Source organism: Hippopotamus amphibius, chromosome 11, assembly GCF_030028045.1.
Source record: "Hippopotamus amphibius kiboko isolate mHipAmp2 chromosome 11, mHipAmp2.hap2, whole genome shotgun sequence".
Classification (NCBI taxonomy): Eukaryota; Metazoa; Chordata; class Mammalia; order Artiodactyla; family Hippopotamidae; genus Hippopotamus; species Hippopotamus amphibius.
Genome location: NC_080196.1, coordinates 24,002,811 through 24,138,793, shown reverse-complemented (window position 1 = coordinate 24,138,793; position 135,983 = coordinate 24,002,811). Strand labels below are relative to the sequence as shown.

Below are 135,983 nucleotides of genomic sequence, written 5' to 3'. Positions count from 1 at the left end.
TGAGACCTGACACTGGACTCAGGGTCAGAAGACGCACGTCTAGGTCTCTGCCACCTAAATTCTAACCTTTGACAAATCACTTTGGTTGGTTTTCATAGCTATGAGTAATAATACCTACTCACGGAAGCTTCTGTTGCATAGATGGAGTGAGGTCATCCATGTGAAAGGTTTCATAAGCTTGAAGCAGGATGCCAATACAACATTCTGCCTCCGTGAGAGCCTTCCAGAGGGCGGCGGACCCTGGGGCGGTAGGATGGAGAGCGGTTACAGGCTGATCCCGGAGCCAGGCAGCCTGTGCTGGAATGTGCAACTGAGACACACAACTTAACCTCTCTGTGCCCAGTTACCTCGTGGCCACAGTGCGGGATGAAAAGAACACCATCCTCATCACAGGGTTGTCAGGAGGGTGAAGTAGTTACTCCACTTGGAGCACATAGAACACTGCCTGGCTTGTGGCAGTGCGCACTAAGACTTGGCTAGGATGAGTGTTCCCGAGGCCATCTTGTGCACCTGCAGGCCCTTGGTTGGGCGTTCAGTCCAACCCCAAGAGATCTCATGAAAAGAGATTCTGGGAATTTCCTGGCAGTCCAGTGGTTAGGACTCCATGCGTTCACTGCTGAGGGCCCAGTTCAGAGAACTAAGATCCCACAAGCCGTGCCGCACGGCCAAAAAGACAGATTCTGCCCCCACCCAGTCTACATAGCAGGCAGAGCTATTTAGCTGAAATCTGACCATGTCATTTCCCTGCTTAACCACCCAAATCTGCCCCAGCCCCACCCTCACCCCCAGGTAAAGACCTCAAGCCCCTGTGATAGCCCTCGAGTCCCTCTCCAGCCTCCCCTGATGCCCACTGCCTCTCATCAAGGCTCCAGCAGCACCAATCTGCCTGTCGCTGCTCCCCTCCTCCAGCTGCCCGTGCTGCCCCTCTGCCCAGCATGCCCTCCCCAGCCCTGCCTTTGCGGACTCCTAGTTACCCTTCAGGACCCTTAGGCGCATGGCTCCCAGAGAGCCCTTTCTGACTCTCCTGAGCAGAGCCTGGTTCCCCTCCTCCTATATTCCTTGCGGGCACTTCCATCATTGCACAGGCCAAATTGTATCCTAACTGTTCAGGTGACTGCTTCCTGCCAGACTGAGGGACCCTTGAAGGGAAAGGCCAGCACTGGTTCGTGCTCATCTCAGTAAACTCAGCACAAGCACAGTGCCTGGCACACAGTATGTGATCAGTAATGGTTGAGTGGCAAGACTGATGAATGGATGACCAGGAACGAATAGAGCCCCAGCTTGTTTTGGCCGTGCCATGCGGCTTATGGGATCTTAGTTCCCCGACGAGGGATTGAACCCAGGCCCTTGGCAATGAGAGCACAGAGTCCTAACCACTGGGCCACCAGGGAATTCCCTGGTTCAGCTACCTTAACAGGTAATGTTGTTTGCCTGGGATTGGGATGAACATCTCAAAACAGATACAGTTTCCATCTGCCTCAGCCATTGCTTTTCTCAGAATCACCCCTGTTTCTGTGTCTCAGGCATCCTCTGTACCTCTCTCTTTTCCCTGCTCTTATACTTTGTCTCTTCTTCCTTAACACTTTGTTTCTCTTTCTTGCTCTGTGTCATATTTCTATACCCTTTGTTGCTTTGTCTCCTTTTCCTTTCATCCTTCTTTTGTGCTTGAGTGGAGGTCATCTGTTCTCTTGCCTCTTATCAAGGGTTCTAGGTGGTTAGATCATCCCTGGGTTCACGACTCCTCAGAAAGAAAAAAGATTTTGAAAGGAAAGAAATCAACCCTTATTATGTGTCCAGTAGTTCCATACATTTTATTCCATATAATCTTAGTAATAAACTTACAGTATGGTATATCATCCAAGCAAGCAAGGTTATGCTTCTGTAACAAACTACCTCAAAATCTCAGTGGCTTTATGCAAGAAAGATTTACTTGTTACTCCTGCCACATATCAATGGTGGGTTGACTGAGGCTCTGCTCTGAACCAGCATTGTCCTAACCTCAGGACCCAGGGTGACAGAGCAGCCACTCTCTAGAACATTGCCATTTGCCATATTAGAAGAAGGCGAGAATGTGGAAAAGCACAGCACACCCTGCCTTCTAACACTTCCATGTAGAAAGGACATGTTTTAATTGGTCAAAATAAGTCACATAGTCACAGCTAGGTTAACTGGTAGGAGTTAAATGAGGTGGCAAAGTACAATCTTCCTAGGTATCTGGAAGGAGAGAGAGACTCAAATATTGGTGAACAGGCCTGATAATCAGGGTGAATATTACTGTTCCCATTTTACAGATGAGGTGGCTGAGGCACAGGAAGCTTATATAGTTTATTCAAGGACATGCAATAAATGTCAGGGGTGGGGAGCTGAACCCATGCCTTTTGATTCCTGGCAGGTGCCCTTGCCACTTCGCTGGAGTTTTAGTGTGCCTAAGCCTTGTCTACCATTTTCTACCAGGTTTTTGGACTTTGCTAGGAAGCCTGGCTTGCTGGTATGCCAGAGGCAAGATGGTAAGAAGCCCAGCTTTGCTCACCAACTTCTGCATCACATCTGGTGGGGAGCATTGGAATCTCTCCCCAGGATGGAGTTTGGGAGACTTCTAATTTCCAAGACAAAACCAGGTAGGTCACAAAACTTGGAGCACAGTCATTAGAAACCTTCTAGACAAAATTAGTCTGTGGTGATAGACGTCAGAAGAGCAGTTATTTCAGAGGCGGGTGAGAAAGGGATTTTGCATATTGACTAGATAGAGGTTCATAGGAACCTTGTCTGGGGTGATACTATCTTGATCTGGATGTGGTTAAATGGGTGAATACCAATGTAAAAATTTGTCCAGCTGTACACTTAAGATCTGTACACTTTGCTATATGTCATTTATATCTCAATAAAAATGAATAACAAAAAGAAATATTCTTCATCAAAATAAAGATATTTACTGTGCCAAAGATTCTATTAAGGGAATGAAAAGACAAGGTACGGGGTGGAAGAAAATATTTGCAATCATGTATTCAACAAAGGATATGGATCCAGAATATGTAAAGACTCTCAAAACTCAACAGCAAGTAAACAGACAACCCAATTTAAAAAGTAGGCAAAAGACTTGAAGGAACACTTCACTAAGGAGGATAAAAGGAAAGCAAACAAGCACATAAAAAGTTGTTCAACATTATTGGCCATTAGGGAAATGAAAATTAAAACCAGGATGAATTACCACTACAAATCTGTTAGCGTAGCAAAAATTGAAAAATATTGACAGTGCTGCCAAGTGTTGGCAAAAAGGCAGAGCAACAGGAACTCTCGTTCATCACTGGTGGAATGCAAAACGATCCTCTGGAAAAGAGTTTGGCAACTTCTTATAAAGTTAATACACTTACCATACAAGTCAATAATCCCCTAGGTATTTACCCGAGAGAAATAAAAACATGTTCCCACAAAAGCCTATACACTGTATGCTCATAGCAGCTTCCTTCGTAATTACCAAAAACCAGTTAAAATGGGTAAATGCACCCCTTGGCTTATCCATACCATGGCCTAGGATCCGGAAACAAAAAGCAATGAGTTATTCATACATGCAACAAGTTGGCTGAATCTCAAAGACATTATGCTGAGTGAAAAATATCTGGTCTCAAGAAGGTTACATGCTATGTGATTCCATTTATGTGACATTTCAAAAAGACAAGGCGAAAGTGACAGAGGTTAGATCAGAATAGCAAGAGGTTTGGTGGGGGGTGGGAGGGAAGATGTGACTACAGAGGGATAGCATAGGGGAGTTTGGGGCAGTAGAACTGTTCTGTATCTTGATTGTAGTTGTGATTAGACTCCAAAGCTGGGGGCCAAGGAACCCCATCTGCTTTGCTCACTCCTACATCCTCCACGTCTGGAACTTAGGTACGAGGTGCGTGCTCATGGACAAGTGAAGGAATGTTCTAACTCCAGCCCTGATTCATCTTGGCAGACTTCGCAGACTAGTCTATATTTAGCTTCCTCTCTGGCTGCCTACAGGACACACCACAGCTGGAAGGCATCACTAGCCCCCCCTTCACAGCCCAGGCCTGGGTCACAAGATTGTCCCTCCTGGAAAGCAGAGTCTCCAGCTTTCCTATAGTTTGAAATTTGTAGATATTAGCAATCTGCTGAGTTTATTGTTGCTGTCATTTTAATTTTTGCCGTATGTTTTTATTGTAAAAATAACATTTGTTCAACGTTTGAAAAAAAACAAACCTCAGTCTCAAAAGAAAAAAAAAAATGTCTTATTTCCCAGAAGCCATAATTGTTACTAGTTCCTTCTCTGTCTGCCTAAAAATATGTATGTGCATGTCCCAGTCTTATTTTCCAGAAGCCATAATTGTTACTAGTTCCTTCTCTGTCTGTCTAGAAATATGTATGTGCATGTAAGTGTATGTATCCCTATATATGTAATGGAGCTGAATGAACTGATCTACAGTTCCTGGGACACAAGTATTGTCCTATTTCTTTACAGACTCACTAATAACAAACCTGGCTTCCACCCTGCCCATCACTGGTGGTATTCTAGTGTCTGACAGTTTTCAGACTCTCCCTTGGATCAAACAGGGAAGCCGACACTTCTGCAGCCCTGAGGAAACAGATGAAAGTCTGCTTCTCTGACCATGTGGTCAGCATTGCCTTGCTTCTCATCCAGGCCTCTGGGGTCCATCAGAAACAGGCCACTAGGCTGGCCTGGGCAATTCCTAATCACCCAAGCATAGCATCAGCAAAGCTAGGAGAGGGGGGAGAAACATCAACTTTGGAAATAATTTGATATTCAAGAAGAAGAAAGAGGAGGAGGAGATGGAGAGAGAGTAGGAGGGCATCAATGTAGTCAGCCATCTAGGAAAAATCACAAATTTATAGTACATCCTTAAAGCTGTTATTGGTTTTATGTAGTTTTTTCATTTTTAATTACATTGGGAGGGGGATGCACCTTACATTTTCTGTGTTTCTCTACAGTCTTGATCTGGCCTTGCCTGGGGGTCGGGAGGTAGTTGTTGAAGTTCTGAAAATACCCAGTGCAGAGCACCCAGGAGCAGTTCTCACGGATGCTGGCAGCCACTCCCACCCGAGAGGCTGCTCTCCACATGCCCTGGAGAAACTGGATCCCCTCTCTTTTCTTTGAGTCCTCAGAGGTCCAAGAGCCATCCAAGAGGTGGGTTATTGCCTCTTCATCCTCCCCTTTCAGAGCAGACATCCACCCCCTTCCAAAACCAAGGCCTATGTTGACGTGAGCTTCCTATAAAGCCCCACCCAACCTGATTCTTCCCTTCCTTTCTAAAACACACAAAAAAGCCAAACGACTCGAGGGTCAGGAAACCCACAACTTCAAGGACACAAAAAGTCCTCACTATGAAGAAGTGGAAGAGAAGAATTCCTTTATTCCTTATTAATTCTCGGTAGATTATTGTTACAATAAATTCATAATAAATGGTCCTGCTATATAACATATTGTTTAAATTTTCTTGTTTCTTCAAATATGATGCCTCGGGAAATTTATTGTGGGGAGATCAATTAATAATCATTTATGAAATGTTTCTTGGATGAAGAAACCCATGATGGTCATAGTGTGGGAGATTTAAAGAAAGGAAAAGAGGATCCTTCTGAGAAATTTTAGTCCACTTTAGAAAACAAAATGCATATACTATCTAGGAAACTCTTTGAGAACAGTGTAGGCCAATGGAACTTACAGAGCATCTACTAATAAAAGTGAATATTTGCTGATAGCCTACTAGGTGTCAGGCGCTGTACTAGCTCTCAGCATACCACAACCAACCAGATGGAGATGCTCCCTACCCTGTGGAGCGCAGGACAGACATGAAACATACAGAAACAAGGTGGTGACTCTTAAAAAAGGGGGAGTACAGGCTACCATAGGAGTGCAGAGCCAGAGAAGTAAACACAGGATGGGGTATCAGGGAAGGCCTCCCTTAGAGACCGCCGTTTCAACTGAAACTTGCAAGCGACAAACCAAAATAGAAAGACATCAGAGCTGGGGGAGGGGAAGCTGAGTTTATTGCTTAACAGGCAAGGGAGAGCCATGTCCTACAAGAAATGAGTCAGGTGGGTCTCCCTAAGAAGAAACTGAAAGGCCAAAATATAGATCCAGAAGGAGCAACCTCACCAATAAAGCAGGAATTGAGTTCTGGTCTCTGGCTCACAAAGGGGGTTGTATAGTCTTCCATCTTCAGTTCTCAGTTCTCAAAAGAGTAGGTGATTCTCAAAGAGGTCCAAGACAAGTCCTGTGATGCCTCGATGGACTTGGGTCAAAAGGGGCAAAACCATAACTGCTTACTCTAGAACTAGATAGATTTTTCCTTACAAAGACCCAATAGCAGTGGGGCAGGCAGAGGAAGAAAGAAAGGTGATGGAAGGGTTAGATTTGCAAGAGATCTGGACAAGTTTGAGGAACCAAGAGAAATTCAAGTTACAGAAGCATGGAGGCAGAGAGGAGAGTGGGGCTTAGAGAAGGCTGGTGAGGTGGGATAATCAAGAAAGACCTGGTAGGCCATATGCTATGGACTGAATTGTGTGCCTCAAAATTATATGTTGATTCCCTAAACCCCAATGCGACTATTTTTGAAGATAGGGTGTCTAGGAGGTAATTAAGGTTAAATGAGGTCCTAAGGGTGGGGGCCTAATCTGATGGGATGGGTATCCTTATAAAAGACAAAGAGAGCTCTCTCTGTCCATGGGTGCAGAGAGAAGAAAGAGCCATATATGCACCCAGGGAAATTGTGGCCACCTACAAGTCACGAGAATCTGACTCAGAATTAGACCTACCTTGCTGGCACCTTGATCTTGGGCTTCCAGCCTCCAGGACTATGAGAAATAAATTTCAGTTGTTTAAGCCACCCAGTCTGTGGCATGTTTTTATGTTGCCTGAGCAGATTAATATACCATATTAAGAATTTTGAACTCAACATCAAAAAAATTTTATTAATGGTCAGAGGATCCAGTAGACATTTTTCCAAAGAAGATATACAGATGGCCAAGAGGCACATGAAAGGATGTTCAACATTGCTCACCAGGGAAATGCAAATCAAAACCACAATCACCTCATACCTGTCAGAATAGCTATTATCAAAAAGACCACAAATAGCAAGTGTTGGCCAAGATGTGAAGAAAAGGGAACCTTAGTGCACTGTTGATGGGAAAATAAATTGGTGCAGCCACTAAGGAGAGCAGTGTAGACTCCTCAAAAAGTTAAAAGTAGAGCCATCATATGATCCAGCAATCCTACTTCTGGGAATTTATCCAAAGAAAACAAAAACATTAATTTGAAAAGATATATGCACCCGTATGTTCACTGCAGAAATTATTGACAATAGCCAAGATATGGAAGTAACCTAAGTGCCCATCGATAGATGAGTAGATAAAGATGTGGTACGTGTATATGTATACATACACACACAATGGAATATTATTCAGCCATATGAAAGAATGAAATCTTGCCATTTGCAACAACATGGATGGACCTAGAGCATGTTATGCTAAGCAAAATAAATCAGACAGAAAAAGACAAATATTGTATGATTTTACTTACATGTGGAATCTAAGAAACAAAACAAACGAACAAACAGAATTGAACAAAAACAGAGTCACAGATGCAGAGAACAAGCAGGTGATTTCCAGAGGGGAGGTGGGTGGGAGAATAAGAGGAATAGGCGATGGGGATTAAAAGGTACAAAAAGCACAAACTTTCAGTTACAAAATAAATGTTACAGGTATAAATGTGCAGCGTGAAGAATATAATTAATAATTATGTAATGTCTTTGGTGACAGATGACAACTAGACTTATCATGGTGATCATTTTGAAATGTGTAGAAATATCAAATCACTATGCTGTGTGCCAGGAATTAACATCGTGTTATAGGTCAATTATAGATCAAAAACAATCTCACAGAAAAAAGAGATCGGATTTGCAGTTCCCAGAGGCAGGGGGTGGGAGGGAGGGGTATTCAGATGAAGGCAGTCAGAAGGTATAAACTTTCAGTTGTAAGATAAATAAGCACTAGGGATGTAACATGATAACTACAATTAACGCTACTGTACATTACATATGAAAGTTGTTAAAGAGTAAATCCTAAGAGTTCTCATCACAAGGAAAAAAAGTTTTTCTCTTTTCCTTTAATGTTGTATCACTATGAGATGATGCATATTCACTAAACCTGTTGTGGTAATCATTTCATGTTGTACGTAAGTCAAATCATTATGTCATACACCTTAAACTTATACAGTGCTGTATGTCAATTATATTTCAATAAAATGGAAGAGAAAAAGAGAATACTCTTGAGCAAATTTCTAAAAGCTTGGTGCCAAGCCTCTGGGGCTTTAAGCCAGGGAGAGACATACTCACACTCAGATCCAGGAAGGCTCACTCCGGCTGCAGCATGGAGAAGGGATCTGAGCAGGGCAAGACTGGAAGCAGTGAGATAAGGTAGGAGATGGGTGTAAGCACCCAGGCTGGAGGTGATGGAGACTTGGAGCCTGGTGACAGGGAGGTGAGGAAAAGTGGACAGACTGGAGAGACTTTACAAGGGAAAATCAATGGGACTTGGGGGTTGACTGAAGGAAAGGGGTGCTCCAGAGGCACCTAAGGCACAGAGGAAAGAGCACTGGGCTGGGAATCTCAAGACCGAGGTCTAATTCCAGATCAAACACCAATCAACTACCCAATGGCTCTGGCCAAGTCACTTTACTGCCCTTCACTGCTTTTGTTTCCTCATCTTGTAGGATGAGATAAGGCCTGTTGATCTCATGGTCCCACTCAATTCTACTATCCTCTGATTCTGTAAAGTAAATGCATTACCAAGGACAAAATAAAACAATGGTGTCACCTCTCTGCAAGGTTTAGGGACCCTTCCTCTATGTGTTACTCAATACCATTGACCATCATATACTTGAAGATGTCCTGGAATGTTGCGTTTATTGGTCTGTCTCCTTCAAAAGGCTAAGGGCTCCTTGAGGGCAAGAACTGGGTATGCTGTGCCTGGAACCAGGTCAGGCATATGGTAATTGATTCATTGTATTTGTAAAAATGACTATTTTAAAGTGCTGAGGGGACAGACACACGGTTGGTTATTCAAGAAGCCACCTTCGTACCATGTATTGTGTTTTTTCTGTATCCAGGGCACTATGGTGGATGCTAGGGTCATCTGAATAAACAAGAAAGCCAGTCATGGACCTTATGGCAAGTCAAGTGGCCAAGACAGACGTGTGTTTAAACACGAGGGCAAAAATTATGGTTTATTTCTAGTTGTGGTAAATGCTACAAGGAAAAGTACTAGGTATTGTGACTGTGTAATAGGGAGACCTAACTGGCAGAATGACCTTTATGATAACAAGGATGGGTTTACTGACTCACAGAACTAGGAAGAGAGGAGAGGAAGAGAGGGGGAGAGGGGGAGAGGGGGAGAGACTTTTAGGAATAACAGGGAATAATAAAAAGGAATAATAAGCATGCATGAAGGCCTGAAGCAGGAAGTTCTGGTGAGAATATTGGAAGGAAATCCACCGGAATGGTGATGTTAGCTACGTTGGGATTGTGGAATTTGGGGTACTTTTTACTTTCTTTTGTTTGTATACGAGGGTGAGTCAAAAATTATCCGCACTCCGGTTATAGTAAAACTTCTGTAAAGTCTACAGCTGGAGTGCAGATGATTTTTGACTCACCCTCATACATTTTGCATTTCACAGATTTTCCACAACAAACACACATTATTTTAATCATTGGAGGGGGAAAAAACATTGTTAGTGTAAACAAAATAATAAAGGATGTGGGGAGAGCGGGTGTCATGGAGGAGGGGGCACATTCCAGAGGGACTGGTGACTTAAGCGGTGAGTCATCCCTACGTGGGGGAGAGCAACAAGCATGTCGATGGGGCTGGAACAAAGGAGCAGGGGTGACTCACGAATCATGCAGTTGAAGCCGGTCCACCACGCTCCACGAAGGTGAGGCTGAAGAGTTGGAGGTGATGTGAAAAGTCAGTGAGTGACTTTCAAAGGGCCCAAGTAGGGAGAGTAAGCACTTTAGCAAAGGGGAGCAGGATGGGGAGAAACCAGAGACAGAAGGACCCTAAGAGGTCCCTGTGGGGCTGGTGGGGGAGAGCAGGGACCTGGTAGGGCCAACAGTCCTACAACACGAAGTAGATTTGGTCCTTTGTTACATCCCAGGCATCAAGCGGTTAGGCTGCCCCATGCTTTCTGCCCTACAGTGGAAGTGGAAATTGTGGTTTCCGAAGGTCCTTTCTGATCTGTAATCTCTGAGAAATAAACTGCTAGCCTGAGGACATTTCTAAAGAGATAAAGTCAAAAACTGGTTTCAGGGGTGGGGGTGGCAGGGCACAGGCAGGATTTGGAAACGTGGGGCCTGATATGAGTTCTAAGATCCCCTCCCACTCACTCCTGATCTAGATAAGCACCACTGCCACCCACACTGGTCACTTGGCCAGGATTTCCTCCTGAAGCTGTGAAACATTTTTAGGGCTGGGATGTGAGTTGGAAGGCGGTGGAAATTGGCTTCCCTCTCCCCTCTGAGCTGAACCTACAGGAACTACCTCAGCCACTTCCCTTCTAGGCTTTCCCCCCTCTTCCCATGTGGTTTCCTCAGAACCCCAACAGAACTCTTCATGACATCTCCGCTCACCCCACACTCCTGACATGGGTGCTGCCCACTCAGAGAGATGAGGACCAACTTCGTCCTAGCCTTCTTCCCAACCCGGAAGCTGCGCACGGCACGAGGGTCTGTGCCCTAGCCCTCTCCTGCTTTTGTGAGAAAAGAGATGCAAAACCATATTAAATGATGACATTAAATCACCATGTTAAATCAGCGTATCAAGTGCAGGATCGGTCAGTCAGCAGCTGAGGGATCTCTGTCCATAGCCCCGTAATTGGCCCTGGGCTACTATGAGGATGGAGGAGGCAGGGGCACTGAAGGAACAGTCTGCTGTTTGGAGGCATCAAGTTCTTAATAAAAGTAATTTCAGGGACTTCCCTGGTGGCACAGTGGTTAGGAATCCGCCTGCCAATGCAGGGGACACAGGTTCGAGCCCTGGTCCAGGAAAATCCCACATGGCTCGGAGCAACTAAGCCCATGCGCCACAACTACTGAGCCTGCGTTCTGCAACTACGGAAGCACACACCTGGAGCCCGTGCTCTGCAACAAGAGAAGCTGCTGAAATGAGAAGCCCACACACCACAAGGAAGAGTAGCCCCTGCTCGCTGCAACTAGAGAAAGCCCATGTGCAGCAACAAAGACCCAATGCAGCCAAAAATAAATAAACAAAAGTAACTTCAACTCTAAAGACCTGGGTTCGTGTCGCAGCTGAGCTCTTGCTAGCTGAGTCATCTTAAGGGTAGCCCACTTACCCCTCTAAGCCCCTTAGTTTATTCAACTGTGAAATGGTCGTGATAGCTAGGTTTAGGATCAAACAATGCAGTATTTGAGAAAAATAGATGTAAAAGGAGTTCTTCCTTCCACAGGTATCTATCGTAGGCCTATCACTGCTCAAAATGTTCAGGATATAAAGATAAAGAAGACAACAGTGACAGGCCAGGCCCCTGCCCTCGGAAGCTCCTCCAGTTGTTGTCATTACTGATGACCGTTGAATAAGTGGGGCCACGCATAAGAAGCAAACGGAGAGCTCTCACAGAGGATGAAAGGCTATATTTTCCAAAGATAGATATCCTCCCCCCATGCTCTTCTTGTCTCGTGATTGACACTCCAGGGTGGGATTGTGTTCATTCCCCTTGAATCGGGGTGGGGCTGTGACTGCCACGACCAGTGGAGTATGAGGAAAGCAATGTAGATCATAAAAAAGTGAGGTCTACGGGGATATGTATATAAAAACAGATGATTGAACTTGGTGTACCCCCCAAAAAATAATAAATAAATAAAATTAAAAAAAAAAAAAGTGAGGTCATAAAAAGAATATAGTTCGTGCCTGGTTCTCTTTCTCAGTAACCCAGACACCATGGAAGAGAGGCCCAATCTAGACCGAGGGAGAGGAACTGAGGCCCCCAGCCAATAGCCAGCATCCCCTGCCAGACGTGTGAATGAAGGACCCGCAGATGGATGATTCCAATCTCCACCTTTTGCGTCTTCCAGCTTCAACCCCAGATATCATGCAACAGAGGCAAGCCATCCGCATCCTCACTGCACTCCATCCCAACTCCTGATCCACAGAACCCATAAAGGTAGCAAAGAGTGTCATGCCCACTGAGTGTAAGGGTAATCTTTCAGGCAACGTTAGATAAGCAGAACATAGAGTGACTTTAGGAGGAGCAAGAATGAACACCATAGAAATTGAAGGAGAAAGTGCCCTAGGGGAGTTGAGTTAGTCAGATGGAATGGCATTAAATGTGGAAAGCATTACTAGCCTCCCCATGTGGTTTCTAACCCTATCTGGCTGTAAAATTGTTCCCTCAAAGGCCACCAACAACCTCCCAATGGACCAAAGACAAAAACACCTCCACCTTTTCTCCATACTCATTCTCCTTCAACTTCTTTCCTTGACTTCCAGTCATAATATAAGGTCAACTACCACATGGACATGCTTCTCTTCCGGTCTCTGCTTTGCTTTACTCCTTGGTTCCTCTTCTCCCTCCCACCTTCCCACTAGGCTGCAACCAACTTACTTTCCAAAGACTTGCTCCCCTCACTCTATCCATGGCATTCAAAGAGCTTACTCCTTCTTTAAAAAAAAAAATACACACACACACACGCACACACACACACACATGTACATATGTATGTATATTTATTTATTTATTTGGCTGCACCAGGTCTTAGTTGTGGGACACAGGATCTTTGTTGCCGCATGCGGGATCTTCCTTGTGGCACGCGGGATCTTTAGCTGTCTGATAACCACACACAGCTGTCCCCCTTTCTGGAGAATTGGCCTGGACCGAATGGGAGACAAGCCATCCCCGCAACACGCACCTTGGACAGACCTCAGCCACCGGCCGCCTGATGCGCAGCTATGAAACACAGGCCCCCTTCCCTCTGGTGTGATTTGCACTGAGAGTCTCCCTGTGGACTGGGATTACAGTTTAGCCCACATCCTTGCTGAGCTTCTCCCATTTGCCATGTTGTTCCCCTCACTCTTCTTCTCCTCCCCCCATCAGTCCCCTGGGCAAAGATTCCGTGTCAGGCTCTGCCTCTAGGTGACCCAACCTAAAACACCTACCAAGGCAGGTTCACTTGTTTACCACCAACCTGAAACTCCCTATCAGGCCAGCCATCAGTCCTAACATATTTTCTAGCAAATGCCTCTCAGATGTATTTCTTCCTCCTCATTCCCATTGCCCCCACATAATCACCTCACACCTGGACTGTGAAATCAGTCTCCTCTCCAACCTCCCTGCCCTTTCCTGTTCACCTCCCCTCCCTCCCTTCCAACATGACTCGCACGTAAGTGCCAGATTAAAATCTCTTAAATACCTTTGATCACACAGGTCCCCTGCCCACAATGCCTCCTGTTTCTAATGGCACTAGATAAAGATTCTTTTGTCTGCTTTCCTGGACCCTCACTGAGATCTGGCTTTCACCTTGTTTACGTAACCTCATTTTCCAGTATTTCTAATTTTCTATTCCAGCCAGCTCCTTCAAAATTCCACAAAGCACACGTATTCCCATCACACCAGCCCCACTTTCCCCTCTCTCCTACACTTTCCTAAACCCTGCCCATCAGTGGGAGGGCCAGCCAGCTGCCTCCCAGTATCCACATGTCCCTTCTTCTCAGTTTCCCGCTGGGCACAGGGGTGCCTGGAGGAAATACATATCCCAGCCTCTCCTGCAGCTGATACGGTTACATGACTTCACTTTAGCCTATTTCATATAAGCAGAAATGCTGTGCATTACTTCTGTCAATGGGTCCAGAGGAAGGGATGTGTTTCTCTGCCCTTCTCTGTCCTACTGGCTGGAACGTGGAGCTTGGGCAGCCATCTGAGATCATGAAGCAAAAAAACATGTGCTGAGGACGGTGAGGCAATAAAGTAGAGCTCCTAGCCGAGCCTGAACTGCCGACCTTGATCTAGACTTTGTTTCTATCAGAGAGGATGAATTTGTATCTCGTAAACCACTGTTCTAATTTTTTTTCTCACTCACAGCTGAATCGAATCTTAACGGACACACATTCTCAACTTTTCTGTTTAAGTTAGCCATAGAGTTTCTGTGGCTCGAAACCAAAGTGCACCAAATGCTAAGGAAGGAAGGTAAAAGCTTTAGAAAAATCATAGGAAGCTGAGGCAAAGTGCACAGGGCTTTAGAAAGACATTTCTAAATGATTACTGGCAGGGAAGTGACTACAATTATGTAAGGAGAACCTAGGCAAGCCCAGTCAAATTGCAGGGCTGGATATTCAAGCGTCGTACGCTGCAGAGATCATGGGCAGAGCTGATCTTATATAACTCTGAGTGTTACTAAGGTGGTTGAGCTGTACTGCGGACCGCTCACATTTGTGAAGGCAAGAAAGTAGTGGATGCAGTGCTGTGCTGAGAAATATTTAACAACTGCCTGGAGGTTGGGGGGAATCTAGCTGTATTTCCAGTTTCCGTGGTAAATATTCCCATCAAGGTCAACTTCAAGCTACCAATGTTATGTCAGTTGGCTCACAAAATTCCTGAAAATATCACGATCTGCTCTCGTGAGCTGGTTTGAGCTGGTATGAGCTGGCTCCAGCACAAAAGGAGTGGCGAGGGCTGAAATGGCAATATATGCAATGAACCTCACTAGGTGCCAGGCACTGTGAGAGCCGTTTTGCATATATTATCTCCCTTACTCCTTCTACTCAACACTGAGGGGTAAGGCCAAACTTCCCAACCATTAATCCTTTGGGGGGAAAATTCCAATACAGGTGGATTTATGTTTGTATATCTTTTCCACAACCCTGGAAGATAGGTTGGTCATTCCTATTACACGTAATTAGGAAAAGTAGGAAATGGAGGTTAGGAAGGAAAAATGGGGTGTAGTGGATATTTTCTGGGTTTTGACAATGCAGCAATGACTCTCTCCTCCTCCTCTAACAATAGTCATTGGATTCTTTGGGGATTTACCTGTGCACAGTCCTATCGCGCTGTTAGTTAAGATGTCCTTTCTTCCCCAGGCCCCTTCCTAAACCAGACTAATCAGACTCTCTCTGCTGGGGCTTTGAATAATGAACATGAATGTGAGGGATGGGAAAAAACTAGTTGTCATTCATTCATTTCAGTAGGTAGTGAGGGTGAGACTTGATTCCTGCTATGGAGTACCCAGAGCTGCCCTGGTTCCTGTATTCCCTGAGCCTGGCTCTCTTAGCCTTCCTTTGAGTCTGTGAACTCCAATATCCTCCCAATGTTCAACTTTTCTGTTAACCGTAATGAGTTTCTGTGGCTTGAAATCAAGGGAAACAAATGCTGAGGAAGAAAGGTAAAATCTGCAGAAAAATTAAAGGAAGCTGAGGCAAGTGCACAGGGCTTTAGAAAGACATTTCTAAATCATTACTGGTAAGGAAGTGACTACGATTATGTAAGGAGAACCTAGGCAAGCCCAGCCAAAATGAAGGGCTGGATTTTCATGCATCGTACACTGTAGAAATTATGGGCAGAGCTGACTGTATATAACTCTGGGTGTTAATAAGGTGTTTGAGCTGTACCATCAGAGGCTCATCATGGGTTTTTTTTTTTAAGTTTTTAAAAAAATAATTAATTAATTAATTTTGGCTGCACTGGGTCTTAGTTCCTGCCTGCAGGCTTCTCTAGTTGCAGCTCTCAGGCTCAGTAGTTGCAGCATGTGGGCTTAGTTGCCCAACCAGGGATTGAACCTGGGCCCCCTACATTGGGAGCACAAAGTCTTAATCACTGCACCACCAGGGATGTGCCCATCACAGGGTTATTAAGTAAAGGCAACTCAAACAATTTCACATCTAAAGTATCCAAGTTACCGTGTGTTTTTAGAATCACTGTGAAACAGATGGGAGTTTTTTGTTTTGTATTTGTTTTTTTTTTAATATGTTGATCATTTGGGTGGAGGACTAGAGAGAAAACGCAGACTACTAAGCACTTTAGTCAGCATTTTATCTTCTAGAAAATGAGATGAATTTACAATTATCTCCTTTAAAACTATTGACAGTAGAGAGCCTGGCAGGTTTCTAGTAGGGAAGCCAGGAGTTGTATTCAGGTTTGTGTGAATGCCCGGCATTTCTGCTAGTTCTGTGCCTCAACCAAAATTTTCCCCATCACCCCTTCCTGCAGTGATCTCACCCTGCTCTGAATTCCTAAAATGCTTGCTTTCTGTCTCAACGTTCCATTCATTTGACATTCAACACTGTGATTTGCTGGGTCTTCATATGAGGAAAAGTACTTGTTAAGCTCTAATATACTAAACAAATGTTAGTTATTATGTTATTGTGTATGTGCATATATTAGTGCATGTATAAAATATATATATACGTATACACTGTACATATACGTGTACATGTATGTACAGTTACAGTTATATAGTTATTATATGTCTCTTGTTTTCCCTTAACTAGGTTATAAACTTCTTGAAGCCCGTTTATCCACCTTTCTGCCTTACACTGCTTATAGTTGGAATACATTTGACAGTCAGTCTACTAATGATTTGAGTGCAGGGACCAGCCTCCATCATTTCTATGACTTTCAGCCACTTATCTCCACTACCCTCCTGTGTCCTACAGGGCTGCTGGGAGGACTGGATGAGATAATGGGTGCAGAGCACCCTGAATTGGTTGATTCCATGTGGCCTATGACAGAAAAAAACCCTCTTAGTTCCCCTTCAACCTCTTGTCTTCCTTTTCGCAGAAGTTTGGGTCATGAATGTGAACAGAAACACGTTTCCCTTTTTCAGTAATAGATTTCTGAAGAAGTGGTTTCTAGACCTCTGAATGGGCGGTATGAGACATCATCTCATGAGAGCAGGCTGATCTTGACTGCTTTAAAAGTACTGAAAGCAAATGAAAGCTGTCAGCCCACAGTGAATGTTTTCACAATGCAGCAATTTTCCTTCTCTCACCCCACTCATCTAGCCCGGTGCTCTCCGATGGAACTTTTTGTGATGATGAAATACACTAAGAAGAAGCGAGAGAGTAGCACAGACATATATATACTACCAACTGTAAAATAGCCAGTGGGAAGTTGTTGTATAACAAAGGGAGTCCAACTCGATGATGGAAGATGCCTTAGAGGACTGGGGCAGGGAGGGTGGGGGGGACTCGAGGGGGGGCGTCAAGGAAGGGAGGGAATACGGGGATATGTGTATAAAAACAGTTGATTGAACCTGGTGTACCCCCAAAAAATAAAAAAAAATAAAAAAAATAAAAAAAGAAATACACTATATCTGCACTTTCCAATATGGGAACCACTTGCCATATGAGATTATTGTATATTTGAAACGTGGCTGATGCGAATAAGGAACTGGATTTCAAATTGTATTTAATTTTAATTAATTAAAATTTAAATAGCCACATGCTCCCATATGGGACAGCCCAGAACTAACTTAAGAGAATCTGGATCTTTTTGTTTACTCATTCATTCATTGTTCAGCCCAAATCTGCTGAGTACCTAATATAAGTTAGGTGCAGTACTCAGCCCTGACGGGATTCAATGGTTAGTCTCTCATTTGAAAGAGCTCAAAATTTCTTTGAGGAAGGGACTTCCCTGGTGGTCCAGTGGTTAAGACTCCATGCCCCCAGTGCAGGGGGAGTAGGTTCGATCCCTGGTCGGGTAACTAAGATCCCACAGGTGGTGTGGCAAAAAAAAAATTTTTTTTCTTTGAGGAAACAAATGATCTTTTGAGATGACCTCAAGACCTTTATGTGTCTTTTGACTATACCATGTCCTCTTGAGGAAAGTAGCTGGAGATTTCTTAGCCATGGGTCACCCTGTAGACGTCCTTACCTCCCCAATTTCCTGTGGTGGATTAGGATCCGTGCCTGAGCTACAGGCAGCTCCCAAGTGCTGGCAAGAGTCCAGCGATATGAGCAGAGGTGAGAATGCCCAACTGGGCCGCCCAACAAGGTTATTCTACCCTGGGGCATGTGTGCATAACCCTTTCAGAGTTTGAAAGTGAGACACAAGCAAGGATGCAAACCTCAGAGCAGCGTAAAACCCCAAGACACAAAGAGCTAGGGCAGTGAGCCCAATGCTCGTGTTACTAAAGAGGATTGTTGAGGGGCAGGGAGGCATAGATGTTGATTGCTTTGTCTCTGGAGACAAACTTCCTGGAATTCAATCCCAGCTCTAGCCCTTGCTGCCATGCCAACTTTCTGTGCCGTATCCTCGCCCGTGAAATGGATGTTGTGAAGGCCTTCTTCTCAGAGACTTACCACAAAAATTAGATGAATTAGAAGATGGCATTGAACAGGAATGAGCTGGTTCCAGCGTCCACTCTCTGACTGATGTGATACGCTGCTGGATTTGGGGTCAGGTAGACTAGGGTTTGAATCTAAGTTCCGCTATGTAATCTTGAGAAAGCTGCCTCATGGAACTTCTCATTTTCCTCTTTGGTAAAATAAGGATACAGACAATGAGGACAGCGGAGGTTTATGAAGTTTAATGGATTGATTCCTGAGTAGTGCTCAGGGTAGTGTCCACAGGGCACTGTGTGTGCCCAAGCAGTGTGGGCCCGTGTTACTTCACACTGTGCACTGGGGCCCGTGCAGAGCCATGCAGCAGACACTGAGGCTGGAGAGAGTGGCAGACGGGGAGATACAGAGCCACAGGGTGGTCTGGGCGGGCCACAGGGCGGGGTGTGCCCCTGGAGCTGCAGGGTGGCCCTTGAAACCGCTGTGGCCTCCAGGAGTCATGACATGCCAGTTCTTCAAGGTGCAGACTGCTAGATTCCAGCCCATCCCTGTCTCTTGAGGTAACCTGCGTGCCAACCTATTCTCTGACAAGGAAAACATTTTGACTTGACAGATCTGATGCAAGAACTTACAACAGGGATGTTTTGTTGCAGCCTCCTTAGAATAGTCCTGTGAGTGTATAAAATGGTAAACCATGGCCATTTCTTACAAAGGTAAATATATACTGAGTTACACTACTCCTAGATATTTTCTCAAGAGAAATAAAAACACACGTCCACAAAAAAAGTTGTGTATGACTCTTCATAGCAGTTTAATTCATAATATCCAAAACCAAGAAAAAAACGCAAATGTCCATCAATGGTGAATGAATAAGCCAACTGTATCATATTTATACAATGAAATACTACTCAGAAGTCAAAAGGAAGGAACTACTGATTCATGCAAGAATATGGATGAATCACAGAAATATTAACTGAGCAAAAGAATCCAGACACAAAAGAGTGCCTATTATAGTTTTATTTATATGACATTCTAGAATAGGCAAAACTATAGGAACATAAATCAGACCAGCGGTCACTAGGGTTTAGGAGTGAAGAGAGGGTATTGACTCCAAAGGGGCATGAGGAACTTTCTGGGGCAATGGAAATATTCTATATCATGGTTGTGGTGGCATTTACACAACTATATGAGTTTGTCAAAACTCATCAATCTGTACTCCTAAAAAAGATGGATTTTACTGTATATAAGTTATACTTCAATATACCTGGCATTTTTTTTGGCTGTGCCACAAGGCTTATGGGATCTTAATTCCCCGACCAGGGATTGAACCCGGGCCCTTGGCTGTGAAAGCACGAAGTTCTAACCACTGAACCACCAGGGACTTCCCCAATATACCTGGCTTTAAAAAATAAAAAAAAAAAAAGTAACATCACCAAGCACTACCAATTTCTGTGGGACAGGGTGGGAGGCAGAGAGAGACAGGGTGAGCACAACACAAAGGGATGGGTGAGAATATCTCGTTGATACATTTCTCCTTTTTGCTTTTGTTTTTGTCTTTTGTTTCTGGCTGTGCTGGGCAGCATGCAGGATCTTTTTTTCCTGACCAGAGATTGAACCTGTGCCCATGGCAGTGAAAGCACAGAGTCTTAACCACTGGACCGCCAGGGAAATCCCTAAATGCTAACAATTTAATAACTTTAGGGGGCCTTGTCAAAAGGCCCTTGGCGTCAAAATGACTGCATCACAACGCCAGGTGCACTTCTAAGCAATCAGAAAGATCAACAGAAAAATGTCTATAATATACTGTTTGATGCCCCTAGAGATTTATGTACAAAGTAGCTGGACTAATTCTACATGAAGGAGTCACAGGCACAGTTTTCCCAGGAGGTTGGAGAGAAAACAGCATGTGAAGGGTCCAACGGGTAAGAGTTTGGAGTGAATGAGAAAAGGTATAAAATCGTATATGGTGCCTTAGCTTAGGGCACAGGGAAAGCACTGGGGGAACTGAGAGAGAAGCCTGTAAAGTTGCCTGCTTCGGGTTGGGAAGCCAGTGTCAGCCCCACTAGAGAGTTTGGAAGCACTGACGTTACCAACCCAGATACTGACTTGGTCAAGTCCATCTTTTAACAAGAAAGCTCTGGAGAGGGAATTCCCTGGTGGTCCAGTGGTTCGGACTCCGCACTTCCACTGCAGGGGGCACAGGTTCCGGGGAACAAAGATCCCATAAGCCACGCAGTTCGGCCAAAAAAAAAGAAAGCTCTGGGGAAGGTATAGAAGATAGAAGATGGAATGGAGGGAGAAGAGTTAGGAAGGTTCTCTGTGTCCCATCCTTGTCATCATTTCCATTGAAATCGTGTGCCTTTCTGGTAGTGTGTTGTTCTGAATACCAAAAGTATTAGGTAAGTGGGTCTCAACTAGGATACATCAGCCCTGAAGGTGGCCCAGCTGCCCAGTACTTTGGGACCCTCTGTTTCTTTCCTGAACTGGGGAACCCTAGCTCCCAGGCAACCTCTTCATTCGGGCTCTGAGGGTTAGCACCAGTTGGCCTGTGTGGGAGACGCAGTGGTCACAGGAGCAAACCCAAGTGGTCATGGTCTGCAGTGGAGAAGATCATCAGAGGCAAGAGACGCATGATATTTTCAGCCTCCCCTTGTGAGCAATCCCCTACCCCCCTGCTGGGTGGTATTTCCAACCTGGGGAAACAACTGACCAATGGTCTGGGAAGAGAGAGTGTCATAAAAGGGCCAGGGCCCCCAGAGCCAGGATGACGGTAGCATGAGGCCCAGACACTCTAGGGAATCCGTGAGTGATGGAGAGAGAATATGAGGGAAAGCAGGGCTACCGGCCAGCCCGGCCCAGCTTCCTCTTTCATGAGCTCATGGTCAAAGCCAGGCCAGACCGGGAGGGTGCCAGCGATTGAGTGAGCTTGTTTTTTCCCTAACTTGGTTCTGAGTCACACAGGGCATCTACCCTTCCCAGAAAACCGCCTAAGGGCTCACCCCTTGGCAGGCGATCCAGCCCGAGTCCCAACACGCGATCCCCACTCGCGCTGGAGGCCGGCCAGCCGGGAGCACCCGCCCCGCCCCCGAGGCCTCTCTGGGCGGGGCCTGGGCCCCTCCCAATCTTCTTCAAAGAAAAGGGCCTATGGCAGCTGCTTTGGCGGTAGGAGGGAGGCATGGCTAACTTTTGAACACACAGGGGAGACGCTGCTGAATCACTGAGCTGCAGGGGAGGGAGGCCCATTCGAGAGCCTTTAATCTAAGGCCTTGGCTTTACAGATCAACTAATTCAGTAAATACAGCGTGTCTGAAAAGGCAGGACAAAAGGGGAAATACTTTATTTGTTGCACTTCCTGCCCCCTCCGCATGATTATGCTTTGAATTAAATCTCCATCATATTCTCCAGTGCTGACTTTGGAGCAATCTACAGAGAGATTCCCCCATGAACAACTCTAACAGTAATGAATTAAAGAGCCCTATGTTTCTAACCTTTCAGGCAGCCTGTCTTGCTCTAGACACTGAAAATAGACTGATGAACAAGATGGATAAAGTCCTCTCTCAAGGAGTTATAATCTGGTGAGAAGGAAACTGAGGCCAAAGGGAGGAGCCACAACCCTGGGGTCCTAGGAAGCCAGTGTTGGACCAGAACAGGGATGCTGGGTTCTCTTCCCAGCTCCCCACTCTCAGCAGCCTCTGGGGAAGTGTGGCTGAGTTGGACTGGGCTGGGCTGGATCCAAGGCAGGGAATATTGTGTTCTTTTGTGACCTTGCTTGGGGCTCCAGGCACCCTTGCTATCCTTTTGCGTCAAGGAAAATTGCCAGGGCCTGATCTTGGCCCTCCTAAGGCCCAGATGAAAGTCTTTGGGGGGTCATTTATTAACTTGCTGCCTAGAACTCACCACTGCCCTCCCCCATGCCTCTGGCAAAAATTGTTCTGGCTAAAATGTGTGTGTATATGGTAGCCAGGGGAAAGGTATTTATAATCATTCTCATTGGCTGAACAAGAACTAGGAATGTAGAAGTCTCTGCTTCTCTGGAGAAAAGAAAAAGCCACAAAACCTACCCAAAATGGAGAGGGAGGGAAGGGAGGATGAAAAGAGAAAGAGAAATTGTATCCCCTGATGATCTTAGCACTTGGAGGCTATTTTCTCATTCTGGTCTCCTACTCCTGGGTTAGTTCACTACTCTCCACATCTGCTCCAAAGCAGCCCCTCCTCCCATAATCATAATAATGGCCACTATGGAAAAAGCACCTACTTTGTGCCTATTCATACTCTTAATCCTTGCAACAACCTTAAGGCCAGTTGGCCCATGTTTCAATTAAGGAAACATTTTCAGAGAAGTTACATAGCTGGCCCAATACTTCATAGTTAATAAGGACAAAAGCTGGTACTTAAACCCACTTTCCTCTAATGCCACTAGAAGATACTATACTCTTTTTGCTACCCCATGTTTCCCTTCTATCTCAAACCCATCTCAAGTCAACAAATGGTTATTGAGCATCTACTAATGTTAGGTGCAGCTGAGAGCTTTCCGTTTTCATTCCCTGACCACAAGAGCCTGGCTCCATCCAACTATCCCTGCTTCCCTTTCTCAGAAGCTCCTGCTTCCAGATATCTGTCTCCCTCTCCTCTGCCCATTTTGCCTCCTTCTCAAAACCTTTGTCCCCTATCCTGGCCTGTGGTCAGCAATGCAGAAGTATTCCAGGTGGGGCAATAGGCATGACTCACACTTATGTCACTTATAAAGGGTGAGGGCTAGGGCTTTGCCTTTCATCAACTGCACAGTTATTCCTGATTCAATGGCAGGTCACCCTGAGCCACAGCTGAGCATCCCTCAGCTTCCTCCTTGAAGAGGAAATGTAGGGGCCTCTGAAGAGACACAGCTGTATAAACAGACACCTCTGGGGGTGAAGGGTAGCTCCTCAGAGGAGATGGATTTAAGAATATTTACTAAGGGAACACTTGTGCGCGGTTGGCGGGAATGTAAATTGGTGCAGCCACTATGGAAAACAGTATGCAGGTTCCTCAAAAAGCAAAAAGAGAACTACCATATAATCCAGCAATTCCACCCCTGGGTATATATCTGAAGAAAACAAAAACCTAATTTGAAAAGATACATGCGCCTCCATGTTCATAGCAGTATTATTTACAATAGCCAAGACATGGAAGCAACCTAAGGGTTCATCAATAGATGAATGGATAAAGATGTGGTGTATATATACAATGCAATAGTACTCAGCCATAAAAAAGAATGAAATTTTGCCATTTGCAACAATGTGGATGGACCTAGAGAGTATCATGCTTAGTGAAATAAGTCAGACAGAGAAAGGCAAATACTCTATGTTATCATTTATATGTGGAATCTAAAAAATAAAACTAATGTATATAACAAAACAGAAACCAACTCATAGATACAGAGAACAAACTAGTGGTTACCAATAGGGAGAGGGGAAGGGGGAGGGGCAAGATAGGGGTATGGGATTAAGAGATACAAACAACTAGGTATAAAAAAGATAAGCGACAAGGATGTATTGTATAGCACAGGGAAATACAGCCCTTATTTTTTATAACTTTAAATGGAGTATAATCTATAAAATATTGAATCACTATGTTGTATACTTAAAACTAATATTGTAAATAAACTGTACTTCAATTAAAAAAATATATATATATATATTTATTAAGCCCCTACTAGGTGAAAGGCAATGTATTAGAGAAACCACAGAGTACCATGAGGAAAAGAGAGGATGTGATCCTGTACACTCGTGGAGAGGATATTCCAGTGGAGGAAAGACACAACAACAAAAAGTAAACAAATACATAAAATGGGTCCCTACTGTAGTGAACAAGAAGAAGGAAACAAACAAGGGGCCAAGAAAGAGGTTAGTGGGAGGTCAAGAACATGGGTCAAAGGAGGGGAATGAAGGAAATTGGTGATCTTGGGCAGATAGGGAGGAAATGAGGAGAGCTGGAAATGGAAAGGGGCAAAGGGCTTTCCCTAGGATTAGGGCAGTGAGAACCGGCACAGCTGCTGATCTCAGCCCCTGGCCATTTCTGGCCACAACTCTTCCGCTGGCCCCCACCCCCACCCCCCTGCACCCTGTCATTGGCTTAATGATTCACTCTCAACCTTCCCCAGCTTCCTGTGTGGCAGGGAGGGGGTGGGGCCGAACCCTGGCTCTTTTAGGGTCCCAGGAACGGGGATGGGATTGCTTGAGAAGGAATGGCAAGCTGTTGGGCTCTCTGGTTCTTCTCTTGGTCCCATTCTGGCTTTGCCACAAAGAAAGGTCTCTCTGTGCCAGGAGGACAGTGAAGATAACCAGGTCCAGCTGGAGGCCCAGATTCCAGATATGGGAAGTAGTGTGAAACAGGATCCTGACATCCCTTTCATTTCCCCTCCCCTGCCTAATGCCCTGGAGAAACTTTCCATCATAAACAAGTTATGCATTCCTGACCCTGGGTGACTCTCCCCTTCTCCCATTGAGCAGTATTCTTCCAACATCAGTCTTCCCCATCCCCAATTTATGTCTGTGTGTGCATGTGAGCCTGTCCACACATGTAAATCATCATGTATTTATGTTGATTGCTGTGTAGTGTGCAGGTTGCCTTGGAACGAGGGTGTAGGAGGTGGATAGGCTCACTGTGCTTGGGTGTAAATGTAAAGATGATGGCAGGTGTGAAAGGCAGATGTGGGAAAGAGATGTGTCTTTGTTTGTAGAGGAGGTTGTTTTATATCTCACCAGGAAGAAGTGTGTAGTGCTGAAAGTTTCGTGTGTGTTTAGACAGCAGTGGTGGGTGTAAAATAAAGCAACATATAAGCTCAGGAAGCAATAGTATATACAGCAATAATGTCTCTGTTTATAGCCCAATTGTGGGCTGTTCCCTTATTTGCATCCCCACACATCCTTAATTGAGAAATGCCCTTAGGTGTTCCTTGTTTGGTGTCTGTCTAAGACTTGTCCCAGCTTTTCTTAAAATGTTATAAATTCTTGTGTGGGATTTGAAGGAGTGTATGCCTGTCTCGAAAGCTTAGGGTGATCCAGCTAGAATGTGTACTGTATGTGCACTTTTAGTTCTGCGTTTTCATCTTTCATTTATCAAGATTATTGAACAACTATTACATGCAAGGCACCCTGCTGGGCTCTATGGAAGACACAAAGACATGTGTGACACAGCCTCTAATGGAAGAGGTCATACATGTGCTCATCCTGTGCACCAGGCATAATATGATCTGGTACAAAGCTCTGTGCCAGATTCATTTCAAATCCATGCAGTCAGCTTTGGTCCCTTCATTCTATTGCTGTCAGTACCCCCACTCTCCATGCTTCCTGACTCTCATGCTACCCAGCTTATTACTAAATTCTGGTAATCTTATGCTAGGAATGTCTCTTAAAGCCACCCCTCCTCTTAGTTCCTTGTGTCACAGTCCATTTCAGGCCCTTGTTTCCTTCTACCCAAACTTCTTTAATAGTTTCCTGTCTCTGCCTCAGTGTCTCGCCATTCAGGGCATACTCCTTGTCCCACTCAGTTCTCAGCTTTGAACTTGCCCCCCTTTGATGTCATTCCATGACCCACGAGCTCCACAGTCTAGAGTCAAACCCAGTCCCCTGGCCTGACAGCTAAGCTCTCCTCACTGCCCAGTTCCTTTCCAGCCATCATCACTTCCACTGTTGTCAAACCTAGATTCCTGTGCCTGATGCACACTGAGGCCAAACAAACTGAAATATTGGAGTTTGGGGCACAGAAAGGTTTATGGAAGTGCCAAGCAAGAACAGGCAGCTCACACTCAACGCCCCCCCCTCCCCCAACTCCCCAATGGTTTTCAGAGAAGAGTTTTTAAAGGCAAAATTTGGATCCTCAAGGGCTATGTCATTCTTTTAAAGGTTATGCCCTGCCCCCTTCCCTCCTGTTTCATGATGAGGATGAGAAGGTGCCAAAAACTGCAAGTGCCAGGGCAGAGCCATTTAAGCAGAGGACCTAAGGTGAGAAAGAGCTTGGCAAGTCCTGGGAACTGAAAGGAGGAGGCCCTGGGTGGCAGAGCACAGCGTAAGAGAAGAGGGGTTAAAATGAGTTTGGAGAGGAAGAAATGAGCTTTTGAAGACACTGTTATGGAACAAAGTTCATGTGCCCAATGCACAGTGAGGCCAAATAAACTGAAACATCAGAGGCTGGAGCAGAGAAAGAGCTACTGCAGGGCCGAGCAAGGAGAATGGGTGGCTTGTGCTCAGAAACCCTGAACTCCATGATGGTGTTTTGGGGAAAAGTTTTTATAGGCAAAATTTATAGGGTGAGTGCTGCAGGGTGTGTGACGTTCATCTGATTGGTTGGTGGTGAGGTAACAGGGGCAGTGCTCCAGGAATCTTGTGCTCAGCCTGAAGTTACCATCCTCCAGTTGAGTGGGGGCCTTAGTTTCTATAGAAGAACTCAAAGATATATTATGTATATCCCTTGAAAAGGAACCGGGATCCTGCTTTATCTGCACTATTTTTTTTTTTTAATTTTTGTCTGCACTGTGCAGTCTGCGGGACCTTCCCCTACCAGGGATCAAACCTGTGCCCCCTGCAGCAGAAGCTTGGATACTGACCACTGGACTGCCAGGGAAGTCCTGCACTATTGTTTCTTGACTGCTCCTCTTCTGTTTCTGCATTCCCTTCCTTCCCTAATTAGTAACTGAAATCTGCCCTTTGGAACCCAGGGAAGGTCTAGGAGGCTGAAGCCTTTTTCAAGAAACATGGGACAACAAACAAGAAACATGGGACACGGAAAGGCTTTGGTACCCAAAAGGGCCCCATAGGGTCCTGCTGAGTTTCATCACTACCCCTTTACGGGAAACTTATCCTGAGTTTGATTGTTTTTCTTGTGATTCCCCAAACACATCCTGTACTTTTCCAGCTCAAGGACTTTGCTGATTCCATTCTCTTTCTCAGTCATCTTCCACATCTGACTCTGTGGTATCCCACCCACTGTTTAAGGTCATCTCAAATGCCATTGTTCCCTGATGCCTCACGTGATTGATTAGACAGACAGCAACAGTAGCTCTATTGGGTCCCCTTTAGACTTAGTCTTCCATTTTCTTAGAACCTGATGAGCTTGCTTTAGATAAAGCACTTGGCTTGCTCAGCAGCACACACGCTGAAACCTACCTCAGTACTCAACAGAACCTTTTAACAGGGTGTCTGGCCCTGTTGAATGCTCAAAAGATGTTAAATTCTGTGTCCATGAACGGTGTCTCTAAGGCAGTTATGAAAATGTTTTGAGCTATTATCATCACCACAGCATTTGCATAATGGCTCACAGTTTAAATGTTCTTCACATAAACAAATCCAGGTGGCTTCTAACCTCTCGCCTCTGTATTTTGTGGTCCTCTGCTCCAGCCACATATGAACATTTCTGCACATGGCTGGGTTGCTCCTGTACAGTCTCTGCACCTTTGTTCTGTGTGTGTGTGTGTGTGTGTGTGTGTGTGTGTTATGTGCATATTGAAGGGGAGCAGAATATGCCACCCCAAAATGTGCCACTTTGGCATGTGGATTATTTGGAGCTGAAGGCAATCAAGACCCAGCAGACTCAGGAAAAGCTTTTTTACCTCTCCCTTAACTGCCTATATACTTTAGGTAGGGGGCCTGGCCCAGAGATAGCTTTCATCCGAAAGATTTTACCTACTTGGCAGGGTAAACATCTAATTAGCAAACATCTGCTCTTCTCATCTTCCTGTGAATTATCCACTTCCCCTTCAAGCCCCAGGCCACTTTTCCATTCCTTAGCTCAACATGGCATATAAGCCTCAATTGCCAGACTGCCTTTGAGTCTCCAGTCTTCATGGGCTCCTGTAAGTAAGCAATTAAATTTGTTTTCTCCTGTTAATCTGTCCTATGTCGACTTAATTATTAGACCAGCCAAAGAAACTAGAAGGAAAGGAGAAAATTTTCCACCTCTACAATGTGGTGTGTGTATGTGGGTGCGCGCGTGCACGCGCTAACGCAGGCAGGGTTGTGCCTGTGTGTGCTAGTGTGTTCATTTCTCTTAGGCATCTTGGCTATTTCTGTAGTGACCTCCCTCCTAGGCTGTGTGTTTTCTGTCCCTACAAACGTGTGAATGTGCACGTTTAACTGTGGTTCCTTGACTTTGCAGGATGGCCAGACTTCCTTCTGTAATCCTTCCTGCCTACCCAGAGATGGGGCTTGTGGCTGAACTGTCTCAAACTGCCTGTGGGCCCCTCTCCAGCTGCCACATGTCCTGACATGTGCCCGCAATCCACAGTCCGGGATTTCATCCGCCTCCACTCACAACTCACACACAACACACACTTAGGTGCCTACAGTTGCACCGGCCAAGTCTCCACCCCCTCCCTTTGCTTAAACTTCGGAATTTCCAGCCGACAGGCCAACCTCTCCAGCAGCGGGTGGAGTTGAGAAGGGCCCGCCCAGTTCTCCGGGTACATAACTAGCTCTGCAGGACTGCGGGGTCACTCGTCCTTCTGCTCAGCTCCGCGCACAATGTGTCACTCTCGCAGCTCCCTCCCCACCATGACTGTCCTGCGAGCTCCGACCCCGGTCCTCGCTACCAGCCCGGGACCCCGACGGGGCTCCGGTCCCGAGATCTTCACCTTCGACCCTCTCCCGGAGCCCGCGGCGGCCCCCGCCGCGCGCCCCAGCGCCTTCCGCGGGCACCGAAAGCGCAGCCGTAGGGTCCTCTACCCACGAGTGGTGAGTGTCGCCCAAGTGGACATCCCGGGGGAAGAGCAGGGTGAACCGTCCGACGCCGGGGCTCTGACCTGTTCCCTTTGTCATCTCCCCTCAGGTCCGGCGTCAGCTGCCAGTCGAGGATCCGAACCCTGCCAAAAGGCTGCTCTTTCTCCTGCTCACCATCATCTTCTGCCAGATCCTGATGGCTGAAGAGGGTGTGTCGGCACCCCTGGCCCAGGAAGACATCCCCAGCGCGCCATCCCCCGCGCCCACCGTTGCGCCCCCGGTCCTCGAGCCCCTTAATCTGACCTTGGAGCCCTCGGACTACGCTTTGGACCTCAGCACTTTTCTCCAGCAACACCCGGCCGCCTTCTAACCGGGACTGCCCACGCCCCCAAAGAATCTGAAAAACACTGGGTGCACCTGGTGCGCGAGAGCGTATCCCAAACTGGGACTCCCGAGGCAACTCGCACTCAGAACACTACAGCGGAGACGCCAGCCCGAGCCTGGGAGAGACAGGCACCGACACGCCCGGGGCTAGGCCGGGTGGGGAAGGAGAGCGTCGTTAACTTATTTCTCACTGCTCCTAATAATATTTATATGTATTTATGTATGCCCCCTTAGGTGATGGAGGGGTGTATGTAATATTTATTTTAACTTATGCAGAGGTGCGAGATGTGCTCCTTGCTGCAAATGCAGATCTCTGGGTATTTATTGGGCTCTGTGGGATTGGTGGAGGCCGGCGCCCAGAATTGAGTGAGGCTGGGAAGAGGGACGGAGGAAACCCGGGTCCGAGAAGGCTCCCGGCTTGGGAGTCAAGGACGGTGGTGGGTCGTAGTAGGTTTAGCGGGTGACAGACTCAGTCCTCCAACATCTCAACTCTGGAGTCTACTGCGTGAGGCTTCGGCGGACCATTGGGAATAAGGTCCTTGGCCTTCGATCTCCTCGAAGTTGCCCCCAACGGGTGGCTGCGGGGTCGGTGGGCTGTCAGAGGGCGGCTATGGGGTCGCCCGGTATGTTCTGTGAACACAAATAAACTTGACTTACTGTCAGCAGTCATGTGAGTGTCTCTTTGCAAGCGGCGGTTCCCCACCCCTCATGGCCTTCGAGCGCCAGGGCCCGGCCGGAGGAGCCGTGGCCAAGTCCCCAGCGGGCGCTCCTCCCCGGGTCCCTGAGCCCCTGGTCCCGGAGCCACGGAACCCAGCATCCTGTGACCGGATGCTGTCGTTCGTTGCCCAGTCTGCGGTTTTCCCTGTTAGTTCTCTCAGGGCAAATCCGCAATGAGTCAATCTCCCTCGCCCCGGAGTGCCGCATCCACCGAGGTCACGTCCCGCGGGGTGGGGCGTGGGGTGGACTGGGCGGGGCTGCGGACCCCGGAAGGGCGGTGAAGCGGGGGCTGTCCCTGCCCCGGCTGTCTCTGCAGCCCGGGTGGCTGCGGACCTGAGCGGGGCCTGCCGGGAAAGGGGCGGGCCGAGAGGTGGGTTGGTCCGCCGCGGGGGCGGGGTCGCGTCTGGCGCGGCAACAGGGTGCGGCCGGGTTGGGGGCGCGGGCTGCAGCGCCGGCCCACCTCCCAGGAAGGCCGTGCGCTAGTGGTCCCTGCTCGGCTCCCAGGTCCCCTGCGCGGCCCCGCCCTGCCCCGCTCCCCGGCCCGGCAGCCGCCTGCTCCGGGAAGGTAGGTGGGGGAGGGGAGATGGAGCCGGCTCTGGAGGAGCGGGATGGGTGGCGCAAGGGTCTGGAGGCCTCGAAGGGCTGGGAGCGCTTTATCAGATAAGGGAGAAACCGCCGTCGCTGAAGGTGGGGCGCGGCAAGGGGCTGGGAGTCGCTGGGTGTCTGCGAAATTTCACAGGGAATAGCCTTAGCAGATCCGTGGGTGCGGAAGGGACTGGGCCGCGTTGTCTGCAGGCTGGGCGGGACTGACAGGAAAGCGAAAGGGTTCGCTCCTGTGGACTCCACAGCGCCCCTTCCCATCCGCCAAAGGCTTTCTCTCCCCTCTTCCAGCTCCAGCCTGAGCCATGTTTTTCACCTGTGGCCCGAATGAGGCCATGGTGGTCTCCGGTAAGTATTGTTCTCTGCTCAGCCAGTGACCCCCAAGTCCCTGCAGAGGTCCCTTCCGCCTCTCCCTACCAGCTCCCCAGCGCCAAGCCTTCTGCCCACCCTACCCCCGGTGGCTGCAAGACAACCGCTTGTGATCATTCCATGTTGCTGTCCTTCCAAGGCCCGCACTGCCCCCCGCCCCTGCCAGCTCCCAGATTTCCTGGTGGGGATTGCTCCCCGCTCCCTTCCCCAGTTCTGTCTTCCACATTCCAGCTCTACCGTGGCCAGCGGCCACCACAGCTCACTGGCCCCTCCCCTTGCAGGATTCTGCCGGAGCCCCCCTGTCATGGTGGCTGGAGGACGTGTCTTTGTCCTGCCCTGCATCCAGCAAATCCAGAGGTAGGTAACAAGAGAACTAGGGAAAGGCAAGCCCCGTTTTGTCTCTTTCCTCCTTTTCACACTGTCCACCCCTTCTTTTTCCCCTAGGATCTCTCTCAACACACTGACCCTCAATGTCAAGAGTGAAAAGGTTTACACGCGCCATGGGGTCCCCATCTCAGTCACTGGCATTGCCCAGGTGAGGCTTTCAGAGCCTTTCCCCCAAAGTCCACTCCCATATCACCTTCTCTGTCCCCAGACATTAAGTATCTTCTGTTCCCTACCTCTGCCTATGGAGAAATTTCTCTGCTAGTCTTAGCTTCTCCAGGGATCCCCAAGGCACTTGACTGTCACTGCCTCCTCCCTACCTTCATGAAAGCTTCACCACATCCTCCCTAACCCTATTCTGGCTACAGGTGAAAATCCAGGGCCAAAACAAGGAGATGTTGGCAGCCGCCTGTCAGATGTTCCTGGGCAAGACGGAGGCTGAGATTGCCCACATCGCTCTGGAGACGCTGGAAGGCCACCAGAGGGCTATCATGGCCCACATGACTGTGGAGGTGGGCCTGAGGGCAGGGGAAGATCTGGAAGGGATGCCAGAGTGAAAGGGGCCTAAGGACCAAGCTAGTCTGTAGGAGACGATGGTCAGAGGATCTGAAAGCTTATGTTCCTTCTTCTCTCCATTGTGTTATCCTAGGAAATCTATAAGGACAGGCAGAAATTCTCAGAGCAGGTTTTCAAAGTGGCCTCCTCAGACCTGGTCAACATGGGCATTAGTGTTGTCAGCTACACCCTGAAGGACATTCACGATGATCAGGTAAACCTAGGCAGTTGCTCCTCCCCACTTCCCTGCTCCCATCTGTTAAACCCTACCAAGGAGTGTGATATCTGCAACTCTCCCACAGGACTATTTGCACTCCTTGGGGAAGGCTCGAACAGCTCAAGTCCAAAAAGATGCTCGGATTGGGGAAGCGGAGGCCAAGAGAGACGCTGGGATCCGGGTGAGAGATCTGGGGGGTCACCGTGGGCCTATTGTGCACCTGGTGGGAGAGGGGATGGCATGGGGCCTGCTGGAGCAGGGTTGACAGAGGACATAAATGAGGCCAGGTCTGGGGTGAAGACAGAGGAGCTTGATGGAGAGCAGGCTGTCTCCCTGGGGCCTTCCTCTCTCTACTCTGACTCCCTACCTGATCTCTGCATGGACAGGAGGCCAAAGCCAAGCAGGAAAAGGTGTCTGCTCAGTACCTGAGTGAGATCGAGATGGCCAAGGCACAGAGGGACTACGAGCTCAAGAAGGCCGCATATGACATCGAGGTCAACACCCGCCGAGCACAGGCTGACCTGGCCTATCAGCTTCAGGTCAGAGCCCCCTGCTGGCCCGGTGGCCAGGCCGGACTTCACTCCCTCCCGGTTCTTCTCAGGCCACCACTCTGTCTCACATTCTAACTCTGATCCCCTTATTAATACTGGCCCTCCATTTCTGATCCAACTCCTGCATATGGGGAAGATTTAAAAGACCTAAACATTTCAGCTGAAAAGCAAAGTAAAGGCTCGGAAAGGATATGCTTGATAGGGCTGATCATGGGCTTGGGGCAGGTTGTGCCCTGTGCAAGGGCACCTGGGTGAGGGGGTAAATCAGAGCTAAGATCCAGCCATGCTGCACTCACCAAGCTGTGCACAGGGCCTGGGTGAATGGGTCTGTATCCACCCAGAGGAAGGGGTGCCTTTTTCTAGTTTGCACAGGGCTACTCCATGGGCTCACAGCAGCTCTGGTGATCCCAGAAAGGTGTGAGGAAGGAAAGGGTGGGCTTAGGCTTTGAATCCCACGAAATGAGACATGGAGACCCTGATCATGCAGGGGGTGCAGTCGATCCTTATCATTTGTGGATCCTGTATTTGAGAATTTGTCTTATCACTAAAATTTATTGGTTGCCCCAGAACCAGTACTTTTTGTACTGCTGACCATTTGCAGACATGCACAGAGCGGAGAACAATTTGAGTTGCCTGATATGTGTTTCCCAGTTGAGGTTGAACAGGAAGATGTTCTGCCTTCTTGTTTCAGCTCATACTGTAAACAATGTCATTTTCACAGTATACTCACTTCCACATTTTTTGCACTTTTGTGCTCTTTTTTGGTGATTTTACAGTTTACAGTGCCTCCAAGTGTAATGCTGAAGTGTCGTCCAGTGTTCTTAAGCGCAAGAAGGCTGTGATGTGCCTAATGGAGAAGATATGTGTGTTAGATAAGCTTCTTTCAGGCATGAGTTATAGTGTGTTGGCCATGAGTTCATTGTTAATGATCAACAAATACATTACATATGGTGTCTTTAAGCAGAAACACATAAAACAAGGATGTATAGGACTTCCCTGGTGGTCCGGTGGTTAAGACTCTGAGTTTCCAGTACAGGAGGTGTAGGTTCGATCCCTGGTCAAGGAACTAAGATCCCACATGCCATGTATCTTGGCCAAAAAAAAAAGGGTATATATGGATCTGTTGATCTGTTATGACCAGAGGCTCACAGGAACATAACCCTGTATTTCCCTTAGGAACAAAATAAGTATTTGTTAATGCATTGTTTACAGCTACTTTATAAGACAGAACTATCATAAATAACAAGAATCAACAGTACTTTGAGACCTTTACCCAAAGGATAGCAATATTATGAAATTCATTTTTGCCAAGAGTCGGTACATGGTGAAATCATGAAGTGCAACACATTTTTAGTTGCGATATTAAATCTCTGGGTAGCTTGACAGGTACCTGAGTGTGGCATAGTACTTTGCTACTCAAAATGTGCTCTACCTCCCAGCAACATCAGCATCCCTGGGGAGCTTGTTAGAAATCCAAAATCTGATGCTCCAGCCCAACTGACCAAGTCAGAATCTGTATTTTAACAAAATCCCTACGTGATTCATGTGCTGATACACATTGGAGCTTGAGAAGCATTAACGTAGTGGAAACCATCAACTTGGGTGGAACTTAACCCACCCAGGGAGAAGGTCCTTAATCTTCTCAACATGGCTTTCCTTGTCTGCAAAGGGGTGGGCTGGTTTGTGTTCTGTTCAGCTTTTATTAGTTCCTCATTTTGTGGCAGCCAGGCTTTGTGCTAGGTGCTAGGGAAATAAGGATTTATTCAACAGGTATCTATTAAATGCCTCCTGTGTGCTAGGCATTGCTTTGGAGGTGAGCATATGAGTATGAATGAGACAGAATAAGACTCCTGCCCTCATGGAGCTTTACATTATAATACAAGAAACAACTAATAAGCAAATAACCTCCACTGTCTCTAATTATGTTGAGCTATAAAGGAAATAAATAGGTGGTACTCTGTTGGGGGGGTACTCTATTAGGTCAGGGGTGATCAGAGAAAGCTTTGGTGAGGAAGTGATATGTGAGATACATGTACACACTCTGTATACAGGTGTATACACTCTGATCATCAGAGAGAAACCCTGGAGAAAGAGTCCGCAATGTAAAGAGTTGCAGGCCAAGAACATTCTAGTCCAGTGCTGTTCAAATAGAACTTTCTGTGGTAATGGAAATGCTCTGTATCTGTGACGTTGAGCACTTGTAATGTGGCTCGTGTGACTGAGGACCTGAATTTTAAATTTTTTAAATTTTGATTTAAATAACTATGTGGCAAGTGACTAGGCCGGGGGACTAGCACGTGCAAAGACCCTGATGTAGGAAAGAGCTGGGCGTGTCCCAGGAACAGAAAGGAGGTTTCTGATCCAGTATGGCTGGTGTGCTATGAGTGAGGAGAGGCAGGCGGGACCAGGCCTCGTAGGGTTCAGGTGGCCATGATGGAGATTTAGAAGATTCGAAGCACAATGGGAAGCTATTGGAGAACTTTAAGCGGGGAGGCGCTCTGGTGTGATTTACATTTTTACAAGGATCAGTCCAACTGCTGTGTGGAGAATTGATTGTCAAAAGAGAAGAGAGGATGCAGGGAGATGAGTTAGAAGGTTTTTCAAAGATGATGGATTTTGTGAAAGGGTTTCCAGTGTATGCACATGAAAAGTCAAGTTGGGCTTTAAAATACTAAGAAAATTTGCCTTATTATCTACCTAATTAACTACCATTTTTTAATTAGGGTCTGGTTGCATACATATAGCATTTATGCATTTTCACAACGGATTTTTTCCTAATACAAATTTAAGGTTTATCCAATAACTGAGAGGTTACTCGTATGTGTATGTATCTGAATTCAAAATCTGATACCCAATGCTGAAATAAAATTAATGAAATATCTAAAAAAAAATCAAAGATGATGGATTGCATTTATGCAGCTAATTGCACTCCTTAAATCCCTCATTAAATCCACATAGGGTGATTTAAAAAAAAAAAAGGAAACGAAAAAAGATGGAGAGAACAGGAACAGAAGGAACAGAAATCATAGCATCCTTTTGCAAGCTGGAAAGCTGTGGTAATTGACTAAGCAAGTCTGGACAGCTGAGCACAAAGCTGCAGGGAAGAAAACAGTGAAATGATCTAAGGCTGGGGAGCTGGCAGCACCAGGGGCCTCTGAAGCTGTGATGAAGACCTTTGAAATAAGGAGAAACAGGTAAAAAGTGACTTCTCAGAGTTCTCTGGCTCCCTGCCTCTGGGTAATGCTCCCTTCTCTGCCCCAGTAGACTTCTGGAGGTTTATTATCTGATGAGAGTAAACCAGAGGACGTGACCTGGGGCCAGCCAGACACAGGGGAGGGCCTGAGTACTTTACCAGTAACGGGCAGGAAGATACTGTATGCCTGTTGAATACTGCCCGCTTCCCCTAACCCCTCACCCCATCAGAAGACTGCTCTGGAGAACATGACCAATCCTGTATGAAAGACTTGAAGATGCTAGGTCAGAGGTTCCTCAGCAGGTGGACTGCCCAGGTCACCCTAGAGTGAAGTTCAACAGGGAGGAAAATATGGCGGCGAAGTAGGAGGACTTGGAATACACACCTCTCCACAGATGCATCAGGAACACATCCAAAGATGCAATAATTCCCACAGAAAACCAGCTGAACACCAGCAATAGAGTGAAGCTCAAAGCCAGCGAGCCTCACCCACATACCCAGAGCTTCCCTTCAGTGTTTCAGACCTTCCTCCATGTGAGCAGGCAAGCAAGGACCCCCTGACATGCGGGATCCTGCAACATGGAAAACAGGCCAAAACCACAAGTAGAGCAAAGCAATTTGAAGCATACATACTATGCAGGGAGAAGAAATCTTAAAATATCCTCAGTGAGATAAGAGAATAATTCACATCCAGGAAATCAGGACATAGAAAACAAAAAGAGCTTTTAGAAATTAATAAGATGGCAAAAATGAAAAAAAAAATCATGATGGAAGAGAAATTCTAATAAATTTCCCAGAAAATACAACAAAACGGATGGAAAATTTTAGGAAAGAATATTAGAGCCCAGTCCAGGAGACCCAACAGAACAAAGAAAACAGAAGGAAATCATCGGTGAAAAGATTCAAACATGTTTATCTGACTTTCTGGATTGAAATGGTCCACCAAGTGCCCAACACAGTGAGTGAAAAACGTCTGCCTTGAAGAACACCACTGTGAAATTTCAGAGCACTGAGAATAAAGACAAGAACTAAAAGCTTCCAGAGAGAATGAACAGATCTCAAGCAAAGGGTCAGGCATCAGAATGACTTCAGATTTCTTAAGAAGCCCACGGAGCAATGCCATCAAAATTCTGGTGGAAAATTAATAACAACCTAGTAACCTGTGCTCAACCTAATCATCATTTAAATGGAAGAGTGGAGTGAAAATCTCCGAGAAGCAAGATCTGAAAAATCTTACTGCCCACATGCTCTTTCTGAGGGAGCTGCTGGAGGTTGGGTGTAAAGAAGAGAGAGAAGGAGGGGTGGGTGGGCTCCAACACAGGAACATGGTGATGCTGCACTTGGGGGCCAAGAGCAACCAGTCCAGTTTGGAACAGGTTTGAAATTTTAGGGTCAGAGACAGTACAGGGTGCCACCCTTCCTCCAGAAGCACCCTTCCTCTGGAGTGAACGGCTGAGCCCAGTAAAGGCAGGGGCACTGTTTCTTGTATTGATGAGCCCCGCAGGGAAGATGGTGCACGTCTGAGCCGGAGCAGTGAGGCAAGAAGTGTGTTCCTCCCCCGAATGTCTCCTCACTGACATCTTGGCAATGATCCCTCTACTCTCCAAGGGATAAGAAAATGAAATCTGCCTAAGTAAGTGGAAGTCTATGTATACGTGTTCTTGTAGTTGCTTACAGTATCCCTGGAAGGATACACAACCAGCTGGTCATGGTGATTGTTTCAAGGGAAGGGACCCAACCAGGTGGCTTGAGAAATAGGGGGGAGGAAACCTTTGTTATCACTGTTTACTTTTTTCTTTTGAATTTGGACCACGTACAAAAGATAAAAATGAAAAGGACACACACAGCCCCCCAAAAGAAAGTTGGTGAGAGAACTTTTCAGGAGTTGACAGTGGCTTGCACTAAGGTAACTGCCACCCAGGTGGAGAGAAGTGCATGGATTTGAGTGCGACTGGAGGTGGAGGATGGCCACCACGCACTCAGTGCCCACCAGGTGCTCATACTCCAGAGGGAGACTCAGTGGAGAAGCAGGGTGATAGGGGAGCTCAGTGGAGGGACGCTTCAACTGGTCTGAGGGAGAACAGGGGCTGGCTCCCAGCCCTGTCCAGTCCTGAAGCTGAGACTACCTGGGGAACAGCCCTAACTGTTGATGTTGGCTCTGAGAGGGAGGATCAGGCCACCCCACCCCCCCGGGCCATGCCTCGGGTCTGTACTGGAAATCTGGAAATGGACTCCCCTGGGCAGGCTGGGTCCCCGGGGACTGACTGCACATGCCTGCTCTATTTTTATATCCTGCCCTGGAGCCCCAGGCCTCACGTCCCTCCCTGCTTCCTGGGCACTTGCTCTTCAGCTCTGACTCTGAGCATCCCTCTTTCCCAGGTGGCCAAGACGAAGCAGCAGATCGAGGAGCAGCGCGTCCAGGTGCAGGTGGTAGAGCGGGCCCAGCAGGTGGCAGTGCAGGAGCAGGAGATCGCCCGCCGGGAGAAGGAGCTGGAGGCCCGAGTGCGGAAGCCGGCCGAAGCTGAGCGCTACAGGCTGGCGCGCCTAGCGGAGGCAGAGAAGTAAACACCCCTCCCTGGCCCCTCTCCCGGCTCCTTCACCACCTGGGTGCCCCCAGATGAAGAGTTGAGGCCTCCTCTATCTGTACTCCTTCTGTGGAGTCCTCCCAGAGCAAGGGCTCTTCCTCAGCTCTTCCCTCCACTCCCTTCTCTGCCCAGGTCCCAGCTGATCATGCAGGCAGAGGCAGAAGCCGAGTCTGTGCGGGTGAGTTAGCAGGTGCCTCTTGCCAGGCTTGTGGAGGGAGTGGGGGGATTGTGCTGGGATTTCTTGTAATAACCACCGCCATCAGCACCCCAAGTGTCCCGTACCCTCCTCAGATGCGTGGGGAAGCCGAGGCCTTTGCCATAGGGGCCCGAGCCCGGGCCGAGGCTGAGCAGATGGCCAAGAAGGCAGAGGCGTTCCAGCTGTACCAGGAGGCTGCTCAGTTGGACATGCTGCTAGAGAAGCTGCCGCAGGTCTGGGGGTCGAGTGGACAAAAGCAGAGGAGGGACAGGATGAGGGAATGAGGGGTGCGGGAAATGAGGGGCTGGGGGAGAACCAGGCAAGGGGCTGTAGGTTAGGGGGTGGGAATTACAAGCCAGTGACCAGAGTGAGGAAGGGTGATCCTCACAGAAGAGAAGGACAAGGGTCTTAAAATCCAGAGGAAGGAGTCTGAGGAGGATGGGTGTGGTCAGACCGCAGGTGCTGAGTGGGCATCTTACCTACCAGGTGGCAGAGGAGATCAGTGGTCCCTTGACCTCGGCCAGTAAAATCACACTGGTGTCCAGTGGAAGTGGGGCCATGGGGGCAGCCAAAGTGACCGGGGAAGTGCTGGACATCCTGAGCCGCCTGCCAGAGAGCGTGGAAAGACTCACAGGCGTCAGCATCTCCCAGGTGAGGGCTTCTAGGGTGGGGGCTGTGGAGCCGAATCACCAGGTTCCTGTGGCATGTGACGCAGCTGGCCTAGCACAGGGCCGGCACCCAGGAGGCCTGGGGGCCCCTTTTGTTTATTCATTGCTTTCTGTGTGCCGGACACCCAGTGTGTGCTAAGGTTCTACACAAATGGTTTACAAAACTTTTTTAATCAAACTTCCTTTGCGGTATGTAGGGTTTTACAAAGTAAAGAAACTGATCTTCCAGTTTAGCCCATGTCATACAGCTGGTGAAGCTGGGCTTCAAACCCAGGCCAGCTGTCTCTGGAGCCTGTGCTCTTAGTCACCCCACTAGTAGAAGGAACTGGTTGCAGCCTGTTGACCATTAATTTCAAGGCACATCACTGCTTTTCTTGGTGCCTGTTTATTCACCTGTAGATTATGGTAGAGATCAGAGAGCAGGACCTAGAGCCAGACTGTTTTGGTGTGAATCCTGGCTCCAGTGCACGCTACCTGTGACCTTGGATAAGTTCCTCTTCTCTGCACCTGTTTCTTCACCTTAAAACTGGGTTAATAAAAGTAACTACCCTGTTGAATTAAGGGGATTAAATAAGTAAATATTTGCAGTGTTTAAAACAGTGCCTAGCACGTAGTAAGTACTATATAAGTGTGTTAAGGGACTTCCCTGGCGGTCCAGTGGTTAAGACTCCACACTCCCAGTGCAGGGGGTGTGGGTTTGATCCCTGGTCAGGGAACTAAGATCCCACATGCTGCATGGCCAAAAACAAACAAAACAAAAACAACAACCAAAAAAAAGTGTGTTAAGTAAAAAATGCATATATAAATAAAAGCACTGGACCAAATCAGTGACCTTTGAGCTGGGTTCCTTGAAGTCTTTTTGAGTCCTGCTGTGGATAATTGGAAGCTAAGGAGGGCCTGTGCAAGCAGAGATCTGGCCCCCTTCACCCCTTTGCAGTTCAATAATTATACAAGAATCTAAGTGACTGCTTGGCAAAGGGGGGTGAAGGTAGGGTACCAGAAAAAAGCAGAATACTCCTCCCTGCAGCCCATTCATCCAGACGGGAGCTTGGGAGAGCAGGGTACCTGCTTCTCACAGTCATCACTGTTCTTTTGCCAGGTGAACCACAAGCCTCTGCGAACAGCCTGAGCCCTCGACCTTCGCAGTGCCCTCGTAACTCACGTTGCCTGAGTGGTCCCAATGTTGCATGCACTTCCGCTGGCTCCCTGAGCACTCCTCCGACAGAGGGGTTCCACCACTCGTCTCTCCTTGCCAAATAGCCTGTGCCTTGCCTTGGAGGGGAAGGGTTGCTCCCCTTTCTAGCCCCACACTGCGGAGGCTGCCAGTTCCCCAGGGATCCCATGCCAGCCTTCTGATGATCCCACTCCCAACTTATTTAAACTAGTCTGAGCCTGTTGTCCAGACTTCTTCCGTGACCACGTCTTGAGGGACAGTCTGCAGGTTCTCAACGTTACTTGTCAAATAAATTGTTGTTAATAAGTACTGATACTTATGAACAGTTAATACAGCAGAACTAATTCAAAATGAATGCTAGAGTGTAGCTTTCTTCCTAACATTCAGTAGGCTTTTTACAATGGGAGAGGCAGTAGTTACTTGTATACTGTTGAGTTGTAGGATTAATCCCCACACCCTCAACCCCGAAGTCAGTCAGAAGAGCATGCTGAATTGGAAGCATCAATAATTGCATTAGTCCCTAGAATTACTGAAAAATATGGCCAAGGGAAATTGTTAAATTTGTTGCATTGCCAAGGCAGCTTTGAAGACTGTTACAATGTGCTCTTTGAAGCATGAGGTATTAGGTGGAACATAGTTTGGAATGGGACTGTGGTGTGAGAGGCTATGCTAGTGATTTCTTGCCTTAGGCTGAGAAAACCCACAGGATTACAGAAAAGTGTTACCCATAACTGAAAGGAACCCTGGATTCACTGTGGTTTCATGGGATTCTTCTGGAGCAGTTAAAAACAGACTGCTGGAGTCCAACCCACTCCTGGTTCAGTATATCTGGGCAGGAAGTCAAGGGGGTGCTGATCTGGCAACCACTTAACATTCATCTCAGTTCCCTTTTCTATCCCTGGATCCTGCACCTGGGCCTGTACCTACCCCAGTTACTAAGACAGGTGCCAGGGGTTAAGGTGTAAGGATATTTTAACCCGTTTATGGGAAGTATATTGCATAACTGAACTTGAGCCCCATGCCTCCACCAGTGATCTTTCCCTGAATGAGCACACATCTCACAACTTTTTTTCAGTTCCCATTTATTTTTGGCTCTTGGGGCAATGTCATCTTTTCAATATGAAAAACAAGTTCAACGCAAGAGAAATCTGAAGTGTAGAATAGGACAAAACCAGGGGTAGGAGGGAAGGCAATAGCGAGAGAGATGAGATGTTGCCAAAAGATGGAGGGTGTCCTGTGCCCTCTGGGGAATCACATTTAGGTGGTAGCACACACCTTTCCATATAGGTACAGGAGGACTGATAGTCATTTTTTTCTGTAAGAAAACAGGGCTGGGGAGGGGGCTTTCTGGAGGCTTAGAGATCAAGGCTAGTTTCTCTTGCTCCTCTTGACCCCCCTTTTCTGACCGGGGGAAGGAAGGGATCCAACATTACGAAGGAGGTACAGTGGAGGAGAGAAGGATCCCCCTTGACAGGGTGGTGGCCAGAACCTTAAAAGAAATAGCTCAAGACACAACTTGGAGGGAGACTGAAAATGGAGATAATACTGTTAACACCTCCCCAGAAGCTGAGAGAGGAGCAGGGAGATATCTGGAAACTAGGACTTCAATAGCCTGGACGCCCCTCTCCAAAACCCCACCCCCTCCCTGTAGGGACTTTTACCTGCTCTTGGTTTCCTTTCCCCTGGGCTACCACATGGGCCTAGGATGGTGGTCATCTATCTGGGTTTTCAGCACACGGTTCTAAATAGGATTTGATGAGACCCAGCTTCTTGGAGAGTTATCTTGAAAACACAGAGGAAAACTGTTAATTGGACAGATGGAAGGAGTGGGCACCAGAAGGAAATACAGGGTTACCCAGAATGGCAGAAATCTAGGTTCCCCAGAGTGGAAAGAGAGAAGAGACATTCAACAAACAACAAATATTTATTGAGCGCCTATTATGTGCCAGGCACTGTTCTAGGACCCTCCCCCCCCCCACCCAAGAGAAAAACAAGATAGAGGCAGAAAACGCAAATTCTGAGGGAGAAGAAAGGGGCAGTTGACGAAGAAGGCTGAGGGGACTGAGAAGCCTGAGGTGATGGGGACTCGGCCTTAGGCCTCCTCTTCAGCCTCCTCACCGAAATCCTCCTCCTCTTCTGCGGTGGCATCCTGGTACTGCTGGTATTCAGAGACGAGGTCGTTCATGTTGCTCTCAGCCTCGGTGAACTCCATCTCGTCCATGCCTTCACCTGTGTACCAGTGGAGGAAGGCCTTCCGGCGGAACATGGCAGTGAACTGCTCTGAGATGCGCTTGAACAGCTCCTGGATGGCTGTGCTGTTGCCAATGAAGGTGACTGCCATCTTGAGACCACGGGGTGGGATGTCACAGACGGCCGTCTTGACGTTGTTGGGGATCCATTCCACGAAGTAGCTGCTGTTCTTGTTCTGCACGTTGAGCATCTGCTCATCCACCTCCTTCATGGACATTCGCCCACGGAAGACAGCGGCCACGGTGAGGTACCGGCCATGGCGGGGGTCACAGGCAGCCATCATGTTCTTGGCATCGAAGACCTGCTGGGTGAGCTCAGGCACAGTGAGGGCCCGATACTGCTGGCTTCCACGGCTGGTTAGAGGGGCAAAGCCAGGCATGAAAAAGTGGAGACGTGGGAAAGGCACCATGTTGACTGCCAGCTTGCGGAGGTCAGCATTGAGCTGGCCAGGGAAGCGGAGGCAGGTGGTGACACCACTCATGGTGGCTGAGACGAGGTGGTTCAGGTCCCCGTAGGTTGGGGTGGTCAGCTTGAGGGTGCGGAAGCAGATGTCGTACAGGGCCTCGTTGTCAATGCAGTAGGTCTCATCAGTGTTCTCCACCAGCTGATGGACGGAGAGGGTGGCGTTATAGGGCTCGACCACAGTGTCGGACACTTTGGGTGAGGGCACCACACTGAAGGTGTTCATGATGCGGTCGGGATACTCTTCACGGATCTTGCTGATGAGCAAGGTGCCCATTCCAGAGCCCGTGCCCCCACCTAGTGAGTGGGTCAGCTGGAAGCCCTGCAGGCAGTCACAGCTCTCAGCCTCCTTCCGAACCACATCCAGGACCGAGTCAACCAGCTCGGCCCCCTCTGTATAGTGGCCCTTGGCCCAGTTGTTGCCTGCCCCAGACTGACCTGCAATGGGGTCAGAAGGCAAGCTTGATTAGTAAAGTGTGGAAGAAACACGGCCACGTTTATATCTTTCAACTTTTGGAGAATGTGGATGTATCTTCTCTCTCCTTCCCCTGTGGTACACCTGCCCCATACCCCATAATCTACTACCTAAAGCAATCACTACCACCACCTTTCATTAGATTTCAAAACACAGCCCTGTATAAGCTCTCCAGTACAATCATTACTGCACCCAAATAACCTGAATAACAATCTCTCTCCTACTGTCTGTGTAACTTACCAAAAACAAAGTTGTCGGGTCTGAAGATCTGACCAAAAGGACCTGAGCGAACAGAGTCCATGGTACCCGGTTCTAGATCCACCAAGATAGCACGAGGAACATATTTGCCACCTACAGGGAATAAAGTAGAGTGAAAACTGGCAGACATAAAGGTAAATATTTTGGGGCTGGTAGAAAGGGGCGAACCCAAACTTGTGGTTCCACGCACTGCCACCAGGTGGCAGCAGAGCCTCTTTTGGATCTCGGCAGTGCCTTCAATGGGAGAGAATGGATTCATTCAAAGAGGATAAAGGGTTTCCCAGGAAGGCAGAGACCCCAGGGAAGTGGGATGGGGCCCGTGCTTCCGGGATCCTGCCCTCACCTGTGGCTTCATTGTAGTACACGGAGATGCGGTCCAGCTGCAGGTCGCTATCCCCATGATAGGTGCCGGTGGGGTCGATGCCATGTTCATCACTGATCACCTCCCAGAACTGCCGGGGAAGAGCAACGGGTCCTCAACAGCTCAGGTTCCAGCCAATTATGCCACCCACCGCCATTTTAATTCCACATACGCCTGTGGCGGGCCCTCGCCTTGGGCCTGGCATTCCTTCTGCTTGCCACACCCTTCCCCTAAACATCTGCACCCCCGAGAAAACTGCACTTTCACTGCTTGGGACGTGAGATGCTGTGTGACGGGAAAGGCCCGGCGATGGCAGGCACCGAGGTGGGTAGATGGAGGCGACGAACCTGCTTGGAGAGGCTCACCTCCTCGCCCCAACCCCCGACCCCACGCGAGGAACAAGTGGCCCGGGGCCAGAGAAAGGAGCCTCTGCCGCAGGCGCCCACCCCGCCCTGCACGTGACGGCGGCGCCGCCGACAGAGGGCGGCGCCGCGCGTGGGCGGGGCCGAAGAGCGAATTCCTCGCGCCAAGGGCGGGGTTTGGCTCGCGCTCGCGCGCCCCCAGCCGGCGGGCCGCGCTGCATTGTCCCAGCGCGCCAGGGGCGCCCGGGTCCCGCCCTTCTGCTACAACGTAGCAGCCGCACTTCCTCCCCGCCCCTCCCCCGCTACACTGTAACCGCGCGCAAAGAAAAAAAAAAACCCTCCCCCTTGGCCTCGGAATTTTATTTCTTCGCTAGCTTTTAGCCCCCTTGCTTTAAATGAGGTTTTCCTTCCTTTGTTCTACTCTTTAGCCCTGGGGAACCCTTCTTGAAGAAAGGACTCCCCTTTTCCCCTCGCCCTTTCTCCATATCTGTTCACGCCCTAAAAGGGTCTCTGTTAAGGGGAAATGCAAGAAACTGAAATTAGTCCTGCACACATCAGCCTTCCATGCACGGAAAACTGCGGGACCGCCCCTTGCGGACCGCGGGCGCCCGGAGACCCCTGATCTTTTGTAAAGGATATCGCGTAGTGCAGCCCACCCTGCCGCATCGCGTCCCCCACATTTGGATCTGACCTCTGTACAGCTGCCCGCCAGCCTCGCCCTTTCCCCCTCCGGCTAAGACCTACGAAGCCCCGCCAAGGGGGATGCACATGGGGAAAACCTCACCTCGCTTTGTCTCGGGCCGTTTCCGCATCTCCCTCGCTCCCCGGTCCTCGGACCGTTAGGAGATCCCCTTTTTAAGTAAAATTTTACAGAAACTCGGTCTTCCCTCCCCCCTAAACCTGAAGGATGCTTTTTAACAGCTTCCCCAAAATGAGCCTGCCAAGAAAAATTCCCAGCTTTTCAAAAGCAAATCCTAGCTACAATCGTGTATTATATACAACTTTTGAGGAGTACAGCTTGACTAAGAATGGAGTATGCAAATGTCCCACAGCCATTCGTCATAATTTACCTGGATTTTCTCCTTCTCAAGAATAAATACAGTCAAAAGAGGTTAAAAATCCTTACCTTGGCACCGATCTGATTGCCACACTGACCGGCCTGGATGTGCACGATTTCCCTCATTGTTAAAATTTATTCTAATCTTTTTGCTCGCCTCAAAGTGTGTACGGGGCAAGAAAATGATATGTAATTAGTTTTTCTCTGCTGCTGGTCGCAGGCTGGAAGGATGGGACGAGCCCCGGAGATTGGAGCAGCGAGGTCCGAACGCGGCGGCAGGAAGGTTCTGAGAGGGAGAAAGGAGAGGGGAGGGCGCGGGAGGAAAGGCGGGCAGGGCGGGGCGCGCGTGCGCGGGGGCCGGGGGGCGGGAGAACGCGCCCCGCGAGGTGGTGGGGAGACAAAGCCTCACCGAGGCTGGCCCTGATTAGTCGCTGCCGGTCATGTATCAGGCGTCCATTGGTCCCTGCTCGGCTGGGCGAGCGCAGTCCTCCCTGGGAGTTGTAGTCCTCTATTGTTGTCCACGATGCAAAATGAAAAGGACGGATGGGTGGGTACTGGGTCTGGGGGTTTTGGTTTGGGGGGGGGGTTAGTGAAAAATGACCCTGCGCAAGGGTTTCTTCCTCTATTCCTGATTTTTCTGGTATAAAAAGAGAGTAGTTTTCGGGAAACAGAAATTGGGAACCCAGGGGGTGCCAGGCGTTGGAAAGTGAAATGGGGGCACGCCCTGAAAGCTCCCCGCTGCGGTAGCTCTTGGGAAGACAGGACCGCTTAGCTCAGCGAAAACTGCGGAGAAATGCGGCACCCTGATCTACTATCTAACAGCTGGTCCTTTGGTGACCCAAGGCATGAACTTCAGTAAGCTGCTGCTCCCCCAGATACCTCAGGAAGAAGGAGAGGCTTGCCCTCCTGCTATTTCCTTGGCAGTTTTCTAATGGTAATGTTTAGAAACAAAATTGCAGCAAGGGCATTTCAGGATAGAGAGGTAATGGTGTGGAGGGTACGTTCAAGAATAAGTTGAATGGTTTAGAGAAGTCGATACGCCAGGAGTCTCCGTCTATGTGTGGGGTGTGGGCCTTAGAGCGCCGTTTAACACAGTCTTGTCAGGCGGAGATACCTGATAGAATTTCAGTGTCTTCCAGCCTGCCTTTCTAGACACTTTGATGAAGTCAGTGTTTTTTCGATTCACTGACTAGGTGGATGACCATTGCAGCCTTCCAGGAGTCTTGGGATTGAAATAAAAAGAGGGGTGGGAGTGGTGATGGGAAAAGAATTGGATGAGCTCAAATCTGAGCGGCGTGTTTCTTCTCAGGGATTAATTCAACTTGAGAGATACTAAGTGTCCACCAAACCAGGAGCTACGGATACAAAAATGTTTAAGAAGTAGCTCACTGTCCTCCAGGATCTTGCAATTTGGTGAGAAGTGTATAAACAATAGAGTGTAGTAAGCCCTAGGATAAAGGACATGTGATATCAAGGTCATCATTGTTAATTCACATTGGATTCAACACACATTTCTCCGTCATATTATAAATAAAAGACCCGTCTACCCACTTAAAATAGAATGTTTATGTTTTAGGGCATGATCACAACGAAAGTAATCACGTACTTTGTGGTAATGAAGAGAGTTAAGGATTTACAACTAGAAAACTGGTTTCAACTGGTCTCTACCTTACTTTAGCTGTAGGAACCTAGGCAAGTTATTTAACTTCGGCACAACTCCAATTCTTTCTGTAAAACCTATTTCTGCCTATTTGCTGTAGTCAGAATAAAGTGGGATAACGAATGCAAAAGGTCTTCCTAAATTATTAGTCAGATTGTTACTGTTCTTGTCTTAGTATGAAATTTAATGACGTAAATAATTTTAATCATCTTTCAACGGATCAAAGACCTCGGTCAGCCTTTAAGATGGTTAACAAAAGAGTTCTGTTTGCCAAGGGATCTTTAGGAAAATGACCTCAAAATGTGCCTCAGGAATGTATTCTCAGGGAAGAAATGACATGACTTCTAGACGAGCTAACTCATAAGGAAATGAACTTCCATTGCAATGAGTCCTCAAGCGCCACGCCTACGGGCTATTTTCCAAACTGCAGACTTCAGCCACGACTGCAACCCACAACCCATTTTCATTTCTCGTGAGTCAGCGGACACCATGTCTGGGAGGACCAGGGAAGGACGCTCTGGCCGCACTAGATGCTTGGGGCGACGACTATGGTAAGCCCCTCTATCCGCCGCGGGCAGCCAGACTCTGTGGTCGCGATTTGGAAATCTGCGCGGGAAGTGGGCGGTGTGGCGAAGCGGCAGTGGGTTGTCCTTTGGATCTGCCCAATCGAGGAGCGCCTTTCTGTGCGCCTTCGGCGGCCTCCGATTACCGCCTCACCCAACAGATCTCAGCCTCCCGAGAGAAGCCGCCCCTTGAGTCGTAAGGGGGCGGGGACGGGGCGGGGCGGAGCTCTGGCTGTGCCTCCGCATTGGCGGCTTATTTTGTCGGCCTGAAGCAAGGCTGTCAAAGACAGCGGCAGGAGCCAATCAGCGAATCGGCCCCCTCCCCGCTCAGGCACTGGCACCACCCCGGTCGCGGCCGTTACCGGTGGCGCGCGCGGGGACTCAAAGTAGGTGAGTTCTGGGGGGCCTCGCCCATGGCTCCCCGGGTGCCATCTTGGTTCTCCCGGAGGACGGGAAGGGCGTGCCTTGGGTACGACTGGGCGGAGGATACTTGGAAATTTGCTTCTCGAATTATAATACTCATCCTTACTTGACGTCCCTCCCTGACCTTAGGTATGAAGACACAGGGAGACGTTGGGCTAGGAGGGAACCCATGGGATGGAGATCAAAGGTGGTGGCCCATGGATTGGAGCCGAGGGTCATGGGCACCAGCTGAGTTCGGCAGTCATAAGAACGGAGTTAACACTGTCTCCATGGAGGTGTCCTAGTTTCCCTACCTGTCAACAGTTTCCCTTTAGGGTAGCATCTTTCTAATTTAATTCCACCCATACTTTCTTTTTTTTTTTTTTTTTCCATCTTATTTGTTCTTTCATCAGGGGCAGAGTTAATTTTACGTTTTGTTCATGAATGTATCCCGAATACTTAGAGCGGTACCAGGTGCGCAATAACTACTGTGGAATGAACATGATGGACCCTTGGGGAAAAGATACAGTTCTGCCTGGTGCATTTCTCGAGGGGCGTGTGTGAGGCAGAAATGGAATGTTACACTATGGTGAGAACTGTTAGGATAAACACAAGTCCACCAACCACCGTGAAACACTTAGGATACACGGGCAACATCAGAAAGCAGAGAAGACTTCAGGCAAGGCTTTGCTGAGGAAGTGACATTTGAACTGAATTGTAAAGGAGGGGTAGGCGTTGGACCAAAAAACTATGAGCAAAGGGCTAAGGAGCTGGCTAAGGCCTGTAGATGTGAGGGACAGCAGGAACAGTGTGTTCAGAGATTGGGGAGAAGGTCAATGTGGCTGAACCATAGGCTTGGGTGAGGTGGGGGTGGGGCATACATTTTAGGATATGAGGTTCTGATTGTGGAGGGTCTTGCTAAGGAATTTAGCTTTTATCTTATCCTATGGGCATGGAAATCCATCAAAGAATATTAAACAGAGGAGAGACATTATCTGGGTGATCTTGGACAAATTCCTTAACCCATCTGCATTGCAGTTTCTTTATCTGAGGAGTAGAAAGTAACAATAAGGACTTCCCTGGTGGTCCAGTGGTTAGAACTCTGTGCTTCCACTTGCAGGGGTTAGGGGTTCCATCGCTGGTCAGGGAACTAAGATCCCGCATACCATGCTGCGTGGCCAAAAGGGGGGAAAAAGTAATAATGATACTTTACAGAGTTCTTGTGATAATTAAATGTCAGTGAATATAAAGTAATTAGAAAAATGCTTGACACCTAGCAAGCCTCTCTTTTGGCTGTTAAGATTCTTTTCAGTTTAGTCTGATCATACTGAGATGATCTGATAAAGTGTAAAAAGTATGGGCTTTGCAGCCAGAAGTATGTTTATTCCTACCCTTTGCACTTACCTGCTATGTTATCCTGATTTAATATTTTTAGCCTTAGTGTCCTACATGCCTGCCTCATGGCTACTGTGCCTGATACGTAGTTGATGCTTGGCAAAATTAGTTCCCTTTAAAATGGTGTCTTTCAAACTGGGTTGCAACCCAGTAGTGGATAGTGAAATCAATTTAGTGGATTGCAGATCAGCATTTAAAAAATACAGAAGAGAAAAAAACAGAGTGACAGCTATCAGTGTATTGTGGAAAGGCTTAGCATTGTTTCTCAAAACATTTGTCTATAAATAAGCATGTGTTTATATATATATTTCTGCACTTGGGGCTCTGTAATATTTATTTCTTATTCTGCGTCATGGTCAAAGATATTTCTTAAATGCTTCAGGAGAATAACAACAGAATGATTGGCAGAAAGGAAGCATCGGCCTCCATAGCTATCCAGGTTTACAGCAGCTATCAGGCTCCTCTCTGAGGCTGTGTGTGTGTGAACCACTGATAGAGGAGATAATGTGGTTTTTTTTTCTCAGATCATGGAAGACACCCAGGTTATTAACTGGGAAGTTGAAGAAGAGGAGGAGGTTGAAGAGAGACCCAGTGAATCTTCGAGGAGTAGCTCGGAGCCCCTTGGGCGACTGCATATCTTCAGCAGTTCCTATGGACCAGAAAAAGGTCAGGGGTTATTGGGTGCTGAAGTACTGGTATAGGCTTCTTATTTCTGTGGGGAGGTAATTGGAGGGTTGCAAGCTTAGATATGCATCTAGGAGATCTGAAAAAAGCTTTTACTGGGAACAGAGAAGAGGGGACTGATTGATCTGATTGCTCCAGGCAAGTGCCCTGGACTCAGTGAGGGTGATTTTACTTTGGTAGGAGAAGATGAAGGGATTCCGATAAAAATCCAGTGAGGTCTGGAAATGGTTGGTAGGGATGTTTTGCACAACAGTGTGGATGTACTTAACATCACTGAACTGTACACTTAACAGTTGGCAGAATGGTAAATTTTATGTATACTTTACCCCAACAGAAAATAATCCAGTGTGGATGGAGGGGGTATTGATTATGAATAACACATCACATATATTCTTTATTAGCTAGTTATCCTGGGGCCTTTTATTTTTCTAATGCATGGCGGGACCTTGAGTGAGTAGTGGGGTACTTAACCTAATAGCAGGTCAGGACTCTGGCCTTGGAATCCATCTACCTCTCTCATTCTTAGATTTTCCACTATACCTCGGGAAGAATGTGGTAGGCCGAATGCCTGATTGCTCTGTGGCCCTGCCCTATTCATCCATCTCCAAACAACATGCAGTGATTGAAATCTTGGCCTGGGACAAGGCACCTGTCCTCCGGGATTGTGGGAGCCTCAATGGTACACAAATCCTGAGGCCTCCTATGGTCCTGGGCCCTGGGGTGAGTCATCGTTTGAGGGACCGGGACTTGATTCTCTTTGCTGACTTGCCCTGCCAGTACCATCGCTCGGATGTCCCCCTGCCCTTTGTCTCCCGGGGCCCTCTAACAGTAGAGGAGACACCCAGGGTACAGGGAGGAACTCAACCCCACAAGCTTCTGTTGGCTGAAGACTCAGAGGAAGAAGTAGGTAAGTTTGTATATTGGGAGGGTGGGTGAGGAGATAGGGGTGATGAGTGTAAAACTGTCAACTTACTCCTTTCTACTCCTGACAGATTCCCTTTTTGAAAGGCGTGTGATGAAAGGACCAAGGACCTCCTCTTTGGCAACAGTAGTTCCAGAGAGGTGAGTGCCAAAGGGCCAGATACCTGAGTCTTCAAAAGGAAGAGGAATCAGGGGCTGGAGGATCCATGTCTACGAGAGCTAATTACCATGAAAGTCCAGGCTGGGGAACTACCCATACTTGTTCACTCAGCTGAATTTTGATTGAGCACCTCTGATGTGCCAAGTAGAGAACTAATTGCTGGAGATAGAAAAGCAAACACTACCTCATGTATGCCCTCAAGGAGCTCCTAGTTGAGTGGGGTATCCCTTCTAGGGAAACAAATTCTGTAAACTCTTACCTTTCTCTTCCCTTCACAGCGATGAAGAGGGGCCTTCCCCTGCCCTGGATGGCCCTGGACCACCTTTTGCCTTCAATGTGAACAGAGAAACAGATGAGGAAGAAAGTCAGCAACCAGGAACAGGAGAGGCTGCCTCAGCTGCCAGAAGAGGCACCGCTGCAGAGACAGAACAGCCTAAACCTGTCACAACGGAAATCCAGCTTGAAAAGGATCACTGTTCAGTGAAGGTGAAAAATAATGACACAAAGGTTGAGAGGGATGCGAGGAATGGGGTGGTTCCAGTTGGAGTGATTCTGGAGAGGAGCCAGCCTGCTGGGAAGGACAGTGACACAGATGTGGATGATGAGAGCGGGCCTCTGAGAAGGCTCGCTGAGGTCCATCTGGAAAGGACCCAGCCTTGTGGCTTCATAGACAGTGATACTGATATGGAAGAAGAGGGGATCCCTGCAACCCCAGCAGCAGTTCCTGTGAAGAAGAGGCAAATCTTCCATCAGGTTGGTACAGAGAATCCCCGGGCACCTGGCGTGGCACATCGGCAGGAGAGCCCAGCTGGTAGTGATACAGATGTAGAGGAGGGGGAGGCCCTCCTGACGGTCCCTCTGGACAGAAGCCGAGCCTCTGTGGTGATCAACAGCAATACAGATGACGAGGAGCAAGTCTCGGCAGCGCTCACGCTGGCATGTCTAAGAGAGAGCCGGGCCGTGACGTGGAACAGAGATCCAGGTGCAGAAGAGGACAGGGCCCACTCGGTGGCCCTGCTGGAGCGAAGCCAGGCCTCTGCTGGGGGAGACAGTGACACAGACGTGGAGGGAGAGGGGCTCCCAGTGGAAAAGAAAGGAACTGGTCCCAGGGATCACATGGACAAGGCATGTTCAGAAAAGAGCCAACTTCCTCTCAGGAACAGTGATATAGAGGTGAAGGAAGATAAGACCTCACCTGGGGTCCACCTGGAGAGAAGCCAAGCCTCTGCCACAGTGGACATCAGCACACAAGTGGAGGAGGAAGTCCCACCAGGGCCAGCTGTTATACTTCTGGAGAAGCATCAGGTACCTGTAGCGTGGACACAGCAAACAGATGTGGAAGCAGGAGGCCCAGCAAAGCTGCCTGTGGTGCGTCTAGAGGAAGCCCGACCTCCTCCAGCTGGGGGCTGTCAACCAGGTGTGGAGGAGAACACATCCTTAGCAGCCTCAGCAGTGGCAGATGTAAGAAAGAGCCAGCTTCAGGCAGAAGAAGATGCTGGGACGGAGTGGGCTGCAGCTGTTCTTAAACAGGACAGAGCTCTTGCGACTGGGGCCCAGGGTGGGTCACCCACAGCCCAAGTGGAGCAGGACCTTCTCCCTGTCTCAAGGGAGAACCCAGCAGATCTGGTGGTGGACACAGGCACTCCAGGGGAACCCACCCAGCCACAGAGAGAGGGGGCCCAGACCCTCACAGAAGGAGAGAGAGAACCACATGTGGACAGGACCATGGACTCTGGAGACAACCATGATGGTAAGTGCTGGCCTTCCTTCCTCCCTTAACCCCTTCAATAAAGAATGCTTCTAGGGTATCTTAGTTCATTTGAGCTGCTATAACAAAATACCGTAGACTGGGTAGCTTATAAGCAACAGAAGTTTATTTTTCACAGTTCTAAAGGTTGAGAAGTCCAAGATCAAGATTCCAGCAGATTCAGTGCCTGGTGAGGCCCTGCTTCCTTCTTCATAGGCAAACATCTTCTCACTATGTCCTCACATGGCAAAAGGACCCAGGGGGCTCTGTGGAGTCTCTCTCTCTCTCTTTTTTTTTAAATAAATTTATTTGTTTATTTTTGGCTGCGTTGGGTCTTTGTTGCTGCTCGCAGGCTTCCTCTAGTTGCTGCTAGTGGGGGCTGCTCTTCGTTGCGCTGCAGTACTTAGGCTTCTCATTGCAGTGGCTTCTCTTGTTAGGGAGCACGGGCTCTAGGTTCACAGGCTTCAGTAGCTGTGGCACAAGGGCCTTAGTAGTTGTGGCTCACGGGCTCTAGAGCGCAGGCTCAGTAGTTGTGGCGCACGGGCTTAGTTGCTCCGCAGCATGTGGGATCTTCCCAGACCAGGGCTCAAACCTGTGTCTCCTGCATTGGCAGGCAGATTTTTAACCACTGCACCACCAGGGAAATCCCTGGAGTCTCTTTTATAAGGTCATTAATCCCATTCACACGGCTCTACCCTCATAACCTAATCACCTCCTAGAGGCCCCACCTCCTAATACCCTAACATTGGAAATTAGATTTCAACATAAGAATTTTGGGGGAGATGCAGAGATTCAGTCTATTGCATGGGGTTGAGGCTGAGGAGAGAATAGCACAGAAAAAGTAAGGAGTTAAGGGTCAGCTGTGATTTTTAAGTTATCCTATATTCCTCCCCTATCAGATTCTGAAGATCTGGACCTACCAGCTACCCAGTGCTTTGTCGAGAGAGAGAATCAGAGCCTGGAAGGTGAGGACATCTGTGTTGTGTGGATACTGGTACAAACAGGGACTTGGAGATTAGACTGGTGGCAGTCCTTGAAGAGGTTGTGAAAGCTGGCACGGCAGGGTGGGCAACTAGGAGTGGGACCCCGGAGTTCTGTGGAGGAGCAGTGCTCAGGCCATGCTTTCTTGTGCAATAGTCCCCAGCGTGGAGGATGAATCCACACAGGCCTTCCTGTTTTCTCTGCCCCAAGAGCCTGGCCCTTCCCATTGCAGCTTCCAGGCCGCAGGTATGAGAAACTCTTCCCTCCTCTGTGCCCCTAACTTGGCATCCTTATTTTCCCCCTCTACACATTTCTTTTATATTCTCTGACATTTTGCTGATGTTCCTCCATCTCATTAGAAAAAAATGCCATATTAAGTCAGACCCTTAGAGCAACTAGTCTAGCAGAATTTGTTAAGAGGCTACTGAGAGAGCTTTTATATGAAGGTATGGTCTTAGTTTTTGAGACAAACATTAAATGTTATGACTATCTTCCTATTCCCAGCTTTCCTTTAATAACCCATTTAAATTTATTATGCATGAACTTGTCCTAATCTTTTCTCAAGCTGTTACCTTTTCAACCTACATTCTGCTTGCTCTCTCTCTCTCTCTCTCACTGACTCTGCTTTCAGGTTCCCTGGATGAGCCATGGGAGGTCCTGGCTACACAGCCATTCTGTCCAGGAGAGTCTGAGGCCTCCAGGACCCAGCCCACTGCCACCCACCTTGAAGCGCATGAGTCTCGCCCCTCTCCACCTAGGGCAGCACCGCAAGAGCAACATCCAGAGAGTCCAGTTCACGCAGAGCCACTAGGGATTCGAGGCAGAGGGATGCGGACTGTGGAGGAAGCCATGGGTATACTAAGAGAAACAGCAGAGAGGGTGACCCCTGAGAGAGGGCCATTGCAGAGGGAAACCAAGAAACTGCCATCGGAAGGAGAGAGGGAAGATGTGATGGGAGAGGAAGAGTTGAGCACGGGGATACAGGACAGAGAACAAAAACAGGTGTTAGCTAGAGATACTCAGAGCCAGGAGTGTGACAAAAAAGTGAAAAGTGCAAGTACTGAAGGGAATATGGAGAGTTTGAAGGTAGAAATTGAGACACCCAAGGAAACACAACAGCGAGAGAGAGAAAAGCAGACTCTTACAAGAGAAATATTTGTGAGAGAAGCAGAGAAACCAGTAGCAGAGAGGGAGTGTGAGGCAGGTGGGTTAGAAGCGAAGGTACCCAAAGTGATACTGGACAGAGGCCCACAGGCAGGGGAGACAGAGGCAGGGGGCCAGGACCAGAAAGGCCAGGCCTCAGGTTCAACACCAGAGCCTGAAGCAGGGGCAGGGGACCTTCAGGGACCTACTTCAGACCCAGTAGCTTCTGGGAGCCAGTCAGGTGGAGAAAGGGGAGCCCCAGTGAGCCCCAGGAAGCAGCAGAGAGGTAAGTGAAGGCAGAGGGGAGCCCAAGGTGGTACACAGCCCTCATGATAATCAACCCCTAAGTGACTGACTGCTTAGACCTCAGCTACTTGTCTTTCCTTTCTGTCTAGACTACTTGAACGGCAGGATCCCACCTGCTGAGAAGGCTTCCAGGGTGAGAGCTGCTTTCTCTGCCCCCTTCCCCTCTCCACAGGTCATCTCTGCATCTCCTCCACTGCCCTGTCCCCTGACCTTTCATCTACTCCTTTCTCCTTATTCTTAGTTTTCTTCCATTTTCACTGCTCCTTAGTTGGCTTCTATCCGTTTACCTTGACACCTGTTGTTTTCCAAATCTGTTCCCCAAGTTCTGTCTCTCTCTCTCTGACTCAGAAAGCTCCTTTTTTCATGTCCCTTCCCTCTTTCTCCCAACCATCCTTTTTATTACCATCACCCGTACGTGGAGAATACTATACTGGCACTGTGGGGAGGGGTATTTGAGAAAGAGGAAATTCCCAGTCTAATGGAACAGACAGAAAGAGAAATGCCACAAGCACACTCTATAAACAAGTATCAAGAATAGTATGCAAGTCCTATCTCTCTTCTCTCTGCCTCTTCCTCCCTCACTGGCTTCTGTTTCTCACCAGGGTGATCAGGAGTCCCCAGATGCTTACGTGCCTCCTGCAGTGCATGAAGCCTCAGCCCCGCTCCAAAACCCCCGCACCTCTCAGAGCCAAAAACATCCTGCACCTCAGTCCCTCCTTTCTCCCTCTCCACCTCCTTTAGAACTGTCCATTCCCAGGACCAGGCAAAATGAGAGTCAGGAAGCTCCGGAGACCCCCTTTTCCTCAGAGCTGGACTCTCTCCACCCAAAACCCAAAGTCAGGCCCCAAGGGTCCTCTCCAGTTTCTTCTGTACCCCTTGAGCCCCACCCTACCAGCCCCACAGACCAGCCTGTCAGCCCTGGGCCCACATCTTGGGTCACTCGGAGCAGGACACATAGGTCCTGTGGAGTAACCCCCTCATCAGTTGTCCCCAGAGCCCCTGCATTGCAGTCGTCCACCTCCACAGACCAGCCTGTCAACCCTAAGCCCATACTTCGGGCCACTCGGGGCAGGACACTTAGGTCCTCTGTCAAGACCCCTGAACTAAACGTTCCCTCAGCCCCTGAATCCCAGCCTTCTGCCTCCACAGACCAGCCTGTTGCCCCTGAGCTCACATCTAGGGCCATTCGGGGCAGGGCGCAGAGGTCTTCTGTCAAGACTCCTGAACCAGTTATGCCCCCAACACCTGAGCCCCAGCCTTCCACTTCCACAGACCAGCCTGTCACCCCCAAACCCACATCTCGGGCCACTCGGGGCAGGACACATAGGTCCTCTGTCAAGACCTCAAAAACAGTTGTCCCCACAGCCCCTGAGCTCCAGCCTTCTGCCCCCACAGACCAGCCTGTCACTCCCCAGCTCACATCTAGGGCCACTCGAGGCAGGGCACATAGGTCCTCTGTCAAAACCCCTGAACCAGATGTCCCCACAGCCCCTGAGCTCCAGCCTTCCACCCCCACAGACCAGCCCGTCACCCCCAAACCCACATCTCGAGGCAGGACACGTAGGACTTCTGCCAAGACTCCTGAACCAATTGTCCCCACAGCCCCTGAGCTCCAGCCTTCTGCCTCCACAGACCAGCCTGTCACTCCCCAGCTCACATCTAGGGCCACTCGAGGCAGGGCACATAGGTCCTCTGTCAAAGCCCCTGAGCCAAACGTCCCCATAGCCCCTGAGCTCCAGCCTTCCACCCCCACAGACCAGCCCGTCACTCCTGAGCTCACATCTAAGGCCACTCGGGGCAGGACGCGTAGGTCCTCTGTCAAAACCCCTGAACCAAATGTCCCCACAGCCCCTGAGCTCCAGCCTTCTGACCCCACAGACCAGCCTGTCACCCCCAAACCCACATCTCGGGCTCCTCGGGGCAGGACACGTAGGTCTTCTGCCAAGATCTCCGAACCAGTTGTCCCCACAACCTCTGAGCCCCAGCCTTCCACCTCTAAAGGCCAGTCTCTCACCCCTGAGCCCAAATCTCAGGCCACTCGGGGCTGGACACATAGGTCTTCTGTCAAGACATCCCAGCCAACTGAACCCACAGCCCCTGACCTTGAATCTTCTTCCCCTGCAAACCAGCCTGTCACCCCCAAGGTCATAGCTCAGGGTGGTCAGAGCAGGACACTGAGGTCTTCTGCGGTAAGTGCTGTGCCAGTTCCTGCCACCCCTGAATTCCAGTCTCCAGTCCCCACAGGAGAGCCCATTCCCCCTGAGCCCATCCCTGAAGCCAACTGTAGCAGGAGGCCAAGGGCCTCTAGGAAGCATGGGTCTCTCACAGCTAACACTCACGAACCCTGCTCTGCACCCTCTGAACCTAACTCCCGGTCCTCAAGGAACCAAAGACGAGGGGCAGTGAGAACAGCCGAGTCTCTTACCACCATTCCTGAGCCTGCCCTCGCCCAGCTTCCCGAGGCACCTGCTCGTGCTCCCCAGATCCCAAAGAGGGAGGCGGCAGATAGATCTGGCTTCTCCCCAGAGCCCCAGCCTAAGGCCTCTCAAAACCGCAAGAGGCCTTTAGCTACTGCAGATTCAGCTCCAATTCAAAAACGGCTCCAAAGAGAAGTCCCCCAGAAGACAGCATTCCTTAAGGAAGAAGAAGAATATCCTGCAGCGAGGCCAAGGAAGGAAGAGGTGAGGAGGGGGCTGGGGCCACAAAGTTCGGAAAGGGCTTGGGGGCTCAGAAACGCCCACCAAGTTCTCTTTCAATCCCAGGATGTAGTGAATCCAGGACCAGGCAAAAGAAAGAGAGAGCAGACAGAGGAGGAGCCCCAGGAAATACCGAGCCGCAGCCTGCGACGGACCAAACCTGTCCAAGAGTCCACGGCCCCCAAAGTAGGAGAGAAGGGTCCTGGGGCTTTGTGGGAGATGGAGATGTTGGAGGACGGCAGGAAAACCAGGGGGTTTGGGAGACGGGCACTGACGGCACTGGTTGCTATGACCAGCTCAGGCTAACCCCCTTCACAGGTGCTCTTCACAGGCGTGGTGGATGCTCGCGGAGAGCGGGCGGTGCTGGCCCTGGGGGGCAGTCTGGCCAGCTCAGTGGCTGAGGCTTCCCACCTGGTGACTGACCGGATCCGCCGGACAGTCAAGTTCCTGTGTGCCCTGGGGCGGGGCATCCCCATCCTCTCGCTGGACTGGCTGCACCAGGTGAGAGGCCAGGAGATGACGGCAGACCCATGGAGACAGTGCTGGGAGAAGGCTGCTCACGTGGGGCTCTAGAGAGCAGTGGGAGGAACGTGGGTACAGGAAGACCAGGTTAGTGAAGCAGAAGGCTTAATTCTGAAAACATTTCGTGAGCTCCCTGGAAACGCTAGACAGAAGAGCTGGGTGAAGGCCTGGGCGGAGCTTTGATGCTAACTGTTACCGTCCTCAGTCCCGCAAGGCAGGTTGCTTCTTGCCCCCGGATGAGTATGTGGTGACTGATCCTGAGCAGGAGAAGAACTTCGGCTTCAGCCTTCGGGAGGCCTTGAGCCGGGCTCGGGTGCGAAGGCTGCTGGAGGTGAGAGGCTATCTTCTGCCCCACGCTTCAGCTGTTCCCCAGCAGTGCACAGCCTCTCCGTGCATCATCTGCTGTCTCCACCATTCTCCTCCTCCTAGGGCTATGAGATTCATGTGACCCCAGGAGTCCAGCCACCACCACCTCAGATGGGAGAGATCATCAGCTGCTGTGGAGGCACCATCCTACCCAGCATGCCCCGGTCCTTTAAGGTAGGAGCGGTGTGTTCAGGGTCTGCTGAGGTGGTAGTTAGAGGGGTGGCTGGAATGGGAACAGGTTAGAGGGAAAATGAAGTTTCAGATGGGAACATGGAGTTGTGAGAGGCTGGGGGAAGACCTATGGTACAGAAAGGGATAGAGAAGAGGGAAGAGGTCTGCTGATACCAGATGGACTTATTTTTAGTTTTGTGTTTACACTGTTTTCAAATATACACAAAGGGAGAGGGAGTAATGCAGCGAACTCCATATACCAGTCACTCAGATTCAACAGGTTAATTTAGATTTTGCTGCATTTGCTCTATCCCTTTTTTTCCCTTTTTCTTTCGTTTTCTTTGCTGAAGTTTTTTTTTTTTTTTTTAAGCTCTTTATTGGAATATAATTGCTTTACACTGTTGTGCCAGTTTTTGCTGTACAACAAAGTGAATCAGCTGTATTTATACATATATCCCCATATCCCCTTCTTCCTGCGACTCCTTCGTTTGGTGAAGTTTTTAAGGGAAACTGCAATCGTCATTATTTTTTCCTACATAAAATATACGTCTCTAAGAAATATGTACATTTCTTATATAATCACATGCCATTATTGGCCAATAACAAAATTAACAATTGTTAAATAAAAAAAAAATAATAGGTTCACAGTGTAGCCATAAATAAAAGAAAAATTAACCATTGTTTACTGGTCACTTTGTCTTATTTCATTAATCAAATTTCTCTAGTCATCTGAAAATGTGTTTTTACTGTTCAAATCAGGACTCAGACAAGGTCCATGTGTTGCCACAATTGCTGTTATCTCTTAATTCGCTTTTAATCTAGAGCATCCCCCTCAACCCACCCAGCCTTTTTTCTGCCATTGACTTCCTTCAGCAACTAGGTCAGTTGTCCTTTAGAACGTTCCACAGTCTGGATTTTTCTCTTTGCTCTCTTGTTGTATCATTTATCTAGTTTTTCTCTCTTCTGTATTTCGTGTACATCATAGTTAACTTTAAAAGGTTGAACAAATTCAGGTTCAGCTTTTCTGGCAAGAGTTCTTCATAAAAAAAAAAAAAAGAGTTCTTCATAGACAGTGTGCATCATATGGCTTCCCATCAGGAGGTACTATTTTAGCGCTGCCAGGACTGATTAGTGGGTCCTGAACCTATTTCTAGGATTCTTTTTCACCCCAACTTTCTGTTTTCGCTCTTTGTCTTTCTCCAGCCTCAGAGAATTGTGATCACATGTTCCCAGGACTTCCCTCGATGTGCCATTCCATTTCGGGTTGGGCTGCCCGTCCTCTCACCTGAGTTCCTACTGACAGGAGTCCTGAAGCAGGAAGCCAAGCCAGAGGCCTTTGTCCTCTCCAATTTGGAAATGTCATCCACCTGAAAACCCCACCCCAGTACCCTTTTCCTCCCAGACCAGTATATAAAGTGTTAGAAATATTTGGAAGAAAGAACTTAGGGCTTTAGAAAGGATTGGGGTGTACTGATCTGATTTGTCTTGGAACATGGGTGGGGCTGAAAAGGCTTGTTGATAAACAAAGGTAGGGAGATTGGGAGCCACGGATTTTCTTAAATGGCCATTTAAAGTTGGCCAGTCCCATGCTGAGATATCTTAAGTCGCTGCTCATATTTAGCTGGACTGATGTACTTACTGCTCTGTGGCACACACAGTGTCCTGCCTCCTGTTTGGAAACCATTTGTTTCTCTTCTTCTTTTCTTACTGGGATTCTTACTTATCCTGCAGAAGATAGTGGAAGCAATTTTAGTGTCAGGAACTTGTAAGGATGCTTGGAGTGAGTAAATTTGAGGGTGGAGTTATGGAACATTACTAAAATATTTTCCTCTCTCCTTGCCCCATCTTGTTAGAAGCATCCTTTAGCTTTGACATTGAGAAATCTCTGCACTTTTTTTTTTCCTGGCCTGCTTTTCCAGTATTTATAAAGTTAGAGCTTAGGCTTAACCTCTGTGATAAATAAATATTCACTCTGTGCCTTATGGTGTAGTGCAGTTTTATTTTGTAAATGTTAAAAGTTGGTTAATTACAAGGATGTGGAGAAATTGGAACCCATATGCATTGTTCATGGGAATGTCAAATGATTCATCCACTGTGGTAAGCAGTTTCTCAAAACGTTAAATAATTACCATATGACCCAGCAATTCTACTCATAGGTATATACCCAAAAGAATTAAAACAGATGCTCAAACAAATACTTGTACACAGATGTTCATATCAATACTTTCACAAGAGCCGAAAGATGAAAACAAATGTTCGTCAACAGATGAATGGATAAACAAACTGTGGCGTATCCATACAATGGAATATTATGCAGCCATTAAAAGGGGATGAGGTATTAATTGTGCCACCATCATTTGAGCAGTAACCTCAAACGCATTATGCTAAGTGACAGAAGCCAGACACACAAGGTCCCATTGTGTGGTTCCACCTGTGGGAAACACCTAGAATAGGTAAATCCATAGAGACAGTGGACGGTGGTTGCCAGGGGCTGGCAGGGAGAGGAAATGGGGAGTGACTGCTTAATGGGTACAGGGTTTTATTTTGGGGTGCAGAGAAAATGCTTTGGAACTAGATAGAGGTAGTTACACACATCATGAATGTACTGAATGCCACTGGGCTGTTCTTTAAAATGGTTAATTTCATGTTATGTGAATTTCACTTCAATTTTGAAAAAATACCGATTAGTTTTGTGAGCTTTTCTGCAGGTAAGTTATACTTAAGTTTGGAAAACCTTGGTGTAGTAGAAACAGCATGAGCTTTGCCAAATACTGTGCTGGCTTTTAAACATACCTCATCTCGCAATATATATTAAGCACAGCCATTGTGGGTGTGGCACACAGGAGGACCCAGATAAACAGTAGTCTCCTCGTACTCCGCAAAGCCTTGTACTGCGTGAAGCTGTCTGTGTTCTTGAGGTCCACTGGATTCCTTACAGCACCTGCTGTCTCTATAGCCCCACTTAGCACTCATGTGCACACATGCTTCATGACTGGTACCATTTGTCCCAAAATTTAAATTTCTAGAGAAGAGAGCTTTTCTTACGCTTGCAATGAATCCTACAGCTCATAGCACATTGGGTAATGTGTCTCTTTCAGTCAGGATCCTAACAGGAAATGATGGCACAGTTAAATTAGGATAATTTGGAGAGAGTTTAATGAAGTGAAAATCAGAAGTAGGCAGAGTGCAGAGAAATCACAAAGAATATTGCAGTACCCCAGTTACCCACAGCTCTGTTGTGACCACCTGTAAACCCAAAAGTTTGAGAGGAGAGAACAGTTATGTAGAGAGGCTTCTCTCAAATCCTGTGATTTTCTTTGATGTAGTCCATTCAGTACAACTTCCTGAGGCAGAAAGCAGGATGGAGAGTGAATCAGGAGGGAAAACATATGATGTCTGATACAGTACACAATAGCATTGATTCAGAGGAGAATGGGAGTGCTGAGCCTCTGGGAGGGAGGAGAAGGAATGTAGAGCCTGTGGGAGGCTGTTTGGCAATTTTGTCATCCCTGAGCTCACAGGACTAGCAGCTCCTTAATTCTTGGGAAATTTTCTTGATCTCTTTAGGCCTATGTTTTTTCTATCTATTAACTGAGAGAACTAGCTTGATCTCTAAGGTCCTTACTATGGTCATAGCTACTGGGTTGTTGGCTACATGAACTTTAATGGAGAAAAACCTTACTTTAACTTTGATTTTCAGATGTGAATTTTAGTCTGTAGGTATTACAAACAGGTCTGTAGGAAAAAACTTTGGACAAAAGATCTTAGTGCTTTCTGACTAGTAAGTGGAGTCAAACTAATGAGGTTGCAAACTAAAGTCATGGGTACTTAATTATCACAAGCTTGGATAAAATTAACCTACTTGGATAAAAGTTTACAACTGTAATAAAGTTTTCTATCACAAATATTTTAACATATTGTTACTCTCACTGTTACAAAGCAGCAGCCTTTGGCATTATTAGAACAAATATCTCAGTGTTATAGACAAGCTCTCTGCCCTTAGCAAGTGAAGAGGCAACAACTCAACTTTATAATAAACTACAGAATCAGCGTTAATCTGTGGTAAAATAATCACTTTTTTTTCCATCTAACAAGCTGTAATGGGTGATTCAGAGCTCTGGGTTCTCAGCCTGTGTCAACAGTCTTCCGTTCTCTCGCCGGTCATGATAAAAGTGTTAACTGAGGCTTTGTAACCTCTGACTGTGGCTGTTTTCTAGTCAAAGTTGTTAAAGGAAAGGGGGTTCATACTGCTGTTTCTGCAAGGACCCTGCAAGAGAACTGTCTTCATTTTAGATGCGAAAACTAGGCCAGCTGCGATTCAACCCATGTGAGTGACTGCACAGCCGCTGCCCTTTTCACCTCTCACTTGGGATTCTAACATTCCCTTCTGTGACGCGGAGATGCAGACCTGGGAAAGGGACCCAGGGATCGGCCCAGCACCGTGCTATGAAAGAGCCGCACACGCCCGCCGGAAGCCGGGGCGTCGGCGCGGGAGCCCCGCCCTCCTGGGCAGGGCCCCCGGCGGGAGGCGGGACCGGGGCGGAGCCTGCGGCCGCGGGAATCCCAAACCCGCCCCTTTCCCCACCCCTCCATTTCTCGCCATGGCCCCTGCACTGCTTCTCGTCCCTGTTGCCCTCGCCTCTTTCATCCTGGCCTTTGGCACCGGAGTGGAGTTCGTGCGTTTTACCTCCCTTCGGCCACTTTTTGGAGGAATCTCGGAGTCTGGTGGTCCGGGTGAGCGGGAGGGACCGGGGATGGGCTCTGGGTTAGGGAGGTGGAGCCGAAGCAGAGGGAGCGGGGGCGGGGCTTGGAGACAAATGACAGGGGAAGTCCTGGAGAGGGAACTAGAACCATGAAAGCCGCCGAGACGCTGCAGGGGAGACCAGAGGGCTAAATTAGGAACTCTGGGATTAGCGGTTTGGAGAGGCGGGAGAGTGAGGACTGAGGGGGAAAGAAACGGCGATGCGCAGAGTATTCTAAGGAAAGGCTTCGTAAAGAGGACTATGGAGAGTGTTATAAAGAGGGAGAATTTGGAGAACAGAAACAAGAAAAGCACTCCAGCGATGTCTTTCGTGTCTGCCCAACATGAATCCTCTTCCCCAGCTCTGAAGGAGGCCTGGGGAAGAGGGAAGAAACAGGGAATAGAAAAGTGAGGTGGGCAAAGCCTAGAGAGGAAGCATTAAGGCTCTTGAAAGCATTAAAGGACATGGCCTGGGGTCCCAAGAAGAGATAAGGGTAGGGAGTGTTTCCCAGTCTTCTTGATCTTTTGTCCCTTTCTCCCAACTCCCCATAGATGTCCGCCAGGGATGGCTGGCTGCCCTACAGGACCAAAGCATTCTTGTCTCCCTGGCTTGGGATCTGGGGCTCCTGCTACTATTTGTGGGGCAGCACAGCCTCATGGCAACTGAGACAGTGAAGGCATGGATGTCCCGGTACTTTGGGGTCCTTCAGAGGTCACTGTACGTGGCATGCACTGCCCTGGCCTTGCAGGTATGAAGCCCTGGCAGCTGAGTCCTCAAGGGAAGCAGTCTGTGGGAAGGATGCCATCGATTGGAGAGGCGAGGACCTTAGGTTTCTGATAAAACATGGGCTTAGGAGGAGAACTGAGGGTGTTCAGGACTGTAATCTCAGCTCCCATTCCTCCACAGCACATATCCTACATTTTGTCAAGAAGGGTGTACTGCTTGTCACTCCCTGAGCGTGATATGTGCATTCTCACCTTTGCAACTTTGTTCATGTTGTCCTGCTTGAGATTCCCTTGTTAACTCCTCTTCTGTCCTATCCTTTCTTCAAAAGCACGTCCCTGGGTCACAGAGAAAGCTTCCCAGTTAGTACTCATCTGTCTTCTCAGTGCGTGCTTTGCACAGGCTACTTTATGTACCTACCTGGTGACTCAGCCATTCTGTAAGTCCTCAGAGTAGAGACAAGTCATTCTTACATCTGTGGGACCCCCCCCCCCCGCCAATGCCCTCCACATGGTGACCATGCTTATAGTAGAGGTGGGGAATGCCGCAGGCCAGCCTGGGGTGGGGGCAGCCTCTGGGTCTAGGTCTCTCAAGGATGGGCTGCTGGGATACCCAGTCCCCTCATCCTTCTTCAGCTGGTGATGCGGTATTGGGAGCCCGTGCCCAGGGGTCCTGTGTTGTGGGAGGCTCGGGCCGAGCCATGGGCCACTTGGGTGCCCCTTCTCTGCTTTGTGCTCCACGTCATTTCCTGGCTCCTCATCTTCAGCATCCTTCTCGTCTTTGACTACGCAGAGCTCATGGGCCTCAAACAGGTGAGGCTCCCAGATCCCTACCCAAGATCTCTGGTCTTTTCTAGAATACCTCTTTCCCCTCCAAGGATGTCCCTCCTCCTCCCATACTCTTCCACCTGCCTCTTGCTTTTGACTCCCTCACCTCCCTTTCTTGTAAGATAGTCTCCCCTCAGCCCTCCCTCAAAGGCCAGAAACCATGGGCTCCCTGGGCCTGGGGAAGGTTCATGGACCAGAGATGAGGGTCAGGGGCCCCAGTCTCAAAAGGGTGGTTCCTGGGCCTGAGTTATAGAAGGAGGGTGCCTGGAAGGGGAGAAAGAGGCAGCTAAGTTGTGACAAGGGCTTGACTCCATTTCTAAGCCATTCTCCCTCTCCTAGGTATATTACCACGTGCTGGGGCTGGGCGAGCCTCTGGCCCTGAAGTCTCCCCGGGCTCTGAGACTCTTCTCCCACCTGCGCCACCCGGTGTGCGTGGAGCTGCTGACGGTGCTATGGGTGGTGCCCACCCTGGGCACTGACCGCCTCCTTCTTGCTCTCCTCCTTACCCTCTACCTGGGCCTGGCTCACGGACTTGACCAGCAAGATCTCCGATACCTCCGGGCCCAGCTGCAAAGAAAACTCCACCTGCTCTCCCGGCCCCAGGATGGGGAGGCTGAGTGAGGGCTAACCCTGGTTTCAAGCCCTGTACTTCCTTTCCCCCTCCAATTCCAAAGGCCGTTAACATCCAGCCTTGGCTGCTTCAGAGCAGAGGCCCAAATCCACGGACTGAAGGAGCTGTCCCTCCCCTTGGTTGAGCCTCCACTCCTCAGGTCCACCTCCATATCCTAAATTCTGAGTTTCAGCCATTGGAAGGGCCACTTCTCACCAGCCAGGAAGAGGGAGCGGGGAAACTTATCTGCCTCCTCACAGCTTAGGGCTTGACGCTCTGTTAACAACCTCCTCACAAGGAGAGGGGTCAGGCCTGACCACTCCCCTGGGCCTGTTACTGGCCTCTGTGCCTCAGGGATCCTCCTCTCCCCCTCTAGCCCCCCTCCTAGGAGCTGGACCAAGGTCTGCAAGTTTGAAGATATCGGTGCCCCTCCCGGCTCCACGCCTTGCAGTGCAGGCCAGCCCCACTGTCTGGGCTTTCCAGCTCCCTAGGCCTTGCCCCCTGGGTTCCAGCCTCATGAACCTAGTGGAGCGGATTCTCCCGCTCTTAATTCGGGTGACTAAGGGCTCCCTGCTCTCCCTAGGAACTCGCGCTACAGGGAAATAAAATTCAGCCTGGTTTTTCTACGTGTAGCATGCAATCTCAGTGTCTCAAGCTGCAGGGCTGACTCTGGGAAGGACAGGCGAGCCGAACTCGAGTCTAGGCATCGGCCGCGCCCTCTGGTGACCGCTGGGCGGCGGCCACTCCCCGCGGACCCACCCCACCTTCCTGGAGCACCCGGTCCCCCTTCCTCCAAATCCCCCAATTTCCTCCCTGCGGACCTGGGGACCCGCGGGAGACAGGTGGAAGCGGAAGAGTGAGGCAGCGGCTCGGGTAAGGGAGCTAGCTTCCAAAACCGTTGGCTTCCAAGCGCCACTCCTGCCGCCAGTCCCATCCTCACGCCCCCTCCGCTGCCCGGCGGCCGCCGCGGCCCCCACTGTAACAAAGGCAAAAGCGTGGGGAGGAGCGGCAGGAGATGGGAAGGGCGGGCCCGGCTCGGAGCAGCTGCCGCTTCCTCCCCAAGTCCCTCGAGGGGCCTGAGTCACGGGCCGCCGCCCTGGGTCGGCGAGCTGGGGGCGGGGGTCTGGACACCTGGGTTATCCAGGGCTACCGGGCGGGAGCCGGGTGAGAGGCCCTGGGGACAGACAGCGGAGGGCCAGGGCTGGCGGCGGGAAAAGAGGAGTCCGGGAGCCGAGTCCCACGCGGGGTCGGAGGGAGCGAGGCTCCGCCCCCTCGCCCGGCTCCGCCCCGCGCCCCCTTCCCTCTCCCCATTGTCCTCAGACAAAGCGGCGGCCGCCCCCCTCCCGGCCCCCAGATCTCTGTCTCCGTCCCTCCTCCTCGGCTCCCTCTTTCCCTCCTCCTCTCCCTCCCTCTTCCCCTCCCTCCTGTCTCCGGATCTCCCTCGATCCCTCTCTCCTCCTCTTCCTCTCTCCTCCTCTCTCCGGACATCAGGCTCCTTCGCACCCCCTCCCCTGGGAGCCCCGCGGCGTGTGAGTTGACTGAGGGGCTTCAGACTTGGGGAGGGGGTGTCTCCTCTCTCCCGTCCCCGCTCCCGTCCCCGGCCCGGACCTTAGGCTGTCTCCTCTTTGTGCCGAGATTGCCTGTGTGTGCGGTCAGAGCCGGGTGGGGATGGCTGACTATGTCGGGGTTCCGTGAGAGCCAAGACCCAGGCACGGGACTGGCAGGCTCCGGGGAGAAGAGGCGTGGAACCGGTCCTCCGCACGCCTGGGTCCCGGGGCACCGCCGGCGGGGGAGGCAGGCGCCGGTGCCGGGACCGGGTTAGGGTGGGGGTGGACGCCAGGGTTCTGGGAACGTGCTGGCAGCTCCGACACCCGGGTTCCGAAAGTCCCCGGGGGAGGGTATTTCCCCTGACCCGCCTCGGGGCGGAGTGCGGGGCGGAGGGGTGGGGGCTGGGGGGCCGGAGAGGCGTGGCCCGAGCGGAGCTGGAAGGGGAGCCCGGACCTCCGGGGCCCGCGCTGAGACGCGCCGGGCTGCAGCCGCGGAGCTCCCTCGCCCTCTGCCCCCTGATTTCCCCTTCTCCCCTAGACCTCTCCTCTCTCCGCCCTCCCACCTCCCCGACACCCCCTCAGGTCCCACTGCCCCCTCTCCCGCCGGATTCCCTGACCTCTTCCCACTCTCACCGCTCCTGGGGTAGCGGTGAGGCAACTTCGCCTGGACCCTGGCCCCCTCACCCCCAGCCTCTCTTCTCTCTCTTCTCCCTCGCGCCAACTTCTTTCTTTTTTCTGTCTTATCACATCCCGGGGACTGTCTCTGATACCCGTAGCCTGTACTGACAAATCTGACTTCTGCCTCTTTGCTCTGAATCTCCCCTCTTCCTCTCAACCCATCTCCCCACCCCCATCAACTTGGCTCTTAGTTTCCTCTCCACTTTCTCAGTTTTTCCCCTTTCTCTGCTCCCCCCTCTTTTCCTCTGTCCTCACCCTCAGCTCCTCTGCCCTCCTCGGTGTCCCACCTCTCCCCTCCACTTCCTCTCCTCCCACCCCCATTCTCACCTCCTGGGCCTCTCTGGAGCCTCTCCTTCCTGTTCTCTGCCCCCAGCGTGCCCCCACCTTCCCCCAGGGGGCCATGGCCACCATCCCGGACTGGAAGCTACAGCTGCTAGCCCGGCGCCGGCAGGAGGAGGCAGCCGTTCGTGGCCGGGAGAAGGCAGAGCAGGAGCGGCTGTCCCAGATGCCAGCCTGGAAGCGGGGGCTTCTGGAGCGCCGTCGGGCCAAGCTTGGTCTGTCTCCTGGGGAGCCTAGCCCGGTGTCGGGGACGACGGAGGCTGGACCTCCAGACCCAGATGAGTCTGCTGTCCTCCTGGAGGCCATCGGGCCGGTGCACCAGAACCGATTTATTCGGCAAGAGCGCCAGCAGCAGCAACAGCAGCGGAGTGAAGAGCTGCTTGCGGAGAGACGGCCTGGGCCTTTGGACGCCTGGGAGCGGAGACCCAGCCCTGGGGAGGTGCGGGATCAGAGCCCCAAGGGAAGAGAGTCCAGAGAAGAGCGGCTTAGTCCCAGGGAGGCCAGAGAGAGGAGGCTGGGGGTAGGGGGAGCTCGAGAGTCGAGCCCCAGGCCTTCGGAGGCTCGGGACTGGAGGCAGAGCCCAGGAGAGGCTGGAGACAGGAGCTCCAGACTGTCAGAGGTGCGGAAGTGGAGGCTGAGCCCTGGAGAAACTCCAGAGCAGAGTCTGAGACTGGCAGAGCCTCAAGAACAAAGCCCCAGGAGAAAAGAGGTGGTGGAAAATAGACTGAGCCCAGTGGAGCCTGACAAGCAGAAGTTGGGCCTGACAGAGGCCCATAAATGGAGGCCTAACTCCGGAGAGTCTGAGGAACAGAGTTTGGTACACCTGGAGGCATCAGAGTGGAGGCTGAGCTCAGGAGAAGAAAGAAAAGAAGAGAGGCCGATTCCAAGGATGGTCCCAGAAGAGATTACAGTGTCGTCAGAGACCCTGACAAGGGAGGCTCCAGACAGCAGCTTTGGAGGAGTGGAGGCAGCAGAGCAGAGGCCCACCCCTGCGGAGGATGGCGAGAGGGGCTTGAGGCTGACAGAAGGGTGGAAATGGACCCTGAGCTCTGGGAAGGTTCGAGATTGGACACCCAGGGACACAGAGACTCAAACTCAGAAACCAGACCCTCCAGAGTCTTCTGGGAAGCACCTGGGTCCTCTCGGTGCAGGGACTGGAGAAGGGGAGGCTGAGAAGGAGGAGGCAGGGGCTCAGGGCAGGCCTCTGAGCTCCCTGCAGAACCGCTGCTCTGTGCCCTCCCCCCTCCCACCAGAGGACGCTGGGACTGCAGGCTCTAGACAGCAGGAAGAGGAAGCAGGGGAACTCCGGCCCCCACCAGCAGCCCCTCTGTCTCCCCCACCCCCAGCCCCACCTGCCCCCCATTCCCCTGGGGATCCCCTCATGAGCCGACTGTTCTATGGGGTGAAGGCAGGGCCAGGGGTGGGGGCCCCCCGCCGCAGCGGACACACCTTCACAGTCAACCCCCGGCGGTCCATGCCCCCTGCAGCCCCTACCACTCCAGCCACGCCAGCCACAGCTGATGCTGCAGCCCCTGGAGCTGGGAAGAAGCGGTACCCGACTGCCGAGGAGATCTTGGTTCTGGGGGGCTACCTCCGCCTCAGCCGCAGCTGCCTTGTCAAGGGGTCCCCTGAAAGGCACCACAAACAGGTAGGGAGCAGCCAAGTCAGACTTCTTAGAAGCCCACGCGTCAGTTCTCTGTGGACTCCTGATTCTCTCTCTCTTTTTTATACCCCCGTATTCTTGTCTTCGTCTATTCTTTCTTGTTCATTCCTGCCACCACCCTTCCTTCCCTGCACACACACCCTTCCTTCTTGTAGCCCTTCTTTTCCATTCATTTCCCAGCCCAAGGAGGCTGCCCCGCAATCAAGCGCTGTCCTGGGTGTGTCTCTCTCAGGGTGTGCCCGAGCCGCTCACTCTCCTTTCCCTCAGGCTCTCAGTACTACCCACCCCCCTTTCTTTCCCTTCCTGAGTCTGTGACCCCACCCAGCCCATCTGATGGGAGACCTGAGCTGAGGCCACAGCCTGGAGTCTATGAAGGCAGGATCTGCAGGGCAAAAGCCCTTCCAGCCTTCCAGAGACGAGACTATCGGGGCAGGAAGCCTGGGGAGGTGGAAGGGGTGGCTTTGGGGCTCTAGGGAGAAATGGCAGGGAGAAGAGAGTGGGGGGAAGGCCTCACAGACCCAGGGAAGGGGGGTGCAGAGCCGAGTAGGGACATCCTAGGATGGCAGGGGGAGGGGAGGGGAACAGGGCTAGCCAAGGAGCAGAGAGAAGGCTTTTGAACCCCGAGTCTGCCCCATGGGAGAGACGCACACAGAGGCCATTTGAAGTGGGTGACCTCGAGGTTGCACACCCCCAGCTGGGCCACTGCTTCAGACAGTGCTCCCTTCTCTTGGGACAAGAAAAGCCTTCTCCTCTTCCAAAATACCCCCCGCCGCTCCCTCCCTGTCCTTCCTCCCTGGGCTTCCCCTCCCTCCCCAGAACTGGCTCAGCAGTTGGTTTTCCCCTCTCTTCCTGCCATCCTGGCCTCTCCCTCCTCTTGGGGTAGAGAGAAAGAGAAGTGAATTTGGAGGCACTGTGCTGAGAGCAGCGAGTACAATGGGAGGTGAGGACAGGGTGGGGGCCGAGGCCAGCAGAAGGTCAGAGGTTAAACTGGAAAAAGGCGGTGCAGGGAAGTTGGGAACAGCCAAACTGTCAGCCAAGCTGACTTCTTCCCTTAGCCCTGGCCCAACTCCATCCCCATACACCAGTTTCCAGCTTGAAAATCTCTAAGGAAAGAGTGGTCTCTGCATCTAATGCATCTCTCCAGAGACCGGGAAGACCTTCCTAGCCTCCAGTCCTCATTCCATGTGTGACATCGTCAGACTGTTTTTTTGTATGCTCAGTGTCAGTAGGAAACCATAGGGACCAAAGATCGGGGGGTCACTTGAGAGCCCAGTTCATCCTCACGTGAAGCTTAAGCTCCCATCCCCAAGCCATGGTCCTGGAGTCTGTCCTGAGCTCTCCGACTGCTACCAGCCGCTTCCCCTTTGGGCTGGGCAGATGCCAGGAAGTAGGTGAGGAACAGCCAGGGTGAGGTGTCCAGAGAAGTCACTTCCTACTGTAGAGCCTGGCTTGTGCCTCTGGGGAGGAATAAAGAGGGAGAGGTGTGAAGTTTGGGGCCCAAAGCCTGGGGACGGTCCAAGTGCTGGGCAGGACCTGTGCGGGTGACCATACCTAGGTCAGGGAGCAGGGGAGCCGGAAGCAGATCGCCCAAACAGGAAGCCTGGGGTGGGGGCCGGAAGGCTGGTGGGGCCGGTGGCGAACGCAGGGCCATGGGCCTGCCAGAACTGTGCTCAGGATGTGGTGAGAGAATAAGGAAGCAGCCGCTCTGGGGTGGGGGTGGGGAAGAAGCAGCAGAGTTCTCTAGGCCCTGACACCTTCCCCTCAGCCCTCCCTCAGGCCTTCTCCACTCTCCCAGCACCCTGCTCAGCGGAGACGGGCATGTCCTGTCCCCACCCGCCAGATCAGGGATAGGAGGACCTTAACACCCAACGCTCCCCCAACTTCCCTCAATAACTCCTGTTTTGCAAGATAATTCCATCAAATGTATCCCTGCCACCGGGAGAGAAATCCCAGCCCTGTGCTGCAGCCCGGGCTTGGGCTGTGGCTGGTGCCCTTCCCCAGAGGCCCCTCTGGCAGGGAGACCGGCCCCTCCCCTCTCCAGCCCCCTTGTGACCTTATATAGCTGATGAGAGAGGAGTGCGTGAGTCACCCCCTCTGTACCCACCCCCACCCCCCCCACGCCCCATGCAGGCTGTGCATTCCTGAGAAGCCCAGTCAGAAGCTGGGGGGTAGAAGTGAACAGAGAAGCAGGGTCAGCGGGGAGACAGACAAACATGGATGGAGAGCAAATAAAATGGATCTTTTTCCAGAGCGGGTAGTAAACGATGGAGCGTGTTATCTCAAAAGGTGATATGAAAAGAAAACAGAAATGGGTTCCCAGAAGTCTGGGTAAATCTGTCAGCAATAGAAGTGGTTCCTTTTGAGAAGTTAGGATATAAGGGGTCTGGCTCGTGTCACTCGATTCTACCAGCCAGCTGTTCCACAGACACAGACTGGGGGAAGGCTGTGTACAGGCTGGACTGCCCACCACCCCACCCCGCCCCGCCCCAGTGTTCCCTCAGTGTTGGTCCCCTGTTGAGACCGCATCTGAGGTCTGGATGAAGCCTTCCTTACCAGTGTAGCCACTTCCACTGCTTCTATTGACAGCAGACACAAATAGGTAAACAAATAAGTAAATTCTCTGGTAGGTTAGGTTAGAAAGTGGTAAGTGATTATGGGAAAAAATTAGAACAGGGACAAGTGGAGCCTAGAGGGCCAGGAGGTGGGAGGAGCAAATATGACAACTTTATAATAGCATGATCCAGACAGAGGGAGCCATGGCAGGATTTGGAGGAGGAGTGTTCCAGGCCGAGGGAACAGCCAGTGCAAAGGCCCAGAGGTAAGAGTGCCCCTGGTGGTGGTGGTGGAGGAGGATGCCTGAGAGGTGAGTGGGGAGAGGTGCATTGGGAGCCCCCGTAGGCCTTGATCAGGCTCTGGCTTTTGCTCCCAGTGAGGTGGGGGCCAATGTCAGGTTTGGACCTGGGGAGTGCCACACACACAGTCTCTGAGTTCTAGCTTTCCTCTGGGACCCAGGTGTTAGCAGCCACCTGTTCAACCACCGTCTTGGTTTCTCTCTTCTCATACCCCAGCGCATGCAGAGACTCAGGGATGCAGGGCCCCAGCCCCAAGTTTCCCAAACAGACACCAGAGAAGGCCTGAGGAGATCTTCCGGGCCTTTCTGAGCAGTTCACATGGACTCCTCCTGTTTGTCTCCTTAATCCCTTTGGCTCCTAGAGCTAATCCCACCCTGCCCCTTCCCCCTGAGCTTCTTAGGAGGGCAAAGGGGAAGGGTAAAAAGGCAGTGAGAACAGCTGGGGCACACTTACTCTTGAGACAGTATGTTTATGAAGGATTTTCTGCCCCCTCCAGATCCCTTCTGGTCGTTTGCCTCTGTCTCTGTGCTGTCCACCCACATCTCATGTTTGCCTGGACTTTACTCTCTGCCCCTGTCACCTCCCCCAGCTGCACCTTTCAGGGACTCTGGCTAACCCTGTGTTTTGGGGGAGAGTGTCATTTCCTCTGGGCTTTTCTGTTGGTCTCCAGTCCCCTCTCAGACACAAGACCCTTTCCTGTGGGTCCACTCCAGCTGGAGGAGGGGAGTAAGGGGGGTGGGAGGGGCCGGCGTCCAGGGTCCTAGGTTTCCCCCAAACAACAAGGGGCTGAGGCTATGGAAACCAATGTGCCCGTCTCTGCTTTTGCCCAGGATCCCTCCCAGCCAGCTCTTTCCTGCCCAGGCAGCTCAAATCTCACCTCCCCCAGATAGCCATCCTGATTGCTGCCAGGGTGCCCCAAGACTCAGTTCTGATCACAGGACATGTTTTTAATTTCTTTTTACCCTTCTGCCTCTCACACTCTAAAAGTAGGAACCTTGGGCCTGTGTTACTTCTGCTACACGGCCCCTGCCAAAGCTCAGGCCAAAGTCAATGTTTTTGGAACAATATGACTGAAGAGGGAAAATCTGGGATTGGAGAGCCAGTACTGAAAGGAAAACTGGCTTCCAGAGAGGCTGGGGAGGGCAGTCAGCAGAATGCCCCAACCCAGTCCCCACTCCCCATCCTGCACCTGTTACCCTGCTGTCTTCCCCCAGCTGACCGCGCCTCCTCCCCCTTTCTCTTCCACCCTCAGCTCAAGATCTCCTTTAGCGAGACAGCCCTGGAGACCACATACCAATACCCCTCCGAGAGTTCGGTGCTGGAGGAGCTGGGCCCGGAGCCTGAGGCCCCCAGTGCCCCCAGTCCACCTGTGGCCCAACCCGACGACGAAGAGGATGAGGAGGAACTGCTACTGCTGCAGCCAGAGCTCCAGGGCGGGCTGCGCACCAAGGCCCTGATAGTGGGTGAGCGCAGGCTCCGCCGGCCCGAGCGCGCTCCCTGGTGGTCAGAGCCGGCACTGCGGTCCAGGAGGGAGGGGGAGGATTTAAAGTCGGCGCTTGGAAGGGGCTTGGCAGGTCCTCTAGCCTAACTGCGCCTTTAACAGGTGGGAAAACTGAGGTCCTGGGAAGCGAAGTGCACAGGAGGTGTCCATATTTCAAAACCAGGACTCTTTATGCGCTCTCTAGTGTGGTTTAAAACACAGGGCTTGTATCAGACAGGCCTGAGTTTGAATTCCATCTTGTCTCTTACTTGTGAATGTGACCTCTCCTGGGGTTATTGTGAGATTTAACAAGTTATGAGAATGGCTGGCACAGAATCCAGGCTACATGAGTGATAGCTGTTGTTATGAGTAGTAACAGGCACTCAGAATATGGAAGATATTACAAGATATTACGAGATTTCCTAAATGCCAACGGGCCTTCAGTGTGGGGAGCAGACGGGGAAGGCGGGAGGCAGAGACCCTCACTCATTCTCTATCCTTATTGCCTCCTCTCCCACAGATGAGTCTTGCCGGAGGTGACCCTCTTCCAACACAGGGATATACCTCCCTTCTTCCCAGAACTGAAGATCCTGGAGTCCAGAAGATTCAGAGCAGACAGACCCTGAACATGAGCCTGGCAGGGAAGAGCAACCAACATCTTCCAGCTTGCTTTCCTCATCCTGTTTCTGGGGGCCAGAGGCAACCATGCAGTTTCCACCCTCATCAGACATACTGGTGTATCCTAGGTGATCCAAGATCCCCATCAAGTCCTGGGGAGGAGCACAGAGCTCATGGGGGAGGGGGGGTAGAGATGGAGCACCCTCTCCCCCTCTCAATCTCCATGGGCAGGGTACACTCTCCCCACAGCCTTCCTCGACTCCTCATCACCCCCTGGGGCTCTCAGGATTTAAGTACCCATCTCCCTGGGAGACCTGGCCCCCACTGCACTTACAGGCACCTCTCCCTCCTGTTCCTTAGGTCACTGCCCCTTTGTTTACAGTGCCTGCATTCTCCCTTGACCACAGCCTGGTTTACAAAACCCTCCCAGTTCCTAGCCCCACCTGCCAAAGTCCCGGGTTTACAAGCCACGCCTACTTGCGTGTCCAGGTAGCATCCTCTCCCCTGTTCCCTGAAGTCACCTCTTTGGGGTGACCTGGGGGTATGGCTTTCTCCACTTTTGCTCAGTATTACTGTCTCAGTTTTCCCCCAGAGGGAAGGCTGGGAACCTTAACTCTGTATCCCCCTCTAGTTATTTAATTCTGTTCCTCGTAGTGGTCCATGATTGAATTGAATGGCAAGGGCATGGAGTGAGTAATGAGGCACCGCAAGTCTCTTCCCCCATTTCTCCTTCCTTCTCAATTGCCTGGTTTTTTGTTTTTGTTTTTTTAACTTTCCTTAATAAAATGGAGCTCTCTCCGACTCTCCTGATGCTTCTCCTTCTTTAGAAAAAGTGCATGGGTGGGTGGGGTGGGCTCTGGGTTCCTCATTCCATGCCTCTCCCTTCTCCTTATTAGCCATGAAGAGGAAGCAGCCATGGCTGTGGGAGGGGAAAATGACGAGGGTGAACCAGGAACTCAGCGCTGACATGTAGAAAGGGCTCTGGGAGAACCTGGTGGCACTGGTTTCTCAAAGGACTAGCAGGAGAAAGACTGGTGTTTTTTTGTTGTTGTTTTTGTTTTTGGCCACGTGTTGCAGCTTGCAGCATCTCAGGTCCCCAAGCAGGAATTGAACCTGGGCCTCTGCAGTGAAATCACCAAGTCCTAAGCACTAGATTTTACTCTAAGACTCAGGACCATAAATAATTAATCTCCTGAAATTGCTGCAAAATATAGTGTATATATAGAAGTGCAGATTCCTGAAAAGTCTCCTCTGATAGACAATGGATTTTATACTCCTAAAGTTTTAAGAACCATAGATAATTCATGGCTTTGTGGCCCAAGTATAGTTGGTACTGGGAGGTTTTCCATTTCAATGAATTTCTATCTTCTACAAATATGGAATACCTATATTTTACTTATCGGGTCTTTTTTTAGTAATTATAGTCCTTCTATCACTAGAGGATGCTCCTTTCAGACTAGTCAGAGGAGAGTCCTCCTTTATTAAAAGCAAAATGTATTAGACAAATTGATCCTTTTTTTTTATAAATGTATTTATTTACTTCTTTATTTATTGGCTGCGTTGTGTCTTTGTTGCTGCACACTGGCTTTCTCTATTTGCAGCCAGTGGCGGCTAATCTTCATTGCGGTGTGCAGGCTTCTCATTGCGGTGGCTTCTTTTGTGGAGCACGGGCTCTAGGTGCGAGGGCTTCAGTAGTTGCGGCACACACACGGGCTAAATAGTTGTGGCTTACGGGCTCTAGAGTGCAGGCTCAATAGTTGTGGCACACAGGCTTAGTTGTTCCGAGGCATGTGGGATCTTCCTGGAGCAGGGATCGAACCTGTGTCCCCTGCATTGGCAGGTGGATTCTTAATCTCTGTGCCACCTAGGAAGTCCCTAGACAAACTGATCTTAAACATATGCCAAAGGTCTTTAATTTACCAGCAAGGGAACAAGCAAGGTGTCAAATGAATGAGCCACTTCAGAGAGGGTGTGGGTACGGAGGGAAACAGGATACTTACATCAGTAGTTAATTAGGTAAAGATCCTAATCTGTTGTGACCCAGGAAAGCAGAAGCAAGAAGCTCTGAGATATCAGGGGTGACCACAGTCCATTTCAGAAACAGGAAACAGTGCATTCAAGAAGTCAATGATGAGCTACCTGTGGCTGTTAATTGGAATAACAAATGTTTTGTTTCCCAACATAGTGTCTGATAAATCCAATTAATTGTTAAAATGTGAAGCAGGATCAAACAACAAGCTCTGGTTATTAAAAATTAAGCAGCCAGGACTTCCCTGGTGGTCCAGTGATTAAGAATCCACCTTCCAATGCAGGGGATGCTGATTCCAATCCTAATGGGGGAACTGAGATCCAACATGCTGCGGAGCAACTAAGCCCAAGCACACGGCAAATAGAGCCCACACGCTCTGGAGCCTGCGCACCACAACTAGAAAGAAGACTGCCCCACGAAAGGAAGAGCCCAGGTGTGGTGTGAGACCCGACGCAGCCAAAAATAAAATAAATGTTTAAAGAAATGCAGAATACAGTTAAGTTAGTTTGGAGATCTTTTAAAATAACTGTACAAGGGACTTCCTTGGTGGTCCAGTGGCTAAGACTCCCCGCTCCCAATTCAGGGGGCCCGGGTTTGATTCCCTGGTCAGGGAACTAGAGCTCACATGCCACAACTAAAAATTTCGCATGCTGCAACGAAGATCGACTCTCCTGTGTGCCTCAACTAAGACCCGGTGCAGCCAAATAAATAAATAAATAAATAAATAAATAAAAAGTAAAGTACTAAAAAAAATAACTTTCCGAGACAGCACCAAGAAAAGACGGCACTTTTGTTTTTTCTCCACATCCCAAGTTTTCTCCTGCCTGGAGTCCTCGCTTAAGCGTAACCTGTATTGACTTCTGCGGAAGGTACCAGTTCTAGTAAAGGTCACTCCTAGTCAGCACGGACTAATCTGTAATAAGCATCAACCTGATCTAATTTGAAAAACCCCACCCTCGACCAGCGCGCGCGCGCGCGCGCGTACCCCCCCCCCCCAAACACCTTGCATTATTTTTGGCTCCAAAGAACTTACATGTTTTATTTCTTATGTATCTTCTCTTCGCCCCCACCCCCTCCAGCCACTGTAAATTCGGCGGCAAGGAATTTGTCTCCGATTTGCTCTTTGCTGTATCCCAGAGGACTAACACTGTGCCTAGCACACATCAGGCTCTCAGCATTTTGTTGAATGAAATGAGTGAGTGTGACACCCAAGAATGACCAACAGAGGGTGAGAGAGAGACTCAGTAGGGGAAAGAAATGAAAGTGTTTTATCCCAAGCTTCGCGTACAATTCCGCGAGATTTGAATTCGCTCGGCCACCGTAGTGTTTAGGCCGGAAACGTGCAGCCGCTTCCGGCCTCCGCGGTTGGGGAAGATTCCTTTAGCCAGTTGGAAATCCCACCCCCAGGTTCTAAGGCAACATCTTTGCGGAGCAGAGGGTCCAGCCCAGGGATCCAGGCCTCCGACCCGCCCGGCCTCCAGCGTGGCTGCTCGAGACACTTTCAGGGCCAGGAATACGGAGCGTGGGTCGCCATGGCGACGCCGGCGGGGCTGGAGCGCTGGGTGCAAGATGAGCTGCACTCGGTGCTGGGATTGAGCGAGCGGCACGTGGCCCAGTTCCTGATCGGTACAGCGCAGCGCTGCACCTCGGCAGAGGAGTTCATGCAGCGCTTGCGAGACACCGATACCCTGGACCTCAGTGGGCCGGCCCGGGACTTCGCCCTGAGACTCTGGAACAAGGTGCCGCGAGGGGCGGGGCCGGGCGTGGGAGCCCGGGAGAGGGGGTGGAGCAGGGGAGGGGTGAGGTTGGCTAACTGTCCAGGTGAGGTTGGGTTAACTGCCCAGCGGAGAATTAGGTAAGGTCACTTCACAGGCATTTACCTTTTGTCCGTTATCGCCTACGGTCTGGACCTCCACTTCCGTGGAGAAGATTGAGGAGGGATTAAGTGTGTTGGGTTAAGCGTTATAGAGCAGTGTTTCTCAAACTTTAACATCTATAGGATTCATTCACGGATTTTGTTAAAATGGGATCCCAATTCAGTAGGTCTGGATGGATTCTTCGTTTCTTCTCTTGTAACAAGTCTAACACGTTTCCAGGTGATGCTGGTGGTCCACAGGCCACCGTTTGAATAGCAAGGATATAGAAGAGATGTGTGGGCAGTGCTGTGGGAGGGCAGAAGGAGTAGGGATCGCGATAGGCAAAAGCAGGCCCAAAGATTCTCCGGAATTTATGAGGTAGAGAAGGGAGATGAGTAAGGGTATAAAGGTGAGCTCCTGGAAGACAAGACTGTAATTCTTGTCTTTATATTCCTACCACCTAACTGTACCTTGCAGAACAAGAGCTCAGAAAGTATACAGTAAGACTAAAAGTGTTGAGCTTGTTCAGAGAATGGCAGAAACCTGGTGTGGCTGTCCCATATGGTGCTTGGTGAGAGATGAGGTTAGAACTTACGTGATGTGAGGGTAGGATATTTATGTTAATCTGTTCACCAGTGTATCCCTGGAGTCTGGTGCAGTGCCAGGCCTGTGACAGGCCTCTGCAAAACAATCCTGGTCAGTACGTGGGTAGGAATGACTTAGTCATTGGGAAGAACAGAGGCTGAGCCGTTGAGAATTGGGTGTGAAAATGTAAACTCCGTGAGGGCAGGAGTTTTTGTCTTTTTATTCCTGTATCCCTAGTACCTAGCAGTGGATGCATGGGACAGGCTTCGATAAGTGTATGTTAAATGAATGACTGAAAAGAAGTTTAGAAGCTGAGAGGCCCCATTCAGGCTGATGGACATGGTGTGAAACCTTGGTGAAGAGAGAGAATGAAGGCTGGTTTAAGATCAAGTTACTCCTTAAATTAGGAACAGGGCAGAGATCAGGAGTTGCTCACATCTCCTTATCCTCTCCTCTTCTGACAGGTCCCACGGAAGGCAGTGGTGGAAAAGCCAGCTCGGGCAGCTGAGCGAGAGGCCCGAGCTCTGCTGGAAAAGAACCGATCTTACAGGTTGCTGGAGGACAGTGAGGAGAGCAGCGAGGAGACTGTAGGCAGGGACAGAAGCAGTCTCCAGAAGAAGCGGAAAAAACGGAAACACCTGAGGAAGAAACGTCAGGAGGAAGAGGAAGAAGAAGAGGAAGAGGTTTCTGAGAAAAGAAAGAGGAAGACAGAGTAAGTAGGGTGAGAGAGGATGGGGCAGATGGATGATGGGACAGGAAGCTGTTGGGTGCCCTTAGTTAATCCTCTGGGCTGGGCTACAGGGGGAGTAAACAGCAGACGGAGAAGCCAGAGTCGGAGGATGAGTGGGAGCGGACAGAGCGAGAGCGCCTTCAGGACCTGGAGGAACGCGATGCATTCGCCGAGCGGGTTCGGCAGCGGGACAAGGATCGGACTCGCAATGTCCTGGAGCGGTCAGACAAGAAGGTGTGTACGAGCAGCACGTTCCATCAGTCCCCAGGAAGATCCCTGGGTCCAGTCTGAGGTTGGGTGTGATTGCAGACAGTGATCGCTGGGAAGACAAGGGGCTGCCTCCCGGGGTCTGGTCATCTCTTCGGGTGTTCAGGCTAAGGTGGCTCCCTGCTGAACCTGTAGCCACAGAGGTTCCTCAGTGGGGGGGGACATTTCTTTGTGCAAGGGAACATCAGAATGATCCTTATGTTTCTAGAAAGGGAATGGCCCTGGGTTTGAGGACTTTTGGCCACTCTTGCCTTCTTCTACCAGGCTTATGAAGAGGCTCAGAAGCGCCTCAAGATGGCTGAGGAAGACCGGAAAGCCATGGTGAGTTCCAGTGTCCAGGAAGACAAAAGGAAAGACTTTCTGAAGGAGTGGTTTGGGGTAGGGAAAAAGAGTGCAAAGGAGGTTCAGTGTGGCTGCTGGTGTGGTGTTGGGTCTCTGGAGGAGGGGGCTTGGTTGACAGGAGCCTGCTGAGGGTGGACTTAATGTTGTAGAGGGAAGGAAGTGCTCCAGAAACCCTCTGACTCCTTAGGATCAGATCACACTGTGTGTTCGTAAGGGGAGTGTGAGCTTTCCATGTTCCTGAGACTTAAAGAGATGTACTCAAAAGGCAGCTGGAAAAAAAAAAGGCAGCTGGATGGTCAAGGTGGTGGCTGGAGGACAGAGGCAGGGCAGAGTCCTACTGCTGAGGGATGTGCTGACCGCTGAGCTGGGGTACAGCATCTCCAAATACCTTCCTACCACCTAATCCTGCCATCCCCCACAGGACCTTGTGATCTCCCGCTGGTTTCCTGAGTTAGTCTTCTCACTGCAGAGGGACAGAGCCCTTGTAATTCATGAACTGGACTTGTTATGGGGTGAGCCTAGGTAGGGTCACGGTTTTCCAAAGGCTCGGTCTTCCCATGTAAGTCACACTTAGATTTCCCCAAAGAATTTTGAGACTCTTGGTGTCCTAAAGATGGCCTAGTGGCTATTAGTTCTCTCCTGACATATCCATCTCAGGTCGCACCCCACAAAGTGACTGTGGCCAGAGACTTCTGAGATACCTCTCGATGCTGGTGTAGTGTTTTTACTTTCCTGAATTTTTCTTTTCTTTTTCAATTAAGAAAATTTTCAAACAAACAGGAAAATTGAAAGCATGGTATAATTTTAGAACATTCATCTGGACAATTTTTTTTTCATCCAGACTGTTTAGATTAGAAAATTGCTATACCATGTGCAATATCTGTAATGTCTATGTAAGTGGCGGCTTTTTTTTTTTTTTCCTTTTTGAACCATTTAAAAGTTTTAGATATCATGGCATTTGTCCCATCAGCATGTACCTGGTAAGAACAAAGACATTCTCTAAAACCACAGTGCCATTGTCACACCCAGGAAAAGGATTCTCATGTACCAACTAAGAACCTGCCTGCAATAAGATTTCCCCAGTTACCCCAAAATGTCCTTAATAACTGCTTTATCCAAACTGGAATCCAGTCGAGGTTCCTGCATTGCGTTTGGTTGTTAGGTCTCTTCAGTTTGTTTCATTTTCCCCTTCTCTCTCTTTCTTTCTGTCTCATCTTGTACCATGCCCTACATTCTGGATTGATCTGATCCCTATCTTGTGGTGTTAAGTGCTGTCCCAATACTTAAAGTGGGAATGGGTTTACAGCTTGCTTAGACTCAGATTAAACAGCTGTGGCAGCAACACCTCTTGGGTGGTGATGTGCACGTTGTATCAGGGGGACCCCTGTCCAGCTGTGTGCCTGTTAGTGCTGGTGTCCTTCCTACCAACAGCCTCTCAGCTAATGGTTTAGCAACCACTGCTAATGCCTTCCTGAATCACTCATGTCACGGGGGATTGCAAAGTGGTGATTTTTGGATTCTGACATTCCTTCTACATTTATTGGCTAGCTTTTTTATATAAAGAAGAACGTTTCCTCAACAACAAGGAATAGGCTACAGTGCCTTCAGAGGGAAGGCAAATACTTGTTTCCTTTTAATTACTAATTTTTAGCATAAAGAGTCTGGTGTAATAGTCCCCTCACTGGAGATAGAAGTTGTTTTCCTATTGTTTGTTTGCACGCGTGTCACGTTGGACTCGTAAATTTTTATTTCTCAATACTTTACACTTGCTTATCGTTATTCTTTTTGATGCTCAAAGTGCCCTGAGTTCTTGCCCATATTCTAGTACATGTGCTGCCGAAGCGAGCACCTTGCCCATGTTTTAAGAAGACATCCATCTGCCTCACCGATCAGGCCAAAGGAGTATGTGATTGTGGTACTCAGATCAGGTCATGAGCATAAACTCCATTTTAAGAGATGATAGAACAAACAAGAAAAACCAAGCAATTAAATCAAAGCAGGGCCCCAAAGGAGGAAGAGGGCAGTGGTGGGGCTTTGTCAGTGCAGTAGAGGAGCTTGTTGTGATCCCAGGGGAGATCCTGTTGCCACAGTGGGAGGGCTTAGGGTTAGAGTCCAGAAAGGCCTTCAGCATGTGCCCAGTGTTCTGTCATCCACGATGTGTCCTGAAAAGCCTGTGTCAAAAGGAAACGTGTAGAAGCCAAATGACCCATTGTCTGAGGGGAGAAGTACGTCCCCGAGCTAAACGTCCCTCATTACATTTCGTCCCGCAGAACCACTCTCTGATGCTTCCAGCCTTTTTGTGTATAATTTATTTTTCCATTTTCCTCAAACTGCAGTCATTTGGTTTAAGACCAGGGAACATGTCTTTGGGGTGGAAGAATACCTATTTTTTGGCTCACCCAGTGGTTTCCAAATTGTCTCACTTGTTTTCAGTTTGAGACGTATGCTTCCAAATGCTGGTATCAGCTGTTATGTTTTTCCCCTTTGCACTAAGTCGAATAAAATAGCAAGAGTAGAATATAAAATTTGCACATAAGCACTTTAGCCCTAGTAAATTTATGTTGGCAGAGATGGTGGGGCTGCCTGGAAGCACCGTCCAGATGGGTCCTGCTGCTGGAAGGCAGCGTGTGGGCCCCGCGTTGGGCACGTCGTGAGTCGTGTCGTCCAGTGTAGAGGGAAGGAAGGTGGAGGACACATCTTTAGGTTCTCGTGCCAGCCTGTCAGGGAGGTTGTCACTCTTCGGGGTGGGTGAGGAAAGAGGTCAGTCTTCCCGCGAGAGGAGGCTCTGACTGCCCTGGGCTGGCCCAGGTCCCTGAGCTGCGGAAGAAATCCCGCCGAGAGTACCTGGCCAAGCGGGAGCGCGAGAAGCTTGAGGACCTGGAGGCCGAGCTGGCAGACGAAGAGTTCCTCTTCGGGGACGTGGAGCTGAGCCGACACGAGCGGCGGGAGCTGAGATACAAGCGGCAAGTGCGGGATCTGGCCCGGGAGTACCGGGCGGCTGGGGAGCAGGAGAAGCTGGAGGCCACCCACCGCTACCACATGCCCGAGGAGACCCGAGGACAGGTGAGGCGCGGGGGTCACCGCCTCAGCCCACGCGGAGGGGCGGGAGGGCTGCCGGGGCTTGCGCGGTGGCTTGGCTGGCCCCTGCCTTGTCTTGCCTTTCTCTGTGGGCGGGGGTGGCGGCTGGAGACGGCCTGGGCAGAGGGGACAGCTCTGTCTCCATGTCCCCCTCTCTTCTTAGCCGTCACGAGCGGTGGATCTAGTGGAGGAGGAATCCGGTGCCCCTGGGGAGGAGCAGCGGCGCTGGGAGGAGGCCCGGCTCGGGGCAGCGTCCCTGAAGTTCGGGGCCCGAGATGCTGCCTCCCAGGAGCCCAAGTATCAGCTGGTGCTGGAGGAAGAGGAGACCATTGAGTTCGTCCGGGCCACCCAGCTCCAGGGCGACGAGGTGAGAGGGAGGGCGCTGGGACGTCTGAGGAACAGGGGGCAGCTGGCCCAACGCTCACAGCCCTCTTCCTCCTTAGGAGCCGTCAGCCCCACCCGCTCCAACCCAGGCCCAGCAGAAGGAGTCCATCCAGGCCGTCCGCCGCAGCCTCCCGGTGTTCCCGTTCCGTGGGGAGCTCCTGGCCGCTGTTGCTAATCATCAGGTCCTCATCATCGAGGGCGAGACGGGCTCGGGCAAGACCACCCAAATCCCGCAGTACCTCTTTGAGGAGGTATGACAGCTGCACGCTCAGCTGGCACTCACCAGCGCAGTCCCGTCAGCTCCTTTGCATGGGATTTTGAGTCGTCGCTTTCCTTCTCCACTTCAGTCCTTTGGTCTTTTCTGCTAAGTGGTGAGGTGCCTGAGAGTAAGGACCACACCCTTTTCATGCTTCTGGTCTCACTTCCTGCCATGGCGTCCATGCCTGGTAGGCGTTCTATATGTTCATGTTGGAAGGAGGTATAGACAGATAGATGGCGTGTGGGTGTGAACATGGACCCCGCACTCCACCAGCCCAGCCTCTGCTCCTCTGCAGGGCCAAGGAACGAGGAGTGAAAAGACTTTTCCTGCTTTTCTTACCTGCCTTTGTTTCCCTTGCTTTGGGGTCTGTCCAGCCGGTCAGTCCTTTTCCAGCTTAAAACTCGCTAGAAAGAGATTTGAGACCCAAACTTGATGACACAAAGGGCTGGGACTGCCAGGGCTGGGTGAGGACCCTTTGCGGGCCCTGGGTCTGCCATCCTATCCATTTGCCCTTGTCTGGTTTTCTGCTTCTGTCTGTTCCTCTGTGCCCCCTGCGCTGCATTTCCAACGTCTGTGAATTGCTGGGCCCCAGCTGCATATTTAGCAAAGGGCAAACCTCCTCTTTCTTCCTGTCACACAGGGTTACACAAAGAAGGGCATGAAGATTGCCTGCACCCAGCCCCGGAGAGTGGCAGCCATGAGCGTGGCTGCCCGCGTGGCCCGGGAGATGGGTGTGAAGCTTGGGAATGAGGTGAGATCTGTGGGGACTGAGGGGCGAGGGGAGCCCCTATGGTCTGGGACTCAGCCCACCTTGCCCGCAGGTCCCCCCAACCCCCCTACCAGGCCAGGTGCTCGCCCTTGGCCCCTTGCCCTCCCTTCTGGGGGCGCCACCCCAACTGTCGATCACTGATGGCCCCCCGACAGGTCGGCTACAGCATCCGCTTTGAGGACTGCACGTCAGAGAGAACTGTCCTGCGCTACATGACGGACGGGATGCTTCTCCGGGAGTTCCTCTCTGAGCCTGACCTTGCGAGTTACAGGTACGCACAGGCACACAGGCTCCCTGGCTCCCACGGGAAGGGAAGCCCCCCACCTTCGCCTCCCTCCGGTCTGCTGCCCTCCTGTCCTTCAGTGCCTTCCTTTATCTCCTTTAATCTCTGGCTTTTCTCTCCTTTCTTCCCACCTGGACAGTTTGGCCATTGCCTTCTCTTCTGATTTGTCCACCAGTTCTTGAATCTTTATGGTTCGAACAGTCCTAGAACTGAGATGGGCCTGGAGGGTAGAAGAGGCTACAGAGAGAGCCTCTCCCTCCCTCCCCAATTGTTCCCAGAGTTCAGAAAACAACCAGGATGGTAGAGTGGTGCTACGGGGACTTGAGAAGCCACATGAAGGCCACTCGTAAAAACTTAGAATGTTTAGCTTAGAGGGGAAAACTCAGATACCCTAGTTCCCTCTAAATATGTGAAGAGCTATTACGTGAGAAAGGGACTAGAGAGCACAGCTAGGAGGGGGAGGTTACCAGGAGGCGGATTTCAGATCAGTACCCAGAGGCCGTGGAGTGGCGGGAGATTGCGGGGGCTGTCAGAGCGCTTGCGCCCTGACCCTGATGCCTCTGGCCCACATTTTGGAGTGACCTGATCTGTGAATAATGAGTTCTCAGTGCCGGCACTGGCCAAGCAGGGGTTGGATGAGCATGTGTTGCGGGGGAGAGGTGATTCATGGATAGGATGGGGCTGGGGCCCGTCCAGCTGAACAGTACGTGGCTTTTCAGCTCTTAGGAGGCTGTGGGTTTCCGGTCCTAGAAGATTACAGTGGAGCAGTGGGACAGATAGGATTTGGTCCTTCACATCCCTTGCAAAAACCTCTGAGAGCCCATGGAAAGCCAGCCAGTGCGAGAGTGTTCAGGGTGTGGGGTTCTCCCATCAAGCCCGTCTGCTTTGTGAAACGGCTGAGGACTTCACCATCATGGTCATGGTTAGGCACAGAGGGTTGAAGTGGGGGATGGGCTCCTGCAGACTTGGCAGAAAATCCAAAGACTAGAGCAAGGGGAAAGAAGGTGGCACTCCTATAGCTAAATTACGCGGAGACCAGGAAGCCTGCAAAGTCCTCCAAGGTTGGGGTGGGAAGGCTCACCTGACCCCTCTCTCCAGAAAGAGGCATGAGGGCCAACCAGGGATGCACGGCAGCTGCCCCACAGGACCCTGGGAGCTTCTGGGCTGTTCAAATCATGGTGGCTCAGGTCTGTCTGTCCCTTCCTAGCCAGCCTGGGGGCCTACCCTTATTCAAAGAGGCCTTACCTCACTTTTTCCCCCTTAGAACAGATATCCTTACTTCTGCGGGGTTTGTTTTGTTTTGTTTTGTTTCTTTGTTTGTTTGTTTTTGTTCTTGTATGGCTGGGCTTGTGGGATCTTCGTTCCCCGAACAGGGATTGAATCCCAGGCCCCAGCAGTGAAAGTACCGAGTCCTGACCAGGGACTGCCAGGGAGTTCCTGACTTATGTTGACTCTTTTTTTTTTTTTAATTAATTTATTTATTTATTTTATTTATTGGCTGCGTTGGGTCTTCGTTGCTGCACACGGGCTTTCTCTAGTTGCTGCGAGCGGGGGCTACCCTTCATTGTGGTGCACAGGCTCCTCATTGTAGTGGCTTCTCTTGTTGTGGAGCACAGGCTCTAGGCGCGTGGGCTTCAGTAGTTGCGGCACATGGGCTCAATAGTTGTGGCTCACGGGCTCTAGAGCACAGGCTCATTAGTTGTGGCACACGGGCTTAGTTGTTCCGTGGCATGTGGAATCTTCCCAGGCCAGGGCTCGAACCCGTGTCCCCTGCATTGGCAGGCGGATTCTTTACCACTGCGCCACCTAGGAAGTCCTTCTGCTGACTCTTAACAGACTCTTGACTCTTATCCAGAGCAGATGTCTTACTTGTTCTGGCTTTGGCTTCTGACCTCCAGATCTTGGGTGCTGTTGTGTGCCCAGGCTGGGAGATGCTACAGGCTATGGGGCCCTCCCCTCCTCTAACTTTCTGTTAGTCTGGCTTAACTTAGATGGTTGGCTTCTCCCTGGAACCCCTTTTCCCACATTCACCCCTGGGCATGTTGCTTCCTTCCGTTCCTCTCATCCAGGACCCCAGTGTCCCCTCCTGCGTTGCCCAGCTCCCTCGCTCATTGCTGCCCCGTCCCTTTTCCAGCGTGGTGATGGTGGATGAGGCCCACGAACGGACCCTGCACACAGACATTCTCTTTGGGTTGATCAAGGACGTTGCCCGATTCCGACCTGAGCTCAAGGTCCTGGTGGCTTCAGCCACACTGGATACTGCCCGCTTTTCCACCTTCTTTGATGACGCCCCCATCTTTCGAATCCCTGGACGCAGGTTTCCAGTGGACGTCTTCTACACCAAGGTGCCCCCTCTGGGAGGATGGGCTTAAGTGTAAAGGCAGCAGAGCTTTTGGAGGAGATTGTCCCAAGGAGGGAAGGATGGGATGGAGAGTCCAAAGGGGAACTGGGATAAAGTGTATGTCGAGCTGGGAGGAGAGGAAGAGATTCGCCTGAGCAGGTAGCCTTCCTGTGACCCTGCCTGTGACCCCCCCTCCCCCCAGGCTCCAGAAGCGGACTACCTGGAGGCCTGTGTGGTGTCTGTGCTGCAGATCCACGTGACCCAGCCCCCCGGGGATATCCTGGTGTTCCTGACAGGACAGGTGCGTGACATGGGGGAGGGGGGCGCGATGTGCGTATCCCCGGGGAAGACAGGGCTGGCAGGTCGGCCTCTCGTGACTCTGGGTCGCACGCTGCTCTCCCCACCCAAATCCAGGAGGAGATTGAGGCTGCCTGTGAGATGCTCCAGGATCGCTGCCGCCGCCTGGGCTCCAAAATCCGGGAGCTCCTGGTGCTGCCCATTTATGCCAACCTGCCCTCCGACATGCAGGCGCGGATCTTCCAGCCCACGCCCCCTGGGGCACGGAAGGTCAGTTGGAGAAACCCACATTCTTCACCCCTGTGGTTCACGCAGCTAGTGGTGAAAAGGAAAGTGTGTGCCTGCCCTGTGCAAGGTATGTCCTGGGCACTGCTGCAGCTGCGAGGCTGGTGGCAGTCAGTCCCCTGCCTCTGGAGCTGGAGGGAGAGGGTGACAATGCAGGAATGCCGACGTAGCCAACTGCACGATCCAGAAAGTGAGTGTGGTAGAGATGCAGAGGTGAAGGGAGGCCCTTGGTGTGCCGGCAGGTGGGGTTTGGTCTGGACCTTTAGGGAAGAGGGTGGGGGAGTATCAGAGGAAAGCCTAAGGGGTGTTTGAGGCCACGGTAATCCAGCAGGCTTAGTGGAAGGCTCACATGGTGAGGTGGTGGGAGGCGGGCTAAAAACAACTTTGGATGGAGGTTAGAGAGGGCCTTTGATGGCAGGTGGAAGAGTGGACTTTAGACCAGCGAGTGGACATCAGAGGATTTTGAGCAAAGATGTAATTTTCATTCAACAAATATTTAAAGAGTACCTCCCACAGTCCAGGTACTGTTCTAAGGGATGAACAAAACAGAGTCTCTAGCCTCATGGAGTTTAGTCTGGTATGTTAGGAGGCAGTGAATACGTAAATACATAACGTCAATTTGTGGCAAATGCTCTGAAGAGATCCAGTGCAGCATAGCAAGTCGGAAACTGACTCTGGGCGGGTGAGTTGGGAGAGGAATGGCAGGAAGGTGTTTTCCTTAGGGTGTAGGGAAGGCCTCTCCCTCTCTGATAAGGTGAGAGTGAAGCTGGGGCCTCAGTCAGGCGAGGGAGGGAGCTGGCTGACATCTGGGAGAAGAGCGAGGAAGAAGAGCACGCCAAGCAGAGGGAATAGCTTGTGTGGAGGGTGGGCGTGAGGGTGGGCGTGAGGCGTGCGCAGCAGTGGGCAGAGGTGGAGCGAGGAGCCCAGGTGCTAGGAGGGGAGATCGGAAAGGTAGCCGGGGGTTGGAGGGCTCAAGGCCTGAAGGGACTTGAATATGATTCTCAGGCAGGGTGGGAAGCCGCGGAAGGATGCAGGGACGGGTGTGACAGGCTCACATTTTAAAAGGACCATTCTGGATGCCATGTAACCAGGGCTAGAAGTAGAGCAGGGAGACTCATCGGGGGCTATTTTAGGAAGTAACGTGTGACGATGAAGATGAAAGTGACAGTGGGACTTCCCTGACGGTGCAGTGGTTAGAGACTCTGCACTTGCACTGCACGGGGCGCGGGTCAGGGGAACTAAGATCCCTCATGCTGTGCGACGCAGCCAAAAAAAAAAAAAATGAATAAAGAAAAATTGACAGTGGGGAAGATGGAGCAGAAACCTGACACCCCCAGTTCCCGCCTCTGAAAAAACTGAACCCCCTTCATTTCCTTTCCTTTTCCTTTCCGCCTTATGCCCTGCTGATCTCCACGTCTCCCTCACCCTTTTACTGACCTGTCCCCCTCTCCTGACCTTGGCCATAAATCCCCTCAGCTCCTGCATCCTTTGCACCTGTTTCTCTACTCTGCGTCTTCCAGAATTATTTTTTCTGGATAGCTAGGTGGGTAGGGTTTATGGGTGACCCCACATTCTCTCATTCAGGTGGTTGTGGCAACGAACATCGCCGAGACCTCGCTCACCATTGAGGGCATCATTTATGTGCTGGATCCAGGGTTCTGTAAGCAGAAGAGCTACAACCCCCGCACAGGCATGGAATCGCTCACTGTCACACCCTGCAGCAAGGTTGGCCTGGGCCTGAGCAGGGTCTCCATGGGCAGGGGGGAGAACAGGCCTACTCAGAAGCGGTGGAAGCTGCTTCGAGTAAGGGGGACCAGTGGTCCACACCCTCCCAGATCTCTTGCAGAAACATTGCCCTTTCTCTTTTCCATCACCAGATTGTCAGTGGGCCTGACAAACTGTCCTTTCTTTCCAGGCCTCAGCCAATCAGCGAGCTGGTCGGGCGGGTCGGGTGGCTGCGGGGAAGTGCTTCCGCCTGTATACCGCCTGGGCCTATCAGCACGAGCTGGAGGAAACCACAGTGCCCGAGATTCAGAGGACCAGCCTGGGCAATGTGGTGTTGCTGCTCAAGAGCTTAGGTGACTGGCATCCCCAGTCCTCTGAGAGAGGAGAGGGTGGGGCTGGAGTCACTGGTCCTCGTGAAGGGACTCTGTTCTACCCCCGCACATCTTTCTCCAGGGATCCATGACCTTATGCACTTTGATTTCCTGGACCCTCCACCGTATGAGACCCTGCTGCTGGCTTTGGAGCAGCTGTACGCACTGGGCGCCCTCAACCACCTTGGGGAGCTTACCACGGTGAGGTGGGAGGGCAGCAGGCTGGGGCAGGAGGAAGGCCGGGGTGACCCCTCGAGAGTTGGAGGGAAGAGTGGCCTCAGCTGTCTCTTTCCTCTCCTTAGTCTGGTCGAAAGATGGCGGAGCTGCCAGTGGACCCCATGCTGTCTAAAATGATCCTGGCCTCGGAGAAGTAAGCCCCTGACTCGGCCGGGTCGCCAGCACACACACTGGCCTTGCCTCCTTCTGTCTCTGGGGCCATCTTTGTGACCTTGCAGTTTCTCTCCACCACATTATTCTTTAACAAATAACAAGTTTTTAGATAACTTTTATTGCCCCTTTTGAGGCCCACAGGTGACAGTAAGACACTGTCCTGTCTTCGGTTATGATATCAAATGGGTGAGATTGACAAGCACATAGAAAACTTAGGGGCATGAACGAAAGTGCAAGATTTTCCATCTGTGAGGAGTGCTAAGTGAGGGCTGGTTTGGGGACTTATTCATTCCTAAGATTTCAGACTAGAGCATTTAGATGTAGCTGTGGAGGGACCACCTTTAAATGCCATTCTCTGCTATGGTTGAGATTAAAGGTCATTACATGAACTTAAAGGAATTGCTATAATGCACACCTTCTTACTGCAGAACCCTCAGAGGGCCCTGGTGCTTTCCTGCCTCTGCCTCCCTGGGTATCTCTCCTGTTACTGTTTTATCTGTGACCTGACCCTTACTCCCTTGACCTCCATACCGCTGCCCCTGCCACCAAATTCAGTCTACTCTCTGATTTGTAGCTGTTAGCCCACCCTGCAGTCCCCACATGAGGACAGCCATCACACAGCGATCACTCCTCCTCACTGAGCCTGTTCCTGTTCCTGAGTCTCACTTTGAGCTCTCGTGCTTTTCCCTTCCCGCCCCAGGTATAGCTGTTCAGAGGAGATCCTGACAGTGGCCGCCATGCTCTCAGTCAACAACTCCATCTTCTACCGACCCAAGGACAAGGTCGTCCATGCCGACAATGCTCGTGTCAACTTCTTCCTCCCTGGTGGGGACCACCTGGTTCTGCTGAACGTTTATACACAGGTCACTGGGCTTGGGTGAGTGGGAGTGAGGGGGACATGGGAGACTCTGATCCTGCTGTATACTTAACACAGCCCTCTTCCCCGCCTCTCTTTCAACCCTTTACACAGTGGGCTGAGAGTGGTTACTCTTCCCAGTGGTGCTATGAGAACTTTGTACAGTTCAGATCGATGCGCCGAGCCCGGGATGTGCGGGAACAGCTGGAGGGGCTCCTGGAACGTGTGGAAGTTGGTCTTAGTTCCTGCCAGGGGGACTATATCCGTGTCCGAAAGGTAAGCATTTCTTTAGTGTGCTGCTGTCCACCCAGTATCTCCTGAGGAGCAAGCTTCTCCTCTGGGGCCAGCGGCCTGAGAATGTGCTGCTTCCCCTGTGGAAGGTGTGCTCTCCTTGTGCTTTCTGCCTGGACCACTGAAGTGTCCTTACCTTTCTAGTTCTCCCAAAGCCTGAACTAAAAAGGTAGTGAGTGCTCAGGGTCCCTGGATGCCTTCCTTTCCCATTGACTTCCTTTCCTGCCTGCTCCGTAGGCCGTCACTGCTGGTTACTTTTACCACACAGCACGGTTGACTCGCAGTGGGTACCGCACAGTGAAACAGCAGCAGACTGTGTTCATTCATCCCAACTCTTCCCTTTTTGAGGAACAGCCACGCTGGCTACTCTACCACGAACTTGTCTTGACCACCAAAGAGTTCATGAGACAGGTGAGGGGACCTTGCCCTACCCAGTCAGGTAGGCTGTGTGGGAGATGGTATCCTGGCAAGCTAAAAACCCAGGTTCAAGTTGCTGGGAATGGCAGAGAAATCGGAAAGTGCCTTGGTTTAAGGTGGGATAAGATAGAAAGGCATCCTTTCTGACAGCTGTCTCAGCATCTACTAAGATCTGTCTGTTCATTCACTAAGGATGTGAATGCCCATCGTCTCGGTGTTTCAGGCACTGGGGTGATAATGGTCAACAAAGCAGATGTGAGCTCTGTCCTGAGCGTGTTTTAGTCTTTACGTTCAAGGCTTTTGTTTAAGGTTAGCTTACTTGTGCTCTTGCATCGCGTGCAGAGTTGTGTGTTGGCCCTGGGGATCCAGAGTATCAGAGCCAGATACCCCTTCCCTTAGCCCTGCCGTCAAAGGGGAAAGAAGAGAACCTTTTTTAAAGTCACATACAATCAGAATCTAGGTTGGACAGAAGGCAACCCTACCGATTTTTTCTCTTCCCTTCCAGGTATTGGAGATTGAGAGCAGTTGGCTTCTGGAGGTGGCTCCCCACTATTATAAGGCCAAAGAACTAGAAGACCCTCATGCTAAGAAAATGCCCAAAAAAGTAGGCAAGACACGAGAAGAGCTAGGGTAAAGAGCAGAGAACAGAACAGAACAAGTAGAACCTAACACCAGCTCCTTTTTCTTCTGTACATTATTTAATATCTATTAATAAAAATATATTTAGAGTAAAGCTATGGGGAACTTTTTGAGATTCAGAGAAAGTGACATAGAAATTTGATCTCACATATTCACTTAGATTTTATTATTTACAAGTTAATTACACAGCAGCTTTACACAGCATGAGATGGAAAGTAAAGGAGGAGAGAGAAGAGGGGAGGAAGCTGGCTCCTGAGGTCTCTGGCCGCCTCCGCCTCCTCCTCTTGTGCGTAGCAAAGTCTTCAGTGCTGCCTCTGCCCCAGTTCCTGATCAGTCCTTGGAACACAGGTGTAAGTTGGGTTCTGGCTCTGACAGCCCCAGAGCCACCAGGGCTCCCACTAGCAGCTTCTTCACGGGCATTGGGGGTGAGTGTGAAGGCATCAGCTGCAGGAGAAAGGTTAATGCCAGCTGGTGGGATGTTCTATCCTGTCATCCCACCCCTACCCAGTCTGGGACTCACTTTGTCTAGGCGATGGCGACAAATGAGGCCGTTGGAATTCAGGTAGAAGGTGGAATAGGCATCATAGGTCCTGGTGAAGGGAGATCACCAAGGGAGAAGGTGACTGGTCCCAAAGTTTAATTCAAGCATTAGTTTAAACTAGTAGTTCCTAAACTTTACTACATATTAGATCACCTGGGGATCTTTTAAAAATCTTGAGGTTGTACCCTGGCCCAAGTAAATCAGAATGTCTGGCACCAATATTTTTAAAAGAATCCTTGGATGATTCCACTGTGCAGCAAAGTTTGGGAACAGTTGGTTTGGACTGAGCCTAAGAATTTCTTGGGATTCTACGCTGTGCCACAAATTTACCACGTACTTTACCTAAGGTTGTGAGACACAACTTATAAGACAGGAATTTTCATCAGTTCAATAAGTATCTGAGTACCTACTATATGCCAGGTAATGTACATGAAGAAACTGAGTCCAGAAGCTTCCTAATATGTTCAAAGTCCCTATTTTTGTTATATTAAAGTAGACAAAAACAAGATCCTGCCCTCAAGGAGCCTGCAGTCAAGTCAGGGTAGACTGAGGATTGTCTAGGAGACTAGACCATAGATTCCCCAAAGGGTAAGATTAAGAAATTGAGTGCAGTGTGTTTCTTTCCTCACTTCTCTTACCGGTAAAGCTCTTCCTTGTCACGCTTATAGAAACGCAGAAAGAGTAGGTGGATGGGCAGCCCCACGAGCCGCCAGCGGGCTTGCAGGGTCCAATTCTCAGGGTGGCGGGTCAGTTGTAGAACCTCCAGCCGAAGCTGTGCAAAATAGTTCCAGGCCAGGAAGCGGCAGAGGGTCAGTGACATAATGTACCATGTCCGGCCTCTAGGAGGAAGGGAGGGGAAAGAAATCTCATGATGGCAGAATCAGAAAAACTGGTCTCTGACAGACAGATGGAAAACAGTTGTGAGAAGCAGCCTAGGACATTCTCTAATGAGTGAAAATAGCTTTGGGTCCTTTTCCTCCCCAAGGCCCTAACGGTTCGTGGATTCTCACTTGGTACGCATGTTCAGGATCTCATTGATGAATTCCACATCCGATGAGTAGAGAGTGTGGTCGTGGGAGTGAAGGAAGAGATTGGGAAGCTAGGTGGAAGAAGAAAGCATCAGACCAGGAGGAAAGAAAAGATGATCCTATTTTCCAGTTTTCTATACTTAACATCTCCTTATTCATGAGTGAAAGGTCATCTCATCCCATGTTTAACTTCCCTGATCCAAACTGAGGAGTATCTTTCCCTTGGAAAATATTTTTAACATATTTCTATGTCTGCCTCATGGTTCCAAGAAAATCTAGTTGACTAATCTTTTATTTTTAAGAACTACCTACATCCCTTCCCATTTCAGACAGAGGCCACTTTTGAACTGACTTACCTCTTGTCTCAGCCTCTCATACATGACAGCCAGGTGCTCCTCCATACTGGGATCTCCTGATGGAGTGGCAGGGGAAGGGTGGGCGGTCCCAGGGGCTTGGAAAGGTATCAAAGCCCCAGGACAGGGGCAGGGAGGTCCCTCAAATAGGCTCCTAAGCCCATCCAGGCAGCCGCTATGTAACTCAGGTCCTGGTCCCTCCTCCCCCTTTCCTGGGGGGAGAACCACCCATGGTGGGGTGAGGGCTTGGACCTGAGGGAGAGGTAGTGAGGGAGCTCGAGGAAGCAGCGGGGTGGGAGGGCTTGGGGGAGGGGGAGACCAGAAAAGAGGCAGAGATGGAGAAGTGGTTGTTGTGGAGTGAGGCCAAAGGGGTGGGAATGGTAGCGCCCGTGCAGAAAGCTGGTCCTAAGGAGGCAGAACAAAAGGGCAAAAGATAAGAATCCAGCTCCCTAATGCTCCTCCAGCCAAACTCTGCCTGTTAACAAGCTTCCAATCCCATCTGCTCCTTCTGACAGAAAAGATGAAATTACTAGAGGAAAAATTCATCTCCATCTCTGCTTAAAACAGGAGGAAACACTTTCCCATGACATAAGTGCAAAGACCTCCCCCAGACATTAACAAATACTCTTAGACGTTTAAGATTCCAAACCTGGGTGGGGGCAGGTCTGCCTCTCTTATAGCAAGAATCATAAATCATATTTGAAAAATGAACAAATGAATGAATAACAGGTCTTGTACTGTGGATGAAATGATGGGGCCTCTAACACAACTCCCTGAGTGTGTGAGGGAGATGTATAGAGAAAAGAACATCCAACTGGAACTAACAGACTTGAGTTCCAATTCTATCATGTAACCTTAGGCACTCTCATTTCCTCAGCCTGAGTTTCCCATAAATGTCCTCTTTTAACAACAAGGACAATGAACCCACGCAGAGTTATTATGAAGACTATATGAGATAATAAATGTAAATAAAACTTTGAGGCCTGCAAAGCAGTGAGGTCATTACTCGGGCAACTCTAATGACACGAAAAAGCCCAGGAGACTGTTAAAGGCTGGCCTTCATGCCCCTGGTTTACTGCGATATTGAAACTGCGATGACGGGGAGGTCACCCAAAGTCAGGCCTGACCCGAGTCCCTGCGTTTCCAAGGAACCTCCCCAAGGGGTCTCATAATCGGGAGGGCGGGCGGGCGGGCCCCGCGGGTACCTCTGTCCCCGACGGTGTCCCGGAGGCGCCGTCTCCGCCGGGGGCGTGGCCATCTTGCCCACCCGGGCACAGGGGCCCGAACCGGGTCCACCCGGGCCGGCCTTCCCGCCGGGACCGCTATCCGGGTGCAAGATGCGCGGGCTGCAGAGCGCGGCCCGCAGGTCGGTCTGGTCTGCTCCCGGAGGCGCCGCGAACTTCTCCGCCCCTTGCCCTTCAAATCACCTCCAGGCACAGATAACCGCGGAGACGCGGGCGAAATGCGGACGCGCCCCACTGCCCCAGCTTCAACCCCACCTGCCCCCCGCAGACCAGGGAGACCGATGTTCCGTGCTCTACAAGGCTCGCGGCGCCGCCCTCCAGGCCCCGCGACCCCGCCCTCCAGGCCCCGCGACCCCGCCCTCCAGGCCCCGCGACCCCTCGCCCCTCCACTCGCCTCCCCGCACAGGTGGGAAAGCGCTGCGGCCGCCACTGCGCCTGCGCGAAAGGGGGGCGCGCGCTCCGCCCCACGTGCCGGCTCTGAGGAGGGTCTCTCCCCGCCCCCTCTCCTCCCCTCCCGCTTCGCCTCTGCTCTCACCTGGGGACTAGCCTGGTAGGCCCGGAGGCAGGGGCCGAGGCGCCGGGCCGCCCCCCGGCTGGGCTGGTACATGATCTTCCGGGAATGGAGACAGCGCCTCCCGTGTCCGGCCTCCGGCCTCCTCGCAGGGGTGAGCGCGTCCCGGAGCCGGCTCCTTGAAGGGGAAAGGAGGGGGGGTGAGGGGCTAAGGGGAGGGAAACGGAGATGTTGCGCGCTTGCGCACTGCGGCGGGTTCCAGGGCGGCGGTGAGGCGCTGGCTGTGCAGTAAGTGCGCCTGCGCGCGCCGGAGCGGCGGCTGCCTTAGAGCGCTTGCGCAGTAAATTAGCGGCCTCGAGCACCGCGTTCACCTGCGGCGCTTGCGCACAAGTGGGCGATGATGGGGCTGAACCGGGCGTGCCAAGAGTGAGGGGTGGGATGGAAATAATGACAATCGCAGTTTTCAGTAACTCTCGTGATAAAAATAAATACTTTATTGCTCTGGTTAAAAATAAAATACAAATGACTTGGCACTGATAAGAAAGCCTGTCGAGTGAATGAATGAATGAATACGTTCATTGTGAGGGCGGGCATTGGCTAGGTCCTGTGTGAGAGAAATAATACTGACTTTGAAGGTGTGAGAGGGGGCTGCCGTCACCAAGGCCTGGTGCCGCGACGTTCCTGCAAGTTTCGAATGAACCTGGCGTTGAACATGTCCCCACCCATTGTCCAGGACTGGGCGGGTGGAGCCTGGGCCTGGGGAAGAACTGTGTGCATGGGTTCCCCACCAGACCCGTGCTGTGACAAGACCTGCTCCTCACCGGCACACCTAGTAGGTGGGAGGGAGATGGAGAGTGGGTTACAGGGGTACTAAAGTGAGAATTAAGATCACAGCTTCTTCAAAGTCTGTCTGGCTCTTGTGTAGAGGATATATGATGGGGTATGAGGCTGGAACCATTAGCGTTATGTCCAAACCTGAAACCCCTCAGAGTGCCAAAGGGAAGCACCAGAGTTGAACCTATGGGGAAAGAGGCTTGTAGGATGTTAGGTGCAAGGCTCTGTGGGGGGAGCTGGCATCCAGTTGAGAGAGTGAGATTTAGGAGGAGGAAGCAGCAAAGAGTGACGTTAGGAAAGGAGTCAGAGGTGGTGGGAAGCTGGCAGGGGAGGGCTCAGACCTCACCTATTCTCTGTTTCCTCTTCCCCCTGCTTCAGTTCTTGGTTGCCTGTGGAAATACCAGGCATGTGTATAGGAAGGCCAGAGTAGGTAGTGAATATGGCCTACTTGATTTGAAGGTAAGGAGATGAATAACTTACCTGTACTGGGGGATGAGAAATTCAACCGCCCGTGGCGGCTATAGCTGCAGCTTTGGGCTACCAGCCCTGAGGGAGTTCCGCTGTAGAAGAAATGTGAGATGATGGGGAAGAGGCTACAGGATGAAGGATGAGTGGGTATGGGGGAATCAGAGGAGAATAAAAGGAACAGCACAGGAACAGAGAGAGGGGTAGTTTTCATTCCTGTGGGGTTTTAACCTAAGTTGTGCCCCAGGAAAGGGAAGGCAGCTCATTTTATACCCCAAGATTTTCTGGAGCAGTCCTGATTTGCTGCTTTATTATTTATACTTGAGGTAATGTGTTAAAAGTAAGGCTAAGTGTGATTGAAATCATGTCATAAAAACAGATTCAGGGGAATTCCCTGGTGGTCCAGTGGTTAGGACTCCATGCTTCCACTGCAGGGGGCACAGGTTTGATCCCTGGTCGGGGCCTGGTCAGGGAACTAAGATCCCACAAGCTACGTTGTGGCCAAAAGAAACAAAAACCAGATTCACATAGAAGCAAAAAAAAAAAAAAAAATTTGTTGGACCAGGTGTCCTGATGTTTGGTTTGGAAAACATGATTACCTTAATTATAGGATACCTCCGCCAGAGGGAAATAGGGAGTGGCAAGGCTGAATTTAGGAAGAGGGTTGTCTTGAGAAACAGATCCAAGGCTTTAGTGAGGGAGAGGCCCGGAAATCAGAGTGGAAAGAGGAATCCAGGAAACAATTAGGGGATTGTTAGCAAGAGGCAATTAGTGGATCCCAGAGATGTTAGTGAATCTTCACATCTCAGCAAGGGCTGGCCTGGGGTAAAGGGGAGAAGTTACTATGGAGAGCTAGAGGTTTCTGGAGAGAATGGAGGAGTAGATATAGAAGCCTACATAGAGGGATCCAGCGACTACATGAGAGGAGACCGAATCCGCAGAAGATCCAGCAATGAAGAAGGGGACTGGCAGACAGCAGATCCTGCAAGGGGAGCTCTAAGACTCCTTGCTGGAAGAGCTGCAGATCTCAGAGGGGAGGAAGAGAGAGGGACAGAGGTCCTGAAATCCCAGGAAAATAAGGGGTGACGCACAAATGAGGCTGAGACCTTAAGGTTTGTTTGGGGTTGTTTTTTGTAGTTTTTTTTTCATTGAAAATGTCCATTTAAAAAACACAAAGGAATTCACACTTTATTCAGACAACACTGAGAGGGAGAAGAAAAAGGAGTGAATCAGAAGAGAGGGAGATCCTGCTCCCAAGGATTTGGGGGAACACAGTAGGGGAACCTGAACTAGCACACATCCAGAGGGTAGGGAGGGGAGGGATGTTCTATACCCTGGGTATGCAGCAGGGAAGAAGGTTCTTGCTATGGAGGAAAGAAGAAAGGAAGGCCAGAGGAAGAGCTTCCCCATCATCTCAAGACAATCTCACAAGACAGGAATCTATCAGCATCTAGCTACTGGGGAGGGATGGATGCGAGAGGGTATTCCAGGAGCTAATAGAGCCTTGAGACTCAGGTTTAGCTTCTGAAAATTGGCTAAGAGTGATCCTAGGGTGCTTACTGGGATCTACTGCCAAGAAACAAACTCCCTCACAGAACCTGGACCTGGGGGAAGTGGTGGTGTCTGTAGAAGTGTGGTGAGTCTAAAGCCCCAAAGCAGACATTAGCTCGGGGGTTCCCAGACGGATACACATACACAAAACGTGTGCAGATGAAGGGTTTGGCAACGTTGAGTGGATCCCTTGGGGAGCTGGTAAGTCCTCATCCTACCTGACTGGACTGCTCTAAAACAGAGCTCACTCACTGGCTGGCGTCAGCAGACTGACAGGGTAGCTGTGGTTGGTAGCACAAAGCAGTATTAGAGCTACCAAGAGACAGTGTAGCGGGACTATAGGATTTATTCCACGGACAAGACTCTTTAAAGGTTAACCTGGTAGAGGAGGCCCTTGGACCGTCCGTGGTGTTCTAGAATCTGACGGCAAGCAAGAGTGTGCTTCTCTGGGTAATTAGTAGGAGCTGCCCAACCAAGACGTCTGGCAGCAAACTGGGCTGTTGTGTGGGAGAGTTGTTCAGAGCCCAAGTTAGGAGAGAAGGGGTGCTTTCCATGGTAAGAAAAGCTACAAAGTATTGGGCCACCTGGGGCCCTGACAACCCAGCTGTCCAAGAAAGGGGAAGAGGGAATCCTAAGGGCTCTGCCAGGTTTCCCTAGATGCTGGGGGATGCGGTGGAAGATCGGGGCTGGGGTTCTCAGGGAGAGGGGTCTCTGCCCTCGCCAGGTCTCCCAGGGTAGGGAGGGAGTTAACTGTCTCTCAGTATCGACTCTCATCAGAGCGGGGAAGGGAGCTGTGGAAGGATGTTATGGACAGGAGGAGGGGAGAGGGAAAATGGGGGAGAGAGAAAAACAGAAAGAGAAGTCAGAGGTGAAGAGAAAGCTGGGGAGAGAAATAAAGGAGAGGCCCCCCCTGCCTGCCGGGATGGGCTCCTGCCACACAAGGCACTGACCCAGGGCCAGTGGCTCCCCAAACTGTGTCAGAGGTCCTGGCCCTTCCCAGCAAGTGTTAAACCACGATTTCTCCAATCTTAGAGGCTCAGTCACCCTCCCAACAGATCTGTGTTCTTCCTACCCTTCCACCCAACTCTCACTTAAACTAGAGTCCCTAGACTCCACATGAAGTCCTATTCTGCTACTTCACTGTAATTTACTTCCAGACCACTCCCATAAATATTTTCCAATATATTCTTCTTGAAAGGTTCCAGGACTCTCCAATCCTCCTGTCCCATTGCTTCATGTCTCTGATGGATTTACACGGCCCTCTGCCATTTCTAACAGGCTGTCTGACAGTCGTGAGCTTGCCCAACCCTTCAGCTCCTATTACCTGGTGCGGCGACGCTGAGCTGGGCTGCCCCCCGAGTCAGCAGCAAGCAGAAGGCGGGCGGTGGGATGTGGGGGGCAGAGGCGCAGGGAACGCAGCAGCTCCTGCTCTGGCACAAAGGGGCGGAGGGGACCCCGTTCTGGTGAGTTTCCCAGGCTGCTGGAGCGCGGGGGTGGGTGGGCTGGAGGTGTAGCACGGCGAGGAGCCCTGTTCAGGGGCCAGGGGGGCTCCACAGCTACCTTCAGAACTGGGGAGAGGGAGAAAGAAGAGCAAGACAGAGAAAGAAGAAAAAGGAAAGGGAAGAGAGTCATGACAGCAAAGAGTAGGGTAGAAAAAAAGAGAAATCAGAGCCTTTAGAGAGAACAAATCCTTCCCCTGGGTTAAGGCCCCCCTCCCCACCCCGGCCCACACCCCCTACCCCAGTCTTACATTCTCGGTCACTAGAGGAGTATGGCTTTATGTCTCCCTCTGCTCTCTTGGGTGGCAGCTTCCTTGCTGGAGCTGGCAGTGGAGAGGACACAGGCAAGGTAAGCATTAGGAGGCGTACTTCGCACCCCTCCTCCCGGCCACTACCCCACGACCCCGAACCTGATCCCTGACACCACAGTTCCTCCTGGGAAAGGAGACTTCAGCTCCACCGCAGAAGCAGCTCTGCGGCAATGCCATCACACCAAAAGGGAACTTGGGGGGAAGGCCGGAGCATTTTGAGGAGAGCCAGAAGGAGTAGGCCGAATGCAGAGTTGGGGGAAAGATCCGGGGGAGACTCCGGGCCTGGGAGGTGCAGGAGAAGGGCAGCCAAGGGAGGCAAGCTCTTACTGTCGGTGCTGTCAGGCCCCCCTGGGATTCTGGGGCAGTGGAATGGTCCCAGCCGGGCCAACGAGGACCCCAGGTCCCTCTAGATGAGACGGACAAAGCCCTTGGTTAATCAGGAATTACTTTGGAGAGGTCAAGGGAGGTTGGGGTGGGGCAGAACCTCTCCTTCCGGTGCAAAGATAGGAAGAGATTTATGTTTTATTAGGGGAGGAAAAAATACAGACATCTCTGGAGAGGAGTTACCAGACAGAGTAAATGGGAGGCTAATGGACTGTCCAAGCTCTGCCTCCCGCCTCCTCACTTCTCTATTTGCCGCTCCCTTTCCCTCTCAAGAGCTTCTTTCTCCATCACGTGTGGCAAATGAGAGACTGCCAATCAGATCCACTTAAGCTTTAGGGTCCCCTCCCCGTAAACCTGGTCCTCACCGTCCTTGTTGGCTCTCTCTCCCTCTCACAGCCTTTGGTCAGCAGGAGCTAGATGGGGGAAGCCTCGGACATCAGAGGCAGGCACGGATGTGAACGGCCTCTCCGTGCCTGACACTGGTAAATGCTAATCAAAAATGACAGATTGTTGTCTGGGTGGTGGCGACTCTGTTTCATGGCCACGGAGGAGAGCTAGCCACAGAGCCAGCTCCTTCAGGAAGGGGCCTTTCTGTGCAAGCACGCACAGCACAGCCAGCAGAAGGCTGTGCCCCTTGGCCTTGAGGAGGAGAAACGAGTGGGGCTCAGCTCAGCAGGGAGCACGTGTGTGGATGAGAATGGAACGCAGAACCTGGGCAGCATTTCAGTACTTCCTAGGTTTGGTTTCTCCAGATCAGTTTCATTATTTGGTTGGAAATGTTACAAATTCTGAGTGTTATCTTCTAAAACTAGTATTTAAGCTTTGCATGATTCATATCATTATTCTATGACTGGAAGCGAAAGGGCTGACTGCACTTGCCTGTCCCTCACTGGCTGACAGAAGCCTGAAGCGTTTAAGAAGGAACATGACTCTGGCCCTATTTTGATGGGCCTGAAGCAGCAAGAGACTGTATCAATGTCAACTGTCAAACAGGCTCCCAAATGAGCTTGCTTAGATAAAAGTCTTGCCAAATATAAAGTACACTGAGCTCCCATGAGGGCAGGGGAAACGGGTAATGTCTGCTGGGGACTTGGGTTGCTTTAGAATTCTCCCAAATTGCCCACAGATCGCACTGAGTTCCCAGTGGCCTCCAGGGTGACTAGCCATCACAGCACTACAGATCCACCCATTCACTGCAGCTTTACCAGCGGGCATAGGATCGACCGCAGCAGCACGAGAGTGTCGAGTTGCCCTCAGAGAGGCAGCAGGGGGCCCTGTGAGGAAGGAAGCGGTGGTGCCCCTCAGTGAGGGGGCCGGTGGGACCAAGAATCCACCTCTTTCCTTCCCCTCACCCCAACTGCTTGACCCACACACACAAGATGAGAAAACTTACGATGCTGATGGGCAAAGAAGCCTTCGAAGATCACAAAGTTGTTCACCTATAAGACGAAACAAGCAAAATATAGTTGTTCATTCAGCCACTCAGCACATACTTGCATATAGAACCCTGTGCTAGAAAAACCACAGTGGGAGGAACAAAAGCCAGCCTCCCTGTCCTGGTTGACAGACTCAGTCAAAATCTCAGACCCTGACAAGCTGATCCTAAAGTTGAATTGCAGAGGACCTCGAGTAGCCAAAATAATCTTCAAGATTAAGAAAGGAATAACAAATTTGGGGAGGAGTCACACTTCCTGATGTCAAAACTTACGACAAAGCTAAATTCTGATGTCAAATGATTTTCAACAAAGGTGCCAAGACCATTCAATAGGGAAAGCAGCTTCTTCAACAACTGGTGTTTGGGCAACTGAATATCTACATACAAGATAATGAATTTGGTCCAAAAAATAACTAAAAATGGATCAAAGACCTAAATGTAAGACCTAACACTAGGAAACTCTTAGAAGGAAACATTGAGGAAAATCTTGATGACTTTGGACATGGTTTCTTAAATATGACACCAAAACAAAAGAACAACAAGCAACAAAAAGAAAAAATTAGTTAGACTTCATCAAAAGTAAAAACTTGGGACTTCCCCGGTGGCGCAGTGGTTAAGAATCTCCCTGCCAATGTAGGGGACGTGGGTTCGAACCCTGGTGTGGGAAGATCCCACATGCCGCAGAGCAAATAAGCCCGTGCGCCACAACTATTGAGCCTGTACTCTAGAGCCCGGGAGCCACGACTACTGAGCCCAAGTGCCGCAACTATTGAAGCCCGCATGCCTAGAGCCCATGCTCCGCAACAAGAGAAGCCACCGCAATAAGAAGCCCGCGAACCTCAAGGAAGAGTAGCTCCTGCTCGCCACAGGAGAAAGCCCGCGCGCAGCAATGAACCCTCAATGCAGCCAATAAATAAATTTTAAAAAAAAGTAAAAACTTTTGTGTGTCAAAAGACACTATTAAGGACTTCCCTGGTGGCACAGTGGTTAAGAATCTGCCTGCCAATGCAGACACAGTTTAGATCCCTGGTCCAGGAAGATCCCACATGCCATGGAGCAACTAAGCCCGTTCACCATAACTACTGAGCCCATGTGCTGCAACTACTGAAGCCTGTGCGCCTAGATCCTGTGCAAGAGAAGCCACTGCAATGAGAAGCCTGCACACTGCAACGAAGAGTAGCCCCCGCTTGCTGCAACTAGAGAAAGCCCATGCACAGCAACAAAGATGCAATGCAGCCAATAAATAAAAAAACAAATAGGCATAGACTTGAATAAACATTTCTCCAGAGAAAATAGAGAAATGGCCAATAAGCACTTGAAAAAATGCTCAACATCATTAGTCATTAGGGAAATGCAAATCAAAACCACAAAGAGATACAACTTCACAGCCTAATAATTATTATGGCTATTATAAAAAGAAAAAGGAAAAAACTTTTGGTGAGGATGCCAAGATATTAGAGCTACCATACATTGCTGATGGGGATGTAAAATGTTGCAGTCATTGTGGAAAAACAGTTTCTTAGTCCCTCAAAAAGTTAAACATAGGATTACCATATGACCCAGCAGTTCTGCTGTTAGGTATATACCCTAACCCTCCATGTGCTTGGAGACATGGCTTGCCCAAAGCCTAGTAGCTACAAGTAGCTGAACTGGGTTTCAAATCCCAGACTCCTGACTCTAGCTGAGGCATTTCAGCCAGGAATACAGTGTAGTCATTAGAGTGGGCCATGGGTTCAAATTCAAACTCTTAACATTTATTAGCTGTGCAAACTTGGTCAAGTCACCAATCTGTATAAACCCAAAATGGGGTCAATAATAGCAACGACCTCAAAGAAATGTACAAGGATCAACAGAGATAATGCATGTAGATACCACACAGAGCTCGTGAAACATCAGTTGTTATTATTTACACTCTATACTGCCCTGCTCTTACATGTTGCCTGGGTAACACATTTCATGCCAGATACTATGTTCCTTCCATTGCTCTCTGCTGCCTCTTAATGGAAAAATGATGTCCTACTCTGCAAGCACATTCTAAGGAGACCCTGTCTATCTCCTGCCTTCACCCTGCTGTAATGTCTACCAGCCCACCCACCCTCATCCTCCCCCAACAAACATATGCCCACCACTCCAGCCAAACAAAACTGCTCGCAGTGCCCTGAAAGGTAGATGAATATCGCTCTGGTTTTGCTCATGCAGGTTCCTACATGAAAAGCACTTTAGCCTGCCCACTTCTGTCCCCCTGACAAACACCTCTCAAGATTAAGTCAAGCCTTTTTTTACCCAGGGAGGCACTCACCTTATGCCTCCTCTGTAAGCACGTCATTCAGGCACATTACAATGGATTAACTGTCCGTGCTCCTATCCAAGGCTCACTTGTCAACCCAATCCCAAGCCCACTCAACGACACTGCTCCAGCAATTCTCCTCACTTTCTCTGACATCATCAAATCTTCTCTACTGAGTCATTCTTATGCTGTTCATTTTTATGCAACTGAAAAGAATCAACCCTCTCTTGATCCACATCCCTCTCTAGCTCTTGCTCTATTTCTCTTCAATTTAAAGTAGCATTTAAAAGAGTGGCCTATTCTTGCTGCCTCCAGTTCTGAACTTCTCAATCTCCTAAGCCCACTCCATTCAGGCTTCCACCCACCACTGCGCTGAAATCGCTCATCAGGATCACCAGTGGCCTCAGGCAGCTAAATCCAATGGTCAATTCTCAGACCTCGTCTTACCCTACTGATCTGCAGCATTTGACTCAGTAAGCCATTCCTTCCTTTTGCAAACACTTTCTTCATTGGCCTTGCAGGTCACTTTACTTTTAAGTTTGCATCTACTTCACTAGTCACTCCTCGCCTGCATCTGCTGCTTCTTCTCTTTCCTGACTTTCCAAGAGTGCCCAAGGGCTCAAGTTCTTGGACCACTTCTTTACACTCACTCCGTGGCGATTTCATCCTGTCTCACTGCTTTCAATACCCTACGTGTGCTGAGAACTCTCCACCCCAAACCTCTTCTCTGAACTCCAGGGAAGTAACCAACTGTTTCCTCAACCGGGGCTCATCACAGACATCTCCAATTAACATATTCAAGATGGACTCCTGCTATTTCCCCCCATAGCTGCTCCACCTTCCATCTCAGTTAATGCAATTCCATCCTTCCAAGTGCTCAGGCCAACAACTTTGGGATCACACTTAACTCCCTCTTTTTTCTTCACAAACGATCTATCAAGAAACCTTATTTGCTTTAACTTCAAAATACCGAAAATCCAGCCACTCCTTACCATCTCTACTGCTGCCACTTTGGTCTAAGCCACCACCATTTTTCATCGGGACTGTTGATTCCTAACTTGCTTGTACCCTCACCCCTGCACTACCTATTCTTAACAGGCAAAGTGCTCTCATTTAAGTCACAACATATTCTCCCTCTGCTCAAACCCCTACGATGGCTCTCCTTTTTTCACTTAGAGTAAAAGCCAAAGTCTTTGCAATCGCCTAGAGGGCCCTATGTGACTTTCCTCCCCCATTACTGCTCTGATCTCATCGACCACACTCCCCCCAACTCATGCTGTTCTAGCCACACCAGCCAATTTCCCAGGCGCACTCCCACCTCATGGCCTTTGCACTAGCTGTTCCCTCTGCCCAGGATGCTCCCCCTCCAGATATTACGTGGCTCATAGTCTTACCTCTTTAAGTTATTACTCAAGTGACACTTCCTCAGTGAGCCCTTTCCTGCTTATCCCATTTAAACTTGCAACCCCACACACTCCCGTCCTCACTGTGGCACTCCCAAGCCTTCTTAATTGCTCTCATTTTCCTAGAGCACTTATCGTCAACCATAGTATATACTTGTTTATTATGTTTGTCTGCTTCCCCAAGTAGAATATAAACTCCGTAAGAAGAGAGACTTTTATCTGTTTTATCTATATTCGTAGAGCCCAGAACAGTGCCAGGTGCTCAATAAATATATGTTGAATGAACGGACAGCATTAGCAACATTATATCGCATCTACTTATAAACAAACCGCCTTCCCCCAAATAGACCAAATCTCTCCGAGGACATGCGATGTATATTATTCTGAGCCCTTACTAAATCTTGATTGACTAAGTAATAGCCTATGTGAAAATGAGGAGCTGAAAATAAGCGGACTGTGTTTGGGGCATAAACATGTTTTCAGGTGTACACAACAGCCCATGGTGAAGAAGAGAAATAGATGAGCGTGAAATAGCTGCAGGAACAGAGATGGTACCCATCCCCCGCTAGAGCTTAGCTGTAAAAATAAGTCCTGTATAATGGGGAATAAGGAGAGCTTGGAAGGTTTCCAGTTCTCTGCTCCCAAATAATAAATAAATTCGGTGGGAATGCTCAGTGGGGATCTACTCTCTGAAACCTCTAACCTGTGGGACTGTGGTCTCCAGGTTGTAGTGTTTATTCAGGAACTTCAGCAGCTTCTGTGAGGGTCGGTCGATGGCCAGTTGGTGTGGTTCAACTCGCTCCTTCTGCAGGGAACAGGAGACTCAGGGTAGGAGGAGGCGTGGGGAAAGCAGGCCAACAGGAACCCAGGCACCTGGGAAGGATATGGGAACATGGGGGAGGGGGGGTGGGAGGCAGGGTCTCTGGAAGGACTCAGGACAAGGGGCCTTTGAGCTCCACTTTGGATGAACTGGTGAAGAGATAAGTAATACCTGCAGCATATAATGGAAGAGTTCTCGTCCATGGCCATGGCGTTGAAGTGACTCATGGATGTAAAAGTCCAAGATGCAAAGTGGTTCTACCTCATTGTGAGCCTCACGGTCATCCTAAGAGGTAAAAGAACAACAAAGACCTTCTAGGACCCAGACATCATTGCCACCTTCCAACCTCCAGCACTTCTGTTCTCAGGAGCCAAGGCATATGAACTTTCAGTTTCCAATGACACTCACCAGTACAAAGAGTTTCTTATATCCAACTTTAAGGAAGCCAACGATGGCTCCTTTTCCAGCCCTGTAGGATGGGGAAAATACCAATAATGAGCAACTATCTGGAAGAGGTAGAGTCAAAAAAGGGAGAGGGGTTGCAGCAGGGAGGAATTAAGTATAGGACAGAAGAGCATTTGGCACTCACGGTCGAGCTGAAGTATCTTTGAGTATATACATAACGTGGCGGTTACTCTGCATCCTTGATGCACTGGTGATGGGAGCAGGAAGATGCTGGGCCTGCCAGGAATTTGAAGAGAGACTTTCTACAAGTCCCTTCCAAATGACCCAGGCCTCCCTTACCAACTGTCCCCAGAGAGACATCCCCTTTACTTCATGTAGACTCCCCAATACCTTAGCAGAAGCCTTGCCCAGTTCATCTACAATGGTCATAATTTGCTGCTGCAGATCAACACTACAGAAAGAGAGGAGATCAAGAGTCAGATACTCACTGAATTAGAGGGTCCTGGACAATCACTGCCTGGGAACCTGGGCCATAATCGCAACCCCAGTTCAGTACTTCAGGCCCTCTGCGTTTACCTTGGAGTCTTCCAATCTGACTTCCCAACCCACTCTTCTGGAACCCAAACTTTTGCCACACCTTCTTTCAGTGTGGTACACTCCCCTCCTCCCTTTAAGTTATTGTGGGCAAGCAGAAAGAGCAGGTCTACCACATCCTTTGGTTGGGAAAACACACTGGGCCAAGAGGGGAAAGGTAACAGATACAAGCCCCACATCAACCCCACTAGGTCTAAGGTCAAAGGTCACCAAAAAGGCGAGCCAGGACATCAAAAGGAGCGGTCACTAGTCTAAGAGAAGGGGGCGTGGTGCCTGGATCAGGTTTCGAGAGGAACCGCGAGAGAAGGGCCGTGGGGCAGGTTTGAGATGTCACCGGGCCGGCGTTGTGGTTCCGGGTCGGCGGGCCGGGGGCCGTAGGTGCTGGTCCAGCACTGTGATCCGCTCCGGGAGCAGCGCGTCCACATCGAACGGGAACTCCATGGCCCATTGTGCGCGGCCGGACCCGCCCCACACGACGTCACTTCCGCCCCCCCCACCGTCCCGCCCACCGCAATCTTTATTTCCCCTGCCTCGCCCGCGGGGGTCGCCCCGCCCCCTGCCCCCCTCCACCATCCCCACCCACACCCACTCGCCGGCATCCCGGCAGCCGGCCTGGTGACCCCGTTCTTCTTGCCAGACCAGCTGTCACTTAGCAACGCCACTCATGCCATCCCTGCCTCCCACGGCAGCAAGCGCCATAGCAACGCATTTTTTTCACGCCTAGTGTCTCATTCCCAACCCTTTAGCCCCTCAGTGAACAGCTGGGTTTGGTGCTAACACTGTGCCTCGGGCACAGGGGGCCACAAGTGATCATCACAGCATGGCACAGCTGCTCATCCCAGGTAGTTTCTGGTTCCAAGAGTCCACTGGCTGGGCGGGCTCGAGCCTGACCTCTCCTCTCCCCACAGCAGCACCCCTTACCCCCACCCCCACCCCACCCTCCCCACCCCCCATAGCATTCATCCGAAATGTAGCCCAGAGACAGGATACAGCTTTATTGTGGAAAAACCCAGTTGGCACAGGTCTGAAACAGTAACAGGATGTATAGCACATCTATTTACAACATATAGGGGCTGGGGTTTCCCATACACATCTGTTCAGCCCTCCCTCAGCCTCAGATGTATTTATCCCTTTCACCAATAATCATTTCCTTTCTCTGGCCCTGGCCCTGCCACTGCCACTGGTCACAAAGTAGACACAGCTCTTCAGGGTGAAATACTGTGTAAGGGACCCTCCAGCTCCCTTCCCAGTCTACCGCTCCTACAGAGAATGCTGGGGGTCCGCCTGCTCAGTGGAGGAGGCTTCAGCTGGGGCTGTGAGGGGCACCTCGGGCATTGAGGCAGGCGGAGGGCCACTTTCTTCCCGGAGATGGCCTTGGTAGAGCCGGCGAAGGCGGGACAGCTCTCTCTCTGGGGGCTGTTTCCAGCTGTACCATGGGTACCAGGGGTCACCCGACACCAGAGTGGGGGCAGGCGGAGTAGCACTCACAGCTCCATGAGAGGTACTGAAGTCAAGGTCCCGGGGTTCAACCTGGGGAATGTGGTAACTGAGGAGACCTGGGGGACAGAAGACAGAGAAAGCCAGGGAAGGGAGGAGGCGTCGTTCAGATTAAGACAATAAGGAAAATGACCTATAAAGGGAGGGAGGGACCCGTCAGAACCACCGGTGCATTTATGCATGTGGTATGCCACACAAAGGCAACTGGCCAAGGGGGCAAGTGTGGGCTGACATGCTGCTCAGGCTCTTGTCTGCCAAACTGTGCAGTCCTGGACCAGGGCTATGAAACTGCATCTACCCTAACAGAGGGGCACCTTTTCCTCATTTGTGCAGACGTGTCATGGAGCCCAGGGTCAGACATTTATACAAAGCTCCTCCTATGATTTAGACATGGCATTGGGACCCACAGTTATAAAATAAGAAGGCAAAGAAAGGAAGAATGAAGGGACAGGACAATGACAAGGTAAGAGACTCAGGAAAGGAAACGAGGGACAGTGGAGTGATGAAGAGATTCTTTGGAAGAACATGGGTGCTACCTTCTCAGATAGGTGGGAGCATTTATATCCACCCTCCATCCCTAAGTCTCCTTCCTTATGCCTAAGAAAACTGCCCTGGGCTCCTCATGCTCACCGTGATCCCTGGCTTTCTGGATGGCCTGGGTCAACTTCTTGTGTTGCTTTACACAGACCCCTGTGGGGAGAAAAAAGGTAACTCAGAGATCATTTTATAAGGCACAGTAAATAAAGAACACAGCTGCTTCTGTATGGTGACAGAGGGTTAGATTTGGAAGACCTGGCTCTACCTAATGACCCCATTCCCCTGACCCCTCCACGAGCTTTGGTTTCCCCTTCTGCCCAGTGGGAAGAACGTTCTCTCTCTGAGAACCAGGATGAAGACTTAGGCAGGTTTGGCTGCTATAGAGAAGCCACTTAACGGTAAAGGCTTCAAGAGGGAGCAGAACACACTTTGAAGGGCAAGTGTGGCTACTTAAAAGGGCTAAGTTGGACAATCCACAGATAAAGATTCAATAAAGGAAGAAAGGGTTTCAGATTTGTGGGAGGTGATCTGAGAAAGTAGCAAAATAGTCCCTTCAGCCTTTTACAGCTTGACTATAGAATACTTCTTAAAAACTCCTTGGAAGGAGATCAGCTTGATGCTTTGTGAAGACCTAAAGGGGTGGGACAGGGAGGGTGGGAAGAAAGCTCAAGAGGGAGGGGATATGGGGATATATGTATACATATAGCTGATTCACTTTGTTGTACTGCACAAACTAATACAATTCTGTAAAACAATTATACTCCAATAAAGTTGAGAAAACTTAAAAACAACAACAAAAAATTCCCTGGGAATTCCCTGGATGTCCAGTGGTTAGGGACTCCTTGCTCTCACTGCCGAGGGCCTGGGTTCAATCCTTGCTCGGGGAACTAAAATCCCACAAGCTGTGTGGTGTGGCCAAAAAACAAACAAAAACCCCAAAACCAAACTTCTCGACAAACCAAACTCCACTGATCATGCTACCACCCCCCAAAAGGGTGGATTCTGATCATTCTTTGCAAATATATCTTGCTTTGGAGCAGGTGTTGGCAAAATGTTTTTGTACAGGGCCACATACTGGAGGCACTGTGGCATATGTTTTAGGCATATATTAGTCTGTCTCAGCTCCTCAGCTCTGCCATTGTAGCCTGGAAGCAGTTGTAAACAATATAAGAATAAATGGACATGACAATGAGCCAGATTTAGCCTGTGGCTGTAGTTAGACAATAGATCTTTTTTTTTTTTTTTTTTGCTTGAAAATAAATCTTTCCTGGCTTCCAGGAATGCCAGGGAATTTTTTATTTTTATTTAGTTCCCTGTTTTATACATACTAGTGTTTATATGTTAATCCCAATCGCCCAATTCATTCCTCTCCTCTCCCTACACCAAATTTGGGAAATCCAACTGAATTATCAGTCATATAAAAGAAAGGTCAATTAATGAGAAAGCCTTCTGTAAAAGTGAAGAGACCCTATAGGAAGGAAGCAATCAGCACCATTCATCTTTTAAGAGCTCCATTTAGATAGTTTGCTTATATTGGTACTTGCCTGTGTCTTCTGTCCACATGTAATTGTTTCAGCATGTGAGTATCCCCATTAGGCCAAGATTTCCAAAAGGTTTCATCACATTTTTTAAGCCATTAGTAGGAGCCACCAAATAAATACCTGTTATCTGTCTTAATAAATATAAGTAGTACTGTAAGAAAAAGCTATTCTGGTGGTGACGGGGATGATGGGCTGACCTGTATATGGAGCGTGGAAGATGATACCCGTGTGGGCACAGACAAACTGTTCCAAGAGCTTCACGTTCTGTAGGTAAAAGTGGTGGAGAAACGAGAGAGAAGGAAAAGCAGCAAGACAATTAGAGACTAAAAGAGCACAATCCCTGTACACCCACACAGATGACCTAGACCCTTCTACGTCTCTCCAGGTGCTACCTTCCTTCATGTCCCAGTTTTAGCCTCATCCCTTTACTGAACACATTCTTGCAAACTTTTCCCCTTTCCTGGCCTTCCAACCATTTCACATGCACATCCTACATCCTGTCACTGAGACTCAGAATTCTCTTCTGCAGGGGTTAGGTTGTAAAGTCAGCTCTTCATGCAACAAATTAGGGACAGTTTGTTGGCAAATCCCTGAAATCACCCAGAAAATGGTAGTACATGTTATAATGTGCATTTACAAATGATTAACTTATAGAAAAATATGCTGTGTAATGTATACATTTACCAAGATCAATTTTAGAGATTTAATTATTAGAATGACTCCCAGCCAGCAATCAATCACAGGTGGTGAGACTCCCCCCCAAAAAAGCAGGTATACCTGCAGAGTGGAATGGCAGGTAGAATCATCTGCACTATTCAATCTGTTATCTTTCTCTCTCCCAGTCATGCAATTTGCTACAAACTGTACACAAATGACCATAACCTTTTTGGGGTAACCAATTATACACAACTGAAACTGAGAAGTATCTCCTGGACTCCTCCACAACCTGAGCGCAGTCAGACCCCCCCATCTGCTGACTCACACAGGAACGCCCTCCAACTCCCGATTCAGCTTCTGCTCTAATACCTTGTAATACTGCAGGCACAGAAGAGCATTTTTCTATTAGCATCTTTATAAGGTTTTTGAATGCTTTAAGGAACTAGTCCTGTCCTCACAATGAAGGTTTTTTGTAAAAAGAACTAGGTTACACCTTGCTTCATGTATCTGCCCTCCAGCCCCAAGTCTCAGCATGCCACCAAACATCAGCATGACAATGAAATAAAGAAAATCTCAGGAAAATAGTAGTCCAATCTACTTGCTAACAACTGTGATTAATATAAATGAAACTTTGGGCTTTACCCTCCCATTAGAAACAAGCATTTCTCTTGCCAATTCAGACTGTAAATTTCACAGGCAAGGCATGAAACTTTTTTGTATAACACACAGTAGAGGGCAAAAGGCTGGAAGGAGGAATGTTTTTATATTGCCAGAAAGTCAATACAAAATGGACTTTAGGGGCACCAGGATATGAAGAGTGGGGCACCTAAGGTAACCTCTTTAGCATTGCAAAGAGGCTCCAAGTCTTTATCCTGGAGAAAAGATTCTCCTTACCCTAAAGTCAACGTGCAACTTCTGATCCCGACAGATGGGGCAGGGATTCCCAGCAACTTTATTTCCACGCTGTAGAGAGAAGAAACTGTCAGGTAAAGGTGTTCAAAGCCCTGTCAGAAAAAGTACTGCTGTCGCTGTCCCTATGACCTCCAGCCCCACTCCAAGTCCACGTGCCACTCTCAGAAACTCACAATACACGTCTTTCGAGTCCGCTGTGGGGGTATTCCACCTTTGTGGTTGCGACGGTAGTCAGCCCAAACAGGGCGAGAACCATAGCGGTTCTGGTATTCTGAAATGAAAGGCCATACAAGTTATTCCTGGGGGGCGGGGGAGGCAGGTTGTCTCTGTCCATTTATTTCAGACCTCACTTGACCCTCCGCATCCCCATTTAGAAGTACCTTCTGAGTCCAGATATTTCCAGGGTTCATCCTTATATGGGGAAACAGGAACTGGGGGCAAAGAATCGTCCTCAAGGGGGGCTTTGGTGCAAAGAGTCTGGAGGGGAACCTATAAAAGGAGGGGCAGAGGGGAAATGAGACAACGACTTCAAGGACAAGACCTGACTAGTTTATTGCCAACTGCCCACGCTTCAGGGAGAAAGGGCAATGCACACCCACTGGGTTAATGGAATACAGCTGGCATATGTTGTACACGGTAGCACTTTGCGGGGGATTAAAGTTACATTAACAACCACTATGCCTACCCCCAACTGGATCTTGAAAGAAAAGGTAACATTAGAAGATAACTAAGATAGATGATTGGGAAGCAAATTTATTTCAAAAGACAACTCAAAAACCTGGCACATACACGGTATTCGTGCTTTCCGAGATGAATTCAGTCTAGTGGAGGAAAAGGGAGAATGTCTATCTTCTTGGAGTTAAGATGTGTGGCAGGAAGGGGATGCAAAAGACGTGATTCTCAACTCAATCCAATCCCAATTCACTGAGTTGCCCAGCCTTATAAGAAGTTGAAGGTCTACATTCCATATGGCAGAACAAACTTGAGTCCTAACGCTACCACTAAAGCTGCCAGGCCTGTAATTAACTCTGTGGTGACCCCGTCACCACTTTTCTGTCCCACTTTAGGGAGTGGCAGTTGGGCAAGCCTTCCCATCTCACCCTGCCCCACCAAGAACCTGCCCTGCCAAGAACCTCCTGGGTGGTGAGTACGTGAGGCTGGAGGGAAAGATCAATCAAAAGTTAAGCTCTCATGTATGCTCTGATAAGAAACTGATTTAGTGAGATAAAGAGACGAGAAACTGGTCCCAGGTCATGAGAATGTATTATGGCTTTACTGGGAGATAGCAGGGCTGGCTGAAGTTAGTGTCTCTCAACCCAAAGACACCACCTATACAGTTAACAGTTAGTGTATGGCCAAGGGGTCCATTCCATCGCTTAATTAGTCAGCCAAGATGGAAACTTGGGAAGTGGATGACATCCAACCCTGGATCTTTACCCGCGACTAGAGATCAGAAAACGCGCGGTGCATTGAGGAATGAGAGGGGAAGGAGGAGGGTGGTGGAAGCAAAGCGTTGCCTTGACAGCCAAGGCATAAGCACTTGGGAAGGTCTCCGCTCTTGGATTCCCAGCAGTGGAGCAACGACCTAGAAAAGGTACAGACAAATTCGGGTTGTACAAAATGTGCCCCAAGGAGTTACCTGAACTCCGTAGGCACCTCTGAAGGGCGAAATGCTAAAAAAGCGCCTCAGCAACACGTTCAATACGGAGGCAGCCATCTTGACGTACGCACAAAGGAAGAAAGGCTGGAAAGGCGACCGCGCATGCTCCAGGAAACAGACTAGGGTAGGGCCAAGGACGCCTCCGCAGTGCGGAAGGCGGCCTCGCGTCTGCGTCAGGACGGAAGTGTGAAGGGGGGGGCCGTAGGGAGAGGCCAATTTCAACTGCGTCACAATCGAATTCGGCGTCAAAATTGCGTTTTTGCTGAGCTAGTCACTACAACTCTTAGATCCCATTCTTAGAGTTTGTCTTTTAAGCAATTTTGAAATCGATTTTGACCGCGATCCTCTCACTGCGCATGCGCCGGTCCGATTCTACCAACCCACGGTGAGACGTGATCTCGAGGGCGGAAGTGGTGGAAGCGGGGGAAAGGGAGGTGCTAGGCCGCTCGGTCACGCGCACGCGTTAGGGGGCCAGGAAGGAGGCGGAAGAAGGTGCCCGGGGGAAGGGGCTGAGTGGAGGTTAAGGCAGGATAGCCAATCAGTTGGCGAGTTGTTCTTCTGGTCGACCAATGAATTCACGCCTCGCGCACAATGTCTCGCGACAAGGGCGTTTCACTAGCACGTTTGGGCGCGTTGGGCGGCGTCCGGGTATAAAATACTCCGCCCGAGCAGGCAGCCGCCATTCTGGGGTTCGTTTAGAGGTAAGTCTGGGCATTTTGTCGGTTGGAGGGTAAAATTTTGCTCGGCAGGTTGGCCTGGGAAACGGGTTAGGCGAGGGCTTGGTTGAAAGCCGTGAGTCTTATTAAGCGGCTGTGTTCGGAATGGGACATGGAGGTGTTTGGGGACAACAAAATCGTACTTTTGGGTGTTTTAGAGCAACCCGTACTGATTGTATCTTTCTCCTTTGTGTTCCTTCTATCCCAGGTTTGAATTTTCTCGGAGAAAGACGGGCCGGCCACGAGGAGAAAAGAAACAAGCCGCAGCAACATCTAAGCCCTTGAAAGGATCCTGAGAGAGGGGGGAAAGGGAAAACAGCAGCCACCAGCCCAACCACTTGTGTCTTCCGCCCCTTCCCACCTATCTTGCCCACCCCACCAGCCCACGCTGCCTGGGACTTGAAATCTGTGGCCGAAGGACCGTCACCACATAACTTCAAAAATAATCAACCACCCTCCCTTCCCAAACCCACCCAAATTCACTCATCCTGCGTTTACTTTTTTTTAATCCACTCAGAACTTTTTTTCTACGACCCCCCTCCCTCAATGGAGTTGGGTGGGGGGAGAAATGAATACTGAGTTGGCCTTTATTTTTTTTAAAGAGACTTTTTGATCCAATGAGGCCCCCCAAATAATTGAGTTTGGGTCCTGGTTGGTTGTTTTATTTTTTTTCTCCAAAATTTTAACCCCCTCCCCCCCTGAGCCCGAGGTGCTGACGTCGCAAAAAAATTGGATAGTAAGTGTCGAATTTTCAAAAACCAGCCTTGCAACAAGAAATCAACGTTTCCCTTTGTGAAACCAAAAATAATGAGAGGAAGAAATGAGACCAGAGAACAAGTAGAGGACTGGAGAAGGACCGATCCGGTCACTTACTCTCCATTAAAAAGGGCCTTTGGGTCTAAACAGTGTTCTCTCTCTCCTACCACCTACCTCTTCCCTGCTCTGCAGCAGGCAAGGAGAGGGTGGCGGGAGGGCCCGCAAGTTAAGATTTTGATGGTTAACCCTTGGTAATCCAGCCAATTTCCAGACTGCCAAAACCATAAGTGTTTGCTTTTTATAAGGAGGTATGGTTACCTTCCTCGTTAGCAGCAGTCTTCAAAAGGGTTAATGAGCTCACATACAAAAGATGGTGGATCTTGTGGCCCAGAAGTCCCACTTCTTTGTGTGTGAGACAAGCAGGGCGCCTTTCAATTTGCCAGATTAATAAGCAATCTGTACATAAAGATTGCAGGGTAAGGAGATGGGCAGAGAGAAGTAATAGTTGACTATAACTTAAAATGATTGTTAACTCCTCTCAATTTTAATGTAATTTGCTTGGGGTATATTTGTGTGGTTAATATAGGTGGCAATCTAGGAATAAAGATTGCAAGACACTTAATTCAGGACAAAATATAATCTTAGTGCCAATACATACAAGATAATAGTTGGGGAGGTAAAAAATGTCTTGTAATTGTTGCAAATTGCATAGGTTATTTAAAAGCAAAAAAGAGTGGTTAACATTTTAACTTGATACTTTTTGGTGGGGGGGAATACAGTTAAAATAGAGGGTGGAAAGGTTGGGGGAATGTGGAATTCAGGAGTATAATTTTAAAAGCCATTTAGTGCAATTGAATGCTAGCTTTCTAAAAGATTTGTGTCGTTAAAAGGAATTTTTTTCTTCCCTGCTTCAATATGGCGACTTTCTTTGTCCTTTTGTCTTCCAAGCGGCGTTGCAGGTTGTGTCTTGACCCATTTTTCTCCTGTCCTCCCACCTCAACCCTATTTGTTGAGGGGGGTGCAAGTCCTCCCCCCTTTCCCATTATAGGGAGGATGAGAGGTGGTCGAGAGTAGCAGGTTGAACCTCAATTGCAAATTCAATTCTTCCCCGCAGAAAATTGTTCTTTTTAATACTTTAATTGCTTTTATTTTCACACTGCTCTTACTGATTCAGAGTAGGTCAAAGACTATTCAGAATGGGGGCTGCTTTTGGGGTTTTTGTTTTGTTTTGTTTTACTAAAAGGGGGTGTTTTTTAGTGTAAACGGCTACCGGCAGAGCCGAGATAGCTTTTTAAGTTTGAGTCCTCTTCTCCATTACAAAATGGCGTCCCTGCTTCTTTGTTGTTTTTCTCCCCCTTTGCCATCCAGAGCTTAGGGCCGCCCTAGAAACTTGGTCAAGGGGGAGGAGCAGCATTGAAAGGTGATGTAATCAGCTTTCTTCCTCCCTTCTCCACCCTCTTGAAACTCCACCCCTGAGCAGATGCCTTCTGGACTCTTGTGCACGCTGCTGCTAGACAGGAAAAGCCATGTTCCTTATTTTCTATATAACCTTTTATAGCCATTATCTTAAAAAGAAAAAAGCTTGTAGGAATTAGGTCTTAAAGCTGTCCATCTCCTTGGGCGGCTCTAGTTTTTGTGTTTAACGATCCCGAGCCTGTTGCTTTTATTTTCACCGTCTTTCACTCATCACTACTGTTTGGAAGTTTTCCCCGCTTCAGTTGTCAGGGGTGGAAAACCAGTAAAACAGCTATAGTTTAGAACTGGAAGCTTTTGAGGGGAGTGTGTGAGCGTGTGTATGTCTATCTGTGTGTGTTGGGGGATTCTGGAGGAAGACACAAGGGCTTGTGAAAGACTAACTGGAATAGACAACTGGGGCCTAATGACACTGAAATGTGCCGTTTCTGCTCAGGAATCAGTCCTTGGGCCTCCTGCGTTTGGTCGCTTTATATGATGAGAATCTGGGGGAGAGTGGGTACTTGAGGACTTTCTTCTGTAATCGCCCTTATTCCCCCTTCTGGGTTTGGGGTAAGCTCTTTGTGTTCAGTGCTGTATCACGTTCTCCAGTTGCTTAGCTCCTGTACATTGGTACTAGGATGAGAAGTGAATCTTTAGGAAAGGAGGCGGCAGTTGTATACTCAAGGCAGGGGGATTCAAGCTACGGTTTCTGGTAAGCAAAACCTTTCTGGTATTACATTTCACAACCTTCGTTTCTTTTTTTCAAAGAGCCACCCTTTTTGAATTTCTTTTTCCTGCCCTTCTAAAAGAAATTCCTTTAAAAAAAATGGGGAAATAATGTCCTCTTCATTTTTCAACTTGTGCTGTGCTGTAGCAATTGGTGCATGTTAGAAAGCCATGCCCTACCTGAGGGTGGTATTGGGTGTCCTGTCCCTTTCTTACCTTTCTTCCAACTTTTTCAAAGTCAAATCTTTATCAGATTCTCCATATACTTTTCATTTTTTAAAGTCCTACCCTGAAGCGTGAAGGTTCTAGGCAGCACTGGAAAGCCATTTTGTACAGCTGTTCTGTGGTGAATGGTGAGACTTGAGGGCTAATTTTCTACTGGGTATGGTTTCTCAAGTTATTGTTTAAACTTCTGGATTGGATGGGAGGGACTCTTCCACATGTCCTATTGACCACAAGTTTTTTATCTTTTAAGCAGTTTGCCAGGTGCCTCTGCAGCATACCTTCCTTGGGAGCTGAACGTTCTACCCACTGGGGTTCCTGAGCTGTAGTGAGCAGGGGATTATAATAAAGAAGATCTACATTAATATGGGAGATGGGGAAAAAGGTCGTCTAGGGAAACCACATCCATCCAGAGAACGTCGGAGAATCTGATCCTTGTAGTTTGTGGCCAGACTTCTATCCTGGGATCCTGTCCTATGAGGACAGGGGTGAGGGGTGATTTTACACCCTTATTGGAAGGCAAATAAGCATTTGGGGAGGGCATGTGCTACCAAGTTTTGGAATGATTTTGAGGGGGAGGGGCTTACTATTTATTGGAAGAGAAGTGCTTGTGAATCACCTGAGAGACATAATTCAGTCCACTATAGAGTCAGGCTAGGAAATGCCTCAATTATCGTGGAAAGGAAGCGGGGGAATGTAAGCTACAAAGCAATTCATTTCCAGGAGTGCTAAGGCCTTAAAGTTAAGGTAAACTTGAACACCTTCCTCCTTTGTTAGAAGATTGTTGTGATTGTTTTTTAACTTGCGTAGAATTTATGTCCTGAACCAATTCAGTTCTGTTTCATTGGTGATGGGTATGGAATAACTTTAGCCAAGCTAGATATTTTTCACCTTATTTATTTTTGGAGGCAGGAGTTGGTGTCACTTCTGGATGTAACTTTATCTCTGGTAAAAAAGGTAGAACATTCCCCAGTGCCTTGTGTCTGCCAGCAACATCCTCCATAAGGAGAGCCCAGCTGTAGCATAAGGTAGAGAGAATGCCAGGGGTTGCTTCCCCCCTCCTCCCCCTGTATGTTCTGCCTGCAAGGAAATTAAAACATATCATGGCCTGGATTATTTTTGGTTTCAGAAAGCTTCCTTCGGCTTTCATTCCAGGCTCCAGATATGTTATGACACCTGGTCCCTGCCTCTCCTTCCCTGGTAAACTCATTTGCCTTTTGTGCTGTAGGCCTGTGCCAGGAATTTAGGCTCTTCATTCCTTTCCACTTGAGTGCCTTGGAACTTCTTTCTAAATGTACCGACTTCAAAATAAGGAAATAGGTTGTAAAACACTTGGGGTCCTTAATTTTAAATGAGCGAAAACTAATCTGCCTGGAGGAAAGCCCTCGTGAACAAACCCACTTACATTTTAAAACCACATGACTGGTGCTTGTGAGACAAAATTTAGTTTCGTTAATTATATTTCCAGAATATAAGTAATAGGAAAACTGTAGTGGAAAATGAATATTTAACATTTCTTCTGCTTGTCTTCTAGTTTTCCTAGACTATTAATATCTTTTATTCTTTTTGTTATGAATGGGAATTAAAAAGTTGTCCTTGGGTCCCATTCGCAGCAGAAGGCGCTGGACAGAATTTAGCTGTGTACTCACTGGTTTCTTTTCTCTCTAAAGGTGGTTATTCTCTTGTCTCCCACTCTCTTAAGCAAAGGAACATTTGAGCTCAGGTGACAGTTTTTGTTTCTGAAGGAAGTTGGTTAGCAGGCCTGTTGACTGGTAGGTGGATGTGCAAATGGGACTTATCCAGGGTGCTGTGTATTCAGCTCTGGGTTTGAATCTGAGGGGCCAGCTGTATTTAGGAGACATTGGTTTGAGGTGACGTTTAATTGAAAGCTTTTTGTCAAATTGCATATATTTTGGTTACTGATGATATATATTGTTACTTTGGATTCACTCGTTGCTTTTCCAGTCTCCAGCAGATGGGAAATCTGTTTTATGTATCCCTTTATTGCATTTCTGTCTCTCCTTATAGTGTCTATATATCACTTTATAGTTTCTTAGTACCTGGGGAAAATTCTTGTATCCCAGTGTCTGTGTCTCTGTGTATAAGAATCACCACATTTAAGTGGATTTTGCCTGTGGACTTCTAATTTATCTGATATTGGACTGGAATGTTTTTTCCTCTGACCTTAGATTCTGCTTGTCCTCGTGGAGATTCCAGGGCAGCAGCAGCAACAGCACAGTTAACCCAGATATGCTCAACTCCTAGTATTTCTTAGCTTATCTCCTCTCGCTGTATTCAGCCCACAGGTTATGATCTCAGGAACTTAAGTTGTAACCATCCCCCCACCTCCCCCCCCCCCCCCCACCCCGACCCCCGGCCCTCTGTCTCTTCTTGGCCTAGGTTGTTAGGACCTGTAAATGTAGAAATATATTGACTTTTTTGTTGGGAGAATTAAAAGATTGAGATTGTTATGCTTGGTTTTCTCTTTTAGCTTGAGAACAATAGAACTAATTGACATGATCTTATAAGAGACCTGTTTTCTGCAGAAAATATAATCATCTTTGTAAAACACTGATTTTATCACCCTTCTGCCTGGCTCCTGTCTTTTATCTCTGTACTAGATGCGGGATGCAGGAGGCTTTCTTCTTGCCTCTTTCCTACCCAGTGTTTGTCTTATTTCCCAAATGTCGCTCTTGCTAAGGTAGCTTTCTTTTCTGCTTCTCAGAAGCCACTGTTTAGAGGCGTTGTGGATAAAAATCCTAATTAGAACCATATTGATTCTAAATTACCTCTCTTGAACTTGGGTTCTGGCCTAGAAATTGCTTCACATGTCTCTGTTCCTTAACAGCTGTGTTTAGCTTTTAATTAACTTCTTTTCTAACCTGGTCTAAAGTAGCTACTTAAGATTTAATGGCATTTTCCCTGCTTCTAGTTTTATTTGTTCTATTCCTTTTGGCTCCATGGTTTCTAATTTCAGGCCCTCCTTGGGGATGTTGGGCGGCAGTTGTGATTTAGGTGGGGAGTGGGAGTCGGATTCACAACTTTGCTTCTGAAACCACAAACCAATGTTGCCCTTAACTTTGAAACAATAAAAACTTGTGCAGTGTTTGGTTAATGAGTGACATTTTTTCAAGGCTTCGGAGGACCTGCTTGATTTTCTTTGCCTCCATTTGTCTCTATTTCTGGGAGCCACCCCGAACTCCCGTGGGGGAGAGGTTCTGTTTTCAAGTTTTGTTTCTTTCTCTTTGAGCTCCACCTTTAGCCTGTTGTCTCCTAGTGCAAGCAGAACATCGCCTGCTACCTGTTGACTCTTGATGGGCTAAGACAGAAGGGAATTGACTCTTGGAAGATGCTTAGCCCAACACCCATGATTGGCCTATTTCTTACCAAGCTATAGATTTTTTTTTTTTTTAAGCTAGATTCATTAGCAACGAAGGAGAAAACGGGACCTAATAAGCAAAAATGCCTTGGAGAGTTGAGTGTTTGTTTTGGAAATGTGAATCTTAACTCTGATACAATCTGGTGAAGTTCAGCTGTCCTAGGAAGGACGTAACTGGGAGCGAGAGGAGAGGTGTCCTCCAGTCTGATTGTCGTCCCCTTCAGTCAGGTATTAACACAGTGCTTCACTTGCCAGCACTGTTTTCTCAGTAGAGATAGTGGTCGGTGTCGATTTTTCTTATCTAGGTGATGGTGAGTGCTGTTGAGTGTAGACTGAATAATTAGTCACTAATAATTTGTCAAATGTAGAGATGGAATTTATTAGAGGACAGCTGGGGCTGTCCTTGCCACCCATTTATTCTGTGGGTTTGTTTTCTCCTCTTATCTTAGAAAACCTCGATCATGGGTTCGGGTCCCATAGACCCCAAAGAGCTTCTCAAGGGCCTGGATAGCTTCCTTAACCGAGATGGGGAAGTCAAGAGTGTGGATGGGATTTCAAAGATCTTCAGGTGAGTCTGTACCCTTTGAATGCATTGTGAATGGAGGTTATTGTGTATTGTAATATGACTGTAATTAAGGCAGATAACAAAGAGTGTTCCCTGAGAGGAATGGGATTCAAATCCAGTTATATTAGAACTAGTGACAGGAAAAGATGACCCCTTGGTCCCTGGCCATAATGGCATCTGGATATTTGGAGATCCACAGTCCCAAGGGAAGGAAGGAAGCAGGGGAGCCAGGTGACAGGATTCTCAGTTCTGTTTTGGGTTGTGTCCTACATACCCCAAGTGTCATTTTCCTTCAGGGATCCTCAAGTTTTCCAGGAGAAAGTGAGTGACTAAGCCAGTCCTAAGAGATGGTAGTTGAAGGCCAGGGCTTCAGAATTAAATGTGTCCTGTGTGTTAGGAAAGCAGTGACACTCACCTCCCCAGATCAGAGACTTCAGTGCATCTCCTTCGTTGTGTTCCATCCTTCTGGGGGTTTCCACATCAACCCTGATTCACCCCATCCTCCCAGGGGCCCATGCGATTCCCCCACCCAGTAGCGAAGTCCCAAGTCATAAGGGATCTCTAGGTACTCCTCCAGATTAGGGACTCTTCTGCTCAAAGAAGGGGTGCTCTCTGGCTGCTTCATTTCTAACCTTAACTCCTCTCTTACAGTCTGATGAAGGAAGCACGAAAGATGGTGAGTCGATGCACTTACTTGAACATTCTCCTGCAGACCCGTTCACCAGAAATATTGGTCAAGTAAGTGGGGACCTGGGTGGCAGGGTAATTGGAAGGCGGGGGTGAAGGGTGGGGTGGGGGAGAAGTGAGGCACGGGGTTCCTGGGTTATTGATGGGGCACTGAGAACGTGGGGCATACTCCCAAGACCCAGGAAGGGCATCACAGATCCTCCTCCCTGCCTGCAGGTTTATTGATGTTGGTGGTTACAAGCTTCTCAACAACTGGCTGACGTATTCGAAGACGACCAATAACATTCCCCTCTTGCAGCAAATTCTGCTGACCCTGCAGCACCTGCCACTCACTGTTGACCATCTCAAGCAGGTACCTTCAGTTTTTACAATCCTGGTTCTTCCTTTTTGGTTTCGCCTAACAGATGAAAAACTCACCTTGACTCTGATGCGGCTACAATCTTGGGCCTGTGAGGTAAAATGGTAGAAAAAAGTAGGAATTTGGAATCAAGATTTGGTTCAAATTTATCTCCTGTAATAGGTGTGTGACGTGGGGCACTTTATATATCTAAGCCTTAGTTTTTGAATCTGTAAAATGGGAGTGATTGAACCTACCTACCTGGGTTGTTTTAGGGAGTGAGACTAGGTCTCCACGGGCTTTGTGAGAGAGGAAGTCCATCTCAGCGTTAGCGGCTGTTGCGAGAGCGAGGGAGTTGGTGGGGGTGGTCAGCTCTGCCTGGGTTGCTCTTCCTCCTGGCACTTACTGTCCTGCTGCTCTGCTTCTCTCACAGAACAACACAGCCAAACTGGTGAAGCAGCTGAGCAAGTCGAGTGAGGATGAAGGTAGGGGCCAGTCCTTTCCTCTCCGTCCTGGGCCGCCTCTCGTTAGTTCCACTCAGTTACCTTCGTTTCTTAGGATCTCTCGGTGTAAAAGGCACACACTTAAAATTCTTTGGGGGAGGTAGTGTCATCCTAGAATGTCTTGTCATCATTTACTTCTGTTTTTCTGAATAAACATATTCTGGGACCCTCAATGTCTGTTTTCCTAACAACAGATATGCTCCTTCTAGCAATAAACACCCTGCTATAGGGCATGGGCAGAATTCTGAGTCCTGGAGTGTATCATAGCTTTGATAGCTTCAGATTCTTTCCTTTTCTAAGACAGAGGGTTTTGGAGCTCCTGGCAAGGGCCATACAGTTCTGGCTTGAAGACACAGCTTGGCTCCAGAAAGTCACAGGCTTTTCTTTAGAGAAGAAAAGGGTTTATATCCAAGAGTTCACCCAAAGATTTTATACCCAAGGCATAAACCAGGAGCACAAGATACTAGTTTTCCGCAAGTCAGCAGTGTTATAGCAGAGCCGACCCCCTGATCAGCATACAGGCTTGCTCTTTGTCTATGGGGAATGATGTGCTAGGTCCCTTTGGAAAGAGGCTTTGGCCATTTGGTGTGAAGGGAGTATCTAGGCCTGGGCAAGCCTATCGGTAGTTCCTTTAGCTACAGGAGAAAACCCTGGGAACATTTTCCAGGATAAAGGATCCTGATTTTGTTTCAACTCACAGCATTGTTTAAGTGAAAAACATTCCCTAGCTTTCTATTCTTTTAGTTCTATTAATTCTGTTTTTAGGTCCTTTTATATAATAAGCACTTCACTATTTTTCTGACATCTCAGAGTAGCTTTGTAGGATAACCTATAACACAGAAGATCCCATTAAATCATTGCCCATCTTTTGTTTCTTCACTGAGATGTATTTGGTCCTTGTTCCAGCTGGCTTGTGTTGCCTTCTTTGAATATGGACTTACTTATTGTTCTTTGCTTCCTTGAGATACTGAAATTTGTACATTCCTTATTGACTGTAGTTAAGTGTCACTAGACCATAGTATCAATTGCTCCAAAAAGGTTTTAGGATATTCTTCCATTGGGGATGTATTGGGGTTCATATTGCATTAGGTATAGAAATTGGCAATTGTGTGACTGTTTTAAAAAGTTAAGTTTTAATGTTCTACAATAGTGTCATTATTAAATGAGCCACCACAGTGGAAATGTTGGCAAGAAGATAGGTCCGGCAGAGGAGATACTATTTGCCAAGTACAGAAAGAAGGAAAGAGCAATAAAGGCATGTTTCCATATATTTAGAAATAAATCCTGTTTTTTATCTTTAAATTCTCTGACCATCTTTTTTCTCTAGATAGACTCTGCTTCCTTTATCTAAATCGGTCTGGTTTTAAGTTCTTTTTTCACTCTTGTAACACTTAATTTTTTTTTTCTGGCAACACTTAATTTTTACAAGCTGTCATCACTAGTGACATTCCAGGAAAAAAGGTTGCCTGGAAAATCTTTTTTATGAGGATCTAAGTCTGCCTCCTTGAAATTTTGCATTAAGTTTGCCTTTGGGGCAATGTACAGTTTCTTTTTAAATCTAGTAGCCCTTCAGATACTTGAACGCTGCCTGCCTTTCTCCTGATTTTATTGTAATAAGTGGTTAGCGGAAGAGCATGGGCGTTAGGTTCATTCTGCCATCTTCTAGTTTGTGACTTTAATCTCCATGCTTCTTTGTCTATAAAGGGAGATTAAAAATCTTCAGGTTGTAATAACAATTAAATGAGATGTACGTAAAGCAACTAGTGTAGTTTTTACAACATACTTTAATGTTCCTTCTTTTTGCCCCCCCCACCCCCAGTGTTATACTGGCATCAGGGTTGAAAGTTATCTGAATAGAGGACAACTCTGTGATTCAGTTTATCTTATGTTATTTAGGCATGTCCCCTTCCTCTCACTTTCAGAGCTCCGGAAATTGGCCTCAGTCCTTGTTAGCGACTGGATGGCTGTCATCCGCTCCCAGAGCAGTGCCCAGCCTGCTGGTAAGCATCTTGGCCTTTGTCCCTTGTGTTTCTTTCCCACTGGGATGTGGCCTTCCTTGTCTCTAGGCTGCTTTTTACCTCTGACTGACAGTCTTCCTCTTTATCTAAACAAAATCCTTTTCTGCTGTTTTCCCACAACAGAGAAAGATAAGAAGAAACGGAAAGAAGAGGGGAAGAGTCGAACCACCCCTCCTGAGCGACCGTTGACTGAGGTGAAGGCTGAGACTCGGGCTGAGGAGGCCCCAGAGAAGAAGAGGGAGAAACCCAAGTCTCTCCGAACCACAGCGCCCAGTCATGCCAAGTTCCGCTCCACCGGTAAGGCTGCCGTGTGGCCTCTGCAGGGTCTGTGGGTAGGTGCACGGCCCGGGCCTTATGGTGGAAGAGCTGGACTTAATAGCACTGTAAGTCTGTAGAAGAGGGAAGACTGGTGGGTGAAGCGCTGTGGAGGTGTATAAGGCTGGAAGGTTAAGGGAGGAAGAGGCAGGAAGAGGGTGGAGTGAGTCCAGCCCTAACACCGTGTCTTTTCCCCCAGGACTAGAGCTGGAGACCCCATCTTTGGTGCCCGTGAAGAAGAATGCCAGTGCAGTGGTGGTTTCTGACAAGTACAACCTTAAACCCATCCCCCTCAAGCGCCAGAGGTGTGGACCACATACTGCGTTTCTGAATGGGCTGGGTCTGCGAAGGTGAGGGAAAAAGAAGGGGCGAGGCTGAAGTTGTTGACCGGTCCATTTCTCACAGTTCCACAGCTGCCCCAGGAGACGCTGCACCCCCTGCAGAGAAGAAGTACAAGCCGCTCAATACGACGCCCAATGCCACCAAAGAGATCAAAGTGAAGATCATCCCGCCACAGCGTGAGTCTGACGTGGGGGGATGTGCTTTGACTTGGGAGCAAACTCTTTTCATGGAAATGAAGCATTTTCCTTCATTTTCGTTTGGTTTCTTGGTGTCCTTTAAGTTTGCTTCCCTGGAACTTCCTTCACAGGAGTCCTTCATGGCGTTGCTTAGAGGTGGTGTTAGAGATGAAGTAGGGAGGCGTGCTGTTCAGAGACTGGTGGCGGCGCTCCCGGTTGTCACATTCTTGGGGGCTGACGTTGTCAGTTACCTGAGCTCTGATTCATATCCACAACCACAGCTTGCCTGCCTTTAAAAGAAACAATCATGACAGGAGTTTCTGGTGTGAATCCTACATGTGTTTCCTGGTCACCTTGAACCTCTTGTGTCCAAAGTTGAGGCAGGGTCAATTTTCTGCCCAGATTTTGTCTATGGGAATAGGATTATGAAGGAGATCTGATGATTCTATTTTATGCTGTTTTCTTTTGTAGCTATGGAAGGCCTGGGCTTTCTGGATGCACTTAATTCAGCCCCTGTTCCAGGCATCAAAATTAAAAAGAAGAAGAAGGTGCTGTCACCCACAGCTGCCAAGGTATGGGCCTGGAGCAGTAGGTGCCAGTGACCAGGTAGAAAAGGTACAGGTGAAGGAGGGGCCCAGCAGCTGGGATGCTGGGGGAGGGCAGGAGGAGCTGTGTCTCAGACGTAGCCCGGTGGTGGCAGAGCACTGTCAGAGACAGAGTCTTCCTTTATAGGAGCTGCGGGGGGATCCTGCCCAGGACCCTAGACCAGTTGCCTTGCCTGGACCTTGCCTTTCCTGTCAGCTCATTAACTTCTTTTTCTTTCACAATAGCCAAGCCCATTTGAAGGGAAAACGAGCACAGAACCAAGCACAGCCAAACCTTCTTCCCCAGAGCCAGCACCTCCTTCTGAGGCTGTGGACACAGAACGTCCAGGAACCCCAGTCCCCCCTGTTGAAGTCCCAGAGCTCATGGATACCGGTAAGTCTAGAAACTGGTTTGGGTTTGGGGGTTTTCTGAAAGGAAGGATCTGGTCTGAAACCACTTCTGCTTACAGCCTCTTTGGAGCCAGGAGCTCTGGATGCGAAGCCAGTGGAGAGTCCCGGAGATCCTAACCAGCTGACGCGGAAGGGCAGGAAGAGGAAAACTGTGACGTGGCCTGAGGAGGGCAAACTGAGAGAGTATTTCTATTTTGAACTGGATGAAACTGAACGAGGTTAGAGATCTAGTTTCGTCTGTAGCAGGTGGGGTGTAAAGGGTGTAAAGAGTTTAAAAAGGACCCAGTTGGGCTTACTTTCCCTCTTGCGTTTTTTCTCCTTGGCTGTAGTAAATGTGAACAAGATCAAGGACTTTGGCGAGGCAGCTAAGCGAGAGATACTGTCAGACCGACACGCGTTTGAGACGGCCCGGCGTCTGAGCCACGACAACATGGAGGAGAAGGTGCCCTGGGTGTGCCCCCGGCCCCTGGTGCTGCCCTCGCCTCTCGTCACCCCTGGAAGCAACAGCCAGGAGCGATACATCCAGGCTGAGCGGGAGAAGGGGATCCTTCAGGAGCTCTTCCTGAACAAGGAGAGGTGAGCGGGATGGGGTTCCCTCCCTGCGGTAGTGAGCCCTTGAGGAGAACGTGCCCTGGGGTGATTAGAAGGGGGTGGGGGTTAGGAAGAAAGTCAGGGCCTGAATAAATCATTTGACTGTCACTCTTCTTTTTCTACCACCTGCGGCGTTCCCGCTAGTCCTCACGAGCCTGATCCTGAGCCCTATGAGCCTATCCCCCCAAAACTCATCCCCTTAGATGAGGTGAGTCCTGTGGTGATGGAGGTTGTGCTTGATATTAATGCATCTTTCATGTGAGACTGTCTCTTCATTCTTTGTTGGTCCTGATTGTTCTGTGCTTTCAGGAATGTTCCATGGATGAGACCCCATATGTTGAGAGCCTGGAGCCTGGGGGGGCCGGTGGCTCACCCGATGGGGCAGGTGGTTCCAAGTTGCCTCCTGTTCTGGCCAATCTCATGGGGAGCATGGGTGCCGGGAAGAGCCCCCAGGGTCCTGGAGGAGGAGGCATCAATGTGCAGGAGATCCTCACCTCCATCATGGTACGAGCCTCCTTCCTCTTCCCCACCGTGTCCATTTCTCTTTATTCCCTTCCTGCTCACCTTCGCACTTGCTTCCTCCTTGGGCTCTCCCTTCTCTGCTGGATGTTACCCTTATTCTCTGTTGACCTTGTCCCTTAATGATCTTGCCTTACAGGGTAGCCCTAACAGTCATCCCTCAGAGGAACTGCTGAAGCAACCAGACTATTCAGACAAGATCAAGCAGATGCTGGGTAATGCTCCGGGCCAGCCCCGGGGCCTGGGCGAGGAGGGCTGGCTGCAGTGGAATTGGGGGAGCCAGAGGTATTGCCACTAGGCGGCAAGACGTGGGAGGGGAAGACCGGACAGAGAGTCAGTGCTCTGCCAGGTTGGTCTGGGGGGTCAGCGAGGCACACCTAAGCGGGAAGACGTCATGCCGCTCTTCTAGAATCACCTTGCTGACTGCTTCGTTCCTTTTTCATTAACAGTGCCACATGGACTCTTAGGCCCTGGTCCCATAGCCAATGGTTTCCCACCAGCAGGCCCTGGGGGTCCCAAGGGCATGCAGCACTTCCCCCCTGGCCCCGGGGGACCTATGCCAGGTAGGTGATGAGTGAGAGGTCGGAACGGGCTTGCCTGCTTGACTTCGGCCTGGTAACAGTACAGGATTGACCAAAGCCGGGGGTGGTTTGGGTTGGGAGATGGCGGTCCCTGGGTGTAACAGGTAGCTGATGCTGTCTCTCTCGTTTCTCTTCCTTTTTTTTCCCCCAACAGGTCCCCATGGAGGCCCTGGGGGCCCTGGTGGGCCAGTGGGTCCACGTCTCCTGGGTCCCCCACCCCCTCCCCGGGGGGGCGATCCCTTCTGGGATGGCCCGGGTGACCCCATGCGGGGTGGCCCGATGCGGGGTGGCCCGGGACCGGGTCCTGGGCCGTACCATCGAGGCCGTGGTGGCCGAGGAGGAAACGAACCTCCTCCTCCTCCTCCTCCATTCCGAGGGGCCAGAGGAGGTCGCTCTGGAGGAGGACCCCCAAATGGACGAGGGGGCCCTGGTGGGGGCATGGTTGGAGGTGGTGGGCATCGTCCCCATGAAGGCCCTGGTGGGGGCATGAGCAGCGGCAGCGGACATCGTCCCCATGAAGGCCCTGGCAGTGGCATGGGCGGTGGGCATCGCCCCCACGAAGGCCCTGGTGGGGGCATGGGTGGGGGACATCGCCCCCACGAAGGCCCTGGCGGTGGCATGGGTGGTGGCAGTGGACATCGCCCCCACGAAGGCCCTGGCGGTGGCATGGGTGGAGGCAGTGGACATCGCCCCCATGAAGGCCCTAGTGGAGGAATGGGTGCTGGTGGTGGACATCGGCCCCATGAAGGTCCCGGACATGGGGGGCCCCATGGCCACCGGCCTCATGATGTCCCTGGTCACCGAGGCCACGACCATCGAGGGCCACCCCCTCATGAGCACCGTGGCCATGATGGCCCTGGCCATGGAGGAGGGGGCCACCGAGGGCATGATGGAGGCCACAGTCATGGAGGAGGTGAGGATGCTCCCTGTCCCCCATATGGCTCTTGGTGTCCCATACAAGTTTCTGGGGAACGTCACCATCCCGGGTGTGCCAGGGAGAACATGATGTCACCTCGTTCCCAGTTCCCAGCATGTGTGGCAGTTCCTACCTTTTGCCCTTCCCCCAGGTCCCTAAGACTAGGTCTCTCTGAAAGACAGTTCTCAGGATGTCTTGGGCTGGTGGGATGAGGGTGGCATTGAGCTCTTAGCCATTTGCTATCTAACCATTCCACCATCATTCCCACAGACATGTCAAACCGCCCTGTTTGTCGACATTTCATGATGAAGGGCAACTGCCGCTATGAGAACAACTGTGCCTTCTACCACCCGGGTGTCAATGGGCCCCCCCTGCCCTAGGGACCACCTGCCCGCCCTGCCCACACACACCCCTGTGGACTGCAGCCTTGCTCCTTCCACCCTCTTATGGCTTCTGTGAGGCCCATTTTCCCCTTTCCCCAGCTGATGAGGAGCCGGCCCCCTCAGTGCCCACCTGCCTGGGTTCCTGGGGGTTTTCTGATCACTGGTGCGCATTGATGTACATATTTTCCTCCAGTCTGGGGAGGAGAGAGACTGGACACATTCTGTACCCTGGACTGCTGAAGAGGAGACCCAGTTGGCTTCACTTTTTGAGGAGATTTGCCCTGTATCCCAAGCCCCTTTCCGCTATTACCCTTTATGCCTGAGAACCTAAAGCTGGTTATCCTGGAGAACACCTCTGCTCTCCTACTGTGGGTCCTCCACGTGCACACAGAACTCTGACGCAGGATCAGCTGCACTTATGAAATCATCCCAGCCAAGTTCATGCTTCCTCCTGGGGTGGGGAGATGGTAAAAGGGGTATTGTGTATCCCACTGCACTGAGAGGACTCAATCAAGCTGGATTTGAGTTCTGGAACACATCATCCCCACTCCTCCCCTGGCACAGGCTTTACATTGAGTCCTTTCTCAAGTAAGACTTTGCAGTCTTCGTGAACACCCAAGTTTGCATCATGGGTCTGCTAGGTTCAATGATGGCAAATTCACATCTGCATCCAGTGAAAAGTTTCAGCTGGCAGAGGTGAGGCCACTGGTGGTGGTCCAGCCTTGCCCACAGCTCATTCTGGAAACTGTAAAACACTTCAGGGAGACCCGCTTTTCATCAGCGGACGCCCGGCGTGCCGGGCCTGACAGTCACACTACATGCACTGCCTCTGGGAGTCAGCGCGCTCCTAGCCCCCACCTGCAACCTTGCGGGTGTGAGGCCTCCAGCCCCTTGCCCTGTCAGCCACCTCTGAATCCCCACCAGGTGCCTTCCTGGATGGATTCGGTAGGAGGACCTGCCCTCTCCCAGCCCTCTCCTTCACCTGTCTCAGCATCAGTTGTTTTCTATGAAAACAGTGGATTGGTTGGGTTTTGTGCAGGGTCTTGGGTTAGAGCCACAATGGATTTGAGGATGAGTCATTTCTTTTTCTTTTGGTTTTGTATATTTTGTACATTAATAATAAACAGTGGAAAGAGACATATTTAACCCCTGGTGTGTTTGGACACTTTGTTAAAAAACACCCCAGCTATTATCAGCTGTCTTTGAAGATTCATTAATACCAGCCTTTGTGGATTGTGGTTTTCAGTCTTGTTGGTGTTAAGTGAAATACGAGCGGAGTACTCTGAATATAAAACACCATGGGGTACAGGGTAGGTCCTGTGCAGTGGCACGCTGGGGAAGGCAGAGCTCACAGATCACCTGAGCTGCAGGAGATGCAGGCACATCGATTCTAGCTGATCCCACCAGCCCTGCAGAGTAGCTTAGGGAAGGGATTTACGTGAGGGTGGGTAGAAGGGAGGAGTAGGGAGAGTGACCAAAAAAGGAAAAATCCAAGAGCAATTTCTGGGGAAGGAAGGAAAACCAAGTGGATCCTTGCAAGGAGAGCAGCTCCAGTGGCCAAAGTGAGAAAAGGAGCGTGTAGACTGCTTGTCCCCCAAAAAGTGGCTCTGCAGAGTAGAGGGTATTTCCCTGCTGCTAGAAGATGTAGCCTCAAGATAATTTGATCTTAAGGACAGATATTGAGGGTCTAGTTGATGGAACAAGATTCCCAGGGGTGGGAATTCCCTAACAGTCCAGTGGTTAGGACTTGCACTTTCACTCCTGGATTTGATCCTTGGTCAGGGAACTAAGATCCTGCAAGCTGTGCAATATGGCCCCCCCAAAAAAGTATATTAAAAAAAAAAAGATTCCTGGGGAGACAGGTTTTGGAGTCCAGAACATGGAGGGAGAGGATTAACTTAAAATAGGAAGTTCTGCTATTCTTGTAATTAGAAATTAGATTACATTTTGAGGGGGAGAGGGAAAGGGAGGGTGGGGATACTGGGGTATATTATAGGTTGAGAAGAGTGCTTTCCAAACTTTCACCGTTCATCAGAATCACCTAAAGGGCTTGTTAAAAGACAGACTGGTGGTGGGGTTCGGCAAATTTTCTGATTCAGTAGGCCGGGGATGAATTTTGCATTTCTAACACGTTCCCAGGTTGTTGCTGATTGCTGATCTGGAAAACACTGAAAAGATACAGGCCTAGAACACATTTCTTGGCTGTTGTTTCCAGGATTGGCCACAAGAGGGCAGTAACTTCCTAAACGTCACAGGCCCCTCCTACACTTAGGCCAGCGGTGCTACTTTTGCCTCTTCTCGGGAAAGAGGGTGTTCAGTCAGCCTACTGTTGCTCTTGGCACTCGCAGCGGTACTGAGAAGATGTAATCGAAGGGCTAAGCTAAGAGGTGAAATACCAACGAAGTACACAGCTCAAGTGAAAAAAAGTTAAAAATTCTTTCAACTTGTGTTTCTTTCTGGCTCCATCTATTGCCTGCTTCTCCCCTTCTTCCCTCCATCTCCTGCAACAGGCCACAAGAACGTTTAAAGAGAGCTTCATTTTTTTCTATTTTAATTTGAAAAATGAGTTCAGCCATTTTTCTTTCAAATTCTCCATGAAAATCCAAAATAACCTGTTACTTAGATTTCCTTTTCTTTTTTTAAAGGCAGAGTTTGAGCATCTCATCCATTTCACTGTAGCCACTAACCCATTTCTGTTTCTTCAAGCCTTGCAGGCACATCTCTCCCGATTGCTTCAATTGGTCTGTTCTTCCTTTCTTATTTCATTTCCACCCCCACCTCCTAAGTAACCTTCTAACTTTTGACTTCTCTGTCAACCCTTCCCCAAGCACACCAGTTCTATCTCCAATTCTGAATAACCATTATTCTATTTCTCCCATTCCTGCTTCCCAGGCAGTAAACATAACATTGAAAAATCACGAAATCCTACCATCTCGGAGCAGTACAGACTACTAGCACTAACTCAACATTCACCGCTGCCTGGCAAACTTCCTAACTCATCTTGATTCTCTGGCACCAAACCTCCTGAGAAAGTGAGCCCCATCCAACGTGAACACCGTTTCCCCTTCTCTTCACCCCAAAATATATGAGTCTACATTATCTTCTTTCCTTTCTTAGAAGAAGGAGAGTATCTCCTGCCCAAGGGAATATCTAACGCCTCTCCTGGCACCTCCTCTCCCTGTCTCCCCCCACCCACCACTCTTTACCCAGCAGCCAGAGCAATTCTGTGAAAACGAAAACCAGGTCAATTCACACTCCAGTGTACACATGGCCTCCTACTGCACCTAGAACCATATCCTAACTCCCTATCAAGGTTTATAAGGCCCCGTGTGTCCTGGCCACTGCTCAAGCTCTAAGCTCAAGCCATGTTCCTTGACCAAGTCAAACTCTTTCCAGCCTCTGAGCCTTTGCATATTCTGGTCCCCTCCCTGAAGGCTCTTTCTCACCCATCTAGTTGGTTCCTTCTCCACCTACAGGCCTTGGCTTTAATTAATGTTACTTCCTCTGAGAAGTCTTACCTA

The 135,983-nt window shown here is 49.7% G+C and overlaps 10 protein-coding genes across 22 annotated transcripts; 7 read left to right on the top strand and 3 right to left on the bottom strand.

Moving 5' to 3' along the window:
• The first annotated feature begins 28,735 nt into the window (after window positions 1-28,735).
• Window positions 28,736-30,049, top strand: IER3 (immediate early response 3). The gene is made up of 2 exons (XM_057699241.1): window positions 28,736-29,018; window positions 29,113-30,049. The coding sequence occupies exons 1-2, from the start codon at window positions 28,809-28,811 to the stop codon at window positions 29,371-29,373; spliced, it is 471 nt and encodes a 156-aa protein (XP_057555224.1). The 5' UTR covers window positions 28,736-28,808; the 3' UTR covers window positions 29,374-30,049.
• A 451-nt stretch (window positions 30,050-30,500) lies between these two features.
• Window positions 30,501-40,915, top strand: FLOT1 (flotillin 1). 3 transcript variants are annotated; one of them, XM_057699238.1, is made up of 13 exons: window positions 30,503-30,669; window positions 30,996-31,052; window positions 31,355-31,430; window positions 31,518-31,608; window positions 31,826-31,969; window positions 32,107-32,226; window positions 32,315-32,410; window positions 32,616-32,768; window positions 38,353-38,534; window positions 38,691-38,736; window positions 38,850-38,987; window positions 39,241-39,405; window positions 40,522-40,915. In XM_057699238.1, exons 2-13 carry the CDS (start codon window positions 31,010-31,012, stop codon window positions 40,549-40,551), a joined length of 1,284 nt encoding a protein of 427 aa, XP_057555221.1. In that variant the 5' UTR covers window positions 30,503-30,669; window positions 30,996-31,009; the 3' UTR covers window positions 40,552-40,915. The 3 variants fall into 3 exon arrangements, with proteins under 3 accessions (XP_057555223.1, XP_057555221.1, XP_057555222.1); XM_057699239.1 differs by lacking the exon at window positions 30,503-30,669 and adding an exon at window positions 30,677-30,791; XM_057699240.1 differs by lacking the exons at window positions 38,850-38,987; window positions 39,241-39,405 and having other exon boundaries at window positions 30,501-30,669.
• A 1,586-nt stretch (window positions 40,916-42,501) lies between these two features.
• Window positions 42,502-46,225, bottom strand: TUBB (tubulin beta class I). The gene is made up of 4 exons (XM_057698093.1): window positions 45,891-46,225; window positions 44,385-44,493; window positions 44,024-44,134; window positions 42,502-43,746 (listed from the first exon to the last, which is right to left on the bottom strand). The coding sequence occupies exons 1-4, from the start codon at window positions 45,945-45,947 to the stop codon at window positions 42,689-42,691; spliced, it is 1,335 nt and encodes a 444-aa protein (XP_057554076.1). The 5' UTR covers window positions 45,948-46,225; the 3' UTR covers window positions 42,502-42,688.
• Window positions 46,226-46,732: 507 nt separating this feature from the next.
• Window positions 46,733-61,728, top strand: MDC1 (mediator of DNA damage checkpoint 1). Of its 9 annotated transcripts, none has more exons than XM_057699715.1 (16): window positions 46,733-46,755; window positions 47,912-48,032; window positions 50,366-50,507; window positions 51,052-51,432; window positions 51,518-51,587; window positions 51,885-53,356; window positions 54,253-54,318; window positions 54,491-54,580; window positions 54,966-55,763; window positions 55,873-55,916; window positions 56,386-58,464; window positions 58,546-58,665; window positions 58,798-58,980; window positions 59,207-59,332; window positions 59,431-59,541; window positions 60,742-61,728. In XM_057699715.1, the coding sequence occupies exons 2-16, from the start codon at window positions 48,012-48,014 to the stop codon at window positions 60,907-60,909; spliced, it is 5,871 nt and encodes a 1,956-aa protein (XP_057555698.1). In that variant the 5' UTR covers window positions 46,733-46,755; window positions 47,912-48,011; the 3' UTR covers window positions 60,910-61,728. The 9 variants fall into 9 exon arrangements, with proteins under 9 accessions (XP_057555698.1, XP_057555707.1, XP_057555701.1 ...); XM_057699724.1 differs by having other exon boundaries at window positions 46,734-46,755; window positions 54,966-55,187; XM_057699718.1 differs by lacking the exon at window positions 46,733-46,755 and adding an exon at window positions 48,860-49,035 and having other exon boundaries at window positions 47,992-48,032.
• Window positions 61,729-64,103: 2,375 nt separating this feature from the next.
• On the top strand, window positions 64,104-67,067 carry NRM (nurim). 2 transcript variants are annotated; one of them, XM_057699523.1, is made up of 4 exons: window positions 64,105-64,272; window positions 64,832-65,028; window positions 65,639-65,815; window positions 66,170-67,067. In XM_057699523.1, the coding sequence occupies exons 1-4, from the start codon at window positions 64,140-64,142 to the stop codon at window positions 66,449-66,451; spliced, it is 789 nt and encodes a 262-aa protein (XP_057555506.1). In that variant the 5' UTR covers window positions 64,105-64,139; the 3' UTR covers window positions 66,452-67,067. The 2 variants fall into 2 exon arrangements, with proteins under 2 accessions (XP_057555508.1, XP_057555506.1); XM_057699525.1 differs by lacking the exon at window positions 65,639-65,815 and having other exon boundaries at window positions 64,104-64,272.
• An 845-nt stretch (window positions 67,068-67,912) lies between these two features.
• PPP1R18 (protein phosphatase 1 regulatory subunit 18) lies at window positions 67,913-76,418 on the top strand. Its single transcript, XM_057699522.1, has 4 exons — window positions 67,913-67,969; window positions 69,039-70,652; window positions 74,772-74,982; window positions 75,520-76,418. The coding sequence occupies exons 2-4, from the start codon at window positions 69,066-69,068 to the stop codon at window positions 75,537-75,539; spliced, it is 1,818 nt and encodes a 605-aa protein (XP_057555505.1). The 5' UTR covers window positions 67,913-67,969; window positions 69,039-69,065; the 3' UTR covers window positions 75,540-76,418.
• A 2,595-nt stretch (window positions 76,419-79,013) lies between these two features.
• Window positions 79,014-93,905, top strand: DHX16 (DEAH-box helicase 16). Its single transcript, XM_057698838.1, has 20 exons — window positions 79,014-79,385; window positions 80,552-80,799; window positions 80,889-81,051; window positions 81,349-81,405; window positions 84,235-84,489; window positions 84,668-84,871; window positions 84,948-85,139; window positions 85,788-85,898; window positions 86,072-86,187; window positions 88,334-88,544; window positions 88,743-88,841; window positions 88,955-89,107; window positions 90,707-90,847; window positions 91,038-91,200; window positions 91,301-91,419; window positions 91,521-91,588; window positions 92,309-92,471; window positions 92,579-92,740; window positions 92,993-93,166; window positions 93,678-93,905. The coding sequence occupies exons 1-20, from the start codon at window positions 79,179-79,181 to the stop codon at window positions 93,804-93,806; spliced, it is 3,135 nt and encodes a 1,044-aa protein (XP_057554821.1). The 5' UTR covers window positions 79,014-79,178; the 3' UTR covers window positions 93,807-93,905.
• A 54-nt stretch (window positions 93,906-93,959) lies between these two features.
• Window positions 93,960-109,952, bottom strand: LOC130831137 (uncharacterized). The gene is given in 19 exon segments (XM_057698839.1): window positions 93,960-94,255; window positions 94,332-94,401; window positions 94,991-95,191; window positions 95,363-95,451; window positions 95,737-96,138; window positions 96,939-97,136; window positions 97,138-97,666; window positions 98,669-98,711; window positions 98,803-98,882; window positions 101,663-101,906; window positions 102,089-102,160; window positions 103,738-103,806; window positions 103,926-103,971; window positions 108,361-108,462; window positions 108,649-108,762; window positions 108,886-108,946; window positions 109,067-109,158; window positions 109,273-109,333; window positions 109,811-109,952. Coding segments are annotated over 19 exon segments (2,694 nt in total). The 5' UTR covers window positions 109,918-109,952; the 3' UTR covers window positions 93,960-94,141.
• Window positions 109,953-110,448: 496 nt separating this feature from the next.
• MRPS18B (mitochondrial ribosomal protein S18B) lies at window positions 110,449-116,701 on the bottom strand. Its single transcript, XM_057700627.1, has 7 exons — window positions 116,260-116,701; window positions 115,001-115,109; window positions 114,794-114,891; window positions 114,603-114,671; window positions 113,249-113,315; window positions 111,604-111,663; window positions 110,449-111,032 (listed from the first exon to the last, which is right to left on the bottom strand). The coding sequence occupies exons 1-7, from the start codon at window positions 116,335-116,337 to the stop codon at window positions 110,737-110,739; spliced, it is 777 nt and encodes a 258-aa protein (XP_057556610.1). The 5' UTR covers window positions 116,338-116,701; the 3' UTR covers window positions 110,449-110,736.
• Window positions 116,702-116,936: 235 nt separating this feature from the next.
• On the top strand, window positions 116,937-133,595 carry PPP1R10 (protein phosphatase 1 regulatory subunit 10). Of its 2 annotated transcripts, XM_057700274.1 has the most exons (20): window positions 116,937-116,981; window positions 117,205-117,732; window positions 123,984-124,102; window positions 124,751-124,837; window positions 125,003-125,138; window positions 125,557-125,608; window positions 127,549-127,626; window positions 127,768-127,941; window positions 128,159-128,264; window positions 128,365-128,477; window positions 128,949-129,049; window positions 129,308-129,455; window positions 129,532-129,690; window positions 129,802-130,048; window positions 130,208-130,271; window positions 130,373-130,567; window positions 130,722-130,797; window positions 131,032-131,145; window positions 131,318-132,076; window positions 132,350-133,595. In XM_057700274.1, exons 3-20 carry the CDS (start codon window positions 123,996-123,998, stop codon window positions 132,457-132,459), a joined length of 2,826 nt encoding a protein of 941 aa, XP_057556257.1. In that variant the 5' UTR covers window positions 116,937-116,981; window positions 117,205-117,732; window positions 123,984-123,995; the 3' UTR covers window positions 132,460-133,595. The 2 variants fall into 2 exon arrangements, with proteins under 2 accessions (XP_057556257.1, XP_057556258.1); XM_057700275.1 differs by lacking the exons at window positions 116,937-116,981; window positions 117,205-117,732 and adding an exon at window positions 119,592-119,919.
• The last annotated feature ends 2,388 nt before the right edge of the window (window positions 133,596-135,983 follow it).

What these genes read in the sequence shown, in the direction of transcription:
- IER3 (XM_057699241.1), top strand. Translation starts at nt 28,809, where the DNA reads ATGTGTCACTCTCGCAGCTCCCTCCCCACCATGACTGTCCTGCGAGCT. An exon ending in GGGTCCTCTACCCACGAGTG is followed by an intron (nt 29,019 to 29,112) that starts GTGAGTGTCGCC and finishes ATCTCCCCTCAG; the next exon opens with GTCCGGCGTCAGCTGCCAGT.
- FLOT1 (XM_057699238.1), top strand. Translation starts at nt 31,010, where the DNA reads ATGTTTTTCACCTGTGGCCCGAATGAGGCCATGGTGGTCTCCG. An exon ending in CGCCTAGCGGAGGCAGAGAA is followed by an intron (nt 38,535 to 38,690) that starts GTAAACACCCCT and finishes TTCTCTGCCCAG; the next exon opens with GTCCCAGCTGATCATGCAGG. An exon ending in CAGGCGTCAGCATCTCCCAG is followed by an intron (nt 39,406 to 40,521) that starts GTGAGGGCTTCT and finishes TTCTTTTGCCAG; the next exon opens with GTGAACCACAAGCCTCTGCG.
- TUBB (XM_057698093.1), bottom strand. Translation starts at nt 45,947, where the DNA reads ATGAGGGAAATCGTGCACATCCAGGCCGGTCAGTGTGGCAATCAGATC. An exon ending in GCAATCAGATCGGTGCCAAG is followed by an intron (nt 44,494 to 45,890) that starts GTAAGGATTTTT and finishes CTTCCCCGGCAG; the next exon opens with TTCTGGGAGGTGATCAGTGA. An exon ending in ACCCGACAACTTTGTTTTTG is followed by an intron (nt 43,747 to 44,023) that starts GTAAGTTACACA and finishes ACCCCATTGCAG; the next exon opens with GTCAGTCTGGGGCAGGCAAC.
- MDC1 (XM_057699715.1), top strand. Translation starts at nt 48,012, where the DNA reads ATGCTTGGGGCGACGACTATG. An exon ending in GGGTGCGAAGGCTGCTGGAG is followed by an intron (nt 59,333 to 59,430) that starts GTGAGAGGCTAT and finishes TCCTCCTCCTAG; the next exon opens with GGCTATGAGATTCATGTGAC. An exon ending in GCATGCCCCGGTCCTTTAAG is followed by an intron (nt 59,542 to 60,741) that starts GTAGGAGCGGTG and finishes GTCTTTCTCCAG; the next exon opens with CCTCAGAGAATTGTGATCAC.
- NRM (XM_057699523.1), top strand. Translation starts at nt 64,140, where the DNA reads ATGGCCCCTGCACTGCTTCTCGTCCCTGTTGCCCTCGCCTCTTTCATC. An exon ending in CTCGGAGTCTGGTGGTCCGG is followed by an intron (nt 64,273 to 64,831) that starts GTGAGCGGGAGG and finishes AACTCCCCATAG; the next exon opens with ATGTCCGCCAGGGATGGCTG. An exon ending in GCACTGCCCTGGCCTTGCAG is followed by an intron (nt 65,029 to 65,638) that starts GTATGAAGCCCT and finishes ATCCTTCTTCAG; the next exon opens with CTGGTGATGCGGTATTGGGA.
- PPP1R18 (XM_057699522.1), top strand. Translation starts at nt 69,066, where the DNA reads ATGGCCACCATCCCGGACTGGAAGCTACAGCTGCTAGCCCGGCGCCGG. An exon ending in CTGAAAGGCACCACAAACAG is followed by an intron (nt 70,653 to 74,771) that starts GTAGGGAGCAGC and finishes TTCCACCCTCAG; the next exon opens with CTCAAGATCTCCTTTAGCGA. An exon ending in CACCAAGGCCCTGATAGTGG is followed by an intron (nt 74,983 to 75,519) that starts GTGAGCGCAGGC and finishes CCTCTCCCACAG; the next exon opens with ATGAGTCTTGCCGGAGGTGA.
- DHX16 (XM_057698838.1), top strand. Translation starts at nt 79,179, where the DNA reads ATGGCGACGCCGGCGGGGCTGGAGCGCTGGGTGCAAGATGAGCTGCAC. An exon ending in AGGAAGACCGGAAAGCCATG is followed by an intron (nt 81,406 to 84,234) that starts GTGAGTTCCAGT and finishes GGGCTGGCCCAG; the next exon opens with GTCCCTGAGCTGCGGAAGAA. An exon ending in CGCAGTACCTCTTTGAGGAG is followed by an intron (nt 85,140 to 85,787) that starts GTATGACAGCTG and finishes CCTGTCACACAG; the next exon opens with GGTTACACAAAGAAGGGCAT.
- MRPS18B (XM_057700627.1), bottom strand. Translation starts at nt 116,337, where the DNA reads ATGGCTGCCTCCGTATTGAACGTGTTGCTGAGGCGCTTTTTTAGCATT. An exon ending in GGACTCGAAAGACGTGTATT is followed by an intron (nt 114,672 to 114,793) that starts GTGAGTTTCTGA and finishes TTCTCTCTACAG; the next exon opens with CGTGGAAATAAAGTTGCTGG. An exon ending in AGTTGCACGTTGACTTTAGG is followed by an intron (nt 113,316 to 114,602) that starts GTAAGGAGAATC and finishes TTTTACCTACAG; the next exon opens with AACGTGAAGCTCTTGGAACA.
- PPP1R10 (XM_057700274.1), top strand. Translation starts at nt 123,996, where the DNA reads ATGGGTTCGGGTCCCATAGACCCCAAAGAGCTTCTCAAGGGCCTGGAT. An exon ending in ACTGGATGAAACTGAACGAG is followed by an intron (nt 129,691 to 129,801) that starts GTTAGAGATCTA and finishes CCTTGGCTGTAG; the next exon opens with TAAATGTGAACAAGATCAAG. An exon ending in CCCCGGGGGACCTATGCCAG is followed by an intron (nt 131,146 to 131,317) that starts GTAGGTGATGAG and finishes TTCCCCCAACAG; the next exon opens with GTCCCCATGGAGGCCCTGGG.